General features: G+C 40.3%; 2 protein-coding genes across 5 annotated transcripts; one reads left to right on the forward strand and one right to left on the reverse strand.

The window, feature by feature from the left end:
* Positions 1–2,164: 2,164 nt before the first annotated feature.
* On the reverse strand, positions 2,165–25,946 carry gnsa (glucosamine (N-acetyl)-6-sulfatase a). Its single transcript, XM_034027036.3, has 14 exons — positions 25,602–25,946; positions 20,271–20,330; positions 18,592–18,798; positions 18,439–18,504; positions 17,625–17,723; positions 16,372–16,539; positions 15,662–15,744; positions 14,554–14,672; positions 13,582–13,685; positions 12,650–12,751; positions 8,796–8,906; positions 7,522–7,632; positions 6,302–6,462; positions 2,165–4,809 (listed from the first exon to the last, which is right to left on the reverse strand). The coding sequence occupies exons 1-14, from the start codon at positions 25,752–25,754 to the stop codon at positions 4,731–4,733; spliced, it is 1,623 nt and encodes a 540-aa protein (XP_033882927.3). The 5' UTR covers positions 25,755–25,946; the 3' UTR covers positions 2,165–4,730.
* A 3,146-nt stretch (positions 25,947–29,092) lies between these two features.
* On the forward strand, positions 29,093–76,623 carry tbc1d30 (TBC1 domain family, member 30). Of its 4 annotated transcripts, XM_034024246.3 has the most exons (14): positions 29,093–29,934; positions 34,156–34,320; positions 46,346–46,407; positions 47,210–47,275; positions 48,445–48,570; positions 50,784–50,969; positions 51,649–51,817; positions 52,556–52,724; positions 58,161–58,266; positions 66,635–66,726; positions 67,646–67,785; positions 69,474–69,680; positions 72,574–72,642; positions 73,502–76,623. In XM_034024246.3, exons 1-14 carry the CDS (start codon positions 29,397–29,399, stop codon positions 74,248–74,250), a joined length of 2,844 nt encoding a protein of 947 aa, XP_033880137.1. In that variant the 5' UTR covers positions 29,093–29,396; the 3' UTR covers positions 74,251–76,623. The 4 variants fall into 4 exon arrangements, with proteins under 4 accessions (XP_033880137.1, XP_033880138.1, XP_058882841.1 ...); XM_034024247.3 differs by lacking the exon at positions 72,574–72,642; XM_059026858.1 differs by lacking the exons at positions 29,093–29,934; positions 34,156–34,320 and adding an exon at positions 44,142–44,568.
* The last annotated feature ends 67,556 nt before the right edge of the window (positions 76,624–144,179 follow it).

The raw sequence follows: 144,179 nt of genomic DNA on the forward strand, positions 1-144,179 counted from the left end.
AGAAAGTGGGCGGCAAAGAAAGCTGTGGAAGATGCAAAGGCTGCCCTTCGAATTGGTGATATCATGGGGCAAGTTCAGCATGGAAGAGGGGGTCTTGGTTTCAGTTCAACTCCTCCTACATGGCACAAGGCGGCCCCAGCTCAAAGAAGGAAGCTGGTAGTCAACGAGGTGCAAAAGCAGGAGGAGAGGATGAGGTGTATAAAGGCCATTTCCCAGGCCAAACAGGGAGAATGGATGAGATGGGAGAGTGTGGAACAACGCAAGATTGGCTGGCAAGACCTATGGTCAATGGAACAGAGCAGGATCAGTTTCCTCATCAGGTCAACATATGATGTTCTCCCATCACCACAGAACCTAAACCTCTGGGTAGGAGAGGATCCCTCATGTCCTTTGTGTTCATCACCTGCAACATTAAGGCACATTTTGACAGGATGTAAGGTGGCTCTTAGCCAAGGACGGTTTACTTGGCGCCATGACCAGGTGCTGCGATGTTTGGCCTTAGCATTGGAAGACAAGCGTAACATGACCAATAAGTTGCCACCTGTTCCATCAAAACATTACACACAAAAGACAACATTCCTCCGCCCAGGAGAGCAACCACCAAGAAAAGGTGTTAAAACCAATCCTCGCCCAGGACAACTGGAAGCTGCTAGAGACTGGAATATGCTGGCAGATGTTGGTCAACGGCTTATTTTTCCACCTGAGATTGCCACCACTAACCTTCGACCAGATATTGTCTTGTGGTCTGGATCAGCACGCCTTGTTCACCTGGTAGAGTTAACAGTGCCATGGGAGGACGCTGTAGATGAGGCGTATGAGAGGAAGAAACTGCGGTATGCTCAACTAGCCACTGAAGCGGAACAGCGAGGATGGAGAGTTCGGGTTTACCCAGTGGAAGTGGGTTGTCGAGGATTTGTGGCACATTCTACAACCCGGTTTCTCAGAGACGTCGGATTCAGTGGCCAAGAGTTGCGTCGCACAGTGAAGAACTTATCTGAAGCAGCAGAGAGGAGCAGCAACTGGCTGTGGTTGAGACGGAAAGATTCTGGCTGGGGACAGGTAAGTAAGCTGGGCTGAGTTGAGTGGGGGACGGAGGGGGGTGATGCTGGGACGCCAGAATCACCGTCGAGCCCTCTTGAGGTGTCGTGGGCTAGTCGACGAAACACTGAGGATGGAAGGTGCCCACTTGAAAACCCCAGAGATGTACCCTACTTAGCTCAATCCAGACGGTTGTCATGCTGATGCGCTGGGGAGGCCGCACTTTGGTTGATCCCTGGAGCCAGCATCGCAGCCGTTGTGTGTGCTGATGCGCCAGGGAGGCAAAATAAGCTGATCCCTGGAGCCAGCATTACACTTCAGCCATTAACACCAGACAGAAGGATATCTACATCATCATATGGAAGGAAACGTAAATGGATGGAGACGCATATGGATCACATTAGTTTACTGTAAAGCTACGTCTTAGTTGGTGCTTATCTTGGCGAGAGCCGAGTTCAAATCAGCATGAAGTTTTAACATCTACTCTCGTGTAATGGAAATCATCAAATCTTAATTGGGACGGGGCTAACCAATTGCTACTTTGAAGATCCTTTTTACAAGATCCTGTTTCGCTGGGCATCAGTACAACAAGTATAGATTTACTTACTTGTTACACAAAGTTGAAGCGTTCCTTTAATTAGGTGCTCCAAGCAATGTCCCATGACTGAGCCGGGTTTTCTTTTTACACCCAGGCTCTCGAAGGTGGATGCCCCTGGCGGACAACAGCCAGCCCTGCAGCTATCCACTATCAACTGACCAATAAGCTCGCTGAAGCATGATCAGCCCCTGCCAGTTTTGGATCTAACTTGCTGGAGTGCCACTAAAATTAAATTCCCATCAAATAGCAGTAACTTCGGAGAGCCAGGATGCAACCCTGCACCCCACACACTCCTGTGCTTTTACCAGGGGAGCCACTCTGCAACCCTCAAGTATTGCTTCAAAACTCCCTCTACTTTTTAGTGACAGTGCATCGCTCGCAACAGAACTGCGTCATTAGGTCTGATTGTGTGTGGATTGTCCTTGAACTGTTCATTTCTAGCGTCATCACAATGATGGATTTTTTTCTCTTTCTTGCTTTAAGGTTCCTCTGGTGATTTAAATAAAAACAGAAGACTCCAGGCCAGAATTTATTATTTTTTGTAAGTTATTTTATTGCACAAAACAGGCAAGCCAAAAAATTGTCAGTGTGTTCACCATAAACCATGAAAACAAAGTGTACTTTTTTGTGTTGGTTTTAATGTGACATTTCATATTTTTATGAATTTAAAAGTGCAGCAGTGACCACGGACACTTTATGAACGTCATTATTATTTGATTAACCGATAATACTGATGATTTGAGAAAGCGATATACAGCACAGCATCATCACACATTATTCAGACAGTTACCACAACTTTTGATTTCTATAGTTTCAGCATATTCTATTTAATGTGTTCCTGCTTGATGCAGTGAACTATATTTTGTTTCTTGGGCAGAGTATGTATACAGCCCTAAAAGTTCTAAATAGCCAAAAAACATTCACATAAGATGCCCTGTACCAGTGCTTTAGGTATCCCATCTAATCTATTGGTCATATGGGATTTAAAGTAAGAATCTTGGCTTTACTTTTTACACAATTCAGCCTAACCCTAATATACAGAACAATGGATACTTAAAGGTAGAGTACATGTCTGAATGATTAGTTGCAGTTGCGACTGTATTAATGATTTATGTACGTAAATTCAGATAACAAGGATCTTTAATGTAACGCGGAAGGCTTTGCCCAAATCGATAGCAAAAAAATAACGAGAGTAGCAGTCGATCAATTTCAATTCACAGTTTTGGCAGAACTAGTACGAAGAATCTCGTTACAGATAAATAAACCCTTTTCACTGGTAATCTTGCCGGTAAACTCCAACCCAGACAGCACCATACAAATCAGTATAAAACTACAGGTAAAGCAATGCCAATTCTAATAGAGTGGCACCTTTACTCAGCGAGCTGTCCCGACTTCCCGTCTGAAAACAGCACCTGATCCCATTCTGGGATCCAATATTCATCAGTTTCTGTGGTAATGGACAGAGACCCTCTCTGAATGAAAGTAGACCAGGCATTCCTCGCCTCTATATGTTGTCAGATGTGGTTTTAGCTGCGAGGTCGGGCAACACTTTGCATCTTTTAAATCTAAGGGTTAACATTTTCTAGTGCAAAAAAATGCATTGGAAGCAGAGAACACCTACAGTAGTTTGTGTGTATGCACACAGTGCATAAAAGAGATGCAAAGAGAGTATGTATCAATCAACAGAGCTGCTGTGACACACCACAAAGGCAGTACTAATAGCACTGGGGAATTAAGTTATGAGCTGGTTTAAACTGCTGTGATAGTTACAGAGCTCTCTGAAAAAAACAGGTCCCTTTCTGCCCAATTTAATTTATGTATTACTGACTTTTTGGCATTTCTTATTTTGGCTGAACCAACACAAAACGTCTGCACAAGTTCTCTATTTTATTGTTGGGGAGAGGAGGAGGAGGAGCCATGATTCGGAACCGATTTTCAATCCTAGCACATCAGTAAGCACTTTGATACATATTTTTTTTTTATATCGTTCCTGATGTTGATATGTTTCTTGCTGGCGGTGCAGCGGCACGTCAGTGCACTTCGGACGCTGGAAGAAGATATTTCAAGAATAAAAGCACGTTTTTAACTGCAGTGCGTTTATCACTGAAAGTGGGCCAACAAATAAGCAGGGTAAGTTTTTAAATCCGAATCTGCAACCACCTCAAACAACTCCACCCAATCAGAGGCCCCGCTGGGATTGAGGGAGCCAATGAAACCCAGGCTGAGCTGGGTGAGGTGCGACTGTAGGACTGAAACAGGTTCTGAATCGCATCTAGGTAGAGGATTCCACAACGTTAACGTGCTTCCCCACCATCAGTTTGGGGAGTCTTTTCCAAAGGAACAATAGAGTATTGTGCAGAATGGGGGTATTAAACAATTAGTATACTGTAATTATATAAAGGGATCCCTTTAAAGACTATGTAACCCTTCGAGATGGTAGGTTGGCTTGGGTAAACTAACAATGAAATCCTCTAGTCTGCTTCACAGTGGATCCCACCAGACAAGGATTCTACTTCTGTTTTCAAACAACTGATACAGGAAAACAAAGGAAATGATTATTCTGAAAAACAGATTTTTTAAAAAAAGAAAAATCTTGGAAATCTACTTGAAATAATAAAAGTTATCTAACTAAAAAAATAATAATTAAAGTCATGCAGTACCATCAATGTAAAAGATCAATCGGAAATTATTAAAATTAAAAGCCAACTGCAACAATTTAGATATATGGAGATTATGGAGCTGCTGTAGGATTATTAACTTTTAGTTTAACAAGACTGTATCTGCAGAATTAAACAACAAGCTAGATTATCTTGCAGGTCGTGTAATTCTGCTACAATACATTGATACTGAAATGTACGACCCTGCATAACACCAGAGAATTATGATCAATTGCAGTTCAAGGCCTAAAAAAACAAAACAAAACAAAAAAACCAAGAGACAACTGGTTACAATTAGGTTACAAAGAACCTCCCTCTTGGTGGGGTGAGAACGGCAGCCGTTCTCATTGCCCAGTGGAAGCGACACAGGGTAGCTCCTTGAAGCACAAGGTAAACAGGATACAAAGTGGCTGTCTTTCTTCACAGCACACTCGCTGTTACTGCAGGGTTCGTCGCAGGAGTTTGTGGAACCTGGGGCCGTGGTGATTGAACATTAAGCGTGGATCAAATTTATACCTGAAAAAGACAAAGAAACACAAGGTCACATTTGTAGGCTGTTTCCTCACCCAGTGGATCTTGTAACTCTGTATTTTGATCAGCTGAAACTGCTTGTGTAAAAGGTCGTTAAGCATTTAAAATCTTGCACACTTTTTCAATTAAAAAGTAGACTTGATTTATTTCAAAATGTACATTGGTTTTCACATATAGTATTCACTAGCAGTGGTTTACAATGCATCATGACACTGAAAAATCCTCATAAAAAATGTTATAGTAAAATACTATGCCGTTTAGGAATTCTATTTTCGTTAATCATATATATCTTTACAGCCTTAATGAATTCCAATTAGTATTATTATTTAATAAAATGCAATGTGCTGCACATGCCCTGAAAGAGGAGCTGCACATAACCCTGAATGAGAGGAGCTGCACATGCCCTGAATGAGAGGAGCTGCACATGCCCTGAATGAGAGGAGCTGCACATGCCCTGAATGAGAGGAGCTGCACATGCACTGAATGAGAGGAGCTGCTCATGCCCTGAATGAGAGGAGCTGCTCATGCCCTGAATGAGAGGAGCTGCACATGCCCTGAATGAGAGGAGCTGCACATGCCCTGAATGAGAGCAGCGTGCTGCACATGCCCTGAATGAGAGGAGCTGGACATGCCCTGAATGAGAGGAGCTGCACATGCCCTGAATGAGAGGAGTGTGCTGCACATGCCCTGAATGAGAGGAGCTGCTCATGCCCTGAATGAGAGGAGCTGCACATGCCCTGAATGAGAGGAGCTGCACATGCCCTGAATGAGAGCAGCGTGCTGCACATGCCCTGAATGAGAGGAGCTGCACATGCCCTGAATGAGAGGAGCTGCACATGCCCTGAATGAGAGGAGCTGCACATGCCCTGAATGAGAGGAGCTGCACATGCCCTGAATGAGAGCAGCGTGCTGCACATGCCCTGAATGAGAGGAGCTGGACATGCCCTGAATGAGAGGAGCTGCACATGCCCTGAATGAGAGGAGCTGCACATGCCCTGAATGAGAGGAGCTGCACATGCCCTGAATGAGAGCAGCGTGCTGCACATGCCCTGAATGAGAGGAGCTGGACATGCCCTGAATGAGAGGAGCTGCACATGCCCTGAATGAGAGGAGCTGCACATGCCCTGAATGAGAGGAGCTGCACATGCCCTGAATGAGAGGAGCTGCACATGCCCTGAATGAGAGGAGCTGGACATGCCCTGAATGAGAGGAGCTGCTCATGCCCTGAATGAGAGGAGCTGCTCATGCCCTGAATGAGAGGAGCTGCTCATGCCCTGAATGAGAGGAGCTGGACATGCCCTGAATGAGAGGAGCTGGACATGCCCTGAATGAGAGGAGCTGCACATGCCCTGAATGAGAGGAGCTGCACATGCCCTGAATGAGAGGAGCTGCACATGCCCTGAATGACAGGAGCGTGCTGCACATGCCCTGAATGACAGGAGCTGCACATGCCCTGAATGAGAGGAGCTGCACATACCCTGAGTCGAAGACCCCGGCGGAGCGGCAGGACGGCCCCCAGCAGGACTGCAGCATCATGAGCCGGTGGTTCATCTTCTCCAGCACCTCCTGGTCGATGCTCTTGGCTATGTTGGTCAGCTGGAAGGGGTCGGCGGTCAGGTTGTACACCTCCACAAACACCTGCAAGGAGAAGCGCACACATCAGCAGGGTGGAAGACAAGCCCAGCCAGAGAGGCACATTGTTAAGCACTGCCCTTGCAGAGGAGTGCTAACCAAGGGTTCAGCACACATGGTCTTACCTCTAGTGAAGCCGTGTGACACGAGTCCATTTTACAAGCAACTTACAGAAGCCATTTAAAGCCATTTTCACAGAGTGGCTCTAATCAAGATTGTTTAGAATTATGGGATTCAACTATGAATTATATGGTGAAAATCGTTTATAAAAAAGAAAAAGTCACCTGGTGTTTCATGGACATGAATTATTAAACATGGTCACTCAAGATTGTTTTTTTTTTTTTAGCTTCTTTCTGTAATGCTTTATTGTGGGGTACTCTGATCATTCAACAAAGCTACACACAAAACAAAAAAAAACTGTTATTTTCTGATCTTGTCTCCATTGACGCTATATCGTTTCAATGTGATGATGTTAAACTGCAGGTTCTAATAGCAGTGATATTAGGCAGGTCTGTCTGCATTATGGTTCAATAGATCTGCAGATAAATAACAATCACCATTCACCCGTGGGACTTGCTTTGAATGCAGCTTGTCCCCGGGATGATGAGGGAATTAAGTTGTGGTGTCTCAGTCTGGCTCTGCATGGACATTAGTAATCCACATCACTAAAGCCACCGTGAAAATTGCCATTGAAATACAGAACTATGTGCATTAGGCCGCTGCACAGAACATATACTTTCCTTGCCTACTGCAGGCTAATTAACTAACAAAATATGGATTTGGGGCAAGTCGAGCTGATTCGTCTAGGGAGAAATATTTTGCTAATTTCCAGTTAAAATGAAATCAAATAAAATAAATGCAAAAAAATAGCGCAGTTAACAAAATAAGTTCTCATAACAATGCAGAAAAAATTTTAATAACAGGTAGATGCCAGCTAAAAAATTACAAAAGTAGCCTGCCCTCAAATAAGGACAATGGCACTTAATGGGTGTGGTTCCTTGAAGAATAAACACAAGCACACTGTTCCGCAATGAATTACACAAGCAGGCAACAGAATAGCCTTACCTCACTGTCATCAAACTCACAATACTGCAAGTCTGAAGAGGCTGAAATCGTCCTTACACACGCGTACGTGTTGTTGAAGGCGTCTTCACAGACACAATCTGGGAAACACTCCTGAACATAAAGAAACAGGGATTTAAAAACAAAAAAGGAATTGTATGACCACAATCAACTTACTTTTTGTTACATTTAGACACGCATTCGAAAATAAAAGTAGTTCTATGGTGCCATCTGCTGGATTATTGGAAGAATGGTATCTAATGGAATATCAAGCTGTGACGCAACAGAATGATGTTTGATACACTTTTCATGCTTGGAGTAGACAGACTGAGTTTTAGAGAAACTAATACTAATATTATTATTTGAATCCAAACTATATTAAATGAAAGCAGAAAGCCTAAATGTTAAATATACCAGAGGCATTTCTTTAGTTTTGTTTTTAAAGATTTTATAATGATTTTTTTTTTTTACTTTGGTAAAATAGGTAAAGAAAATTAATGCATCGTATTTCTTTCAGGTAGCTGTTCAAGTATTTCCTTTATTAAATAATAAAAGGAGACATATCCGTTCCATGAAAACTGCTTTAAATTAGAGCTGCAGCACCAAGTCATATACAATTGGCTGTTAAGCAACAAAGCTAATAACCAGCCACTGGGATTGACAAAAGCAAGACAACCATATGCAACCCCCCCGCCCCCCCTCCAAATTCCATCTGCAACTTAAAAACGGAAAAACTTTATACAGGTACTACTAGAAGTAATTTACAAATTATTAAGATCATTTGGATTTTGCCAAAGGACAGCCTCATTATGTTTCAATCCTCATGACGATGAAGACATCAGTAGAGGAGGGACTGAAGTAATACTCTATTTTGCTGATGCCCAGTTTAATTAAATGACAGTTAGAACCCCCTCAATCTCTTTATGGACACATCTGTCATCTACAAGAAGAGAGAGAAACATCTGGCAGCAGATCCCAGAGATGGAAACAAGACTCATCCATTGCAGGTTTTACTGCGAGCTTGATTAGCCACAGTGTATAGGTAACAAGCTCAGGTGTGTCTTATTAAACTCCTAGTAAAACCAGGAATGGACCAAACTGCTGTGCAATTGGGAGTTTTATTTCCATCCCTGGAGTCAGAACTATAGAAATAATAAAAACCGAGAATGACTTGGTTTTTTACCACTTGGGGGCAGAAATAAATGTGTCTGAAGCTGAAAGCCCCCCACACCCACACCGTGCCCCTCCCTGCAGCCCCTGTGATTCCCGGTACTTACTGCCACTCCCGGGCCCAGGGCTGGGCAGGACGGGTCAATCTGGTTGTGTCCTTCCCCCTCGTACTCCACCAGGAAGTCAGTGCGCCACGTCACATTCTTCCCTTCGCCGTTCTGAAAGAACAGGATGCTTTTATTGACAGCTGCCAGGCCCCTGCCTCAACCACACTTTTCGTTATTAGTTGGTTGTTTTCTGTGTTGTTTTCGTGTCACAGACCCGCAGTAATATTAAATTCGATTACACATAGTATAATTCCTTGGGTGTCTGTTAACAACACTCTTCCACTTTCCCGTGCACCGAATTCTCAGAAAGAAACGGGCACTGTTGATAGTCCAGTTGGTTTGCATTGAAGCTGTCAGTGCCCATTAAGAACATAAGAAAGTTTACAAACGAGAGAAGGCCATTCGGCCCATCTTGCTCGTTTGGTTGTTAGTAGCTTATTGATCCCAGAATCTCATCAAGCAGCTTCTTGAAGGATCCCAGTGTATCAGCTTCAACAACATTACTGGGGAGTTGGTTCCAGACTCTCACAATTCCCTGTGTAAAAAGTGCCTACTATTTTCTGTTCTGAATGCCCCTTTATCTAATCTCCATTTGTGACCCCTGGTCCTTGTTTCTTTATTCAGGTCGAAAAAGTCCCTTGGGTCGACATTGTCAATACCTTTTAGAATTTTGAATGCTTGAATCAGATCACCGCGTAGTCTTCTTTGTTCAAGACTGAATAGATTCAATTCTTTTAGCCTGTCTGCATACGACATGCCTTTTAAACCCGGGATAATTCTAGTAGTTCTTCTTTGCACTCTTTCTACAGCAGTAATATCCTTTTTGTAGCAAGGTGACCAAAACTGAACACAATGTTCTAGATGAGGTCTTACTAATGCATTGTAAAGTTTTAACATTACTTCCCTTGATTTAAATTCAACATTTTTCACTATATATCCGAGAATCTTGTTGGCCTTTTTCATAGCTTCACCACATTGTCTAGATGAAGACATTTCTGAGTCAACATAAACTCTTAGGTCTTTTTCATAGATTCCTTCTTCAATTTCAGTATCTCCCATATGATATTTATAATGCCCATTTTTATTGCCTGCGTGCAGTACCTTACACTTTTCTCTATTAAATGACATTTGCCATGTGTCTGTCCAGTTCTGAATGCTGTCTAGATCATTTTGAATGACCTTTGCTGCTGCAATGGTGTTTGCCACTCCTCCTATTTTTGTATCGTCTGCAAATTTAACAAGTTTGCTTACTATACCAGAATCTAAGTCATTTCCTTGAATCCCTACTGCGTTTAGTTTGAGAATTAATCTTTTATGCGGGACTTTGTCAATAGCTTTCTGGAAATCTAAATAAACCATGTCATATGCTTTGCAATTATCCATTGTCGATGTTGCATCCTCAAAAAAATCAATCAGGTTAGTTAGACACGATCTCCCTTTACTAAAACCATGCTGACTGTCTCCCAGGATATTGTTACCATATAGGTAATTTTCCATTTTGGATCTTATTATAGTTTCCTTAAGTTTACATATAATGGAAGTCAGGCTTACTGGTCTGTAGTTACCTGGTTCGGTTTTCTATTCCTTTTTGTGGATCGCTATTGGTTTGCAATTCTCCAGTCTGTTGGTACAACCCGTGTAAAAAGACTGTTGCATAATCTTTGTTTGCGGTTTGCAAATAACTTCTTTCATTTCTTTGAGTACTATTGGGAGGATCTCATCTGGCCCAGGGGATTTGTTTATTTTAAGAGCACTTAGTCCCTTTAACACTTCTGCCTCTGTTATGTTAAAGTTATTTAAAACTGGATAGGAACAGGTTGACATGTGGGGCATGTTGCCCATATCCTCCTTTGTAAAAACTTGTGAAACTGGTTTGCCAAAAAGCTTTATTTGTTTTTTTTAAAACATTTTGTCTGCAGCATTATAAGTGTGTGTGTAAACCTCAGGCACAAATACCAGCTGGCTAGGATACATTTTTTCTTTAATTATCCAAGCTCCAAAGTGGTCATGAAAGTTGACACAGCAGAATCTGTGCAATCCAGAGGCTTGCTGAACTGCTGTGACTTGAGAAACACACATGGATGCCAGCATGGTCGCGTTGAGGTCTGGGAAAGCTTTGAGAATGGGATTGATTTCAGATCGACCTGGTTCATTAAATGTTGTCCCCACAACCTCCCCATCTTGAACTAAGCACACAAGAAAACTATCCAGGAATTATCTTGCAGGTTAGCCTGATAAGGGATTGACACTTTAAAAGGCAGCAGCTTGTCTGAGCTATTCTAAAAATGGATGGATAGCACCAACTAGCACTAATAAATATATCTGCCAGTGTGTGGAATTGAATATTAAAAATCAGACTTGAGGCTAGAATGAGTATGTGCTGCAGTTGCCATAACACTGACACACTTGTACAGCAGAATAATCAATATTATTCATAACAATTCAAGCTGTAAAGGCTTAAAAACAGCAAAAGAAAATCTAAATGGCATAGTATTTTTACAAAGTGCTTAACCAAAAAAGTCCTGTTTTATCAGGATCTTTTTTAATTCACTTTGACATTTCTTCAAAAAGTTTTGTCATTTCTAGTATATGGAAAGCCACTGTAATCAAATACTGTCTGTGAAATACTACATTCTAAACAAAAGGAGTACAAAAGCTAAATGTACATATATGACTGTAGTACTTTATTGAAAATGTGTACGAGATTAATAGAACTGTTTACAAGAGATGAACGCTATAAAAACTGATTTAATCTACTGTAAATGTATTAAACACACATTTACAGGATTAATAGTAAATCAATTTTCAGTATAAAGCATAACATATTTACTTGAAACCATGTCCCACTCCTAATTTCAAGACCACAAAGAAAAAATGTTAAATGCAAATTCCATTCAGCTTTTAATAAAAACACTACTGCAGGGGTGGGAACGAGACTCCCGTTGCACAGCAGTGTGATCCATTCCTGGTTTTACTAGGAGTTTAATAAGACACACCTGAGCTTATTATCTACACACTGGGGCTAATCAGGCTCATTTTAAAACCTGGAATGGGGAGGGGGAACTACTATGCAGTAGGAGTCTTATTTTTATTGCCTGTACTTATTAAAAAGGTGTCAGTCTGAAATATTACATTAAAAACCTACAAGATCATATCACATAAGACTACTTGCTACTGTAAAGTAGCAGGCTCCACTCACGAATCACAGAAGGTCAATTAGAGTTCTTCTTGTTTGGGATGCGACAGCCCAGTTTACACTTAGACACATATCCCTCATTTCCCTGAGCAGGGATTGACTGTCAATCCAAGCTGATCCGGGCTCTCCCGCATTGCTCCTGAACCCCCATTGCTAGTCTACCGAGCTGGGTGAAAAGACTCAGTTTCCATGCAATGTGAGTTTGACGAATGCTGGCGGTTCTCTCCCAGAAAGCCTTGCGGCTGAGATCGGATTCATTGGTTTCCAAAACTGAAAGGATGGACACTACTGCTTTGTTTCTGATAAGCCTAACAATTTGAGCTTTTTGTTACTAAAAAAAAAAAAAAAAGGCACCCGAGAATATTAAAGCACGGAGAAACCTGCTCAACCTGGATGAGGATTCGAGATTTATGCTCACTCGTCACTTGATTGGTCAGGGGCAGCAGGGTTTTTAAACCGGGTGGAGTGGTGTATGGAAACGAGATATTACCGATTGTGCCGAACTCAAAGCAGTAATCTAGATCTAATTGACATTTGAGTTAGTAAGCAAATAAACAATTCAAGTAACAATAAAGCAAACAAAATCTGGAATGGATCAGAGGGCAATGCAACAAGGGTCTGGTCTCGACCTACAAGGCAGAACATAACACTAACTTACCATTAGTGGTAGAAAAGACATGCCGTCCATTTGTGTCTTGTTAATGTCGTATCCAGCGATATCCATGATTGTAGGTCCCAGATCAACATTTGCAACCAGCATCTGCAAGAAAAGACAGTGGATTTAGCAAAACTCAATCTCCATCCTTACAGACACTGCCTGCAAAGGGGTCCGTTGGTACCGGTTTTAAATGTGAAAACTAGCCCACTAGGAACTGGACAGAGACCAACAGAACATCCTTCATACAGGCCCTTCCAATAGCCACATATAATACAGCCATGGACAAAAGTTTTGCATCACCTAGAATCTCAGGATTGAGACACAATTAAAAAAAAATATAAACTATATGAACATAATTTAGATATTTTATTTAACATCATGTAATCAAAGAAACTATAAAATGATATTGCAAAAGTCTACGGGAAGCCATAATAGTACTACAGTATTTCATGTTTGATTTTGAAATGTCACATGTTTGCATTTGTTTTTCATTAAGTATATGGAAAACTACAAAGCGGTATGTAATTCTATATGTGGACATAACATTATTTCAGCAAGTTTCATTCGACATTATGAAGCAAAATTACATGGGGTGATGTAAAAACTTTTGGCCACAGCTGTACATTATTCCTTTTTTTCTCCGAACATATGTAAAAGCACAATGTAAATAATTATAATTAAACACTTCTGAGCAATTATAATATTTTTAACAACCTGGGATTACAACAATTGTGTGCCCATAATCTAAAAAGTTACCCTATCTTCTGAGTGGTTTTTAAACCTCATATGATGTGGCCACAATATCAGGCCCTAATTTGAAGCTCCAGCCGGCATATGCTGTATCTGAACAGATACCCGAGACACGATTCACAGAAGTTGCTCCCTGAAATAGCTGCTGCTTGCAAACCCAGCATCCTGCACAGAGCACCTACCTTGTTTGTCTGATTCGGTTTGATCCCGGGTCCTCTTACAAGCAAGGGGATCTTGATATCAAACTCATAAAGCTGACGCTTGTCCACAGGCAAGGAAAACTGACCTAGGAGCACAGTGCAGAACACCGACGTCAGGGATTATACAGCAGCACTCAAACAGCTGACAGAAGATCAGTCTCAGTGTTGAGTGCGTTATAAAAAAAAAAACCATTCAGTTTCACTTTGATGTCACCACAACCAATGCAGCTGGATCTATTTGCAGCCAAGGTCGGGGTCAATTCCTGTTTTTCAATTTCAATTCCATTTCCAATTCCTTTTTAAAATACTTCGAAGGAATTGGAATTGATATTTTAGAGACATAATTGTTCAACTGCTTTCATTTGAAGTCAATTTAACTGACTAACAGAGACTTCAATGGAAGTAATCTGTTGCCACTGTGAGAAACTCATTTTAACAGAATACTGCCGACTGCAATTTTTCATCAATGGTGTGTTGGAACTGATTAAAAGGGAAACTGAATTGGAAAAGAAAGTGAAGAACAAGAAGGACCCCAATCCCGTTGGCAATCAAGGTGTCAATTTAAAAATGAACATGAATGCATACAGACAACAGCTACCAGCACGTGGTGGACAAAGGTACATTCTGCGAGTGTGTGCTCAAGCTCCATGGGACCACTGCAGTGCAGGGAAAAAAAAGAAAAGTCCCTGGCAGGAGATCCAGGTCAATGCAACGCACCCTGTGAAATCCCCAGCCAAGATCGACGTGGGTGCCGTGGATATTATTAATTCAGCCTCAATTAAAAGATTCACTGATCGATTAATATCCCTGGTGCCTTACTGAAGCCTCACACAAACTCGAGCGCCCCTGACTAGTGTGCCTTTGCCTCGGGAGCTGCTCCGATATCCCCCGCGCCAGTGTTTACGTGCGACGCTCTGTTGTATCAATGGTAGGGTTTGACGTCCTCGCCGGTACCTGTGTGATAGCCGTTGTCCGAGGTGAAGAAGATGTAGGTGTTGTCAAGCTCTCCTCGGGTTTCTAGCTTCTTCAGCACCTTCTCCACGAGATCGTCCACAGACAGCAGGGTGCGCCACCTGAAACAAACACATCAAGAGGCATGCATACAATAAATAACAGGATTAGTCAAGTATGTTTTTAAAAGGACATGGGTCTGTAATATGGGAATTTTACCTACAAGTGACAGACAAAAATGAAATATTTACTATGGAAGACGTTTAACCTTTAATGGAACTACCATAGGGTATAGTTGCAGAAATGAACTGGTCTAATGACACATTCTTACATGTTTCCATGTGTCGTGGATCCATTGTAGGTCCACTTGTGCAATGCTGCTCATTTGAGGGTAATTTTCCCTATACTTTCAATCCATTTATTGGAAGCACCATATTTCTAAACATACTGAAGTTTTTGAAAGATGGCGCCCACATTAAAAGTACTGCGAATGGTAGTTTCATTAAAAGGTGAAACAATTTCCATTGTAAATGTTTAATTTTCACTTGTCCTTTATCCTAATGAAATTCATCCAAAAGTTATGGGTACAATCTGCCAATGCAAAGAAAGGTATGCAGCATGCAAGCCAAAATAATAATGGATTAAGTTGCAGGTTGGTTACCGGCAATAAAATATTTAATTTGGCAGAAACAAAGTGCTGCTTCATAACAACCAGGAGCAATAAAGCATGAAGACAAAAAACTGTTAAATGAACTGTGCAGGTTTTTAATTTTGAACAGAGTTTCACAACCAAACCACCGAACTGCAAACCGCAAAAAGCGAGCACTATAAAAACATTGTAATGCCACGCAACGCTAGTTCAGCTTTTAAATCTTTGGTTTTATACACTACATTATATTTGCAGTTGCGACAAAACAGAGTTTAATTAGCACAACACGTCCTTTAGTTTAATATTAGCCCAGTAATCCTATCCGCATGAGCACATACTACAAATACTCGGGTTTCTGTACTGATCCACAAAACAAGATTACTGTAGCATTATCAGACATGGCTTGTTGCCGTCTCAGCCTTGCTATGATGGTCAACAGTTGCCCTGAAGAGAGCTGCTTACCTTTTTCTATAGGCATTGTCTAGGAACTCAACGGAGGAGTTTGTCATTGGAGTCTTGGCTTGTCTGATTAACCAGTGCTTATCCTAGAAAGAGGGGAGAGCAACAGGAAAGAATCAATACACTAACAGCAGTGTGTTCCAGCCAAATATCTACAAAGGAATTGATACTGAATTCTTTCAGCAGACCTGCAATTCCCAGTAGCAACTGCTCCGCACTTTGTCTCAGAATGCCGCTTTTTCCTACAACTCACATGCTATCAATGTCTGAGCAATTGGTATTTTCCTTCACATGATTTCCTCAAGTAGGGTGTCTGGGATATGAACTGAACGCAACATGTACTGATATATAAAAAGAAAACAATTTAAAATATATAAAATCAAAAAACACATTTACGATAACGTGTGTCTTTTGCATAGGAGAAATGCAAGACCTGCAAAGCGTATGGGTATGGTTAGAGATCAGACTTACTGGAATTAGTTTGGATCAATTCCTTTTTTTTCAATTCCCAATGTAATTTCCAATTCCTTTTTAAAACCAATTCCCAATTCCAATGGGAAGGAATTCCTTTGAAGGAATCGGAATTCAATCATGCCCTACAATCATTTTCAAATTCCAAATAATTTATTCAAGGATTGTTCCTGTGAAATTAAACTAACACACTGCCATAACGCAGGTTTAAGATTTTAAAATGTCACTTGTCTTGTCTTCACCTTCCCGTGCGCGTTGAAGCTGGGGTCCCGAGGCGCCTTGACATCAGGGAAGCTCTTCTCGTACTGGGGAGCGGAGGTCCAGGGGGAGTGGGGAGCAGGGGTGGAGATCATCATGAAGAACGGCTGGTAATTCCACTTGTAATCCAAGAAATCCATGGAGAAATTCGCCTGCCAGCAACAACAGAAAGAGAATGCTTGCTTTAAACAAACGACTCAAAACCTGAAAAGAACTAAAAAGTTTTACATGCAAAGCAAGGGGCAACCTAAATAATTTCAAGCCTAGCAAACTTCACTAAGAAGTAATAAAAGTACTATTTTCACAGCTGTTTTATACCCATATACCCCAATTAGCAGTGACCTTGTGCTACCTTACCCAAGGCATCCTTAGGTAGTCCAGGATTTGTGCTAATCAGGGTCTGTGAAACCAGCTGTTAGACCCTTAAAGATATGTAAATACAAATTTTAAATGTTTATATGTGTCGAAATTCAGGCATTACAGTGTAAACACTTCGATTGTCAAAACAATCCTCCGTAAAATGTGCATTACAAAGTACAGAGTGCTGAGTTGGACTTATAAAATTATAGCAAGTTCACCTTACTTGCCTAACCCATTCAGCCCGAAGTTTCTCGCCTGGTGGAAATTTGAAAAGGCTTATACTGTCAGTGGCTATATTAGAACAACCTGCCGCAACGTTTAGGCACAGCTAAACTTGACTTTTAAATCTTTTTAAATTGTTCGCACGAATACATCTACTGCTGTACTTACAAAGTGTACAGTGAGATTCCACTGCCTCCGATGACGACATGCGATCGACGGTCACACAGCCGGAAAATGTCTTCCTGCTAATGTTCGGAGGGACATTTAAAATGATATTTTGCAGAAACTATTTTATTTATTAGAGTTGCGAAACAGGATCATACAGTACATCGATAATTAAAAATGTTCAAAGAGAACGCCCGAGTGAATATCTAATTGCAGAGATGGAAATAAAGACTCCTTTTGCAAAGCAATTTCACCCATTCCAGGTTTTACTAGCCCCATTGTATAGGTACAAGCTCAGGTATGTTTTATTAAACTCATAGTAAAACCAGGAATGGATTAAACTGCTATGCAATGGGAGTCTTATTTCCAGCCACGTATTGTACACATTCCCACCACAGCTTCCGGGATTGTTGCTTATTCCTGTAAGCTAGACGACAGCCAATGCAAGCTACCCGACAGAACTTGTGAACCCGTCGCTGACTCTCCTTACCAGCACGTCGGTCAGGTAATCCTGGTGGTAGTCCTGACCATGCTTCTCTGCTTTTCCGTTCACTGATAGAGTGTAGTTGTAGTATTTGGAGTTCTTCTCCTAACAAAGAAAACCATGACTGCATGATCAGTTTACATCACAGTGAAAACCTTATACAAGCATATGTGTTCACACAGTACAGCTAGCACAGCAATACATTTATAAAGAATAATATACAATGCTGCCAACAACTAATCGGTTCCCCTAAGTTTCAATATCCATACTTCACATATGGCATCCCTAGTCCTTGGGTTGGTAACTGACAGGAAAGAAGCCATTGAAGGGGTCGGGAAAACATTGTGCTTGAAAACTTTATACCGAATGGAAGAGAGCATCAAGATTCATGGAATTGTGTTAGCTACAAACAAGGTAAAAAAAATAGTTTAAAAAGCCTCCTCCTTCTCCTCTATGTTCTCCCCCTTCTTTTTCTGCTCTCTCTCTATATATCTATATCTATATATCTATACACATACAGGATACAGCAAAGGTCTGTGGTGTCTGCTGTAAACACGGCAGGATGTTCTGGAACCCCTCTTCAACATTAGTAATACTTCCACTGCCCTGGGTGGACTCTACTTCTGTATCTGGAGCTACACAGGCTGCGTTGCAGTGTATTATTAACCATGCTTTTTATCTGACTGTCAAGGTCGGCGTTCTATTCCAGCGTGTCAACAGAACGTGGATAATGTTTAACGTGTTAGTATTTGCTCGGGTTGCTTCTAATGCAACTCAGGACAGGGGCGGTGTTGATTGAGCCGTTGAATGATTCTCTTACCAGGGCGTACCAGTAATCCCAGCCAGGCGGGACGTGCTCGATGCCTCCAGCTTCCTTTGTTCCGTACTGAAAACAATAAAACACACAGCATGAGTACTGGATTGCAGACTTGGAACCCCTCACTTGTTATTGCACACCTTTAATTCCTGTTACCTGGTTTAAATACTTCCCTGCGAAGAAGGTCTGGTATCCGCAGTGCTGGCGCAGCAGGGCTGGGAAGGAGACGGGCTCCTGTGTTTTCTGCCAGGCTGTGCTGCTGCAGTTCCCCTCCAGGGTGTTGTTGACCACGCGGTGATTGTGAGGGTACTTCCCGGTCAGGATGGTGGCTCTGCTGGGGCAGCACAGCGGACTGGCCACATACTGCGGAGAAAGGGAGCACACGAGAGAGTTAAAAGGAGCGATCACTAAGGCTTTACACCACTGCAGCGTTTACAACCCACTACTCTCGTCTGTATTCCAGCGATATATTTTTCAACATACAAGTGCTCCCTCTTTATAACATAAGTAAGAGACTGTACAATTTGTGTTCCACTTTATAGTGAGTGCCAGGGAAACTGTATTATGGGACAATGGGGAGTCATGACCATACCGCCTTATTAGGAAGGATCTCTGCAATCTAAATTGCTTTTATATATTTTATCTCACACATTACAGCTCATAAATCACTTGGGAAATACATTTCTCAACTTTTACTCTGGAGCGGAATTACTCTCAATAACATCGCAGTGCATCGAGATCAGGCTTCCTCCTGCAACAATGCCCGTTTTCTGTCCTCACAACACGCCACCCATTTCAATCCGAGCCCCAACACTGCTGCAGGAGGGAGCCAAAAGCACTACACTGTCCACCAAACAACTCTTGAATGATGAATACATTTAATTTATAGTTGGTATGAACGAATGTATATTTTCCCCTTCACATTTAAGTTTTGTCTTTAAACAAAATAGCATATAAAGTAGCTTATCAGGACTTAGTATTGTGATACATACTGCATTTTATGCTGACTTTGCTGAACTCTACTTATATCCCAGATACAATGGCACTTTAATCACTTGTGTTATTGGAAAGATTTTCTCCAATGGCCTAACTGCAATAAGACCATGTGACCTACAGTACATAGTGATTAGGTACCAGGAATCTACAACATCGCATTCCGGGGGGGGGGAAACCTGCACGTTAGAAAAAAGCAAATGAAGAACCAGACGATGTTAGCACAGCAGTGATACATCTCACAATGCAAAGAGGTCACAAGTTTTTGTTCCTTCTTCACTTGTTTTACAATTAAGGATATGCATATTTGTAAAATACAACACTAACAATTCAGTAATTTAAAGTTCTGCTTCCTGTGCTGTAGGGCAACCTTCCTGTCACTGTCGGGCCTCACTTCGGCAGACCATGGAAGCGAGGCTGTGCTGCTTCACAGGAAGTGATACAGGAGGACACAAGGAAGCAGCACTTTAAACATTTTAAATCTATAGTGCTGAAGTGAATTTGAAAACATAACCCAACTAAAAAAATAATAATAAAAAAAACTTTGGCACATCTAAACGTAAGCTGACTAAACAATGGCACATCTAACATTGCTAAAGATATACACGGTGTCTTATAAAATCAGGCGTCATAGGAAATATCATATATTCTGACGATTAGGATGCTCTCTGGTTAATGGGGCAGTCACACTCTGTTGACTACCTGTACCGCACATCAAAGTTACTCTTTGCTTAAAGACATTAGACACAAATAGAGAGACAAGCAACATTAACAATTATGCCTGTGATGCCTGACTTACAGGACACCTGTATTTCACAGTTAAGGTTTATCACAAAGCTTACTGTATTTGTGAAGGTTACGCCTGCATCGCCAATAAGCTTTCTGGTCTTGTTCAGTGGATTCTGCAATAGATAAAAAAACAAAACAAACATCTGGTTGGTTGTGCTGCAAGCATGTCACATTGGCATTACTGTGTGAAGTGTTACAGTAAATTGTGCAATACTGTGGCTTTATTTCAGGTTTTGGTTCATAGACAGCACCTTCTACTAACTAGACAACATAACAAACCGCGCTGGGCATTGAGTTTACTGACCGAATAGAATAAACAGGAATAGTGATGATAATAATAATAATTTTCAGCCTTTTTCAATCCACTGCTGGGTGAAGGCCTCCCCAAGATTCTTCCACAAAAGTCTGTCTGCTGCGTCCCTCATCCACGTTGCTCCGACGTGTTTCCTAATTTCATTTTGCCATCTTCTTGGAGGTCTTCTTCTGCAGTCTAGTATCTCCTTGGTCCAGTGATGGTCTGTTCTTGCTGCATGTCCAGTCCACTGCCATTTCAGTTTTTTCGCACTTATAATAACATTGCATACTTTTGTTTGTGCTCTTATCCATTCCTTCCTTTTCCTGTCTCTTCTTTTTATGGAGTCTTAGTGTGGATGTTGCATTCTTGTATATGGTGCTGATCAAGTCTCTGTGGGTTGATTGTAGTGTACCAGTGACTTAGTCTGCATCAAGTGGACTAAAATGCGGTCTAGCAATTCCTGTAAATCTGTAATAAGTTAGTCCTGATTGCAGCGTACCAAACAGCTAATCCTGAAAATTGGTTTAACTGACCTGAACAAGTGGAACAAGTTAGACCGATAATGAGCCATTACATATGCGGATGCAAATTCACAATTTAAAGTGTAAAGACAAACTCGGACATTTACGTGTACATTGTCATTACTAGCATTTGATTAAAAAAACTACATTGAAGGGCTCCCGATTGGCGCGTCCAGTAAAGGCACTCCACGTGGAGTGCAGGATGCGCCCTATAGCCTGGAGGTCGCCAGTTCCAGTCCAGACTGGACCTGTGGACCTGCCTGTAAGTTGCCCAGAGCTGCATGGTCCTCTGACTGCATGGCGGGCCTGCAGAGTGAAAAGAAGCGCATGGCTGACGGCACACATTTCGGAGGACGCATGTGTCCGTCTTCGCCCTTCCGAGTCAGCGCGGGGGTGGCAGCAGTGAGCCGGGTTGAAATAAACAATAATTGGGCTTACCAAATTGGGGAGAAAATATGAAAAATTATTTTAAAAACTACACTGAAGATATTAGACTGGCAAAAAAGTCAGAAATATGAAAAAAGTAAATAATAAATATATTAATGATAAAATGATAAGAGTTTTTATTAAATTAGGCATGATTGGGGCAAACACATTTAAGTAAAAGTACACCTATATTCAGAATATAATTGTAGCCTACTACGTTGTTTTATGCACATTCCGCACACAGATCATACTTGCATTTTAACTTGCCGGTAGCCTATTGCTTCTTGACACTCAACATTAAGTTCTAAATGTGTTGTTTATATTTAATATAGATTACACTGACATTTCAGGTTAAATCGAATACATCAAAAGTGCTGCTTTTTATTATTTAAATACACATTATCTTATTGTGTAACACTTTATTAAAGTTTTTACAATATTTTAATGAAAAAAACAAAACCAATCTCTTCAGAACACTTTGTTCCTGAACCATAATAACTTAGACAAAAAGTAAAAGGGTGCCTCATTGCAGTTTATTTAAACTACTGGATACATTCGCTGTCTACCTAAGAAAACGAGAAATTGCTTAATATAATGTATCAACAATATATTAAGGTACATTACATAGTGCAAGTGTCAATTTTATTAAGGGTAGTTCTGTGACTCGGCAAGCAAACCTTACTGAACCAAATGCTTCAATGGGTTCAGACTGAGGTTCAAAAGGCTTCCCTTTTTACATCACTAGTTTTTAGATGTAATTTCAGAGAACAATGGCGCTGTCTTCGTGTTAAAATGTGCTGTAGAAACGTAGGACGAGCAAGCGTACTAAGTTAGTCTTATACTTCATAGTACTAAGTTAGTCCACCTGAACAGGATCGTCTCACATCCGATTTGGTACGCTGCAATCGGGATCTTGTTTAGTCCGATTTACCGGATAATCTACCTGTGGCGATTATCTTCTGGTACGCTGCAATCGGGATTAACAAGTGTACTAACCTTAGTCTAAGCAAGTGGACTAAACCTGCTAATAGGTCTGTAGTTCTTGAGGTCTTCTTTATCTCCTTTCTTACGTAAAAGTATCACCGATGCGTTGTTCCAGTCATTTGGCACTTTCTTTTGCTTAATACAATCTGTAAAAATATGCAACAGTATTTGTCAGTTCTTCTTTCACGATGTCAATCGTTATGCCGTCTTCTCCGGGTGCCTTTCCTGTCTTCATTTGATAGCATGTTTCACTTCTTCCTCGGGTTACATTTTTTTAAAATATAATTTTCCAAAAGTCTTTGACTCTCTTCAAAACCAATTTGCGGTTCTTGATGACAGTCCCGTCCTCGTGTTTGATTGCTAAAATCTTTTTTTCCTGATGATTAATCGTTGTTTTGCTTTCTTCATGCTTCAGTTGTTTTGAATAGTTTTCTCTACCAACCTACAGTTGAACAACCGTATATCCTCAGTAATGTGCTTTCTTACTGTCTTGCAGAGCTCAATGTATTCAATCTTTGACTTCAGAGCTGCTGTTTGTTTCATTTCCCTTCTTTTCTTCATGAGGTCTTTTGTTTCTTGCGTGATCTTATGGTCACATTTTGTACTCTGTGTTCCAGCGATGTTTTTTGCTGTTTCTGCAATTACTTGCATCACTTCCTCATAGATTTTGTTTACCTTGATTTGCTTCATCTTTTTGCAGATCTTGAAGAGCGCTGAATCTATTCTTCAGTTCCAGTTGAAACAGCAGGCTTTGCTTCTGGAGCATTTCTACATTGATTGTGTTGGATTTCGTCCTCACGAGTTTCGCTCTCTCAAGTGCTGTGTTTAGGTGTATTTTGCATCTTACAAGTCTGTGGTCACTTCCTGTGTTAAAATTGTTTAGTACTGAGACATCTTGTGTGGTGTGCTTCTTGTTGGCGAGTATGTAGTCAATTTCATTCTTCACTCCATCGGGTCCTCTCCATGTCCATTTCCTGATGGGTTTCTTCTGGAAGAAGGTGTTCATGATGACTAAGTTCTTGTTCTCTGCAAATTCCCTCTCGTTCCTGTCGCCATGTCCAAATTTGTCTTTGTCTTCTTGCTGGGCTCCTACTTTGGCGTTGAAGTCACCGATGATGACCTTATAGTGGCTCTTCCCATTTTCATGTAGTTCTTGTACTTCTTCATAAAAATCATTGACTTCTTCATCCGAATAGCTTGATGCATATACTTGGATGACCTGAAGTTCATACTTCCTTTGAAACTTTCACTATCAGTCTTGCAGACCTCTCTGACGTGCTGTCAATCTCTACTACATTATTCTTGATTCTCTTGTGGACAATGAATCCAACACCTCCTGTTCGTCCAACTGCAGTGCCTCGGTAGAAGAGTTCTAGTAGTCCTTTGTCTTTTCGCCATACTTCGCTTAGTCCTACGATGTCCCACTTCATTCTTCCAAGTTCTTCATCCAACTCTAAGTCTTGCTTCACCTGGAAGAGATCTGCAGTTGTACGTGGCCAGGGTCAGTGTTCTGTGGCAGCCTAAAATCGGAACCCGGTGATTCTTATATATATATATATATATATATATATATATATATATATATATATATATATATATATATAATAAATAAATAAATAAATAAATAAATAAATAAATAAATAGGGACTCCAACTGAAAACTAAGGAAAAGGCAAACAGCAAACAAGACAGAGGCACTGTACTGAGGTGAAAGTCAATGTATATACAACAGTAGTCTACCTACACTCACAACAGTGGCCACTTTTGTTACATTAAATACATCTGTTATAATGGAGACCTAGGGGGCTCCTAGACCAGTGGTTCTCAAACTGGAGGGGCGTCTGAAGGTTCAGGAATAAAACATTTTAACCACGCACCTCTTGCATATATTAACTTAAAGCAAATCCTATTGATGACACCTCCTGGCATGTCAAAGTTTCCAGATGCTGCTGTGAATCTGACTGATGCCTTTTAAGCTTGCACATTAATTATTAATAGACGAAGTCCGCTGCCCTCTGGTGATGTACGCTGTTTATCGACTTACTTTTTTATTATGTATCGGGGACTGGTTAATGGAAAACAAAAACAAACAGCAGTGACATACAGAGAAGCCAGTGTAACCAATTCTTGTGAAGTGGTGGGGGAGAGGGTAGGGGGTGGGGGCATCAGGTACCACAGACAAGGAAAGGGGGGTCTAAAAAGTTTGAGAAACACTGCCCTAGACAATCTTCTGTTGATACCAGTTACAGAACCCCTCTTGCCCTCTGACCCCAACCCTGTTCTAAAATCGTTTAATTTAACCAATTAAACCTGCACCCAGACCCTGAAGGAGTTAATAATATTGTGATTGGACATGATGTATGCCTAAGGGTGCCTCAGTATTTCTGGAGCAAGCTACTACACTCCCTTTTTCCAGACGAGTATAACAGGTGTATACTTTTAATAATTTGAACAGCTGGAGCCTGCTTTTACTTTCAGTTCCTCAAACAAGCCTTAGTAGTGTTCAGTAAAGCATAACAGATTTTTCAAAACTTCTATTTTGCCACCTGATCTACAGCAGAACTTTAAATATCATTTAGGTTATAACTTTATTTCTTAGAAATGAAGTAAGGAGTTACAAACAAGTAGGGAAAAATGCAGAGAATTAGGATTAAAGTTTATAACCCTGCACACATGAGGGAGGGGCAAATAAAGTGGACTGTCAACAAGGCCTGCTTACTGATACAGTAGTGTACAGAATGCTATTCTATAAAGGAATGTTTTAAACAGGCACCAAGGAATTGTAGGATAGTGTCATTTTTAACATGACTTCGAAACATTAATATGCGAATAGATCCTAACAGCAGTGCATCATTATTGATTGACAGTGTAATTATTAAACACCACACACTCATAAAGTTCAGTATTACATAATATATACTTAACATTTATTTAAGTAAACAAATAAAAACGGTCAAATTAGAAGTTGCCTTGACGTCCATTATTTTTGCATTATTGAACGCGGTTCACAAGTCAAAACAAAAACAAATTCAAAAAAGGTTCGTAGAATTAAAACTTTTCAAATACAAAACATGTAAACCACTTACAAAATTAACTGTGGTTTCGTATGCAAGCAAACACAAAAAAGCACAAATTTATGGCAAATTAAAAGTCGCTTACCATGCCACCTATCATAACATCGAGGTCGTCTGTAAGAAGCAAAATTATGTTGGGTTTCCTCGACCTTCCCCCGAGTGCCATGGTATTAAAGAACACGGAAAGTAACGATGCACAAACCAATACATAGTGAAAACACAATTTAATTGAGGTCATCTTAAGCGCCGAACAAAGACCCCCGCTGTTGTTATGGTAACGTAAACGACTTCTATATAACAGCGAAATTTAACTTTTGTCCGCAGACAATGCCCATTTGTATTTTTGTTGCTCGCTGCCTTGTTTTCTGTGCTTCTTCCCTATTCCAGATCACGTGATAAAACACGAGAGTAAATCAGGTGATGATTACGGAGCCGCTGCTGTAAATGAGTGGAGCCAGATTTAAGATACTGTGCGTCAATATTTCTAGCTTTTATTTTATTTTTATACGCAACGAATAAACATTCATGGATATTAACTGTTTTGTTTTTAAAAATATCAATACATATATACACTGCCTATAGAAAGTTTCATGCATTTAAATGAGGATTTTTTTCCCCCACTTATCTACACACCATACTTAACACTGTTAAGGGGAAAAAAAGTTTTTATTTAGAAAAAAATTATATATTAAAAATACAAAACTGAAAGATCATAATTGGATAAGTCTCCACCCCACTGAGTTAATACTTGTTGGAAGCACCTTTGGCAGCAATAACAACTGTGAGTCTGCTGGGATAGGTCTCTACCAACTTTGCACACCTAGATTTGGCAATATTTCACCAATATCTTCTTTACAAAACTGTTCAAGCTCTGTCAAGTTCCTTGGGGAGCGCTGATGGACAGCAATCTTCAAGTTATGCCACAAATTTTCGATTGGATTCAGGTCGGGGCTCTGACTGGGCCACTCAAGGACATTTACCTTTTTGTTCCTTAGCCACTCCAGTGTAGCTTTGGCTGTGTGGTTTGGGTCGTTGTCATGCTGAAAGGTGAACTTCCTTCCCAGTTGCAGCTTTCTTGCAGAGGGTAGCAGATTTTCCTCAAGGACTTCTCTGTACTTTGCTCCATTCATTTTCCCTTCTAGCCTGCCCCAGTCCCTGCCAATGAGAAACATCCCCATAACATGATGCTGCCACCACCATGCTTCACAGTAGGGATGGTGTTCTTTGGGTGATGCGCTGTGTTGGGTTTGCGCCAACATAACGCTTTGCATTTAGGCCAAAAAGTTCAATTTTAGTTTCGTCAGACCACAAAACTTTTTGCCACATGGCTACAGAATCTCCTGAGTGTTTTTTTGCATACTTCAAACGGGATTCAAGGTGGGCTTTCTTGAGTAATGGCTTTCTTCTTGCCACCCTACCATACAGGCCAGATTTGTGGAGTGCTTGAGATATTGTTGTCACATGCACACTTTAACCAGTCTTGGCCATAAAAGCCTGTAGCTCTTGCAAAGTTGCCATTGGCTTCTTGGTAGCCTCTCTGTTCAGTCTCCTTCTTGCTCGGTCATCCAGTTTGGAGGGACGGCCTGATCTAGGCAGGGTCTTGGTGGTGCCATACACCTTCCACTTCTTAATAATCATCTTTGATGTGTATAAAAAAAGATCAAGGCCTTTGATATTTTTTTATACCCATCCCCTGATCTGTGCCTTTCAACAACTTTGTCCTGGAGTTCTTTTGAAAGCACCTTGGTGCTCATGATTGAGTCTTTGCTTTGAAATGCACTACCCAGCAGAGAGAACCTGAATTTATCCTGAAATCATGTGAATCACTACAATTTAACACCGGTGGAGGCCACTTAACTTGGTGTGTGATTTTGACGGCGATTGCTATTACAAGGGGGGTGGACACTTATCCAACCAAGCTATTTCAGGTTTTATTTTTAATTAATTTTCTACAAATTTCTAGAATATTTTTTTCACTTGGAAGTTGTGTAGATAAATGAAAAAAAAAACTATTTTAATGCATTTTAATTCCAGGCTATAGGCAACAAAAGTTGAACATTTTGAAAGGATGTAGACTTTCTACAGGCACTGTGTGTATATATATATATATAAAGAGAGAGAGAGAGAGAGAGAGAGAGAGAGAGAGAGAGAGAGATAGTTATAATGTGTGAGTTCAGAGCTGCTTACATTAAAGACGCTTCTTAGTTCCTCACAAAGGCTTTTTGCATCAATAATGTGAGACCAAAGGTGTAACCGAGATAGACGAATTTCATTATATTAGTCTCATGTGTTTGAGCTTCCCTGCTGACAGTTGCGTTGTGATAGACAGTTGAGTTAATTGCTGCTGCTAGCGAGATGCGAGGAGTTTGTATTGCACGGAAGCTCGTACAGGTGCTGCAGGAGAGACTAATAATAATCAAATGAGTGTCATCTCTTGCTTCTGCTGATTAAAAAAAGAAGCCCTTGTGGGGAACAGAGTAAAAAGATTTTGTCTTTACTAGAGAACATTTTGCTGTTAACCATGCTGATCTCAAACTTAAAAAAAGGTTCAAGATGTACTAAAAAACAGAAACAGACGAAAAACTGAAAAACATAGAAAGAAAGAAAGAAAGAAAGAAAGAAAGAAAGAAAGAAAGAAAGAACGCCTTGTCGTTGTATGTGCTTGAGCTTGAGGACCCATGTTGAAAACGCTGCGTTTTGTTTTTTTTTGTTTTTTTTGTTTTTTGGGAGATTGCAGGATCGCATTATGGACCACGCACAACACAAGTACAGAAATATTCTCTCCTAATTGACCCTGACCCTTAGGTGCTTAGTGTGATTTCAAGTTGATTTACGTCTCCTTCACTCCTTCACACCAGTTTAATAATGCGTTATGTCCCAGAGGTTAGCATAGGTTTTTTTTTTTTTTTTGGTGGGGGGACGGGGGACGACGGACGACATCAATTGAAAATGTAGGAAAAAGCAGGGAATGTAAATGATTAATCAATAGCAGTCCACTGTATTTGAATACGCCTACATTGAATACGTGTTTTATAATGGAGAGGTACCAGAGTTGAGATCCACTGTCTTACCCTAATACAGTACTCCTGTTATAGCTCCTGGGGGAGTTCTGATGCATGTGTGGGCAGTCGTCGCTGTATTTGGACATAACTGAAAATGTGAAAGCAGTAAATAAAATAAATACCCCCCTCTCATAACACTGAGTCCTGGGTATCATTGCTGTATTTAATAGCATGTCTAAGCAGTGTGATAAAATAATTGTTTAGTCCTGCTAAATATGGCGGTCCTTTGGTAGACTGTTTTTGCGTTTTTTGTATTTCTCTATTAAAGTATTAAAACACTTTAATTTCAATGTAATGTAGTTGTTTAATTTATTTAATGGAGTTCTAGTCACAGGTTAAATGCTGGTATCACATTTTGATGTATTTTGCAGCAGCTGAAGTTAAAATATTAATGGTGAGTCAGCGTGAAGCAAAAGCATCAACTCATCACCACAGCGTACGTCACCTTTACGGTTATTTCATTGGCTGTGCTGCTGTTTTGTTTACCTGCACAGGTGTGTACCACAGGGCCTGCCCCTTTCCAGTTATCCACCTGTAACTAAACGGGTCGGTGCAGTTTGGGATTATAAACGGGCTGTACTACTAGAGTTGGAGGGGCGTCCGCGTTGTTCTCAATCACAGGAAGGAAACAGGAATACAAACAGAGCAAGAATTCAACCCTTCCCAAAAGTGGAATGGGTTACACCCGGAACTGTACCGTCTCCAGCAGGCACTTTGAAACTAAAGCTGATTAAAAAAGTTCCAGTGCGTGTGCTGTCGCTATTTGTTTGCATTCGGGGCTGTGCGAGGTGTAAACCCAATGGAGCACCGTGTGAGAAATGGCGTCGCATGGACAGCTCAGCCAGAATGAACTTTTGGAGATCGACATTTCTTTCGATGATAACTGCTCGGCTGGGGAAAACGACGTCTTCGTCAACTCCGGTGCATTTTCCAATGGGTTCCCTGCGTTTCAGCAGTGGGTACCTGCCGCTGCCCCACCGACTGAGTTTGGAGAGTCGGAGGGGGGCGCGAGTCTGTTCACTCACAGCCCTCCATCAACGCGGCATTCGACCCAGAACCACGAACCGGAGGATACAGTTCGACTTAGCAGCGATAGTGACGATTCCTGTGACATCAGACACAGAGGTGAAGGAAACCCGCTTGCCCCAAGATCATCTATTGTGGATTATCTCCTGATCGAGCTGTATGACACCTATACCTGTAACAGCAGGAAGAGTGCTGACAGCGTGGATAGCTCCACCGAGGCGTCCGGTTCGGATGCTTTCCTTGGCCGGAGCAATACCGAGTCAAACTTCCTGCAAGAACTACAAGAGAAGCAGACCAAACGACACCAGATGCAGTATCTGGCTCAGAAAGGTGGGAATTAGCGTATTGCTGCAATTGGGTGTCCCTGAAAATCTATATCTATCTATCTATCTATCTATCTATCTATCTATCTCACCATTTGGCTAATGCATTATGGTCTCAATATTGAGATCTTAGTAATTGCTTTCTGAATTTATCAATTTGATATTTGAAGAATTAGACTATGCTTGGTAATTTTTATTTTTAATAAGTGGCCGCTATTCTGTTTATAAACTCAGGAAGTATAGTGCACGTATAGGGATGGAAAAAGACTCCTACTGCATAGCAGTTTCGCCCTTTCCATGTTTTATTACGAGCTTGAGTATCCACAGTGCAAACTAAGCTCATAGTAAACCCAGGAATGGATCGTTGCTATACAACGGGAGTCCGATTTACTTCCCAGCAGTTATAAAGACCCAGGTGTAATACTATGTTACTGGTGTTCAGAAACGTCTTTACATTATGTTTTATACTGTTTGTTTAGTACATTCTTCCATATCGTTTATTGTTATGTGCACTCCGCTGTTCAGGAGACCGACCTTGTTGGCTGTCCAGTTTATGTTCCCTCGAAGCTGCCTTCCCATTCTGCCAGTCTGTGAACTAAACAGGCATGCACGTGCAGCAGCTGGGGGTTATGGTTGTGTTCCATATATGTTCCACTGTTGCTCAGGGAAGCAAAACAGCAATGCAACCAACCTTAAAAAGGCGATATCTTTTTTTTTTCTTTCATATTCTGTTTTGGTTACATTAACATTTTTATTGTTAACACATTAGGCTTGTAACAAATAAAAAAACAAAAAAAAACGTTGTTTTTTTTTAAAATTATTTTTGTGGTTTGCCTTGTACAAGGTTAGTAGTAAAGTATAATGCAACATTGTGAGAGAATGGTAATGCATTGTAAAGCCCAGAGGGTTACGGTAAAAGGCATTTAAAAACATGGCAAATCATTATAAAACATGGTAAAATCATGGGACTACTGCTCCATTACCGTGCACAGGTGCTGTGGTGAGCTTTTAGAAGGCGGCCTTTTTTTCATTTGGTATTTTTACATTTTTATTTGTATTTAGAGTCCGTCGACGTTTTAGCAGTTTCTGAATGCAGAGAGCAGACAGCATCTGTACGCCTCGCAACTCTCGACCATACTGGACTGTATGGCACCCAGTTGTATCAGTAGGCTACTTGCATCATCTTGAACTGCTCCACACTTTGCTGTATTCTACTACTGCTCTCACTCATAATTATATTTTCTGTATCTTGTACTTGATTTTACTCTTAAAGGTAACCGTTTTCACGTTTTTTTTTGTAGTTGCTCTTATTTGAAATTGTTCTTATCAATTTATTGTACTTCCTACTTCCTCTTAGTGGTATTTACTCTTATAACCAAATATTTGCAAGTTTAACTGCTCTTAGTCGAAGTCGCTCTCAAACGTAATTATTTACTGTATTTGAATGTGCTCTTACTACTGATTTTATTGTATTTTATAACTGCTCTTATCTGTAATGTGATACTTTGTAACAACTGTAAGTCGCCCTAGATAATGGCGTCTGCTAAGAAATTAATAATAATAATAAAATAATAATAATAATAATAATAATAATAATAATAATAATAATAATAATAATAATAAGGAGGCTTTGCTGTCTAGTGGTTAAAGAAAAGTGCTTGTAACCAGGAGGTCCCCGGTTCAAATCCCTCCTCAGCCACTGACTCATTGTGTGACCCTGAACAAGTCACTTAACCTCCTTGTGCTCCGTCTTTCGGGTGAGACGTAATTGTAAGTGACTCTGCAGCTGTTGCACTGTTAACACATTAGGGTTACCATATGGCTCCAGATTAACCGGACGCTTTGAGACAGACCGGGATTTCAAAATTCCCCCCAAATTGAAAGTAATTCACTTATAAATGAGCTCCACCTTTGCTGAGATTAATCCTGCTGTGGTGGAATTGCTTGGGCGCAGCAAACAATTCACACTGATCAGCTGCTTCTGATCAGATCTTAATGAACGAATAGCTAATTTATCGATAGAGCAACGAGATGATGATGAAATTGTATTTGAAGAATAATATGGGCGATTGAATTTTAACAAACAGAAAAAAATAGCGACTGGCTGCAATTCATTCTTAGTTTAATACAATTATTTGACGCGCATGCGGGTATTTAAGCACCATTCTTAATTGTAGCTAAGGATGGTTCATTTACACCTTCATTTATTTCAATTTAGGGGCAAGTTTGAAATCCCGTTCTGTCTCGCAGCGTCCGGTTAATCTGGAGCCATATGGTAACCCTATGTCACACCCTAGTCTCTATAAATCGCCTTGGATAAAGGCCTCTGCTAAATAAATACATAATAATAAAGTACCGATTGAGTAACGAAGGCAAAATAAACTAAAAACAACCCATTTGTAAATAAAACATAAAAACTCTGGGGGTTTACGATGCATAGTACTAGTGTGTATACGTGTACAACCTGACTATTTTACTTCAAGCTAATGCATTCATTTCTAATCTTTCCTTGAATAGGGAAACTGTTGGATTAGTTTTAGTCATACCGAATCCCAATTGCTGTGACCATATCACAAGACTGTATCGTCCAGTAATGATTAGGAAACAACATTCCATTGTTAGGATAGGCAAGGTTTGCATACCATAGCCGCTTGAAAAAAAAGTCTGTCTAAGCATTAATATAGACACGTGTTAATATAACTTTTAATAGCCGTGCGGGGTCACTTACATACAAGGAAGTTGGTGGGCAGTTCCACTATGACGTAACGTCGAAATAAAAACTCGCTCCTTTCATTAATTTCCACGCTTTCTAGTTTCCAGCCTTTTCTTATACTATTCTTAGTACTGCCATTGCCCGCACAGGAGCGCTACATTTAAAAAAAACAAAAAAACAAGCATTTTCCTTGTACTCTTTTTAGACATGTAAAGTGTCCTGTAAGTGACTTAACTTGAAAAAGACCTCCGTTTATGTTAAATGACATTGTAATATATGGAGACTTGATGCTCACAACATATACTTCTCCCCAGTCAATCAATTTGTACAAATTAGCCAAGTCCTCATTTCACTTTTCCAGCTTTATTTTGTGATCCACAATTTACTATACTATGTAAAGTCAGAAAGGTACACTGTCAGATTTTGGTACAGATGCAATCAGTTGCTATAGTCATAAGGTTTGCAGGAAAATTTTAATCAAATGCTAAAGTTAATTTATATATAATTTTTTTTTTTGCAAACTTAAACTGGAATCGACAACCATTCTCTTATAGGAAAAAAAAAAAACATTCACAATGAACAAACAAAATAAGAAGTCATCGCAAAGATCCACAAGTAAAAAAAAATGTGCAAGACCTAATGTGTTGCATATGATACATATTTGCATACTATTTTCTTAATGGTGAAAAAATATTATAAATAACAGTAAAAACAACTGGAAAATATGATAAATTAAATTTTTTTTAAAAAACTGAAAACATAACGTACGGATTTAAGGTGACTTTTCCCTACTTAACGCGTACCTGATTAATCAACTAAATAGTTGATTGCAGATTACATTTTTTCTACAATTTAATTGTGCAGATTTTTATTTTTGTATATAAAATAAAAACAACCAATAGAAAATCCTGCATTTTCTCAGTGTCAGTCCAATCATAAGTGAGCAGAGGCGGGACATAAACAGTTGAAAGTATTCTCTGCCTGATGGGCTTGAGTAAATTTAACCAATCTGCCCTGGTTTTGCAGCTGTCCAATCATGAGTGAGCAGAGGCGGGACATAAATATGCGAGGCCCTAAGCGGTGTAACACTGCCTGAATTTTGTGCGCTACTGCTTATTATAGAGCGTTATTTAGAACGTCAAAGTAATATTTCGATTTACTTTTGTACAAATAAAACCAAATGTCACCAGACAACGAGGTATATAACACAAATACCCGAACTGATATGATATGATTTTGTAGTTTCTTTGATTACATGATGTTAAATAAAAGATCCAAATTATGTTCCTATAGTTTTTTTTTTAAATGATGTCTCAATTCGAGTTGATGCAAAACTCTCCAATACTGCAGTTGCCTATAATAATATTTGTAAATTTATTGCAAATATTCTTTTTGCACTCCTAGTCTTGCCCGTTCAGTGTCTTGAAACAGTATATTTAATATCCAATTCAAACGCCTTACAAAACGAAAAGATTACATTTGAATCCTTTTTTTTGTCTTTCTTAATGCAAACAGATATTGATGAGCTGAAGAGGATTATACAGGAAGTGAACTATCGGATCGGGGTGCAGTCTGCAAAGCTGGTCCGCCAGGTGAAGAGGAAGGACCGGCTAGCCAACAAAGTGCAGAAGAACAATGACATCATAACCGCCTGCTTGCAAGCTGTATCACAGAAAAGACGTGAGTGTCCTTCGCTGATTAACTCCACCTACTACACCTCTGCAGCCTCAAAAGAGCTCTCCAAATCACGTTTAACGGGCAGCTATTAGCAACAACTCCACTTAGAATTTCGCAGAGAGTGTAGCTTTCGTACTCGGAATGTCAATGACAAAGCATTGAAAACCTTTTAAAGAGCTTAAACAGACAAAGTGAGTTAATAACAGGGTTTCGATTCTGATTTAATGAATTGCAATGTCTTTCTAAGTGTTCAGTGGCTCCCTCTAATCAAGTTGAGAGTGTACTTTCTCTTGGACTCTTGGTATGACAGACCAGACTTGTGGGCCTAACTCATGAAAGGGTGCGTAAGTAATACACTCAACTTGATTAGTGGAAGCCACTGAACATACATGGAAATAGACTGCTTTAGGCAGCAGATCCTATTGCATTGCCTCAGGTCACTTGTCAGTTTATACCACGGCACCCATTATGATAATGTCCCCATTTCACCCTTCCTTGAAGTGATATGAAAAGGGTTGGACTGTAAATTCTGAGTGGCTTGGCTTACACTCGAAGGACTAGATTATGCAAATGATATTTTAGGCTTATTGGGCCTCTCTCTCTCTCTCTCTCTCTCTCTCTCTCTCTCTCTCTCTCTCTCTGCCCTCCTATGTTTTCAATGACTGGCTCTCAGAAGTTCTTTCTGAAAACAGGGTGAAGATCTGAAATATTTAACATGTGTTTCCTTTTTCCTCACCATGCAGCCAGGGCAGCGCTGTGTACGACCAGGTGCAGTACAGTAAGCAGCACTTTCATCCTGAAAGCATGCTTCCTCTAAATTACCACTTGCAGTGATTCTGTCTTGTGTGCCCTGACAGCAGCTGGTTTGATACTTGGCATGCAAGAAAAACATCTTCCCTTTTCAAGGGATGCTTTCTATCATCTACGTCTTCCTCGTATGTAAAGTGATTGCAGCTAACAAAAACTTTCCTTACATTCTTCACGCCATGCACATACAGCAACGTGCACATGTATTAGAACACCCCATTGCTTCTGTAGTTCAGCAGTGTGCACATGTATTAGAACACCCCATTGCTTCTGTAGTTCAGCAGTGTGCACATGTATTAGAACACCCCATTGCTTCTGTAGTTCGGCAGTGTGCACATGTATTAGAACACCCCATTGCTTCTGTAGTTCGGCAGTGTGCACATGTATTAGAACACCCCATTGCTTCTGTAGTTCGGCAGTGTGCACATGTATTAGAACACCCCATTGCTTCTGTAGTTCGGCAGTGTGCACATGTATTAGAACACCCCATTGCTTCTGTAGTTCGGCAGTGTGCACATGTATTAGAACACCCCATTGCTTCTGTAGTTCGGCAGTGTGCACATGTATTAGAACACCCCATTGCTTCTGTAGTTCGGCAGTGTGCACATGTATTAGAACACCCCATTGCTTCTGTAGTTCAGCAGTGTGCACATGTATTAGAACACCCCATTGCTTCTGTAGTTCAGCAGTGTGCACATGTATTAGAACACCCCATTGCTTCTGCAGTTTTGATTGGTTATGCATATGAAATCAAGCCACTAGTTGAGAATCTTGTCAAAATAGGCAAATTAGTGACTAATTTAATTTAATTTAATTTAATAAGCCACACATGCAATTCATTAAATAAAGTAAGCGAAAAGGAACACACAGCCACAAATAGTAAAATGCTTTTTTGAAGTTGTTTTAAGATGCCTAATTAAAGCACAAAGTGGTCTAGCATTTTCATATGAGTGCCTAATTATTTCTCTATCACTGATTACTGACTGACGATTGAAATTCACACCCTGAGGTTTGTATGCAAGTAGATATATAAAGGGCATAAATGACCTAGAAAGTGCAAGCGTGTCAAACTTCCTGGAAGGCAAACTGAGGCCTTTATTTAAGCTATGTGTTTCTTTCAAAACTGCACACACCGATTAATCGTTTATTCGGATCAAGCTCTGTGTGGATTGCTCCTCCACAGTTTAAAAAAGCAGCGATCCACACAAACCCAAGCAGCTGCTTCTTCATTCGTTTTACTCTGAATGGTAAATCAGCCCAATCGACACCAGCGACCCTCACCTGACTGTCCGCACCTGATTTCAGTGCAGAGCACAGTCCCAGTAATTGAGTAATCAGTCCAGGCAGCTCTGCTATGCAGTGCATAGATGTGGACAACAGGGAGGGAGTACTTTGTTAGCTGCGACCGCTTTCATTTCTTACCTGTTTAATATCTTGTTATGTGTCACTGTTGTTTTTCTACTTATATCACAATTCACCATGCTTACTAACTATTCCAGAAAACTGGTCCTGAAAAGACTTTATTTTCTGAGGTGAGGTGGGGAGTCATATCACTGGTAGACAGTGCAAAGTTAATAAGCTTCCCCACCTTGCTTCCTTACAACCAACCTTGGCCCTGGTGAAGTCTCTTCAGAAACAATAGCCAGCGAGCCTGCCCAATAATAATCTAAGCAGTTACATCAGTGTGTGATTTCTTTGAATTTTCAAGTTCAGTGGAATTAAATATTTCATCTGATTGGGGCGCTCTGTCCAGAACAGACCTGGGTGAATTTAAATTACAATTACAGCAGAATTGATTGCTGAAATTGCAATCCCAATTACAGTGTTATTTGTTTAATTACAATTTGTTACAATTATGCTGCAGTAATTACAAATATAATAACAATTACACTAAAAAGTACTTAAACAACTCCACACATTACCATGTTTATTCTAAACAACCAAACAATAATCACAGGTGCAAATACAGAAACATGCTGTCCAACTTTTATTTTGGTTGCAAATACAAGAATTATGATCGAAAGACAAATAAAAGTAAAAAAAGACAAATAAAGACCCCTCTCTTTAGTGCTGTACCCTCACAGGCTTTCAAAGAGGCAGTACATGTATGGTAACAAGCATGCAGATTCTTGTTAATAGAACATTTCCTGTCTGATTTGAATTGTTTTACAAGTGTTTGTGATACAATGTGTTTGTAATCGAAAATAGGACTGCACACCATGATTTCTTTTAGTATGATCACAAGAAACGCAGCTCCCTCCAGCGCACTGTTCATGTTGAAGGGTTCTGTGTCTGGTCTTTGCAGCTCCCTCCAATGCCCTGTTCATGTTGAAGGGTTCTGTGTCTGGTCATTGCAGCTCCCTCCAGCGCACTGTTCATGTTGAAGGGTTCTGTGAATGGTGATTGCAACTCCCTCCAGCGCACTGTTCATGTTGAAGGGTTCTGTGTCTGGTCTTTGCAGCTCCCTCCAATGCCCTGTTCATGTTGAAGGGTTCTGTGTCTGGTCTTTGCAGCTCCCTCCAATGCCCTGTTCATGTTGAAGGGTTCTGTGTCTGGTCTTTGCAGCTCCCTCCAATGCCCTGTTCATGTTGAAGGGTTCTGTGTCTGGTGATTGCAGCTCCCTCCAGCTCACTGTTCATGTTGAAGGGTTCTGTCTCTGGTCATTGCAGCTCCCTCCAGCGCACTGTTCATGTTGAAGGGTTCTGTCTCTGGTCATTGCAGCACTGTGTGTTTGTCATCTTGTGTTGCGCACGCAGGGTTACCCAACGTCCCGCTCCCACTTTTCAGCCTTGACTTTTTGTCCCGGTCAGAAACAGTAAAATTGTTAAATCGTCCTGGTTTTGCTGTTTTATATTCACATTTTTTAGAAGTACAAAACTGTAGCAGCAAGTTGACAGCGCAGTCATTTATTATACACAAATAAAATAAATAAACTTATGGATTACTTGTTAAATAATTCTGATTATGTGTTTAATAATTCATATTCTGTTTAACTTCCTGGACCATGGTTAGTTTTTTTTTTTTTTTTGGGGGGGGGGGGATGAGTGCCACCAGCAATTTACCCTTTTAAGTTAGTCCCCATTGTGTTTTGATTAACACAACCATTTATATAACTGATTTAAAAAAAAAAATCTATATATTATTGTGGCAAAGTGGTGAGTGAATACAGGTGAGTGCAGTGCAGAGTGGATACAAAACACACAGACAATGATTTCCAGGTGCAAGGGTGTTTATTGAATGATTTGCAATGTCCAGAGCCTTATGGCAAACACCTGTAAATAATAATGATGGAGTGATACAGCGGCGTTTATCACTCGGTATTTGACCCGGAAAACAAAAGTCCAGTTTTACACACCAACACTAAACACAAAACACAAACACAGTTCCTAGAGATAGTGAATAAGTGCTAGTGGTGCAATACAGTTCTCTGTGAAATGCAGGGGTGAAAGTGAGGTCCAGGTTTATGCTGGCTTTCGCTACAGCTCCGGATCGTGCTACTGGTAGCGTATTAAAAAACAGACAACAGTTAACAAACAAGACAAAACTCTCGGTTCACGATACTGCAACACAGACTCCTTGTAGGTTTAAAACACTAACCATTTACCAAGGAACAGATCACTTACACTACGACCCCTATTTATACCCTTGCTCATGACCCCTAGGTTAATGAGCTCATCCACTCCTCCAATCCTCGGATGCCACGCCGTTTCTCGTCTGAGTCATTGAGTTTGGGTACCGTAGCTCTGTCCCCTTCCTAAATGACTGACTTCCACCTACCCTAAGGAATAAATTGTTGTGCCATTTAGTTAAGGGTACTCTGTTCCTTTTATACAATGCTCTCACAGGTCAGGAGGGAGATCTAACACCAAGAATCATTCGATCTCTGTCACAATTATATACTTTAAAAAAAAAAAAATTATGATTGTGTTATCATGTACTTATTTTAACTGCTTCAGAGTTGAATTTAAAGGGGAAAACAAAAGTTTATTTTTTTCCCTCTGGAAATCTGGTAACCCTGTGCGTCTGTCTGCAGGCTCCATCCTTCATGACCTGCTTGTAGCCATTCTAGAAACACCTGGTGAGCCTGTCCTGATGGACACATTGGTCAATGCAGTCACTGTGTTGAGAGACCAGCCGGTTGCTCTGGCACTCGCTGGCATGCCCCTTGTGAGGTCACTGATATCCTTCTCTCTCGTGATTGTTGCTGAGTAGTTGCACACTGTCACATGCTGTGTCATATAACCACACGCATTGGCATTTAATGCCGAGAATTGTACTTGCATTCTCAAATTTTTTGACTTTGTATTTCAGGGATGGAAATAAGATTCCCACTTCACAATTCCTGGTTTTACTATGAGTTTAATAAGACAGACATGAGCTTGTTACCTATACACTGTGGCTAATCAACCTAGTGTTAAAACCTGGAATTGATGAAGCTGCTATGCAATAGGAGTCTGATTGCCATTCGTGTACATGTATTTCACAGGGATTCAATATAGAAAAACGGCAGTGAAGTATTGTATGGTCAGCACTCTAGGGTTTTAAACCACTATAAATAAGAAATGCTGGAAAAGAACAGCATGTTTAGTTTTTTTCTTCCTTGTGGTTGTTATGGGAGTGAGAAAGTAGATTGTAGTTTGAGAGAGAGCCTTTTAAAAGGCTTTACACATTTTACAGAGTGCCCAGGGGAGTGTAAAACCGTCAGATCTGCAAGGCTGTTCTGTTTGAGAAGAATTCACGGTGGGCAAAAAGCCTTGTCCTCAGCTGTACTGACTTGTAATAACCATTTGGGATGGTTTAGAGGTTCAGACTTAAACTATTTTTACTTTTTTTAAATTTGTGTTTAACTGGATTTTGCATGTAAGATTGTGTCAAAAAAATGAAGTTATTAATCTGACAGAAAGGTCTTGTAGCACAATATCTACCTATCTAGCTAGCTCTGTAGCTATCTCTGTACACACACTGAGCATCAAAAGAAACGTATCACTTATATTTGAGAATGAAAGGGAACTTATCACTTATATTTGGATCAAATTCACTAGATGTGATCGAAAAATGACAAACGTTTTAGAGCAGGTGTAGTGACTTTTTATTGTGCTGATTAACAATTGACATCACAAAGATGATTTGTTGATCTTGGTCTCCCAGTTCGTGGCCTGTCATTGACAGAGTGTGTCTGATTATACCATCTCGCCAGGTTTGAAATTACTGGCTGCGAGCACCCAAGATGGCGAGCCACAGTACACTGCCCTAGTCCAGCCTCCAACATGCGTTGCTCTCTTGACAGACGTGGCATATTGTGTTTTTTTCTGTGATTTTCTTTATTGCTTTTATTCAAGCTTGCAATTCAACAGCTGAAATCACTCCATATCCAGTGTCCAATCAACTGCCTCACTAATGAGGTGATTAAGTGCATATGCTTCAGTTATAGTCACTCAAGCGTGTCATGGTCAAGGATGAATGATTGAGTGATTAAAAAGAAACGAAAAACATTTTGTCAGTGTCCATCATTTATATACCTTATTTTTTTCGGTAACAAATGTGTTATAATAGTGATTAGTTTCTTTTGATGCTCGATGTATGTGTGTGTGTGTGTGTGTGTGTGTATGTATATATATATATATATATATATATATATATATATATATATATATATATATATATATATATATATATACATATATATATATATATATATATATATATATATATACAGTACTGTGCAAAAGTTTTAGGCAGGTGTGAAAAAATGCTGTAAAGTAAGAATGCTTTCAAAAATAGACATGTTAATAGTTTATATTTATCAAATAACAAAATGCAAAGTGAGTGAACAGAAGAAAAATCTACATCAAATCAATATTTGGTGTGACCACCCTTTGCCTTCAAAACAGCATCAATTCTTCTAGGTACACTTGCACACAGTTTTTGAAGGAACTCGGCAGGTAGGTTGGCCCAAACATCTTGGAGAACTAACCACAGTTCTTCTGTGGATTTAGGCAGCCTCAGTTGCTTCTCTCTCTTCATGTAATCCCAGACAGACTCGATGATGTTGAGATCAGGGCTCTGTGGGGGCCATACCATCACTTCCAGGACTCCTTGTTCTTCTTTACGCTGAAGATAGTTCTTAATGACTTTCGCTGTATGTTTGGGGTCGTTGTCATGCTGCAGAATAAATTTTGGGGCCAATCAGATGCCTCCCTGATGGTATTGCATGATGGATAAGTATCTGCCTGTACTTCTCAGCATTGAGGAGACCATTAATTCTGACCAAATCCCCAACTCCATTTGCAGAAATGCAGCCCCAGACTTGCAAGGAACCTCCACCATGCTTCACTGTTGCCTGCAGACACTCATTCGTGTACCGCTCTCCAGCCCTTCGGCGAACAAACTGCCTTCTGCTACAGCCAAATATTTGAAATTTGGACTCATCAGTCCAGAGCACCTGCTGCCATTTTTCTGCACCCCAGTTCCTGTGTTTTCGTGCATAGTTGAGTCGCTTGGCCTTGTTTCCACGTCGGAGGTATGGCTTTTTGGCCGCAAGTCTTCCATGAAGGCCACTTCTGACCAGATGGGTGTACCAGGGTCCCACTGTTTTCTGCCAATTCTGAGCTGATGGCACTGCTGGACATCTTCCGATTGCGAAGGGAACTAAGCATGATGTGTCTTTCATCTGCTGCAGTAAGTTTCCTTGGCCGACCACTGCGTCTACGGTCCTCAACGTTGCCCGTTTCTTTGTGCTTCTTCAAAAGAGCTTGGACAGCACATCAGGAAACCCCTGTCTGCCTTGAAATTTCTGCCTGGGAGAGACCTTGCTGATGCAGTATAACTACCTTGTGTCTTGTTGCTGTGCTCAGTCTTGCCATGGTGTATGACTTTTGACAGTAAACTGTCTTCAGCAACCTCACCTTGTTAGCTGAGTTTGGCTGTTCCTCACCCAGTTTTATTCCTCCTACACAGCTGTTTCTGTTTCAGTTAATGATTGTGTTTCAACCTACATATTGAATTGATGATCATTAGCACCTGTTTGGTATAATTGTTTAATCATACACCTGACTATATGCCTACAAAATCCCTGACTTTGTGCAAGTGTACCTAGAAGAATTGTTGCTGTTTTGAAGGCAAAGGGTGGTCACACCAAATGGATTTGATTTAGATTTTTCTTCTGTTCACTCACTTTGCATTTAGTTAATTGATAAATATAATCTATTAACATGTCTATTTTTGAAAGCATTCTTACTTTACAGCATTTTTTCACACCTGCCTAAAACTTTTGCACAGTACTGTATATATATATATATATATATATATATATATATATATATATATATATATATATATATATATATATATATATATATATATAATTTCCCCCTTTTTTCTACTTAATTCAGGGTTGGAAATAAAACACCTATTGCATAGCAGCTTCCTCCATTCCATCTTTTAAAATTAGCCTGATTTGCCACATTGTGTCTAGGTAACAAGCTCAGGTGTGTCTTATTAAACTCCTAGTTAAACCAGGAATGGATCAAACTGCTATGCAATGGGAGTCTTATTCCCAGCCCTGCAATTTGGCAATAGATATAATTGCATGTATCTCGTGACCCGCTTGTCCAATTGTGATGAAACTTGCTATGGGCATTCTTTACACAAGTCGTTGAGAATATGTGGGTATATAAAGACAACATGTATGCCTGTCTGTCTCTGTGTCCATGTGTTACATTCATCTAGAGAATTCAATTGTGATAAAACTTGGTTTGTATCAGAATCTGGGCAGTATATGAAGGCAGCTGTCTATCTGTCTGTACTGTATGTCATGTTTGAGGCTATTGATGACTTCATGCATGTCACTGACAGGCTGGTTTGGATCCCTGGGCTATACTTGGTCTTTCATTTCTACTGCAGCAGTAGTTGCAGGAGTGTAAACATGTTGGCAAAGAGGTTTCGAGACATGGGAATGACATCCTTTGGGGGATTGTAAAGAAAGTGGGATGAATGAGTCCCTGAGTGGCTCGCCTGGTAAAGGCATGGCCACGTGGTGTGAAGGGTGAGTCATGCAGCCAGGGGAGCACAGACTAACCATTGGCCTGACACAGAGTCTTCCTTTGATTCCAATCAGCTGGGACATTGACCAGAATATCCATAGAGAGGTTTGCACGTTCTGTCCTGATCTGCAGTGTTCCTGGGTTTTCAGTATACAATACCGGTTTGAAGATAGGTGGCCCCACAATCCTCATATCTAGTGAGCAGAGCAGACAGGTTCTGTATTATTATTGTTATTGTTATTATTATTGCTATGGTGTGTTGTTACATGTCAGTTTCAGTTAAAGGCAATACCGCAAATCTGGACCCTTGTTTAATTTATCTATGATATTAATACTTCGTATAAGTGCAAACGTAAAAGTCTGAATTAAAAATGCTGGATAATACTGTAGTAGCGGGAGCACCAGAGGCAGAAACAGCTGTCCCCGGTTAGACAGGACAGGACAGGACAGGACAGCTGACTGGATATCCAGACAAGCCGTGCAACACCTCCACACACAGGGCAATGAAATTATCTCATATTATAAAAATACCTTCGAATATTGATATTACAGTATTATGATTGCTATTACTATTATTAGTAGTATTATTGTTATTATCTATCTATCTAATCCATATACCTATATATCTATATCTATATCTATATCTATAGATATCTATCAAACATCGGTAGATTTTAGTATTGATTACATTAGTTTTATGAAAACCAATATATTCTCACGACAAACGGATCATTGTAACACGCCAGATCATCGTAAAATTTGGAAAATAAAAGTTGTGCCATTAATAGGTTTTTAACAAAATACATTACGTCACTGAGTTCGGTAAATGGGACGGTGGATTGGTAGCGGTGGCGAGAGCAGGCGTTTCCAGACCACAGGACGACGTGTTAGATTTTCTCTCCAATTCGATTACGCTGTAGAAGTGGGTGTGTTCTAACGGGTTCTGTGGGGTTCTTTTCTGATGCTGCACTGCAGATGCTATTGGGAAAGACGCGTCTGTGGAATATCTCCTATTTGGCTTGTGAAGTTCGTGTTTCGTTTTCTTTGAGCCATACACAGTTCGAATTTTTTATACACCCCCCAAGTCTGTAATATATATGTATGTATATATATATATATAGAAGTGGAATACCGTTGGTTTTTTGGAATGGTTTGACGTGCCGAGACCGGGATAAGATTGTACTGAACTATTGTGCTTCAGTACTAAATATACATCTGTTGGAAACCGTATCTGCATGCTGATCCTCAATGAAGCAGGGCAGGTTACCCTCTTGCAAACGGTCCAGGAGCTGTTTGAAAAGACAGAATGCAGGTGGGGTTAGTAGTATCATCAGCAATGTGCTTAAGAAGAGGAGCTGCATTTCCAGGTCTGCGCCACGCCTGCTGTGCACTTTAGAACCAGGTGAAGTGTTTTGTTATGTAATAAAATATGCGATGTGTGTTTTTAAATGTGTGTGGCGAATGCCTATATGCCACTTTACAAATTGCAGTGTCTTAAATAGGTCATAAGTGTCGATTTTCCCAGTATAGGCGTAAACAGTTTTATACACATTTGTACCACAGGCCGTTATACTATGTCAGTGCTCTGCCCCGAAATAATTTTTGTGCGTATTAAAAACGCCCAGTTTTATTAATCTCGTCAATGTATTACATGAGTATTTTGTGTTTGTTGAGAAAGTGTGCACAACTCTGTACACGGATATAAGTACACTGATCCCTAAAAAAGGGAGTTTTTTTTCTTCCTAGAGATCGTGTAATCCTTCTCAGTAGTGCATTGGGAAGGGAGTTAGAGTGTTCATTGAAAATAGAGGCAGGAAACAAGAATGTAAGTCTGCTTCGGTGCTGTGCTCGGAGATTGTAACAACCAAATAATCGCTGCCATGGACGCAGGTAATACCCCGTTTTCAAATTGTGAGGTTCAGATGTTTAACACCGTTGATTAAACACTAGCCAGGTGCCGATAGCAGCACTGCGGGATATTGACGCTATTGACAAAATGCAACAATGGCTGCCCTGGGGGCGAGCCCTTCGCTTAAAGAAACCAGACCCACACTTAATGTTTAATGATAACATGGCTCTACACAGCTAATACGCTAAACTCAACATTAAAACAGCAGCTTTTGGGTTGCTAAGAGCGGCTTTTAACCGTTTTGCTACTGTTTTGTCGTCATTTTCCCTTTGTACACTGTCAAAGCTCACTGAGACCGGGGTCAGCGTAAGGAAAAAAATTCAGCACTGGTGTTTCGGACAGCGACTTCAACACAACACAATAACTTGTATGTTAACCGCGACGCCAAGGCAGTGTATTGTTCTGCTCTGGAGATGTAGATAATTGTTATTGTTAAGTGTTTGCTGAAGACGGAGTTTAAACTAATAATAGGTCTCTTGCAGTAATGCCGGCGGCCTGACGTGTGCAAGCACTGTGGTGTTTATTAGATATCATGTTGCGAGGGAGGTGAACAAACAAGGCCCGTTGGTTCTGAATATGTCTCATTGTGCTACATTTGTCTGCTTACTAATTTTACATTTGTGTGGAAAGAACCCTCTGATAAAACAGGGACGGTCATACTTTGCTATGTGTTCCCAATGCAATATCTTACCGCTGTAAGCAATGGTAGTTTGTGATTATTTTAATATTCCGGTAAGGGATGGGAAAAGCAATGATAAACACTTGCCGTAACGCCGTTCGCAGTCAGCAAGTCATGATTTGACTTATCTTAAGTTGGCAAGGTTTTAAAGGTTTATGGAGGGATTCGTTGTTCAGTGTCATCAATTATATAACTGAATCTTTTGAATAATCCGTAATTTTGTACAATCTTGGATGCAGAAGCACCTGCCAGCCGAACACAGCACAACAGCCCCATATCAGAGTCTTGAGTTACGTTTGCACTGCTTAATTTTGCCGTTCTCATGTGCGCGCTGAGATGCGTTCTTGAGACAAGTAAGCATTCCACCGACAGGAAGACACACACTATTGTTAATGCGATAAGAATGCTTATATTTACTTAAACATGTCATCTTTAATATTCATATAATTAAAAAAAATGAATGAAAGGAAAGTGCATTTAAAAACAAAGTATGTGCTGTATATGGAAGGTGCTTTACTTTTCTTGTCTACTGCCTTGCCTTTTCAGTTTTATATCCTATTTATATTGATTTTGTGATATTTGTATTCCCAGGAGTTGATACTAAACTGAAGTTTACTATTGAACCTTCACTGGGCAAAAATGGATTCCAGCAGGTAAATTCACCTGTTCTTCCATTAGTTTAATAGATGGTCTTCTCTTAGATAAATAACAATACCAATAATAATTGTAATTTCTGTTTAATATACACTGCTCTCCAAGTATTGCGACTGATGAATAAATGCACAATCACGAGTTAATTGCTCACTGTACCACACACACACAGACACACACACACACACCGTGCTCACTAAATATCTTGATGTTCCTGCATAATCTGAAAATACATGCAGAGGAACTTGTAAGACTCCCAGAGGCAACCCCACACTGCAGTGACCACTCGCTGCGTTTCCATTGGCTGGCATTTCAGTGTCTTTGTCCTCCAGTGATCTCTTGAAGAAGAATGCGAGACACATTGAAATATCTTGTAGGAGCGATTGGAAACTTAGTTCATTAATAACTTCAAAAAAATAAACCTGACAACAATAACAAATCAAATACGCATTTACCATAATGTGTGTGTCATCTATCTACACACACACACACACACACACACACACACACACACACACACACACACACACACACACACACACACACACACATTTGTTATATATATATATATATATATATATATATATATACACACACACACATTTTATAAAATTGTAGATCTATGAAATTTAAAATTAGGTAATCTTCATGAGAAATATTTTGTAAGTTCTATGTACTTTAAGAAAAAAAATAGTGTTCTTAGTCATTACAATTGTCTGCAATATTTCTTGTTGCATAAATGCCCTCTTTGTGTAAATACCCACTCAGTGTTCAGACCTCTCTATCGCCTCTTGTGCTCTGCAGTGGTATGACGCGCTCAAAGCTGTGGCCAGGCTACCCACTGGAATCCCCAAAGAGTGGCGGAAAAGGGTGAGTACCTTCATGTACAGGAATTCCCCTCTTTCATTGATGAAGGGAGGGAGGAAGGGAGCAGTTTGGTGTCCATGCCTCAAGGCTACCCTGGGCTGGAGGGAGCACCCTTTCTCTTAAGGGGTGAGGGAGGGAGCAGTTCAGTCTCCATGTCTCAAGCCTGCATTATCTGAGCCTATAGAACCCTAATTGCTCCTTTTTGAGTACTTCTTAATTCTAAAGGACTCATATTATTTCAGGGACCTTTCAACTCTACTGGCTACCTCTGGTTAGGAAGCAGGTGTACCAGCACAGTGTATGATGACAGGAAGTACTCAAAAGGAGCTGGCAACTCCTACAGGCTTTAAACCACTCACACTTTAAAAGATACATGAAAGACAATCAAAAGACTTTAGCTTAAATACTGTTTTTATGCCGTTAAAATGTTACTGAACAGGCTGTTGGGTTTTTGTCTGACAGGCAAGAATTATATACAGATTTAAAATGATGAACATGTACAATAAAAAAAGTGCTTTCCTGTACCATGAATTCACTAAGAAAAGTGTTCTGTAACGATAGATTTTAGTCTGTTGTGTTTTTTTTATGTCAAAAAACGAATACTTGTCGCTTCTGTTTATCAGATTAGTCGGCTTGCCGCTGGTATTGTTCAAACCTGAAGGTTATGTTATAAGACAGTTAGGCAAAGGTTGGCATGCAGCTACCAACGCCAACAATCAGGCACGAAACCCACAAGCAGATAGGAACTTGAAGTATATATGGGAGCTGATGGAAATCGGTAGGCCTGCATTAGGTCTAGAAACAATAGTGCTATCCTTCTTTAACCATACGATCCAGTGCCGCTGATATTAATCCTGCTGGGGTTTCCCCAGTGTAGATTTAATGACCCACTTATTATCAGTACTGCATACCATACAAATACACAGAAATGAGATTTGCAACAAATCCGGATTCTACATTTTAGGGCAGCGGAATTCAGATCTGCCGCTGTTGAAATGATCTGGAGCGCAGCCTGCACCGGCTCGCTGTGGCTCGGGTTCAGAGGGGTGGGAGCAGGCGTGTGACTATAGTAGTGACTTGTTTTCTTCTCTCTCTCTCTCTCTCTCTGTCTCTGTCTCTGTCTCTGTCTCTGTCTCTGTCTCTGTCTCTGTCTGTCTGTCTGTCTCTGTCAGGTTTGGTTGACACTAGCGGATCAGTATCTCCACAGCATCTCCATAGACTGGGACAAGACCATGCGCTTTGCCTTCAACGACCGCAGCAATCCTGACGATGATACCATGGGAATACAGATAGTCAAGGTAAACACTGGAGGAAAGTCAAGTAGACAAAGGCTTCGGCTGATGCTGCCCTCTGGGGAACAGAAGGGCAAGTTGACAAACGTTTTCGGCTAGCGACTTCGTATGTTCTAACACTGTTGAGATATCAGGCAGTATGACTGGTTACTGTTAAGGGTTCAAGCCTTTTGGGGTTGTCCCACTTTTCATCCTTCATTGTTAACTGTTAAATTGCTAAAGCATCTGGTTTTGATATTTTGTATTCACATTTGTTACTGTAGTAGCATGCTCAGCAAGTTGACAGCGCAGTCAGTTATTATACAAAAATACAATGAAGAAACGTATGGATAACTTGTTTAATAATTCTGATTCTGCCAAGTTCGCCTGTTGTTACTACAGCTTCACTCTGCAAATCTAGTAACCCTGTGAAACATTTCTGAAACTGTTCTTTTTTTTTTTTTTTTTTTTTTTTTTTTTTTTTTTTTTTTAAATTTAGTCGTCGCCAATTATTTTTACCCCGGTTTTCACCCCAATTTAGCATGCCCAATTATAATCTGTATCCCCGGCTCACCGCTCGCAACCCCCCCGCCGACTCAGGAAACGGAGGCTGAAACACGCGTCCTCCGAAACGTGCTCCTTCCAAGCCGTCATTTTTCGCACTGCAGATCCACAGCAATGCTACCAGACCTATAGTGCCAGAGGACAACACAGATCTGGCGGCTCCGCTGCAGAGCCACAGGCGCCCTATCGGCCATAGGGGTCGCTGATGCGCGGTGAGCCGTGGATTCCCCTGCCGACCTAAGCCCTCCCTACCCGGGCAGCGCTCAGCCAATTGTGCGCCGCCCCTAGGAACTCTCGGTCACGGTCAGCTGTGACATAGCCTGGATTCGAACCTGCGATCTCCAGGCTATAGGGCACATCCTGCGAGGAGCACCTTTACTGGATGCGCCACTCGGGAGCCCCCCGAAACTGTTCTTAAATGATGTTCGATAATCCACTTCAGGAATATCAAACTTGATTTTATTAATAAAAACAGGCTTAAAAAACAATTCTTTAAATACCTCCCGAGGTAGAGCTTTGTCAATAGAGCCCCCTGGCTGACTGAACTGATATGAAACACAAACGGAAGACACTTTTTTTTTTTTTTTTTAATAACACAGAATTTCTACTAAATAAAACTTACCACTATATATAAAAAAATCCTTGTAGTGTACAGTGCAGCTGTATTGACAGTCGTTCTCATATCATTCAGGTTCCTGTATTTGCAATGTCCATGCGCCAAGTCCAGGGGGTTCATGTTTATTAACTAAGAGGGAAAATTACCTGAGTCAGTTTCAGACTGTAATTCAGTGCTTAGAATCAAAAGACACGACTGCTCCTTTCTGCTGCCATGGATACAGTGGAGCTAACAATAGAACGCTTAGATTCATGTACGCGGTTGCACTTCAATTCAAATACAGAACACTGTGTCAGCAAACGTTAAATAAAGAATAACATGGTCAACATAAAACCTGTGCCATTGATCGGATTGTCGAATTCTCACTGTGCAGTTGTTAAGAGTCCTAACCTAGGCTTTTAAGTCCTTCTAGGTACCTCCAAATGCCATTTGCATTTGTTATCCCTCACTTAGCTTAATATGATGTTTGCAATCCATAAAAATAGTTCTGAGTTGCTCTAATACAGTTTTTGTGTTTTTCTCAATTGCTTAATCTAACTGACTGCTGTACTGCTGCCCTGGTCTCTCTTTAATGCAGCAAATATTGTTCTACTAGAGCAAGATGCACTGTGCCTTATTAAAGTTTCCCTTAGCAACAGCACAGCAGTGTAATAAAGAGCACAGTGGAAGCACAGGTAAGCATTGTAAAGCACAGGGGGGTGTGGTAAAACATATTCAAATAAAAAAGGCAAAAGCATGGGAAAACTGCAAACTTACTGTGGTAAATATTTCTAAGGGATCCTGGTAACTATCACTTGCTGTGATCCCATGAAACAAACACAGACTACAGATAAGAGATTGACCCCAGGACTTGGTGACATGAGTGATGAGGACAGGTTCAAATAATTAAACCTCTTCAGCCTAGAAAACAAGAAGGGAAAGAGGGGACTTGATTGAAGTCTTTAAAATCCTAAATGGTCTAGATAAAGTTAGATTCTATTCTTTTAAATTAGTGTACAAGGGACCAGCCTTGACAGGCTGAATGGCCTGCTCTTGTGTTGTTGTGTTGTGGCTGCTCCAGGACCTGCACCGGACAGGCTGCAGCTCGTACTGTGGGCAGGAGGCTGAGCAGGACCGCGTGGGGCTCAAGAGGGTGCTGCTGGCCTACGCTCGCTGGAACAAGGCAGTGGGATACTGCCAGGGCTTCAACGTGCTCGCCGCGCTCATCCTAGAGGTCGTGGAGGGCAACGAGGGAGAGGCACTCAAGGTCTGTGTGTTTTGTTGCTGCGGCCAATCGAAATTTATATTGGACCGTATTTTCAAAGCGTTTCCTCCTGTCTTTAATGAACTCCGATTTTTTTTAAAGACACCTGTTAATGTTACAAAACTAGAACAGCTAAGTTATATATACTTTCTCTTATCTGCTCCCTATTTTACTGCATTTAATCCTGTACTTTACAGAGTACTATAATCTGTTACAATTGTTATTTAATCTGTAGTATTTTGTATTTAATTATATCCTGATGTAACTATCACTGACACTGTTATCTGCTCTGTTATTGAACCGTATTTTGTCATAAACTTGTACTTGCTAGAACCGAAGTCATTGTATTTTATCTTGCTCTTAATTGTATTAATACTTGTACTGTGATTCTTGAAATGTATTTTTGTTTACGACTGTAAGTCGCCCTGGATAAGGGCATCTGCTAAGAAATTAATAATAATAATAATAATAATAATAATAATAATAATAATAATAATAATATATTTCAAGTCCTCTTAAGGGGTTTTGTTTTTCTTTTGTGTAATGTTTACAGAATTTTTTTTCTCCTTTCAAAAAAATGAATGAGGGGGAAAAAAAAACTTATAAAATCTGAAACAAACCCAGTACAGCCCTTTTGTCTTCTCCTGTTGCCTGCTTGAGCTATGTCTTGATGTAATTCCAGGTCATGATCTACCTGATTGACAAGGTGCTCCCTGACAGCTACTTCGCCAATAACCTGCGCGCTTTATCAGTGGACATGGCCGTGTTCAGAGACCTGCTGAGAATCAAGCTCCCCGAACTCTCCCAGCATCTGGATCATCTGCAGAGAGCAGCCAACCGAGCGAGCGGAGGTACAGTCTATCCCACAATGCACTGCCTGCTTTTATGTTCTGGAGCAGCCCATGGACATGCAGACTTGCAGCTTATCCAGCTGTGATGACATGAAGAGTATTTGATAGCCCAAGCTCTTGTAGGTATATGGAATGGATGCCTGTCTGTCAGTCAGTATGTCACACATTTATACATGAAGGTTATTGCAGTCTACTTTTCATCAGGGCTGATGACCCACTTTTTGTATTTACAACCGGTTCAGTTTATGGAATGGGTAACCTGGTCATGTTGTTGATGCTGAATGATGGGGATCCTTTAGGACCCGACTTGACCACGTTTTTGAGATCAGTCGGCTACTAAGAACTTGGCAGGACTGATGAGTGTAATGGCCTCCTGTTGCTTTATACATTTTCTTACATTCTATCCCCTCTCTCATTTACTCTCCATTCTCCTTTCCTTCTCCCTCCTCCCTCCTGTTCTCTCACCTCTCTCCTCTCCCCTCCTAACCCCTCTGCCTGCTCACCCTTCTCCCTCCTCTCCTCTCCTCTCCTCTCCTCTCTCTCTCTCTCTCTCTCGCCTCTGCATCCTCACCCCTCCCCCTCCCCGTCTCCACCCATATCCCTCCTTTTCCTCCCTCCTGTTTTCTCACCTCTCTCCTCTCCCCTCCTAACCCATCTGCCTGCTCACCCTCCTCTCCCTTCTTCCCCCCCTCTCTCTCTCCTCTACCACCTCACCCCTCACCCTCCCTCTCTCTGCAGGCAGCTATGAGCCGCCCCTCACCAATGTCTTCACCATGCAGTGGTTCCTCACCATGTTTGCCACCTGTCTCCCGAACCACACCGTGCTGCAGATCTGGGACTCAGTGTTCTTTGAAGGGTCAGAGGTGCTGCTGAGGGTCGCCCTGGCCATCTGGGCAAAACTGGGAGAGTAAGTCCACTGACAATTTTGTTTCCATTTTATTCTATTCCTCCTTGCGATTTCAGTTCTTGCATTTGTTCAGGGTTTGCACCAGCCCTGCACCCAGCCATGGGTTTCAGATCTCCCTTCACTTAGTTCTATTACAGGACTCACAAATCTGTTCAATAACTTTACAGGCTGCTGGTAGAGGTGTAACAGTACGCTAATGTCATGATACAATACATGTCACGATATGCTGGGCATGCACTGAATCATTACGCCCCTAGCTGCTTTGTCTACCTGTTTCATTAAACAATATTTCAAGACTGAACAGCAGTGTAGTTTTGCGGAGACCAGCTCAACTAAAAAAACGAATGGATTCTGCAGAACTGACATTAGCAGCCTGCAGCTTATAGATGCTCTGTAACCCTGCATGGCTCGGGCTAGTTTATAACCCTTATTTTCTGTTGGCTCTCCTTCTTTTTCTTTCTTTTGTCTTCTTCCTTGGCACATGAGGTAAGTCGTGAACACATTGTAATGGCTTTTTGTCTGTGGTTAGGGGGGCTGGGTGCACTGCAAATGGTATTGGGGTCAGTGGTGAATGAATATTTGGTGTAGCCAGGGCAAATGCACAGGGGCACGCACTCAGAAGACCCTAGAGGGGTCTGAAAAAAAACAACTTCACAGTGATAATATTCTTCACATTTATATTTGCAGATGTTACATTCATGTTCATGTCATTGTAGCTACCAGTGCCAGTAATTCAGTTTTGTATTCTACCTCGTTTCATCAGGTACTGCTGTTCTCTTAGTTATGTTTTAGAAAAAAATGGTTGAATTAAAATTGGCTTCCTAAGTTTTTATTTTTTATTTTTCATTTTTCTTCCCTTGTAACTGTCTTTGCATGGAGGCTGGTATGAGGCCCTGTTTTATGTTTCGTTGGCGTCTTTTTTTCGAACTCCACGACCACTTGTACGTTAGCCTAGTGGTCTCTCAATATTGTAAAACAGTTTCCTGCTGTCTTCATAGAAGGTTTTGAGGTGCTGTTCAGCAGTGTTTTGCAGTTCTGTTCCGTGTGCAGCACGATTCATCCTGTAGTTCAGGTGGAAGCTGTTAACAGGTGCTGCTGGGTACCAAAATAAACAAAAGGCAAATTAACATACCTGCATTTCTGATTGGGGAGGAAAAAAAGATTTTCTGTGTGAGAATTTCTGCGGAATCCTGGAGGGACTGGTGATTTTAAACTTGTTCGCTTGTGATTAAAGAGAGTGTAGTACTGGAAGTAAAGATGCTCGCAAAATGCAATTCAAGTAGGTGAGTAGAGAAGCTTCTTATTAAATGTAGTCGTATACAGTTTGATCCATGCTAACGTTTTGAGAATAACATATTGTTAAATAACATTAAGGTCCTGCACCGGGGCCGGTCTTTCTCTTCCTCCACCACCGATTGGGGTTTACAGGGGGACAGGGTACAAGTGGTTATGTCAGTGTTCTAGATACAGCAGTACAGTATCATGTTAGTATGTATTGCCTACTCGTGCTGAACTGACTGGTTAGTCGAGTCCTTACTGAATTCTGAACTGCAGCAATTCCGCTTTGCAGCTTTCAGCAGGACTCAAATATCCCACCGGGCCCTTCGAGCGATGTGGCTCCGATCAGCTGTTTACACTGAACATACTCTCCACACAACTGCATAACAAATCTAAACTCCCTCTCCCTCTGCCCCCTGCCTTTGCCTCTCCCTCTCTGCCTCTGCCTCTGCCTCTCCCTCTCTGCCTCTGCCTCTCCCTCTCTGCCTCTCCCTCTGCCCCTCTCCCTATCCCTCTGCCTCTCCCTCAGCCCCCTCCCCCTCCTTCTCCCTCTGCCTCTCCCTGTCTGCCTCTCTCTCTCCCTCTATGCCTCTCTCCTCTCCCCCTCTCTCTCCCTCTGCCTCTCTCTCTCTGCCACTATCCCTCTGCACCTCTCTCTCTCTCCATCTCTCCCTCTGCCTCTATCTCTCTCCCTCTTCCTCTATCTCCCCCCTCTCCCTCTCTCTCTCTTTCCCCCCTCTCCCTCTCTCCCCCTCCCTCTCCCCCCTCCCTCTCTCTCTCTTTCCCCCCTCTCCCTCTCTCCCCCTCCCTCTCCCCCCTCCCTCTCTCTCTCTCCTCTCCCCCTCTCCTTCTCCCCCACCTCTCTCCCTCCCTCCTTTTGAAGACTTTGTAACCCCCTTTTATAACGCTGCAATGTTTTATCTGTTTTTGTGGTTTGGGCTCTGTGGTCTGTATAGTGACTTGCACTCCAGAGCAATCGTTATATTGCCCTCCGTTGATATTTTACAGAGACAGGCTTTTTAAAGCGTTTATTTATTCATATGATAGCCTGCAGCTTCTTATCCCCAGGTTAAATAGATATGTTTAAACTACAGTGCCGACAACTGTCAGGCTAATAAAATATTCCTCTTCTCCCCGCTGGCTTGTCTTCCATTCTAATGCACACCATCTGGACTGTGAGCTCTGTGCCACTGAGCCGGGAGGAGGGCTCTGTGTACTCTGGACCCCCTGACGAATATTCAGACAGAGAGCAGAGGCACATCAATGCTGATTTACTGCTGTACAGCTGACCACAATGCAGCCTCCACTCTCTGTCCCTTAAAGGAGCCGTATCCAGTGTGCATTGTATACTCTGCATGTGGATGTGTCTGCACAAACATAGAGTCATTTATTATATTCACAAGTATAGGCCAAAGGTGCTAGACAAACCGTGCAGGAGTGAAAAGGTGCAAACGTTTCAGTCAATTTAAGACCATCCTCAAAAAATGATCACTTAATGAAATCTGTCATGACAAGTAAATGGTTATTTATGAGGGGAATATGGATCCACGTGGGTAAACAATTTATCAGTAAAGACATCAGTTACAATGACAGCAGAATTGTTTGCTGAAATTCTTCTTATTTATGTTCTTCTAAAAAGTAACATAAATAACAACACACATTATCATGCTGATTGTGTTTTATTCTAAATAACCAGGCAGTAATCACAGGTTCAAATACAGAAACATGCTATCTAACTTTTTTTTTCATAAAAATAACGGGGGTCACTAAAAGTGGTGGAAAAATACAGAAATAATGATCACTCAATGTAAAACACAACATGGAATTGTGAATGACTAAGCTTGGAAAGGTGTCTCATTGAACTGGAATTGATCAATTATATGGTCTAATTACAATCACAACTAAAAGTTAGTTAGTTACAGTTACGAAGATGTCCCATAGTAAAAGCACAGCAAAGTGTAATAAAGCACAGTGAAAGCGTGGTAAAGCATAGGCAAGCATTGTAAAGCTCAGAGAGGTGTGGTAAAGCATAGGCAAGCATTGTAAAGCTCAGAGAGGTGTGGTAAAGCATAGGCAAGCATTGTAAAGCTCAGAGAGGTGTGGTGAAGCATTGTAAAGCTCAGAGAGGTATGGTAAAGCATAGGGAAGCATTGTAAAGCACAGAGAGGTATGGTAAAGCACAGGGAAGCATTGTAAAGCTCAGGGAGGTGTGGTAAAGCATAGGGAAGCATTGTAAAGCACAGAGAGTTATGGTAAAGCATAGGGAAGCATTGTAAAGCTCAGATATGTGGTAAAGTGTAATAAAGCACAGTGAAAGCATGGTAAATGTGTAGTACTGTATAACCATAAAATACGTGGTCAACTTTTACAAGGGTTGTCACACGTAACAGTTTTACTTACACTGGCAGATTATTCCCCTGTTGAAATGTACACATTAGGCAGCAGAGAGGCAGTGCTGTGAATGTTTCCTGGACAAGACTTTGTGTTAGTTCAAACACCTGTCAGATCTGGGCACACTGAGAAGTATATTATTATTTCACCTCTGCTTCTGCAGTGTGACTGACGAGTCAGGGAACTCAAGAAACCAGTTTAAAGTAAAGGATTGCGGTACATGCTGTACTGAGTTGGATTGTGAAGCAAGTATTTTGAAATAAAGTTGAAAAACAATGTTGTTTCCCTTATAAAAGTTCACACGTTTTGCACAGTATTTTTTCCATGCTTTTCCCATTGACTATTACTTTATTATTTATTTGTGGCAGCAGTATATGGGCAGCAGTGTGGAGTAGTGGTTAGGGCTCTGGACTCTTGACCGGAGGGTTGTGGGTTCAATCCCCAGTGGGAAACACTGCTGCTCTACCCTTGAGCAAGTTACTTTATCTAGATTGCTCCAGTAAATACCCAACTGTATAAATGGGTAATTGTGTGTAAAAAATAACGTAATTGTATCTAAACATAATGTGCTAACAATTGTAAGTCGCCCTGTATAAGGGCGTCTGCTAAGAAACAAATAATAATAATAATTTGTGAATGTGTCTTAATGAATCATAGCTGCTATGTTTCTCCTCGCTGTCTGTTGAGTCAAATACAAGGTCATAGCAACTACAGTTTTGGTTCGGAGGACAATAGGCCTTATCGAGTATCTTTTCAAACAGTGACTGCAACCTCATTCATTGTTTCCTTATCGCAATTAAGCTGCTTGTGTGTTGAAAAGTATTTTTCTTATTTCCTGTTCCTGTTTTAACATGGCAGTTTGACCTCGATTCCTGTAACTGAATTTTCACACCACAGAACTCTCTGAAGCTTAAATTCATATTTGGCTGGAGTCACAAAGGCTGGTTAGCACTTATTGAAAATGAGAAGAGGCCGTTTATCCCACTTTAATAGCACACCATTTATCAGAACAAAGAGGATCTCATTTAATAGAGCAGAACCCAATCTTGGACTACTTTACCCAATGTACCATAAGATACTGGAGCCCAAGATTAGTGCCAATCAGGGTCTGTGAGCCAGCCCATTGCATGCTGTTTGTTTTGAGAGATGGTCATGTGTTGGGTTACCAGATGTCCCGGAAAAACTGATTGCCCCACTTTTCAGCCTTGTACACAAATAAAATAAAGAAACGTATGGATGAGTTGTTTAATAATTAATATTCTGTTTAACTTCCTGGACCATGGCTAGTTGTTTTTTTTTTAATCTTGGAAGTGCCAGCAGCCAAGTTACCCTTTTTAAGTTATTCCCGATTTGTGTTTTGATTAACACAGCCATGTTCATAACTCATTTAAAATATATACATGCGCCCAATGTTTATTTTTTATTATGATTGTGTTATTATGTACTTATTTGAACTGCTTCAGTGTTGCTACAGCTTCAATGAATTGAAGAAAAACTCCAGTTTTTTCACTCTGGAAATCTGGTGACCTCTGTTTCAACTGAGATCCTACCTGGACTCGAACCCAGGCCTCCAGAGGTGAAAGGCAGGAACACTACCTGCACCTCCTAGACCAGTCAACTCCCCCGCCCCTCCCACCATATTAATGATGCAGGCCACTTGCTTGCAGACAGTGTCTCTACGTGCTGCATTCTGTGGTCCTCTCGTTTTGATCCCCAATAATATACCATGTGTCAGTTCATGGATTTTTCCATTCATTTCTTTTCCAGACGGATCGAGAATTGCCAGAGTTCGGATGAGTTCTACAGCATGATGGGGTGTCTGGCCCAGGAGATGCTGGAACAGAACCTTATCGACTCCAATGATCTCATGCAGGTCAGTGAAGCGGTTCTTCGTTCTCATTGAATGCTTCTGTTCCTTTTATTTTTGACCATTCTCCAGGGGTTAATTTGTGAATAAAAAAGGGCACAGGGTTTTAGTGAGGAAGAGGGATAGCCTATTTGTTTCCAGACCTAATGTACTGCCCTTGATTTACAGTAGCTTCCATATATGTGCTTCACGTTCTCATGTGCTTGTGGGTTTCATGTCTTATTGCTGGGGTCGGACGCTGCATGCCCACCTTTGCTGAGCCCTGTTTTAATATAATCTTCAGGTTTGAACAATCCCAGTGGAGGGTGACTGTGACACTGTTGTTAAGAGAGCTAGTTTTTTTTTTTTTTTGCTGTTTCACCGTTTGGGGTGTAAAAAAAACAAAAACAGTTACAGAACACTTTTGTCATTCTATTCATGGAACACTACCAAATGAAAACTACCAATCGCTTCTTTTTCTATGACTCAGGGTTTTGCCGTCTGTAAATAATGTGTAAATATTTTATACAGGAAAATGTATGGTTTTATATTCAGTAAGTTTTAATGGGATATTTTGTTAGCACCAAGTACTTTTTTAATGGCAGTATTTTAACAGTACAGCAGTCTTCACAGCGCTCAGTTTACCTCTTGCCCTGCCTAGTCTTTCCAGACTACAGACCGTTACATCCAGACTGGCCTCTACTTTGCTCTGTCCATTCCAGTAATCCTTGCAAAAGTACTGTTCTTAAGTTTAAGGACATCCAAACCCTTATAAAAGTTTCCCCTAGTAAAAGCATAGCAAAGTGTAATAAAGCACAGTGAAAGCATGGTAAACCATATTGATAAACGTAGCAAACCAGGGTAAACAATGCTAAATGCAGAGTATAACCATTGGGGGGGGGGGGGAGGCATGAGGGAAAAACTACAAAACGTTTCTAAGGGAAAGCTTGCAGATGATTAAAAAAAGATAGTGCTTTAACAGATGCACATCCTGGTAGGGTCAACCAGTCACTGCTGTTAAACACTCATTTACTTGTCATAAGGATTTAATTGTAAAATTAGAAAAACTGAGATGAAACGCTAGTTTGTAGAAATAGAACAATTAAAAAATAATTCATAATTAACAATAAAATCAACCCTCTTTTGTAGGGTCCCCTTTCTCACAGTACATGAGGCGTTTTGTAATCTGCATTCCGAGGACATATTGCTGCAGGAATGTGCCCTCCTCTGCTGCCAGGCCTGGTTGTGCCAAATGATGTGCTAGACTTATTCTGTGATTTTAACCAAGGCTCCCGGAAGTGAAAGACGAGAGAAGCTAGTGAACTAGCCCACTGTGCCACCCAGTGAAGCAACAAATGGCTAATAAAGGTCGCTTCATTCTGTTGAGGCAGGCATTTCCGAGTTCAGAAAAGTTCCAGCTGGAAGATGAGATTATACAGGAACATCTGCTTCCTTGAGAACTGAGCAGCACGGCTTTATCAAAACCTGCAGGCTGAACTCTACTCTCCTGCCACAATGTCTGTGCACTGGGCCAATCAACCCATTCCAGTAAACCTTACCCAATGTGCAATTTCACTTATAAAAGACGCACACATGTGGCTGGATTCACAAACCCAGATTAGCACTGATCTTGGACTGCCTAATGATTTTCATATATATATATATATATATATATATATATATATATATATATATATATATATATATATATATATATATATATATATATATAATATATATATATAAGCAATAAGACCCGACACAGAGGGCATTACCAGGCATTATAAGACCGTTTGGGTAATGGGGCTCGAGACGAAGTTGAGGACACTATTACAATCAAACGGTCGTATAATGCCTGGTAATGCCCGATGTAGAGGGTCTTATTGCTTGTATACTTCAATGTTACAGCACAATTAACTATAATGTTTATTGATTTTAACTGAATCTTTATGTTTTCCTTTTTTCCTACATATCCTGCCACATAAGCACTCTAAAATGAACGTTCTATAAATATAGTCCTCCATAACAACGATCTTCTCTAGAAAACGTGTACAAAACAGCATTTTTAAAATGGTATACTTTTATTTGAAAACAGAGAACAAAAGATTGTGAAAAAAAAATATTATTATTATTATTTTTATTATTATTATTATTATTATTATTATTATTATTATTATTATTATTATTATTATTATTATTAGTGCGGTTATTAAAAATGCTTCCGTGAAAATAAACTGAGGATAAAGATCGGGGGAAAAAAAATTGTGCAATTTTAATAATAATAATAATAATAATAATAATAATAATAATAATAATAATAATAATAATAATAATAATAATAAAGTATTTTCCTTGGTAATTGATTTGAATATTTCCAGATATCAGGCAGTTATTAAAAATGCTTCCGGGAAAGTGCCTAGTACTTGGACAGCAGAAGCAGTGTGCTCTTCAGAAGAGCTTGATGAAGAAACCGGTTCAGTTTGTCCCACAGTACTTCTCTCTGTACTACTTACAGCGACTGTAGACTTCTCAAAGGGCCTCGTATTTAGTAAAAGGTAAAAAGAAATTTACTATAAAACGACATTTTGTTAATAGCTGATGGAGTGATCTTGTTTGATTTGTTTTTGTGGTGCGGTTACAAAGATTCTAAGGGCACACTGATTACTTCTTGAAGATATTCCAATTCAAGAGGTCCTGTGAAAACAGAGAAATGGGGACGGGGGACGGGGGACGGGGGACGGGGGGTGGGGTTGGTTTGATTAACCTGCCCTGGATTGTCTTTTAGCTTGTCATTCAAATATCGTCTGCATATTTCAAATCAAAGTATAAAATACATGCCAAGCACCAAAAGGGGTAAGCAATAGATTTGAAAACCGTTTTCTAGTGGACTCCTCTCCATGTATTCTACACTGTGTTCCTGTCAGCTTCCGTTTCTGCACTGTCATTGTGTTCCAGTGAATCTGAGCTCTGGGAAACGTACAGCTTTTTTTTTCTTCCATTTATCCTACAATTGCTTATTGGTCGCAGGCCAGTCGGAGCACTGTGTTGCAGTGCCAGCAATGCCTCTCTGGGCACATTGCAGCTAAACACCATGGCTACTGCTTTGCTGGCATGGTATTGGGTGTTCATTAACCCTTTCAGAACTATGAGTTGTGACAGATTCAGTGACGTGGTCTGTGTAAGCCCGTCTGCAGAGGGCAGTCTGCCCTTTACTTGACTGAAACACTCCTGTCCGTAATGCAGCCGGTGTCGGAGAATATATGTTCCCCCTGAATATTTGTTCCCCCAGGAACAAATATTTGTTCCCCCTAGGAACCAATATTTAGGAATATTGGTTCTCCTTTCCGAATATTTGTACCCCCTTGTTTTTTTGTAACAAAACCATCTTTCTTTCCATATAAGTCTATGTCCATGCACTTTCAACTAAAACCTTGATTTTAAGACCACTTTCTCTGACCCTGACCATGACCCTGACTGATGCCACTCTTTTAACTGGATTCCATTTTGGACTCTATCTTCATGCATTCAAATCCAACGACAGAAAGACCGGGCAAATCACACTGTTCCAAATTGCGTTGCTAAGCAAATTCAGAGATGGATCTAGGGAAAGTAATTACCCGAGTTCAGCTTTTTAATTTATGTTTAAGCATACTTTCTCGTTCATATATTGTACTTGCTATATAAACCGAATACTCCATAAACGAGTGTTGTCATCCTCTTGGAATAACTACAGTACTCCATTAACGGTCATGCTGTATCCTCTAGAATTAGTTTCTTTGTCATTTCATAACATCATGAATATTTAGCTTTTAAACACAAGTCTCCTCTCTGGAGAGCTGAGCTGTCTTTTCTGAGAGGTATATGAAAGGGACTGGTTTTTCACTATTCGTTCAGCTCGTTCTAGTGAAGCTGGTTCTAGTAAAGAGACCATTTCCCCATATATGTACAGAGTAGCTCAATCTGATATTCCCAATGACTTTTGCGAAATGATGTTAAAACCAATTTTCATCACAATTTTATAAGTAGCACACTGATGGACAAAATTACACAAGGACAGACAGACACCTCCATATATCACCAGAGTATAATACTTCCAATAACCTATATCTAATCATGTTGATACCAAGTTTCATCACAATGTAAAGTGCCACATACTGCACTGGTTTATATTTTCCCTAGAATTCCATAAATCTTAGCCATGTTACACTTCCATTCACTACACAAGTTTCAAATGTGCAGTTTTGAAAGAAATACATGCTATAGCACCCGTTCATTTGAGTTTTAAAAGGTACTATCTGGTACTATTTCTGATTAAGGAAATTTCTGTGCCGCCTTCTCGGGTTATCGGTTTGTACTTCACTTGTACACCCTGGGTCATTTCACCCCAGCAATGTCTTCTGGGTAAAAGCATGTCAGTCAGTAGGGGAAGCAGCTGATTGGTTATTGACAGGACAGAAGCCAGTGAAGGGGTGGGGAGAATCTCACTGTGCAGGTGAAATTACCCCAGACTTACAAGACCGTCAAAAAGCAAACAGTTTTCTTCAACCTAGTGTAAGACCAGTTATCAGGCCATATTTCCAAAGCCTTTACTCCAGTTTTTAATTAACTCCTATTTTTTGACAGATGAAAATTTAACCGTGACGTACAGAACTAAGAAACAAACCACTGGAGAGTGCTGAAGAGTTGTAGGACTGGCATGTTTGATACTAGTTTTGTAAAGTCAATAGATATTATTTAAAAAAAAAAGACTAGAGTAAACGCTTTTGAAAATATGACCCATCATGCTTTAAAATACATGTTTTGCTATAACGTGTTTCTTTCAAAACTGCACATTTCAGACAAATACAATGCATGTGCATGGCAGAGATTTTATAGGACTATTTTTGCTAGCTACAATTACTTTAAGGGAAAACCCTGACAAATGTCCCCCTCCATAGTTAATGGGCAATTTGCTCACAGTGGAAAATACATGACAACCTCCTCTCTATTTCAGTAACTGGGGTCTCAGTCCATACTGTGCATACTACATGTTAGCACTGTACTGCTACCGCTACTGTTGATAATGTATGGGTGGGTTTTATTTGTAAAGAAACCTAGAATCACTGTATTGCAAAAAGTTTGGAGCGCTTCCATAGATGCATGTATCTGGTCTTGACATTTAGATTTAAAATCGCAAACAGCAGGCTGAGTGACTCATGTTTTTATAAGCCCACTGTATTTCCATTTACCATTTGAAGAACAAGACTGCAAGAGCTTTCTCTTCCCTAATGACCTGCGGAGAGCTATCCCTGCAGACGTAGTTTGTTTTCACGTCTGATTGTCTGTATCGGAGCATCTCGCCTGGTTATTTCCCTTTTATACTCGCAACACGTCCATAATAGAGATTATCCCTTGGGCTTCAGGAAGGTTATCACTGGCAGTGTGCAGACTTTTATTCTTCGCTTGTGCTTCTAAATTAAGGAAATTGAAGCCCCTGCTTCCTGGTAGTGGTGTAATCGGCAACCTAATTTCTAATCGTATAGGCATTTATCAATGATAATCGATGTTTTATTTTTCATAATAAAGAATGCACATTATTTATTTATTTATTTATTTATTTATTTATTTATTTATTTTTTTAACAGAAGATCCCATAACCAAAAACACTGTTGTGCATAATAGTTAACAAAAAGGCACAACTAGCATTCACATTAGAACACTTCTGATTACACTATGTAACACAATTTTTGTTCCTGGGTAGTAAGTGTTATTTCCTAATTGCTTATGCCTCAAAAGTATAGAAAATGGCTATTATTCCCCACAAACTTTGCTTTTGTGACCAGGACAGTGATATTTTGAAATTTACCTATTTCCAATGAGAAAACTGGCGAATTTGTGTCTTTTCGTTCACATAAAGTCAGAAAAAAACAACATATGAATCCAAATTAACATGTATTTATACTAAAGTAATACAAAAATGACTACAAAAGATTTAGAAGTGAGTAGTTTTTCGAGATTTACGATTATACTGTAAATCACTTTCACGAATCAGCCCCCAAATGTAGTCTCCCATCATGTTCTCGTTATACTGTCCTTGGTAGCGGCGTTCAAAGTCCAGTATATCCTGGTGGAAGCGCTCGCCTTGCTCCTCCGAGTACGCCCCCATGTTCTCCTTGAATTTATCAAGATGAGCATCAAGGTTATGGACTTTGAGGGACATCCTACAGCCCATTGTGCCGTAGTTCTTCACCAGAGTCTCAACCAGCTCCACATAGTTTTCGGCCTTGTGATTGCCCAGGAAGCCCCGAACCACTGCGACAAAGCTGTTCCAAGCCGCTTTCTCCTTACCAGTGAGCTTCTTGGGGAATTCATTGCACTCCAGGATCTTCTTTATCTGTGGTCCGACGAAGACACCGGCTTTGACCTTTGCCTCAGACAGCTTAGGGAAGAAGTCTTGAAGGTACTTGAAGGCTGCCGACTCCTTATCAGAGCTCTGACAAATTGTTTCATAAGGAGCAATTTGATGTGCAGTGGTGGCATCAGCACCTTCCGGGGGTCCCAGCCGTACTCATCATACTTCAAGGCATCCAGCAAGGTCTTGATGCTGTTGTAATCCTCTTTGAGGTGCACCGAGTGAGCCAGGGGAAGAGACGGTTACTTGTTACCATTATGGAGCAGCACGGCTTTGAGGCTCCTGGATGAGCTGTCAATGAAGGACAGTATAACGAGAACATGATGGGAGACTACATTTGGGGGCTGATTCGTGAAAGTGATTTACAGTATAATCGTAAATCTCGAAAAACTACTCGCTTCTAAATCTTTTGTAGTCATTTTTGTATTACTTTAGTATAAATACATGTTAATTTGGATTCATATGTTGTTTTTTTTCTGACTTTATGTGAACGAAAAGACACAAATTCGCCAGTTTTCTCATTGGAAATAGGTAAATTTCAAAATATCACTGTCCTGGTCACAAAAGCAAAGTTTGTGGGGAATAATAGCCATTTTCTATACTTTTGAGGCATAAGCAATTAGGAAATAACACTTACTACCCAGGAACAAAAAAAAAAAAAAAAATTGTTACACGGTGTTATAATTAAAGAAATACAGAGGACTTGAGTTTTTAACAACTGAAAAGAATATGCGTGCGTCCGCATCGGATGTTCCTTTAACACTGTAATAATAATAAATAATACTATATTTTAACAGAAGTCAGTTCTATCTGAACTATTGTTGTTCATTACTATTAACATTTTATGTCCAAAAGCAAAACATTTTAAATAATCTCACACATCCTGACTAACTTAACTGCCGTACTAAATCCAGTTTCTTTTTAAATAATATTGCCATATAATCCAAACACAGCATACTGTAGCGATCTCGGTTAACACAGACAGGTGCATCACACAGGGCGAGGCAATACACACACAGGCGGAGGGCGGGAGCAAACCCACTATTTACTGGTACCTGATTATTTCCTGTATTGTAGCTCACATGATGTGATCGCAGCTAGGCCATTGGAGTAAGACACTACAAGAAATAACAACAGAATCCTCAAAGCTGATTGGACTGTACACTGAAGCCCATCGTCATTCAGTCAAAACCTTTATCAAAACCACATCAAACAACATCAAACACAAGAAGTAAGGAGTACAAAAACACATCATCAGACATAAAACATCAAATGCAGCAGTATCTTGGCAGGCACAGATGTGAACCGTTCTAATTTGAACTGCAAACTGAAATGAGTGTCAACCAGAAACCGTTGATACCCTGAGTACTGGTTCAAAGAAGCCGTGGAGTAATTTCAGAAGGTCAGAATTCGAGAGGTCAGAAATCAAGTGACTTAGTTCTGTGATGTAACAACTGAATTAACTGTCTACCGAAGGAGACACAAGTGCGTTTCAAGCACGGTCCCAGATAAGCTGTGTCAAACGTTCTTTCAAACTGAAATATACAGTAATTATCCCTGTTCCTTTTCAAAGCAGCTAAAGTACTACAGTATTGCACTTGACACTCCAGATAAGCTCTGTACCGGGTGTTGTACACATTGAAATAGGAGTATGACAGTTCAATTGCTAGTGTGGTTGTTAGTAGTTTATTGATCCCAGAATCTCATCAAGCAGCTTCTTGAAGGATCCCAGGATGTCAGCTTCAACAACATTACTGGGGAGTTGGTTCCAGAATCCCACAATTCTCTGTGTAAAAAAGTGCCTCCTATTTTCTGTTCTGAATGCTCCTTTATCTAATCTCCATTTGTGACCCGATACAGTCAGAAATGATACAGCATACAGGTTAACTATGGCAAATACATGGTATATTCACAGGAACAGCATGGGAAAACAGCACAGATACCTTGATTACCTTGTATAAGGGTGTGTGCTTTGTTAACATCTCTAACTGTTTCCTCTCTCAGACGGTGTACTCCATGGCTGTGTTCCCATTCCCTCACCTGGCCGAGCTACGAGAGAAATACACCTACAACATCACACCCTTCCCAGCCCCTGGGTGAGTCTTCCTGTACTGCTGACTGGAGTCCCACACCTACATACAGTTACCTGCTTTGAAAACAGACCGATAGAGAGCTTCAAACTTATTATTAGTGCTGCAGGAACTAATTTATTTAATATTTTGGATTGAGCTCTCCACTGAAATCCGGTGCTGATAATAAGGTGAGGGTCACTGGTGCTGACTGGACTGATTTACCATTCAGAGTGAAAAAAGTGAAGAAACCGCTACTTGGGTTTGTGCTGCTTTTCTTAGATTCTGCTCAGAACAGCAATCCACAAACCCAAGCAGCTTTCTTCACTTGCTTCCCTTTGAATGGTAAATCAGCCCGCACCAGCGCCCCTAACCTGTGGAGAGCTCAGTCACGCAATTTTCTTTTGAAGAATACACAGTTCTGAGTTGAATCCGTTGCAAGATGAATGGATGAGGTCATGGAAAAATTTCAAGGGATATTTCATAGTATTGTGTCTCATCCAGAAATAGAGGCTACAAGCTTGCTACCTATACACTGAGGCTAATCAAGCACGCATTAAAACCTGGAATGGGTGAAACTGCTGTGCAACAGGAGTCTTATTTTAACCCCTGTAATGTTATAAAATGGATTTGCCCATCAACCTGTACTTCTCTTGGATTGGGGCACTCATTTCATACATCTGTATAAATAATCACATAGTCTCTCTTTTAAAAATAGCAGATGTTTCATGAAAGCCCCCTCACAGATACCAATTCTGCCTGTTAAAAAGGGGGTTCTTGTTTCGTATTTTATTTTAAAATATGCCTTACCACGCCTCTATGCTTTACTGTGCTTTCACTGTGCTGTATTCACTGTGCTATGCTTTTACTCGGCGACACTTATCAGGGTTGCCCCCCTCTCTGTAGACCAGAGCGCACGGCTAATGCTGTGCTGCTGTTCTTGCAGGAAGCTGGGTAAGAGCCGAGACAGTGACGAGGAGATCGATCTCGACGACGAGGATTCGCTGGTCAGCGCTGTGGGGTGTCTCGGGCCCTTCAGTGGGCTGCTGGCCCCGGAGCTGCAGAGATACCAGAAGCATCTGACAGGTGATCTACTTTAGACATAGGAAGGGGGAGCCATCTAGTGTCTGTAAGGGAAATATACGCATACTGTAAATGGTTGTAACCTGTTGCTTTCTGATGGCAAAGCACTTGGATTGTAGTATTGAGAGTGGAAAGATAAAGCAAGGCAGTTGTTATGCACAGTGGCTAACGGATCGCTCGTGGATTGTACTTACCTGATTATTAGGGGTTAACAGTGGAGTCACTAGCCATGTAACAGACAAAAAAGCAATTACACACAACAGGGTGTTCAGGTATGGGCCAATATTGGCACACCTAGTCCTTGTACAGCTGTGGCAAAACTTTTTGCATCACCCTATCGAATTAACTAATTTTGCTTCATAAAGTCGAATGAAAACCTGCTGAATGATGTTGCGTTAACATGTGAATTACAATGTTAACATACCGCTTTGTAGTTTTCCATATACTTAATGAAAATGTGACATTTTTCGAAATCTAATATGAAATACTGTACTACTACTTCCGTTAGACTTTTGCAATGTCATTTTATAGTTTCTTTGATTACATGATGTGAAATAAAATATCTAAATTATGTTCTAGTTTCCTGCAAAAACTCCAGTGGTATACATAGTGTTCAAAAGTTTGGAAACAACAAATGATTAGTGGTGGGGATTGTATTGCCCATGTTTCCTCACTCGGACCCCTTACTTACTAAATGCCCTGGTATCTGGATGGATAATCGTCGCCTCTTTAAAAATATGCTAAATATTTTAATGAGCAAGACATCTCACAAGTAGAATGGTTATAGGAAAGCAGTACAGCTGGCGATGAGGAGTTTGTTGCTGGATAACTTCACTACTTGCTCACTAAAATATCTTGGTATCTCTCAATAGAAAATCGTCTCCTCTTTAAAAATATGCAAGAGATTTTAATGAACAGTCCCTCCCACAGGTGCGGTGGTCCCCAAATATGATCCACTTACTACCAATGTGGAATGACCAGGTGTGACATGCTCTCTTCATTTTACCCTCAGAATTGTGCAGCTTGCAAACCCTGTCTGAGGATGCGCATTGTGCAACATCCAAAATGGTAACAGAAGCTAAATAGAATTGCAAGTGTGTAATGCAAACCAGCATAACAAACCAAGAGGCACTCACACGGGCTAATGAGTTTTAACAGAGTGTGGGCTGTGCTGATTAATAGCCTTGCGTTGCTGAGGCACAGCGGCTCTGACGTGCACCGCCTGCCTTGGGAACCGCAGCAGAGCGAAGGACAAGGTCTTTTAAAAGAGCTTAATACAAGGACAGCGGCAGAGGGTAGAGGCTTAAGGGATGAACCACTTTGATTAGTATTATTTTATTATGGAAGAGGCTGATGTGTTAACCATGACTCCAGGACACTGCAGAATGCCAAGGTAACCAAAGACCAGTGACCTGTTCGCTCTGAGTGAAACAACATGGTAACACTGCTGTGAGCAGGTCTGTGTTCTCAGGCCCTGGAACAGGAACAGCTGCCATGGCAACTGGAACTTCTGGTTCCAATGAAAATCTTCTGTTTGTCTTTGGGGGGGTCGTGGCTTACACACACTTAGGATGTTTGTGTGTGTGTGTGTGTGTGTGTGTGTGTGTGTGTGTGTGTGCGCTTGCTGATCCATGCCATTCCCTTTGACTGATCCAGCGCTTTCCTATTCTCTCTCGCTATCTGGTCTCCAGATCACAAAGAGGTACAGAGCCTGCGCTCCAGTAACATTGCGGAGCTGAGCCCCGGAGCCATTGATTCGAGCCGCAATGACTACCAAGCCACCTTCAACAGCATGATGATGGAGAGGATGACCACAGACATCAGCGCTCTCAAGAGACAGTACTCCCGGATCAAACGAAGGCAGCAGCAGCAGGCTAACCTCATCTATATCAAAGCAGGTAAGTGCAGGGGAGCACACAAGATGGAGCTAAACAGTACTATACCGTACTGTACATTTCTATACACTGCAGTTATACCCTTCCCTCACACACACTCAGATATTGATAATGTGCATGTGTGAAAGGAGGTATAATTGCAGTGTACAATTTTTTTTTTTTTTAATATATACACAAAAAGTTGAAATGATGAAAAGATTGTTTGTTTATTTCAGGACGTTTCAGACAAAAGCCCTCCTTCAGCTGTGTGGAAAGAAAAGTAAACAGTGCAGTCAACGTGTTGGAATTGTTGAAAAATAACCAGAGTGCAGTACTGTGTTTACTTTCCTTTCTGCACAGCAGCTTTGTTCTAAAACTTTTTTTAAACCTTTTGTGTACGTCCAAAAAAAAGCCTTTTCAGTTTTTTTTCATTTTATATAAATATTATTTAACAGACCAATGTTTTGACATTTTTTCCCCCTCAGATTTTAGGATTGTTTTAAAAGTTATTTATGGTTTTATTCAGGGCTGTTGTAATGCTGCTCTCCGTATACATTATGTACATATGTTCATAATTATTTATGGTAAAATTGTATTTCGTATTGTTTTCACTACTGAACAGACGCAGGCTCTGCTCCGGCTGAATTTTAAGCCTCGGTTCTATTCATTGTACTAAATGTTCAGAATTGTGTGTGTGTGTGTGTGTGTGTGTGTGTGTGTGTGTGTGTGTGTGTGTGTATACAGACGTGCTCAAATTTGTTGGTACCCCTCCACAAAAAACGAAGAATGCACAATTTTCTCTGAAATAACTTGAAACTGACAAAAGTAATTGGCATCCACCATTGTTTATTCCATCTTTAATAGAAATCAGACTTTGCTTTTGATTTTTTATTCAACATAATATTGTAAATAATAAAACAAATGAAAATGGCATGGACAAAAATGATGGGACCGCTAACCTAATAACCTTAGAGGCAATCACTGCAATCAAACGTTTTCTGTAGCTCTCAATGAGACTTCTGCACCTGTTAACAGGTAGTTTGGCCCACTCTTCCTGAGCAAACTGCTCCAGCTGTCTCAGGTTTGATGGGTGCCTTCTCCAGACTGCAAGTTTCAGCTCTTTCCATAGATGTTCGATAGGATTCAGATCAGGACTCATGGAAGGCCACTTCAGAATAGTCCAATGTTTTGTTCTTATCCATTCTTGGGTGCTTTTAGCTGTGTGTTTTGGGTCATTATCCTGTTGGAGGACCCATGACCTGCGACTGAGACAGAGCTTTCTGACACTGGGAAGTACGTTTCGCTCCAGAATGCCTTGATAGTCTTGAGACTTCCCTGCACAGATTCAAGACACCCTGTGCCAGGCGCAGCAAAGCAGCCCCAAAACATAACCGAGCCTCCTCCATGTTTCACTGTAGGTATGGTGTTGTTTTCTTTGAAAGCTTCATTTTTTCGTCTGTGAACATAGAGCTGATGTGACTTGCCAAAAAGCTCCAGTTTTGACTCATCTGTCCAAAGGACATTCTCGCAGAAGGATTGTGGCTTGTCAATATACATTTTAGCAAATTCCAGTCTGGCTTTTTTATGTTTTTCTTTCAAAAGTGGAGTCCTCCTGGGTCTTCTTCCATGGAGCCCACTTTCGCTCAAAAAGCGACGGATGGTGCGATCAGAAACTGACGTACCTTCACCTTGGAGTTCAGCTTGTATCTCTTTGGCAGTTATCCTTGGTTCTTTTTCTACCATTCGCACTATCCTTCTGTTCAATCTGGGGTCGATTTTCCTCTTGCGGCCGTGCCCAGGGAGGTTGGCTACAGTTCCATGAACCTTAAACTTCTTAATAATATTTGCAACTGTTGTCACAGGAACATCAAGCTGCTTGGAGATGGTCTTGTAGCCTTTACCTTTACCATGCTTGTCTATTATTTTCTTTCTGATCTCCTCAGACAACTCTCTCCTTTGCTTTCTCTGATCCATGTTCATTGTGGTGCACACAATGATACCAAACAGCATAGTGACTACTTTTCTCCATTTAAATAGGCTTAATGACTGATTACAAGCTCTCTTTTCACAGCTTCTTTGTTTTATTCTATGACATACCAAAGGCATGCAAGTATACATGATAAAATAGCTTTTAATTTCATCACTTTTCAGGAGGAATGAAGCATTATTTCAATGAGCTGTAAGGGTACCAACAAATTGGAGGACGTCTATATATATATATATATATATATATATATATATATATATATATATATATATATATATATATATATATATTAATATATAACCAATGAGCACTTGAACATGGTGTTTGTAGACCTTCACAGTGGGTTCTGTTGCTCCAGTATTGAGATATTATCATTTGGATCTAAATCCGCCTTTACCTTTGCCAGCCCCACCTACTCCACATACATATCAACAGGGAGGAGATGGGGCAAATGATGGCAAACGCAACACAAAGTCATGGAAAAGTACTCAAAACAATTAAAATTGCATATTTTTGCATTATACAGGTCTTAACTTAATTTGAATAAGTTATCACTATGATAACCCAAAAATCTATACCACATGCATATGCTGAGCAGTTACATATAGTCATAAGCAATTTTTAATGCTATTTCACTTAATATAAGGGGCTGGTTTCACAGAGCCAGATTAGCACTAATTCTGGACTACACAATGTTATTTTAGGTAAAGCAATCTAAGATTGGTACTAAACGGTGTCTGTGAAACCAGCCTGAAGTTCTGAAATACAAGCATACCCCTGTCTAACAGAACTCCTGATTTCCAGGACTGATGATGATATGCTAGTTACGGGAGATCCTCTGTGGGACAAATGGCCTGTTAACGTTCCTAACATGTCTTGTTTTATGCATGCACTCGTTTGCTTCACTTTTTGTGTTTCCCCCCCAATCAGGAACAGAGGAGGAGCCTAACCCTGGGATCATGAGTGATCCCAGCAGCCAGGCCTGGAATGGCATGGAAAGTTAGTGTTCAACCTTTTCATATTGGGAGCTGGGAGTCAGAATCATATGACACGAATCCAGTGGTGAAAGATCACGATGACAGCGATGTGTGCCGAGACTGGCAGATCTAAAGTTTTACTAACATTAAAGACTATACATGAGGGCAGACAGGGTGTTTTGGTTTTGGCTTATTGTTTTAAAATCAGTTGGGGGACCCAGAATAGTACCAGCGTTCCCCACATTTTCCAAAAGATCTCAGAAACCTCAGAATGTGTCTTCGCCCCCTCTCCCTCTGCAATTCCTCAGTTTAATTTATAGAAGGTTATGCCTTTGATCTTCAGGATCAATGTGTCTTTTGCATGTACGTCAAATTGTGTCTTTGGAACTGCTATCTGCAGTTGTGTCATCAGCGACTAAGCACCAGTGACTCAATTACACAATTCACAAAATCTACCTATAGGGCTCGTCAATTGACGTCATTATATAAACTTTACGACACCAGCTATGGGTCAAAACCAGGTATTCCAGCTTATTAGCCTTTTAAAAACATATTTAAAGATTCACTTGTAGAAGCTCTTAAGATTTTGATCCTTTCAGGGTTGGAAATACAATTCCCATTGCACAGCACTTTGAGTCATTCCACGTTCTGGTATGAGCTTAACTGCACCATGCAGGTCTGAATAAAACCTGGAATGACTCAAGCCTGTTCACACTGGGAGTCTTAGTCCCAAACCCCTATTCTATTCTCTTGTACTTCAGAAGCACTTCATGAACTTGGTGGAGGATCTACTGGTGGTAGCAGTGGTGGTGGATTTTGTCCTTATGCGGGACATTTAAGTGATTTGATTTTGTGTGTGTGTTTCTTTCTGGGTTTCACAGACCAGGGACCCACCACTAGCCTCCTGCCATCTCAGATCCATCATTCCCCGGTCATGAACCACCTCCTCCTGGGGAAAAAGCTGAAGCAGACCCAGAAGGGCTCCCGGAACAATGTGCACATCCCTGGAGCCAAACCGGCCCCTCTGCCCCACGAAGACATGAAGACCAAGCTCAACTCCCCCTGGCGCACACACGTCCGAGTCCATCGCAAAAACCTGGCCAGAGCCCGGGGCCAGCTGAGCTACGGGGACACCATAGGACTGATTGAGGAGCCGGGGGAGCAGAGCCCCAAACCGGGAGGGGATTTAACACAGGGGGGCTCTGAGAAGGGGGGTAGAGAGAAGGAGGAGGGAGACGAGAGACAGGAGGAGGAGGAGGAAGAGAAGGAAAGGCCGGTTGAGAAAGCAGACGGTCAGTCCCCGGTGCCAGCTTACCGGGACGCCAACATAACAGAGGTTCAGCACCAGCTGGAAGCTCTGGAGCTCAGCTCCTCCATCGCTGATCCGGAGCTGCCCCGGTGCCAAAGGAAAGCGTCCGACTCTTCTGGCTCAGAGAACGGGGGCTCCAGCACCCCCAAGACCCAGCCCTTCTGCCCTTTCCCCAGCGTCAAGCCACCCAGGAAGTCAGCCGCGGCCAGGAACTTAGGACTCTACGGGCCCACGTCCCGGACTCCCACCGTGCACTTTCCTCACATGAGCAAAAACGTCAACCAGATCTCCAATGGAGGCAGCGGCACCAAGAAGCGGTGATGAAACGGCAGTGTGTTAAAGAACGAGGCTTTTAAATCCATTCCGAACACCGTTTTAGCACCAGCAACGATGAGCCCTGTTCACAGAATCAGGTTTTAAAGGCCTGTTTTTGTGAAAAGTGTTTAAAAATGTTTAATGAAACTCTGCTTTGAACCAAAAAGCATCAAGAACTGCAAACTTGATGTAATGAATCTGAATGGGCTTCAAACAATCTCCACAACAAAACACTCAGTCCTTTTAATAGTCCTATTTTGTACAAATATTCAGATTATTACTTAGAAAGACCACTGTGTTCAGTAATTTTGTTTTTTTTTATTCTATTTTTTTTAATTATTATTTTTAAGTTAATAGGGTATAGTCACTAAGTAAATGACTCCCTTAAATCCTTACCTAATGTATTACCATCACTTCTTAGGTCAGTTTGTGACAAATGTGCATTTGAGTTTTTTAAGGTTTTTTTTTTTTTCAAAGTTACGAACAAGATGATAAATAGAAAAGAAAATCTACAAATGAAGTGATGGCCAAAACATTTAGGGACGTTTTATTGGAATTTGTTTTGTTAACGCTGTGTACTTGAAACTGCTCTTCCTGGTATCTTATTACTTACTGTGTCCCTCTCATGGAAACTGCCATTAGCACAGGAAGGGTTAGGGTTCCAGGAAGAAGGAAGTGTAAACGGTCTAAAGCTACAGAGTTCAGCTTGTAATATCAGCCCAGTTCAAGCACAGTGAGAAGGGGGCTAGTGATAATGTTGCTGATGCTAATAACAAGGAATTTTGTTAAAAGCCTTGATTCTTGCTCCTTTCTACACTAAAGGGCCTTATTGTCGTATTTTTGTTCTAGTCTTACTGCTTCACAAATGGACACAACTGCTTGTACAATAACACTTGTGTCTGTATCCCGGCACCAGTGTTGGTCAGGGATAGCCTCCCCCTGGTGGAGAGAAAGATGCACTACACCCATAATTCTACTTGTTCATGTCGCAGAGCTGGGAAGCATGCCTTTGTCTTGCTTCAGTCTATGTATTCCTGCTTTACATTGTGTCCGGCACACTGGGCTTTTAATGATGGGGTCCAGGAAGCAGATTTTCACTGTTCAAATCCCGGCTCCGCCACTGACTCGCTGTGTGTGACCCTGAGCAAGTCACTTCTTGTGCTCCTTTGGATAAGATGTAAAACTGAGGTCCTATTGTAAGTGACTCTGCAGCAGCAATTGTTGATGCATAGCTCACCCCCTAGTCTTTGTAAGTCACTTTGGATAAAAGCGTCCACTAAATGACTAGTTCATAATAATAATAATAATAGACAGTGCTGCAGTTTACTCAGATTTCATGATTGAGTGTTTGAAGCACTGACTTGACAGTATTTGAGCTGTGCTGTGCTTCAAATGTATTATTTCAGCATTGTACAGATGCACCGTCTTTCTCATGAAGTGAAAGTGTGTCGTGTTTTGTTTATATGCTATATCCTAGTCAGCAGGCCTCTCTTGTGCATGGTATTGAATTGAATGCACTAATGGGGTTATCTGCAGAGTTTTCAAGAACAGCAAAACTGTGTTTGTGCTTGGGGGTTGATTCTATACAAACCACCTTCAACCTTAAAATGTCCTGTAAATGTTTTTTTAAAAGGCTTTGGTTTGGCCTTTTATAACTTTCCAGCATCTTCTTTATAAAGGGGACCCTTTACAGACTGCCCATCTCACTGTAGTGATGTCCGTCCTTCTGAAACCTCAGTCAAATCAGCAGTGTTTTATAAAGTACAAGTGTCTATGAGATGGTAATTTTACCTATGAGTGATGGCCAAGAATGAAATATTTCCGGTGGGAGTTGGTTCACCATGAATGGAACTGCCATAGCACGTATATTTGCAGGAATTCCCTTCTCTTTATGATGCATCGCCTCTCATAATGACAAATAACACACTGAAGTGGTTTAAAGATGGATTGAAAAATAGATGCACAATAGAAAACAAAATGACCTTATTAGCAAAATTGCCAAGGTGTGGCTCCAAGGATTCGCTACACAAGAAAAACCAAGAATGAAGAAAAATACAAGATCTGATAATATACTAGATATTGCTTCCATTAAGCTTAAACAACTTCCATAGGAAATGTTTCATTCCATCTTGTATTCTCTTGTCCTGTTTGCAGAACCATTTATTTTTGGGCTGTCTCTATATCCTACATGTTTATATATTTTTGAAGAGTAAAATCCTATGCTAAGTTTAGATAGCCTAGTTGGTCCATGAATGTCACTGAATGTAAAGTGCTGAAAATAACCTTAAATTGAAGGAAGAAAAAAAAAGTTTAAAGTGGGAAAAGTCATTTTGTCCAATTTTGCATTGTGGTTCTAAATAAACGGGATTACCTGTGAAAGTGCTGCATGGTCTCTCATTGAACAGAAATGAAGGACTTTCTGTAGTCTAACACACTCAAGCAACAGACTAGGCCTGCAACGAAGGGTACACTTTGACCTTCAAAGGTTCGGAACACCATAGCTACTTGTTTATATTTGATTGAAGATCTTATTATCTTACAGGTAATCTATATAAATGGAATAAAACATTCACATGTAGTTTAAAAATACATTATATAGAACAGTAATCATGTTTTTATAATTTAAAATAAAAATACATGTTTATTTACAAGTAATTGATGCTGCTTGCGAAATCAATCAATCAATCAATCAATCAATAGTTATTTTATAAAGATAGTGAACTACCATCACAAAGCGCTTTACAAGATCGTGAGAAACAATGCAAGTACATTAAATACAGTGAAATACGAGGCTGGGATGTGAATTCTAAACATTGTGGATGCGTGTGTCATACAGAATCATAAGAATAAGATCCAGTAAAAAATCTGAAATAGCAAGTTAGACAACAGCTAATAACAGATATCAGGCTTAAAGAGCATGGAAAGCAAAACAGAACAAGTGGGTCTTGAGAGTTGATTTGAAGCGAGCGACTGTGGGAGCTACACGCACTAAAGCTGGGAGAGAGTTCCAGAGAGTCAGAGCCATAAAGCTAAAAGAGCGCTCTCCCAGTGTGGTGCACTTTTGCTTGCGGATAGATAACAAGCAGGCCAGAGTCGGCGGACCTCAGCTTGCGGGCAGGGACATCGTGGGTCAGCAGGTTGGAGAGATACTCTAGACCTGTGTAATGAAGGGCCTTGTAGGCAAGCAGGAGAATTTTGAAAGCAATCCTAAACTTTACAGGTAGCCAGCGCAGCTGGGCAAAACGGGGAATGTGATGATTCTGAACCAGCAGCAATCGGTTTATGGTGCGTGACAGAAGACCACCATAGAGAGAGTTGCAGTAGTCGAATCGAGAGGAGACAAATGCATGACAAAGTATCTCTGCATCCGGGAGGGAAAGGTAGGGACGAACCTTTTGAGATGTTTCAGAGGTGGTAGAAGGAAGATTTGACCACAGAGGAGATTTGGGCATCAAAAGAGAGGTTACTATCCAGAAGTACATCAAGGCTTCCTACAGTGGGGGAAGGCAGCATCAGGCAGTTTCCGAGGTTCAGGGCAGCAATATTGAGATTCTACTAGAAGGAGTTCAGATTTGTTAGTGTTGAGCTGATGACAATTGGCAGACATCCAGGCCTCGACGTCTTGGATGCAAGCTGAGAGCCGGACCATGGCAGAGGGACATACTGTATAACAAAAATCCTGCGTGCGCAATTCGTAATTTAGGGTTAGGTTTTAGGGCTGGGGGTGGTCTTTGTACATTTAGCTAGTTGAATGAGTAAATGATCTGTAATTTTATATTTTCTTTTTTAATCGTTCCGTCTTTATTAAGGGAGAGAGATATATAGCAATTGCTTAAACAGGAAGCCATCACTTTTATTTACATAACACCATTTATATAACACAAAACAGTTGACAAAATTAACAAAAATTAGATTAGGTTACCACCTTACATTGCCTTAGATATAACCTCAATTACAAAATCAAAGAGACAGTTAGACAACTGGCTTTCTGTGTGGCCTGGAACTCTACTACTGCAGTAAGTCTCAGTGTCTTTTAACACATGTCAAGGTCACAAACCTCTCTCTCAAAATATCAGTTCACCAACTGGGATTCTCTCTGACAAAAGAACAATGGCTGTAACACATGTACGGCCCCATCACTGTGTTTAGCGAAATTCAATGTTTCCAAAATCAACTTCAAAAGAGAAGTTTCTCATCTGGCGTCTTGTGTGGCCAGAGAACACTGGCCTTGGCAATATGGCCCTAACGCTTTCTTAATTTACTGATGACATATCTGGAATTTCTGGCATTAGAAATTTACCAGACATTTTTCTGCTGGCACGCAAGAAGCTGTTTTCATAATCCTTGTCCTCATCCTTTTCTTTCAATACTTTGCCCAAGTAGTAAACCTTAGTTTACTACATTGTTGTTTCTAGAAAATAATTGCAAAAGCTGTGAATTGTTTCCTTTAATAGAGTACATAGGCTACCTACATAAGGTTTGGAATGCTACACACTTCTCTTTGGCTGCTTTTCGAATACTGGTGCCACCGAATAAGAGTTCCACATCCTCCTTCACTGACTGGGGTGAGAATGTCCCCATCTACATTTTCTACTGATGGTTCCTCATACTTATATGCAGACCTGGAAAAAAATACAAATAATTCATATGTGTTAATATAATTTAATAAAATTTTGTCTCACTGTACCCCACCAGGACTTTCTAGATTGAAATCTAAATTGCCATTCTTTATGCTCATTGATTTCACCCATCAAATCATTGTTTGGTTGTGTAATTGTCACTAGTTATTGACAGCAAATGCTTAACACCAATATAAACATTTTTTGCTTCAAAGAGAAAAAGTTACCTTTAACTCTTGAATGTCACGCTTGGGCTGCATTCCAGGCAAAACACATGGTAGCCATTTGCAAAGAGGGCTGGAATTAAGCCCTGTAGTAATTGTTTCTAACACCAGAGGGAGGCCAGGTATGGTGTAAAATTCAAGTGCTGGCAGCCTTTGTCTCACTGTGCCCCATGTCTCACCGTGCCCCACTTTCCCCTAGTTGTTACACTGGGCATGTTAATGCAGTGCTTTTTAAATGCAGGTGACATTAGCACGTAATCTTGCACTAAGGTGGCCTAATTCTGTATTAATTGTATTAGAATTATTAACGTTAATTAAACATGTCCTGGTAAGAACTTAACTCAGTAACAACAATTATGCAAACAGCAATACCCTGTGTGAGCAGCCTGTGAGAGCTATGCTGTGCGAGTCTGCGTTCTGCAGTAATACCCCTCTCGTGTGAGCTGCCTGTGAGAGCTACGCTGTGTGAGTTTGCGTTCTGCAGCAATACCCCTCTCGTGTGAGCTGCCTGTGAGAGCTACGCTGTGTGAGTTTGCGTTCTGCAGTAATACCCCTCTCGTGTGAGCTGCCTGTGAGAGCTACGCTGTGTGAGTCTGCGTTCTGCAGCAATACCCCTCTCGTGTGAGCTGCCTGTGAGAGCTACGCTGTGTGAGTCTGCGTTCTGCAGCAATACCCCTCTCGCGATAGGTACCCCCCAAGTGCTTTGGATACTTTACCCTGCTGCATACGCGGCAGAGGCGCCATATATAGTTGCTACGTATAATGATTTGGTGGTGGATTTTAATACAACTTTTTGCTTAAGTAATATGCATTATACAAATCGAATGATCAAATTTTGCATGCATTACATTTATTGTGTGATGTATAGCATTCACACATTGTTAAAAAAACATACAGTAAGTGAATGCCGCCTGACGAAACTTTGACGGTTTAAAACTACCTTCGAATTCCTGGCTAGCGAACGAACCTTCGAACACGGCCCTGCACACACATTTTGGCAGTCTCCTGCAATTTAATGATAATTCGTGTTTTAACAAACCACGGCTGCACTACGGAGACCCCCAACAACGCATCAACCAAGTGTTTGTGGTCATAAGAAACAGTAAGTGGGTGATGCATCTCCTTGCTTGCTGCTAAACAGGTCTACTTGACTTTCTGAAAACTTCTCTGCAAATGCACCCTTGTTATCACAGTCACAGAAATCCTGTCCAAGTTGATAACATTTACTCAAAGTGCTGTTTTTATGGTAAACCCCCCCCCCCCCAAAAAAAAAAAAAATTGTGGATTTCATTCATTTATTTAAAGAGCAATGCTTTTTGATATGAACCCTTTACTACCCAGGGTATGTTCCCATATTTAATGCCTATTTTCTGAATGTCAAATATACTGGACACGGGGCAGTAAAGGGTTAAAAGGTCACCAGTTAGACATCACCAACAAAGCTGTGTCGTTACAAGCATGTGAACCAATCAGAGCGGACTTGAACTTGACTTTTCTAGTTTCTAGTTTCTTCAAAGAAACCGGCGCAGTTTCAGCAAATGTGGAACACACCTGAAATGTACATGTGACTCACCTTTCTGTTTTCTACAAAGCAGGGATAAAATGCATTCTATCTATCAAATACATTTTCAATATATTTCAGATGTATTGTACTAATAACCATAATATATCTTGCTGCATTTGTTTGTGATGTGATTATTTCAACAGCAGAGGGCAGTAGTGTTCTTAAAAAAAAAAAAAAAAAAAAAAAAAAAAACCCAAACTGGTACATCAAAGCCAGCCAAACTCAGGATTATTGGCACCTACAGTAACTGTAGATTCCTGTGCCAAAACACACCATACAACCAGTGATTGAGCCTAAGGGAGACAATGTTTTGAGTTCTGTACGACTAATTACTGGGGATTGTGCGATGTGTTAATTCATGCACGAATGCATGCCTTATAAATGTGATCAACATCATTTGTTACAATGGAATACATGGAATGAATATGGGTATTTAAACGCACACAAATTAACTGGGCTCAGTTCAAAATGAGTGGTTTCAGAACTCGGAGGCAGTGCATACGATATTCAGTGGTATTCAGTCGGAGTTCATTATCAATTTGCCAAAGTCTCACCATTTAATACAGTTTGCGCTTCATTAAACGTTTCAAGACTTGCTGACTTCTAGGATACATACTAGTACACTAGTAATTATTTATTCTCAGTCTCTTCAGATAACAAATAAAAAGGCGTTAACGTTTGCTAGAGGTTTTGACGAGCCCGTACTTAGCTTGTCCAGTGCCTTGAGGCGGAATCAAATTCAAAAACTGTTTGTATTCGCACGGTTACCATGGAAACCTTCAAAACGGTCGTTTCTGCAATGCTGTTTCATGGGAACTGCCCCAGGGGGGGAAACAGGTGTTGATTTCTACGCTACAAAAAAAAATGTAAAGATGTGCTTTTATAATTACTATTCGTTCCCAGTTCTCATTCAGGTTCACCCAGACAGGCTTACTGATTGAGACGCGAGGACACCACGGCCGCGCTTTTTAACACGTTAAAAAAAGGTTATTCGTAATCATACCTGTACCTACATTAGACAAAGACATGCAACTATTGCACTTGGTAGACTGTGATACGGTCTCCTTCTAATTGCTTTTAAAAAGAAAAACAAAGGAAAACAAAACAGAAAAACAAGCACAGAGTTGATTTTGCATGACAGCAAATCATACACACACAGTTGGTGTTGTTACTTTCATCACAGAGCACACCTAAAAGGAGGAGCTCTGACACAAACTTTATAACAAGAAAAAAAAAAACCTTTTATTTCAATAAGTCATCATTAAAATAAAAAAGCAAAAATCCACAACAACGTGTTATTGCACCGTTATTCATTACACTGCACACACGTGGCGGGGAATCAACAATACCACTGTCAGTATTTCATCGTCAACTATCTTCTAGCCCGGCAAATAAGGGAGAGTTGACAGGTCTGTATAATCTAATAAAAATGTAAAATACAACCACTCTTCTCAGATGCTGAACTATATAGTACTATCTTTAGAAGTTCCTTCAAACAAATTTACAGATGTACAGCTACCCCCATTTGAATAACTTGATAATCACGAAGTTGGGATCTACTTTTGTTATTAGTTTAGAAATAGGTTATGATATAATAACCAACCAGACTCCATTTTAAAATGAATGTACATGTCTGCTGTAACATGTGTTTCTTTCAAAACTGCACATTTACAGTTTTTCCCAATTGTTTACACACGTTTGCAGAATCTTTGGCTCATTTTCCCCAAACTCTAAACACAAAACCACAAACACTAAATGCAAAACTCTACAAATCTCTAGCAATAACACTATAACCCCTTTAACAACAGTTACTAAAGTACAAACAATAACTCCTAAAATAAAACCAGAATGTTTCACACGAGAAAATGAAAAACGTAATACAATAACCTCTACCCTTGATATTTCTGACATTTGTATTTAAACTTTGCACAGCAAAGCTTGCATCCAGGCAAGCTGCCATCACAGTTGCACAGCTGGACGCTTGCTAACACCACTCCAGCAATGATACCATGCCGGGAGCACAGCCCGGAGCTGTCATGTTGTGTAAGACAACTCCTGAGCATTTAATCAATGTGTTCATTGCTGTGGCTTGGAGCCATACTTTTATCTTGCACATTGCTGGCGTGCTTTGCCTACACGGGAGGACCAAAGCAATCTTTTAGTGCATGTTGTTTATGTATTACTTTAGCCCGTTCGTGTGCTGGTTGTTTTATTTTAATATCGAAAGCCAAACTGCACACGCAGCCTAATAATATCCTGGGGTAGGGGGTGGGGTCAGCTTTGCTGTTTTTTTCCTGCAATTATTGAAATGAGCCACTAGAGGGGGTGCTCACACCTGAAATAATCCCCCCCGGTCTTACTGCCAGTAAACCAGTGGCTCTGCTCCCTTCAGAAACAGGTCCCTCCTGTGCGAGCTTGTTTAAGGTCCTGTTCAGTCTCTATCATTGAAATGACCAGTCATTAAAACAAAAGTCCTGCCAAATTGTTCGTTTTATTTATTTATTTTTAACCGTGAAGGATAATTTACATAATCTTAACCAAGATATGAAATCTGTGTCTCAGGTGGGTTATGAGAGATGGTTAATAATATGGCTAATTTATAATTGGTCAGTGACAGCGATAAAACTGTGAGAATCATTAAAGACACTACCAAATGCGAAGGCACTATCTCAAAGTGTTCAGTGTCACTGATAAAATAAATATGGCAGTGTCACAAAGACGGCCGGAGTGGGTGGTGTCAGACCAGAAGCAGGAAATAAACAGACAGAGAGGTGTGGTTTGGTGAAGCTGAGCGAATGCTTTTAAACAGAACAGAAAATAAAAGGTTTTAAACACAAAAAACACAGGACACGACACTTCACACCAAAATAAAGAGACAAACAAAACGGACTATACAGCAAACACGGTGAGTTTTAAATAAACAAGTATCGTGCTGGTCCTACCAGCACGTAATAGCAATTGATATTTAAACTAACTTTAACTTTATTTCTCCTTCTCTCTCTCCCGTTCACTACTCACCGAACACCCAACCCCGAATGAATGCTACGTGTCTCTATATATACTGTTGTACTGGGATTCAATTACTAATTAATTATTCACTTGAATCCCAGCACGTGAATTAATTCTGTGCAACCCCGTGCTCACATATTACTTTTAACCAGCACGTGAAGTGATTTGTGCCCTCCTCGTGCCTAAATATAATTATACAATTTAAATACTCGTGCTGCACACACCCATTTATATCCCGTGTACCAATGACTATACACCAACATTAACACACGCAACATACAACACTTAACACACATATGCACACAGGGGCGGGCACATTGCCACAGGCAGTGATAGCTGTTATTTTTTTTTTTTTTTAATTTAGTAGTCGCCAATTGATTTTACCCTGTTTTTCTCCCAATTTGAAATTGCCAATTGTATTTAGGCTCAGCTCACCGCTACCACCCCTGCGCTGACTCGGGACCGGCGAAGACGAACACACGCTGTCGTCCGAAGCGTGTGCCATCAGCCGACTGCTTCTTTTCACTCTGCAGGCCCACCATGCAGTCAACCCAGAGGTACAGCGTCAGAGGACAACGCAGCTCTGGGCAACTTACAGGCAAGCCTGCAGGCGCCCGGCCAGTCTACAGGGGTCGCTGGTGCGTGGAGAGCCGAGGACACCCTGGCTGACCTAAGCCCTCCCCCTCCGGGCGGCTCTCGGCCAATTGTGCACCGCTCCCTGGGAACTCCCATCCACAGTTGGCAGTGGAATAGCCTGGACTCGAACCGGCGACCTCCAGGATAGGGCGCACATCCTGCACTCCACGCGGAGCACCTTTACTGGATGCGCCACTTGGGAGCTCCTGAAATCTGTTAATTTTCCGCAATTGCCTGAACGTGACAGATCATTACAGCCTCAAAAGGGTTCATTTTTCTTGTTGGATACCAACCATCAAAACTGACGTAGAGAATCCTAGAATGCAGCTGTTTAGCGAATGTGAAGCCAGTCACCCTGGCCTTTATTTTTGGAAACCAAGTCACATGACCACAATAGGACAGGTCAAAGGTCAAAGTGAAGGCCGTTTTCAACCATAGTTGACGGACAGACATACTTGCTGGCGATACCCTTAATCCTATTGGTCTAAACAGTAGAGCATTCGGGTAATTTTTATACTTCCTCCCTCTGTGATAAACAATCCTAGCTGACAAGATCAAAACAATCTCTGCTTTCACAAAAGTTGCCAGCCAGTGTGCCAAAAGACTGTCTGCGAGGAGAAGCATTGCCTAATAACTCATTTATAGGACTAAAATGCGCCTCTCTCTCTGAAATAATAAGCAGGTTATATAACTCGGAGGCATTGCCATTAGTCTGTGGTGGAGCCTTTCTACTACTGCTCAAATTGCAAAATAGCTTTTCACACAGAAAAATAAAGCAAACAAAAGAAGATTCCAATATCCACCCCACTGAACTCTCCCGCCCCACCTGCCTTGAATTAATCCCCATCAATCACAATCTGCTTTGTTATGCGTATTTTAAAGGGACAGTTTCCCATAGTTTTCAAAAAGTGTACGTAGTTTGCATGGTAACACTTTACATTAAGTGTCTCTAATCACAGTAATCCATCGTGTATCCACCCATCAACTATCCACCCTAACCGTTTATCCACCATGATCAAGCTCTTCAGCAACGTCACTCACGTGTACAGCGCTAATGCAAAATGGCTACAGGAAAGCGAAAGCGAGTTGTGCTTACAATTTAAAGCTGTTTCTTTTTTGTAAACTTATGCATTTTGCTACTGTGTACATTAGCAGACACTAATGTAAGGGTATACAGAGCTATGGCAGGACAGTGAAGAGGGGGTTTTGGAGATTGGAGACACATAATGTAACACGTTACCCAGGAAACATCCTAATATATATAATTCACATAGATTTATATAATTCAACATCTTTGCCTTTAAATACAGTGGTTAACTGTACTGTAGATTGAGGGCTGTATACTGTAGAGCCTTTTCTTTGACAGTACAGTAGTAGGTGGCGCTGTGGCACTGCAGCAAGAAATGATTTTTGGAAGTATGGAGATAGTTCCAAAAGTTATTTTTGAGTTTTTACGGAATGCATTAAGAAAGATCCACAATGTAATCCACACCATGCCAGCTGGATTCAGCGTCGCGTGTGCCATATACTTTGTGAAAAGCATTTTGTTGGCTTGCTGTCATCCTTTCATTTAGTACAGTACAACTCTAGAAGGCAAAACACTGCATTTTAATTAAAGCTGTATAAATTAGATATTTTATTTAACACTACAGTTCTACAAAGCGGTGTGTAATTCAATATGCTAACATTATTTAGCAAGTTATTATTCGACATTATGGAGCAAAAGGAGTTCATTCTAGAGGGTGATGCAAAACTTTTGGCCAGAGCTATAGATACCAACAGGTAAGCAAAAAAAAAAAAAAAAAGAAAAAGAACCATTAAGCATTATTTTTTGGGTTGAATGATTTGACAGTAAATTGCGCAGGGGAATTATTAAGTTCTGATTCAAACACACCTTACATTAGCAGATACCAATCATGACTAGTACTGCATCTCCACTTTAAACAAATGTTTGATAAACATAATTAAAATCAAGAGTATGGGGAACAAGCACTTTTAAAAGATGTTTTTCCCCCGATGGCAAAGTTTGCTGTTTGATGAAAGATTCATGCAAACGCATGCCACAGGAATGTGAACTATGCCTCTAGGACAATACCTAGGCTAAGGTTAATGTCAAACTTCCCATAAGTAACACACAAACAAACAGGCCGGATTACAGGACGAGGGGGTTGTACGCTAACCCATATTTTGGGGGCCCTATGCACAATAGCTTGTGAAACGGTGTTGTAATTAACAGCCTGTAGGTAAAGTGCATCTGCAAGGAAAGCTTTCAGACTGTTTTACCAATTCCATAATCTCCTGCTTGTGATAATCGGCAACTTTAGGTGAGTATTCATGTCTCACCTGGGCTGATGAAGGAATCACTCCATCATCTGCTGCACTCAGTCTGAAGAATTTACGTAACTTTTAGTTGTCCAATTTCTCAATATTTGTCCAAAAAACGCCTCTATCTGGTCAAAATGTAATGTGTTTTGTGCTTCACGGTTTTCAGTGGACTTTTGGAACATGGACGTCACCGTTTTTTGTTTCTTTGCAAGTAAAGCAGTCATGGTACTTTCTCTTTCGGTGAATACTTGAATCTAAATGCTTGTCAACAGATGAGTTTTGGTAGTGATCTACAGTAACGTTGCAGGACATACAGAAGAGCTTACCTCCATCGCTGTGTAAAACTCCTGCTGGGTACGGATTTACGTGATCTGCTGCAGACACATTGTTAGCCTTTTTAGAGACATCCATTTTCTTGTTTACAGCGTGTAGTATTTTAATTTCCAGCCTAGATTGCATATAGTCTCATGCCATCACTGCACTGCACTGTGTGCATGGCGAATAGTACATGCAGGCACACAGCAGAGCTGTACAGTTTAGTTAATGTGTTTTTTTTGGTATGAAATACAAATAATTATGTATAATGTAGTTTTATTTCTTAAGAATACTGAATAAATTGCAGTTTTGGGCTAATTTCACGATTTACGCTTAGTATATAAAGAGAGAGAAACAAACGCTATGGGCTTAAACCCTTTTGCCAGCTGCAGAAGGGCAGCCTCCTGCATTATACATGTTTACCTTTACCTTTTTTTCTAAAATTCAAACCCCCTAATTAAAAAGACACAGGCCCCACCAGTGGTGCATCTAGTAAAGGCAGTCCCTGTGGAGTGCAGGATGTGCCCTAGTCTGGAGATCGCAGATGCGAAACCAGGCTATGTCACAGCCGAAGGTGACCAGGGGTTCCTAGGGGGCGGTGCACAATTGGTCGAGCGCCACCCGGGTAGGAAGTGAGGGGAATCCATTTAGTAGTAAAAGGCAGGGGTCGCCAGGGGGTTGCAGCGGTGAACCGGGATACAGAGAACGCCTGGGGATTTCAAATTGGCAACGACTAAATTTTTTTTCAATAAAAATAATAATAAATAAATAAAAAATATAAACGTAAAGAGGCATATTGTGCACATTTGAGACAGGACAGGTTTTTAAATTGGCTCTAAAACTGAAATAAATGTATACGTAAATTGAGCCTGATTCATACATTTTATCCTGCAGACTGATGCATCTGACGTAGTAGGACCAGGGACGGATGCCTAGCCATCATAAAATAAAAAAAAAATTAACCGAAAGCAAGCATCTGTTCGCCTGTCTTCCTGTGTGTGGGGGCCTAGCGGCCCACATGCAGTTTTTGTAAAATGTCCCAAAAACGTCGACCTCACGTGGGCCCCAGTTCTGCTGGGGGCCCTACGCTATAGCGTCATTTGCGTATTGGTTAATCCGGCCCTACAAACAAAATTTTTTTTTTTTTTTTGTTTTACTTCAAAACAAGCGCAGGATATATAACAACGCTTCCAAATGCATCGCCATTATGTAATCTTACTGTTTAACACTAGATGGTGCAAGAGAGGATTTTTCTTTTTACTCGAAGAAAGTAGGATTAAGTCTTGGACTGAGCCCTGGCAGTTTCCAAACTATATTATTGAGCAGGAAACCACCACTCCTCAAAAAACTCACTCTGCATACATATGAGCTCCAATGGCAGTCTAATGCTAGACACACACTTGCATGGAGTAACTATTGGCTGTTTATTAACATGTAACTACATTTCAGCAAATTGTTAATTGCATATTAATTAAATACTTATTTCAGACCACTCTAAATAAAGCATTACCAACTTAAGAACAAAAACTTCCCCCTCTGTCCTGATGAGCTGTTTGAGTCAAGAGCAAGTCGCTTCAGAATTCCTCTCTGTTTTAATGTTCCCATTTGGAGTGGTTTAATAATTCTGTTTGTTCAGTTGTTGCTCTTCAGTTTTACTTCGCTGCCAGCCTATATGGTAACACTTTACATTAAGTGTCTCCAATTGCTGTGTTTTTCCATAGTAGTACTTAGTAAATACATGTGCCCAGTACTTACACATAATTACAATCTTATTATGCATAGTTAAAATGTACTTAAATGTGTACATCCTTTTGCACAATATAACCCTATCCTATAAACCTAACCTCAACCTCCTTAACCCTAACCCTCATCCTAAGCCTTTCCTGATACAATTGTGTACTTACACATGTCCTGCAAAAAGATTGATTGTGGCACTCGTCCTGCACACCCGCGGCCCTGTGTGTGCACCGTTTTAATACTTTAGTTTGAGTAATGTTGCAAGAATCTTCAGTGTTGATGAGTAGCTATGAGTTGCTAAGCAACATCTTTTAAATAGCTTTTATATGCTGCTAAAGTATAAGCAGTGATCAGAAAAGCCTGGTTAGATGTCATGTTTACATTAGTTCCTTGCTAATTCCGGGAAGATTTTACAAAGGAGATTAGAGAGCAGGAAAAGAAGAGAATTCTGCAGACTTCAAGAGTGATTCGGCAATCATGTTTTGCTTACCATTTATCATTTCGTACGTCGTTTATTTCTTGCACATGGATTTCGTTTTCACGATTTCAGCCACAATAAAACCATTTGTATTTCACAACTTGACCTGTGTGCTTGCATACAATCTACACTATCAATTAATATCCTACAAATGTGGTTGGATTTGTTTTTAATAATTGTATACTACTCCTTTGAATTGAGTCCCCTAGTCTGGTACTGTTTCCCAGTATTAAACCCTGTTTAGTTTTACACTTTTCCCAGAGGTGAGAGGCTTAGTGAACTAGCTTGCTGCATCACTTAAGACCATCATATTAATTATTATTATTATTATTATTATTATTATTATTATTATTATTATTATTATTATTATTATTATTATATATTTTTAATTTAGAGTGCCCAATTATTTTACCCCCGATTTTCTCCCCAATTTGAATGTCCAATAATTTTCCCTCTCACTGCAGCAATTCCCCACACAGCTCAGGAGAACTGAAGGTTCAGTGGACGACCTCCGATCCCACGATCGAGCCAGCTTCCTCTTCTACACCCAGGAACTCCAGAGCGAATGTCAGTGAGCTACCGGCCTCTGGAGGACAAAGACCAGCCCTGCAGGTGTTTGCTCTGAGCTCACTGGGTGCCTGGCCAGTAGGGTCCGCTGTAGCACGATGAGGAGAAACACTTTTCCTCCCTAACCAGCAAGAGTGCCAGAGCCAATGCAGCGCGCCGTCTGGAATCCCCAGTGAAGACCGGCGACTTGACACAGCCAGGACGCAAACCTGCACTCCCCTGACTGTGTGTCTCCCACTGCACATCAAGCAGCCGCGCCTTTACCAGGTGAGCCACTTGAGGACCCTCTAGCATCTCCCATTAAATTGCACCCCACTACCTACATCAATCACATACATTTGTTTATTTCACTGATCTAAACAGTGGCAAGTCTTATACAGCCATGCACATTGTGTTAGAGAAAAATGTACCTTCAGATTTCAATTACTGTCCTCTTTCCTTTGCAATCATTCAGATGACTTCTTATTGCAGTTACTCAAATACAAATAGCCCAAGAGCTGCCTTTCAATTGTAGTTGTCTGTCGTAGATGAATGTGTATTATACACTAGATCAGTGATCTGCCACTTTGGATCAAGTTTCCTTTAGTGGCACTATAAATGGGGCTTACTAATAAAGGCACTGGCTGATAAAGCCTGCATTACAAATGTATCAGAAGCCCCCTTTGCATCTGTAGTTCAGAAGTGTGAACATGTATTAGAACACCCCATTGCTTCTGTAGTTCAGCAGTGTGAACATGTATTAGAACACCCCATTGCTTCTGTAGTTCGGCAGTGTGCACATGTATTAGAACACCCCATTGCTTCTGTAGTTCAGCAGTGTGCACATGTATTAGAACACCCCACTGCTTCTGTAGTTTTGATTTGTTGTGCAAATGAAATCAAACCACTGGAACTGAAAATCTTGGAAAACTGTGAAAATAGGCAAATTAATTTAGTTGATGACCTTAATAGGTCACACGTGCAATTCATTTAAAATAGAGAGAAGGAACACAGAGCCACATGTGATCAAATCCATGAGGTTTTTTAGAGGTTGTTTAAGATGCCTGATTAAAGCACAAAGTGGTCAAACATTTTCACACATGAGTGCCTATTGATTCTATATCACTGATTATTGAGCAGAAATTGAAATTCTCACACCCACAGGTTATTCATGCAGGATGGTATATAAAGGATATAAGAGACACATCTTGAGCTGTTCCAAAACATTTGCACGCTGCTGTAATTAATTACACCTTACATCATTCCATCATTCCAATCCATCAACAGATTTACTGTCCAGTGGTTGTGTGCTTAATTTGTTTGCACTAAGACATGATCAATGGCGAATGGCATAAATATTTTCCAGTGTGGCTGAATCAACAAATGAGTAATTCTTCAAAGGCAGTAACAAGCAACCATTGCAGTAATTTGGGTCTGATAAACATGTATTTGGAAGGATGTCTCCAATTAAAATTAAAAGGTGCTGCTTAATGGAATAAACTGAAATAAGAAAGAATAGGTTCAGCCTTGCTCGAATTCTCCATGTCTGTGCAGCCAACCCAAGCAGACCTTACTGTTCTGTGTCTGTGTTTAACTCTGTTTTAGTTTAGCTCAAATGTAGTCAAAACCGTGGGAGAGTTCCCACCAACGCTATTTATCTTGATAATGCAGATGAATTGCAGTGAGCGATGATTGTGCCGTTTTCAATACAAGCGATGGAAACAAATGTTTTCAATTTCAACAGGAAAAAGAAAATGACTGGATATTATACCAAGTGTGGGCTGCCGGAACTGTATTGATTCGACTTGAAGTCCATGAGGTATTCCCAATGATGCCTCTCACATGCATAAGACATGCATTCATACCCTCTTATTCACCCACCAGGGGATTGAGAGAAGTGTTCATTCTTACAAGAATGCATGCCTTATACATGTGATCAACATTATTTGTTACAAACAGACATGGAATGAATACAGGTAATTCAATCCACATGGATCAACAGGGAGCTGCATTCAAAATGAATGACTTCAGAACTCTGAGGCAGCGCAGAAGATATTCAGGTGTTATTCCGGTGGGATTCGGACAGGAATCCATTATGAATTTGCAGTCTTTATTTTAAAGTGTAACTGTTGGATCTATTCCTGGTTTTACTCTGTGCAAAGCTTGATCTGCAGTTCTACCCCGCACCCAGTCCCCACACTGTTTATCCATGTGGTAATGGTTAAACATATCGACACTGAATACCACCTTTTGGTGGATGCAGTCCATTCATCTTTTCTGCCAGCATTGTTTGATTATCACTAGGTTAAGGGCTGAAGCACTGAGACTATAATGTAATGTAAACTCATGTCAATTATACTTTGTGATGCTACAATCAGTGACATTGTACATCTTCTCCCACGCAAAGCTGTTCATGCAGCTCTTGAAGAGGAATATATAGATATTGTTTAACTGGAGAAGTCAGACTTGTGATAATGGTTGATGAGAATAGGCCAAAGCTTGATTATGTCATACTTAAAGATCCCCGTGTCTATGTTGCTATTTCTCCTTAGATCGTTATTTACCAGGCTTCCACATTTAATGTCAGGGATACATCCCACCCCTGAGTTTATTTGTATTTTTGTATTATTATTGGTATTGTTATTGTTTAATTGTATTTTGTGGGAAATAAACCCTGTGTTATTATTATTATTCTTGTTTTGTTTGGCAGGGAAGGCGTTAAAAACCTTCCCTGCCAGAAATCCTGATGTAGAATATGGCTGTCTTCACACTGGCTAATTGTTTGCCAATTTGAGGACAGTCACATCAATATAGACAGCAGCTGTGTGCTGGAAAAGTGTTGGCTCGTTTTCTGGTCTTGTGTACTGAGAAGTTTCATGTCATGCTGGAAGGAGGAGATGGAGAGAAGGAGGAGAACTGTCAGGATTTAAGTGTTTTGTTTGTTTGTGTTCCTGTTTTGTGTATTGAGACCGCTGTTGCCATCCTGGGATCTGACGCTCTGGAGCCAGTATTACACCAAAGAATCACCAGCGCTACACACCTGCACAGCAGCCCCGCACGACCCTGCTGCACTCTACCCTGTCTGTGCACTACAGATCGCTGGGATCTGACGCTCTGGAGCCAGTACCCAAACCCGGGAAGCTGTATCCGAGCACTGCACTGCGTTTCACAAGCTACACTTCGGCCCTGGACTCCACTGGACTGGACACATGGTTTTTGGGTTTGTTTATTCACAGTGCATTACACCGGGGGCTAGCGGTGCCTCAACTACATTTGTGAGAAATTCGCCAGTTGGCGCAATTTTCTTTAGAATTGAAAGAAATATTCTGGGCAGACACCAGTGTCTACGGTGTGGTTTCAAGTCATGTGGCATGCTTTAAACAGTAACTGAAGCTAACTCTCCGATCTGAAAAAAATAAGAAAATCTAGATCTATTAATGGGAGAAGGAAATTGTGACAATTACTAAAACCTGAAAGTAACATACAAGCAACATCAGATGTAGTCTTACCTTGGCTAGAAACCAGCATTTATATTATCATGACTGGAGGGATTCCTCAGAAATTGCGGAATTCTCAGTCTTGCACAAATTCACTATATTCTGCAGCTACATCTTCATCATAATTAACATAAACAGACTGCTTAAAGAGACCTGAAATATACAGTACTGTGCAAAAGTTTTAGGCAGGTGTGAAAAAATGCTGTAAAGTAAGAATGCTTTCAAAAATAGACATGTTAATAGATTATATTTATCAATTAACTAAATGCAAAGTGAGTGAACAGAAGAAAAATCTAAATCAAATCCATATTTGGTGTGACCACCCTTTGCCTTCAAAACAGCATCAATTCTTCTAGGTACACTTGCAAAATCAGGGATTTTGTAGGCATATAGTCAGGTGTATGATTAAACAATTATACCAAACAGGTGCTAATGATCATCAATTCAATATATAGGTTGAAACACAATTATTAACTGAAACAGAAACAGCTGTGTAGGAGGAATAAAACTGGGTGAGGAACAGCCAAACTCAGCTAACAAGGTGAGGTTGCTGAAGACAGTTTACTGTCAAAAGTCATACACCATGGCAAGACTGAGCACAGCAACAAGACACAAGGTAGTTATACTGCATCAGCAAGGTCTCTCCCAGGCAGAAATTTCAAGGCAGACAGGGGTTTCCAGATGTGCTGTCCAAGCTCTTTTGAAGAAGCACAAAGAAACGGGCAATGTTGAGGACCGTAGACGCAGTGGTCGGCCAAGGAAACTTACTGCAGCAGATGAAAGACACATCATGCTTAGTTCCCTTCGCAATCGGAAGATGTCCAGCAGTGCCATCAGCTCAGAATTGGCAGAAAACAGTGGGACCCTGGTACACCCATCTACTGTCCGGAGAAGTCTGGTCAGAAGTGGCCTTCATGGAAGACTTGCGGCCAAAAAGCCATACCTCCAACGTGGAAACAAGGCCAAGCGACTCAACTATGCACGAAAACACAGGAACTGGGGTGCAGAAAAATGGCAGCAGGTGCTCTGGACTGATGAGTCAAAATTTGAAATATTTGGCTGTAGCAGAAGGCAGTTTGTTCGCCGAAGGGCTAGAGAGCGGTACACGAATGAGTGTCTGCAGGCAACAGTGAAGCATGGTGGAGGTTCCTTGTAAGTTTGGGGCTGCATTTCTGCAAATGGAGTTGGGGATTTGGTCAGAATTAATGGTCTCCTCAATGCTGAGAAGTACAGGCAGATACTTATCCATCATGCAATACCATCAGGGAGGCATCTGATTGGCCCCAAATTTATTCTGCAGCATGACAACGACCCCAAACATATAGCGAAAGTCATTAAGAACTATCTTCAGCATAAAGAAGAACAAGGAGTCCTGGAAGTGATGGTATGGCCCCCACAGAGCCCTGATCTCAACATCATCGAGTCTGTCTGGGATTACATGAAGAGAAAGAAGCAACTGAGGCTGCCTAAATCCACAGAAGAACTGTGGTTAGTTCTCCAAGATGTTTGGGCCAACCTACCTGCCGAGTTCCTTCAAAAACTGTGTGCAAGTGTACCTAGAAGAATTGATGCTGTTTTGAAGGCAAAGGGTGGTCACACCAAATATTGATTTGATGTAGATTTTTCTTCTGTTCACTCACTTTGCATTTTGTTAATTGATAAATATAAACTATTAACATGTCTATTTTTGAAAGCTTACTTTACAGCATTTTTTCACACCTGCCTAAAACTTTTGCACAGTACTGTATATCTTAGTTGTTCGGTTCTAGTTTGGTTAAATCAACAGATGTTCTGCCTCCTTCAAAAAGTAGGAGTTCATTAAAGACTGGAGTTCAGGCTTTAAAATGTGGCTCAATAAGGAGTCTCATATGATTGCAATGTTTTTGTTTGACAGTTTCTAAAGATTTTACTGACACAAATGCTTGCTATATTAAATCGGAAGCACTTAACCCATACATTGTTTGATATGAATATGTTTACTTGATTTACATTTTTATAAGCCATTATTAATACAAACACTAAACACACAAGATGCTCCACAGAACACTCCACAGATATCTACTTCAAATGTTTGCATATTTTCAACACCACAGAAGGGGGTTTATGGAAGAATCCCATTTCTACGGTAACGCAGAGCTGAATGATTACTGATAAAAAGGATGGGAAAGCCTTGTAGCAGATCAGGCAGTGAAAATCCAGAGATAGCCGTCCAGTACTTGAGATTGATCCGAGACTTCTCCTGGGGGTGGTTTGCCTTGGATGGGAAGAGGTGGCAAAAAAGAGCCCCCCCCCCACACACAAACACAGTCTGTTAGGACTCACAATAGAGCAGCACTTTACTGTCAGTCACTTTGTAATTAGTCATTAGCGTCCCTCGAGGGGGTCACTGTGGGACCCCACCCATCTTCCTAAAAGTCGAAATTTGTTGTTGTTGTCTGGATCACACATAAGGAGCTGTAATAAATCTCCTCCTAGTGGCTGATGACTTATTCAAACTGACATCCGCATCAGACACGTACTTACTTCTCCACTACAGAGCTTGCTCTTTAGCTGAATGGTAAATGGGAAGAGTGTGCTACCATATCAGTGCTGTTCCAATCCATTGTGGTTCCATTGGTAGTAATGCTGGGGTCTGCTACTGGTTCTGCTAGCTCGGGTTTCTACAGAGTATAACACTGGGATTATAATGGCATCCCTCAGGGATTTTGTTTCTCGCTCCAGTAAGGGCAGTTCCGTAAAGGAAAGGGTCTTTGTTTTCCCACGTCGAGAACGTCTTCCGCTTTGCACATTGAGGAGTGAAGGAGTCTGCTACAAGCCTGGCTATCAAACTCTTTTCTGGCACTTCTCCCCCTTTTAAGATATTCTCCTGCTTAATGTGGTTCTTTCCTGCTGAATGAGTTCATTTCCTCAGGTGGGTGAACCTGAACCATGAAGTGGATTATACTGGATAACATTCCAGGCAAATCCAGTGCACCGTGGGCCACATTCCAAAAACACTCCAGCTCTGAAACTCTTCTAATGTTACACAGCCAGCAAGAAACAGCTGGAGAGCATGCAGGGGCGACGCCATAACCCTTCCAGTCTTTTTAAATTCAATGTTTGTTTTTAGAAAATAAATGGCGCTAACTTAGCACAGTTGATAAATGCTTTGTGAATATGGCCCAGTTCACAGGTAAATAGTTTGTTTTTGTATTTGAAATAATTATTCAAATTGAAGTTTGTGTTAAATATGGCAGGGCTGGGATTAGAATCCCCTTACTAAATAAGACAGGTGTGGAAAATGGCCAGGTAGTAATTGATGTACTGCTTGTCAATTAACACTGCTATAAAAAGGAGCAGGAGAGACAGTTCCTTTGTTCTCAGCAAGTGAATGGAATGGTTGTGAACCCTCATGACTGTGTGTATATCCAGGGGAAGTGAACGAGGTACACGACTACTGTGTGTCTAACCGGGGTTGTGAGCGCAATTCAGGATTACCACGTGTACCTCAGGATCATTGGCATTGAAGAATAGGGATTCATTTAGGGGAATTTAATCCCACGCCAGTAACAACGGTGTGTCAAGTTGAAGGTTCCTGGAGAGGTGTAAGGTTTATGAATGAAGGTAAACATGGAATTAACCATTGTGTTATGCTATAAGAACGAGACCAGACTAATGTTTACCATTTATCAGTTCCAAATCCCCACATTGCATTCTACACTGAACGTTATTGTTTAGATACAATACGTGCCGCTAGTATTAACAGGCAATTGACTGACTGACACACCGATGGTCCACGATGATCCTGGAGGTATTAAAGGCTTCTCTGTCTTTGTTGCCTCCATGTCTGGTATTTATACCTCATGGGCTTAGGACATACATGACCACAGTCTGTTTTTGTTATCTTACTAATTATAGAATAGAATTTAACCCTTCAGCTCCATTCAAGTGCAATCGACCACTAACCAATCTCTTTCACAAGGTTGCCATGGGTAATTGTTTACTGTCTTTCATTCTATACATTTGTGCACAGGCTTTATCTCTACAATTACTACTTATGCCAGAAGTCACCTCCAATAAACTGGTTTAACATTACCAATACATTTTACTGTCATATGATGTTTCCAATACATTTTCATCCTACGGCAGGACCTCCCTTACAGAGGGAGCAGCGCTCGGCTGCTTTTGTCTTATTAGCTCAGTTTGGTTTTGACTTTCTGTATGTAGTGTTTTTGTTGTCCCTCCAGTTTGTGTATGTGCGCATGCTGTGCCATCGCTTCTACTGACACAGGGCTGTTCTGTTTGTAATAAACCTGCGGGCCTGTGTGGTGTGTCAACCCCAACTTCTGTGTCTATCTCCTGTCTCTTGTAGAGGATCCCCACAACCCTATTACAGTCCCATAGGTATCATTTGTTTCTTATGCACGGCTCCGAATAATTAAGATACATTCAGAGATGTGTGTGTCGCGTGGTTTAACACTAGAACTGCTGGACGTACATATATACCGAGAACTACAGTGAGGGACACCTGTTAAAGCAAGACACTTGAGGGTGGTGTTGGAAGGGGAGTTATGATTGGTTGCACAGTTTAAAATGTTGCAAATGTTGCTGGGCTATAAAATGGGGTGTTTCTTTTGAAACTCAGAGCTGAATTTTGGGATGCAGTGGGAGCTTACGACACTCTGTGGAGCGGTAGAGAGTTACAATAGATGGAAATGTAGAACTGTTCAAAATGTGGAATGTAAAAAATAAACCTTGTGGAGTCTAGTTTGTGCAATCAATACAGACGTGCCACTGCTGTACATGTGCAGTGCACAGTGCCACAGCCATGGTTGTGTTTGTCTCTGTCCCAAAATTTCTGCAATTCGTTATCGCTGTCACTATAACTAACTTCATTGGGATCAGAGTAAGTTTCATCACTGACGTCTTCCGATAACTCCTGAAAGTACTTCAAGACTTGCAGTGTAGTCCTACACTGTGTTGACATATTCATTTTCACTAGACAATCAAAGCCTCCTGTTGTAGCTATTCAAAATAAGCCTGAAGCTTTCAAGCTGAGCAGCTCGATCATGTGATCGTTCTCACGTGCACTGAGCCACACCCACTGTTTTAACTATGACGGTCAAAATGACAGCCCCACTAGTTCTAGTGTTAAATCATGTGTAATAATGCCTAACATCAAATTGTTCTCAATTACACTGCGTTGATAAGCAGATGCACAGCTCGATCCCAGGCACTTGTTATATAAACCGAATACTCCATCAACGTTCAGCGTCTTGTGGTTATTTAACACTGGAGAAAAGCTGTAAACAACTCACCTGACCCTGTCAAATTATATTAGAATAACTACAGTGCTTCGTGAACATTTATGGAGTATCCCTTAGAAAAATGTCCCATAATAAGAGCACAGCAAAGTGTAATAAAGCTTAGGCAAGCATTGTAAATAATAACGAGGTATGGTAAAGCATATCAATAAACAGAATACCAGGGTAAGTGCATAGTAAAAAGAATAGAATACCATGGTCAACTTTTATAAGGGATCCTATTTGTATCTGACATTACAGACTATGCAGAGAAAGGGGGTCCCAATTACCCACCCTCCATACCTGCCCTATTTTTGGAATATTACATTTTATAATTTATTTGAGGAAGACACTCAGTTTCCTGATTGTTCTTGACTATATTCTTCCATAGCTTGAAGTGAACACGCTTCACCACCACAGCGCCTTGGAGGTCAAAGCATGTCACTGGCTGCGGAGCATGTCAATCATTTGGGGAAGCAACTGGTTGGCCAATGACAGGACAGAAGGTGCTGTGGAGAGAATTACAACTAGGAAGTGCAATTTAAAGACATACAAACGGAGAAATCCCAGTAACACTTTACATTAAGTGTCTCTAATTACTGTGTGTTTAGAAAGTAGTTACTTAGTAGTTACTTGTGTACTTATTATTATTATTATTATTATTATTATTATTATTATTATTATTATTTATTTCTTAGCAGACGCCCTTATCCAGGGCAACTTACAGTCGTAAACAAAAATACATTTCAAGAATCACAGTACAAGTATTAATACAATTAAGAGCAAGATAAATTACAATGACTTCGGTTCTAGCAAGTACAAGTATATGACAAAATACGATTAAATAACGGAGCAGATAACAGTGTCATTGATAGTTACATCAGGATATAATTAAATACAAAATACTACAGATTAAATAACACTTGTGACAGATTACAGTACTCTGTAAAGTACAGGTTTAAATGCAGTAAAATAGGGAGCAGATAAAAGCAAGTAAAGCACATTAAGGAAGAGTGATAAAGTGTCCAGAGGGAAAAGAGGAGTTCTACAGGTGCTGTCTGAAGAGGTGAATCTTGAGGAGGCGCTGGAAGGTGGTCAGGGACTGGGCAGTCCTGACATCTGTAGGAAGGTCATTCCACCACTGTGGGGCGAGGGTGGAGAAGAAGAAGGCTCTGGAGACAGGGGAGCATAGAGGAGGTACAGCCAGTCTTCTTATTTCTTAGCAGATTTATTTCTTAGCAGATGCCCTTATCCAGGGCGACTTACAATTGTTACAAGATATCACATTATTTTTACATACAATTACATTTTTTTTTTTTTTACACATTACACAATTACCCATTTATACAGTTGGGTTTTTAGTGGAGCAATCTCGGTAAAGTACCTTGCTCAAGGGTACAGCAGCAGTGTCTCCCAGCTGGGACTGAACCCACGACCCTCCGGTCAAGAATCCAGAGCCCTTCTAGTGCAGGAGGAGTGGAGAGGTCGAGTGGGGGTGGCGGACGTAGGGAGGCCAGCCAGGAGGGAGTTGCAGTAGTCTAGGCGGGAGAGTACCAGGGCCTGGATCAGGAGCTGGGTGGCATAGTTGGTGAGGAAGGGTCGGATTCTTCGTTTACAATGTTAATACTTACAATGTTATTATGCATCTTAACCCTATCCCTAACTTTAAACCTAACCCTTTTCTGATGCAATTGTGTACTTACATATATGGAAGAGCACAACTGGTTTGTGTGATGGAGTGAAAAACCCTCACTTGTAAATAGTGTTAATTTTGAGCCCTAATGTGAATGCTGCTGGTGAGGCTGAATTGCTTAATTAATTTGCAGTTTCGCCTGGTCCTCCTGTATTGAAGGCTGTCCCTCTGTGCTGTAGTTAGTTCTGTTTTGGACTCCAGGGAGAGGCTGGCTCCCTGTGTGCTCACCTGCTCTGCTACACATAGCTCTTCTGTTAGAAGCCAGCTTTTGTTTTTACATGGTTAAAGTATTTCATTTTTCATTTAATAAAGGTGTGCAGCTGTGCGCTTGACCAACACCCTCCAACTTCTGCTCCAGTGTTTCAGAACTGGCTACCATTCTGTCTTCGTCCAGCGTGGTCAACCCTCATAGTTTCTGGAATAATTTGATTTAAAAAAAAAAAAAAAAAAAAGCAGGATAAAGTTATGTCCTATTTTGGAATTTCAGATTTTTGAAAAATTTCAGTTTTTATAGACGGTGGGAAAAAAACGTTTTTTTTGCATCAGTCTCTTTACAAGGATAAAAGAGAGAGGTAGATTGAATTACTAGAGAAGGCACTTAAAAAGAAGAACAGATGGGGCCAAACACAGCGCAGGGACTGGAGAGTTCAAACCAAACACAGCACAGGGACTGGAGAGTTCAAACCAAACACAGCACAGGGACTGGAGAGTTCAAACCAAACACAGCGCAGGGACTGGAGAGTTCAAACCAAACACAGCACAGCGACTGGAGAGTTCAAACCAAACACAGCACAGGGACTGGAGAGTTCAAACCAAACACAGCACAGGGACTGGAGAGTTCAAACCAAACACAGCACAGGGACTGGAGAGTTCAAACCAAACACAGCGCAGGGACTGGAGAGTTCAAACCAAACACAGCACAGGGACTGGAGAGTTCAAACCAAACACAGCACAGGGACTGGAGAGTTCAAACCAAACACAGCACAGGGACTGGAGAGTTCAAACCAAACACAGCACAGGGACTGGAGAGTTCAAACCAAACACAGCACAGGGACTGGAGAGTTCAAACCAAACACAGCACAGCGACTGGAGAGTTCAAACCAAACACAGCACAGGGACTGGAGAGTTCAAACCAAACACAGCACAGGGACTGGAGAGTTCAAACCAAACACAGCACAGGGACTGGAGAGTTCAAACCAAACACAGCACAGCGACTGGAGAGTTCAAACCAAACACAGCACAGGGACTGGAGAGTTCAAACCAAACACAGCACAGGGACTGGAGAGTTCAAACCAAACACAGCACAGGGACTGGAGAGTTCAAACCAAACACAGCACAGGGACTGGAGAGTTCAAACCAAACACAGCACAGGGACTGGAGAGTTCAAACCAAACACAGCACAGGGACTGGAGAGTTCAAACCAAACACAGCACAGGGACTGGAGAGTTCAAACCAAACACAGCACAGGGACTGGAGAGTTCAAACCAAACACAGCACAGGGACTGGAGAGTTCAAACCAAACACAGCACAGGGACTGGAGAGTTCAAACCAAACACAGCACAGGGACTGGAGAGTTCAAACCAAACACAGCACAGGGACTGGAGAGTTCAAACCAAACACAGCACAGGGACTGGAGAGTTCAAACCAAACACAGCACAGGGACTGGAGAGTTCAAACCAAACACAGCACAGGGACTGGAGAGTTCAAACCAAACACAGCACAGGGACTGGAGAGTTCAAACCAAACACAGCACAGGGACTGGAGAGTTCAAACCAAACACAGCACAGCGACTGGAGAGTTCAAACCAAACACAGCACAGGGACTGGAGAGTTCAAACCAAACACAGCACAGGGACTGGAGAGTTCAAACCAAACACAGCACAGGGACTGGAGAGTTCAAACCAAACACAGCACAGGGACTGGAGAGTTCAAACCAAACACAGCACAGGGACTGGAGAGTTCAAACCAAACACAGCACAGGGACTGGAGAGTTCAAACCAAACACAGCACAGGGACTGGAGAGTTCAAACCAAACACAGCACAGCGACTGGAGAGTTCAAACCAAACACAGCACAGGGACTGGAGAGTTCAAACCAAACACAGCACAGGGACTGGAGAGTTCAAACCAAACACAGCACAGGGACTGGAGAGTTCAAACCAAACACAGTGCAGGGACTGGAGAGTTCAAACCAAACACAGCACAGCGACTGGAGAGTTCAAACCAAACACAGCACAGGGACTGGAGAGTTCAAACCAAACACAGCACAGGGACTGGAGAGTTCAAACCAAACACAGCACAGCGACTGGAGAGTTCAAACCAAACACAGCACAGCGACTGGAGAGTTCAAACCAAACACAGCGCAGGGACTGGAGAGTTCAAACCAAACACAGCACAGCGACTGGAGAGTTCAAACCAAACACAGCACAGGGACTGGAGAGTTCAAACCAAACACAGCACAGGGACTGGAGAGTTCAAACCAAACACAGCACAGCGACTGGAGAGTTCAAACCAAACTCTGTTGCTCTGGGTCAGACCCTTTAAATAACTCCCAGTGTTCGATCACTCCAAATCCTCATCTCTGCAGTTATGAGAGACCTGTAGGGCTGCTTTCTATAGTAGAGGGAGAATATTTGACACAGTTCCTCTAATCTGTGTTTGAATCCTGCATGGATCACAACTCTAATTCAATTAATCTAATCTTGGCAGTCATTGCTCAAATAAGCTCTTGTATTTAAGATGACGGTCGAGAGCATGATCATTTTTCTCTTTTGACAGCTATTATTTATTCCAAAATATAAAATAAAATTAACACTTTACATTAGGTACCTTTAATTACTGTGTATTTACATAGTAGTTACTTAATGCATACATGTTTACTTACACATAATTACAATGTTATTATGCACAGTTACAATGCATTTATGTGTAAATATTTTTTCATGCTCTAACACTATTTAATTACACATTAAGGGCCTACATATGAAAGGGCGCTAAACTTTATGGTGCATGATAATTGCAATTACTGTGCACGTTAATGATTTCCGTATTTACTATTGCAATTTTATTCATTATTGCTTGTGGTACTTGGCAAATGTTGTGCTTCAGAATGAATATGCGATTTTTATGGTAATGCATGCTGATGTATTTAAATGAGCATCCAGCTCAGAATAATGGTATTTACTAAAGTGCATTCATTTTAGTGCGTGCATTAAAGTGATCCTTTATTAATGTGCATGGAAATCAAGCTTTAACAACTGATAGACATTCTATTTAAACCTCTTTTATTGGGTTGAAAACTAGTGATGTGCAGTTCGATTCTTTCTACTGATTCAATTTATTTGATTCATTCAGTTTAGTGAATCAATTCAACAGATTTCGTTTGATTCACTAACGTGAAATAAATACATCTTGCTGACTTACTTGGTTATGAAAATTTGTTTGAACGAAAAAAGTCCAGAAATGATCAGCAAGGGCCATTGAAGTTAAGACTGTTCACTTGGTGGGCCGCACTGTAAAAAAAGAAAAAAGTTATACATCGTAATGTACCTGAAAATGTCTATAGAAAGTGTGAGTAGGCCAATATACTCAAATATACTACTTTACACCAAACACATTCCCCCCACTGCACGATTCCTCATCATCAATAAGAATGCAGGCACGGTTTGAATCAATTAATCAACATATTTCTTCATGTATTTTATAGTACAGAATTAGGTAGATATAACTAGAAGCAGCTTTCCTAGAACACTGACAAAAAAAAACTCAATATCACAAATGTAATATAATTAGGCTTGCTACTTTTTGATATTAATATTATTATTACTTGTACATTTATGCTATACATTTATGTTATACACATTTATATACTGCGTTTTCTACGGTTTATTTGAGACATTTTTTTTCAGTTATGATGTTGGTAACCATGGTTTTGTTGCATGTCGAATATTATAAAGGGCTTTCACTAAATGAGACGTTTCTCAATACATAAAAGTCGATTTCACCCATTCTCTGCTTGAATTGAAAAATAAAGATAAAAAACCCAGTAAATTCTTTCTAAAACAAAAATTGATATTAATCGTCAATTTTGCAAAAAAATTAAAATCAAATAATATTTCAATGGAAATCTCAAACAGTAAAAAAAGATGGCAGAGTATATAAGGCTAAGTCTCAATATTTAACTTATATTCCAAAATATAACATTTTTAAGAGCACTGGGGGAAAAAAAGACAGCTGTGAAAATGTGATTTAGTAAACAGAAACAGGACCACTTTGAAATGTACCTTTTGGCACTTCTTTTATTGCACACTTGATAACAATGCTCATTACCGGTTCTAATTCTGCAACTTTTCCACACAATGCCCATTGATGCAGAATACGCTCAGCAACTGTGTTTTTCGAGACATAGTGACATTACAAAAAATGTTTATTTTTTCAGGTCATGCTACATCAGCTGTTTTAAGCATGCTCCTTTTAACAAACTCACCATCTGAAAAAGGTTGGGCAGCAACCTTTTTCAGATTTGGGCACCAATTTTATTGCTAACAATAAAATTGGCATCCACAGCAACCATTGCACTGCAAATCAGACATATTGTCTTGCTGTCAAATTTATTCAGTGAAAAAATAATCATCTGGCTAACGAATTTGGAATCTTTTGCGTTCCGCCTCCAGCTTTCGCTTCCATGACATCAAAGTACAATAAATTGTTTAAACAAGCCTTCACTTTGCTATCCTAATCAAAATGATGTGCGCTGTGCTTTTACACGTGTACATGAGGAAACTGATCCTGTGTGCCATTGGATTGGCTATTTTACTACCTCTGTGAGCTGTGATTGGCTTAATGGGAATGTCACTCATACAATGCAGACTTCACATGTTGAATAAACATGTTATATTAAAGAGGCGGGTTGTTTTGAAGAAGAATTCCAAAACAATACAGTACATCAATGCAATTTTAGAAACTAATGGGCGGGCTGCCATTAAATTACCCCTCGGGTTGTATGCATTAAAGGAGAAAGGAAAAAGGCTTTTTTTCTTCTTCTTCTTCTTTTTTTACATCAGACAAGGAATACATGTTATAATTAAATGGTTAGCAGTGCAGTTTCACTGCGTTGCCTCTGCCAGTCCCTTGCTGAGTGCTGTGTCTGTTGAGCGCTCATTTTCGGTCAATGTAAGCCACCTCCACCTTCACAATAAGCTACTGACCAAAAGATACGCCTGGACTGCTGGGGCTTTTGATATCAGGGTGGTCATGGGTAAGTCTCTCACATTATCGTGCACATTAAATTATCGCCCACAATACATGTAGTGTGCACGGTATGGTATGTAAATTAACCAAATACTGTGCACTTATTTCAATGCTTTCTCTGTTAGTAAATGGGCAGTAAATTTTGATTTATCGCTCATGTTAGACTCACTACTTTACGTGCACGCTGACTCCTTTCGTAAATGAGGCCCTAAGTACATTGTAACTATGCATAATAACATTGTAATTATGTGTAAGTACACATGTATTAACTAAGTAACTACTATGAAAATACAAAGTAATTAGAGACACTTAATGGAAAGTGTTACCAAATAAAATGAACACTAAAATATCAGAGGGCAGATAGTAGTTGATTTTAATGACTTTAGTTCCCCTGACAATACAATAGATTAAAGAAAATAACCTTACTTAACCTTCATTTTAAGACAACTTTCCCTTATCCTAACCCTAAACTTGTCCCATCCAGTCCCCTGTGACAGGTCCAGTCTCACCTACAATAATGCATGATAACAGCCAGCTCACATTTAATAGCATTATACTTGAGATGGTGGCTCGTCGGAGCACGACTATTAGCCAATCATATTCTTCCATTTCTTCAGCTGGTTAGCATGGAACATGTGAGTAAATCCGTTTAAAATAACAGGAAAAGGCGGCATGCTTCTCACCCCTTTTTGCCTGTTTTAGCTAATCACCGGACGAACACTGACGAGAGTGAAATCAGAGAGGCGTGGGTTGTAATGAAGGACGTACTAGCGAATATTTAATTCATTTAATTTTCAAAAAATGTTTTCAATTGTAATTAAAATAACTGTTTCTGTTGTTTTGGTTTCTTTTTTATTACTTTTGGGAGGAGGTTTTCCATCAGCTCCCTTTGCTTCAAGACATACAGCTGATTAATATTCCTTGCTCCAGAATTAAAGTTTGTCTGAATTGCTTCCTTTATATTAAATAAATACATTTTGCAAATAAAGAACAGTGTCTAATTATGGAGAAAATGCATTTAACAGCATTGAACTGGGGTAAAACATTAAGAAGAGATGAAAAGTGTTGTCAGTTAGAACAGAATAATACAATTATTCTGCTGCTGGTGGCTTAAGGGGACCCCAAGACATTTGCTTTTTTTCTGCCTCCCCATTTTTTTGACCACCACTGTTATACATACATAATTTACATAAAATAGGATCAATAAACATGCCACCTCTCAAAATAAACAACCCAACCCAGCAGAATGAAAAACAAAGCTCAATTTCACTCAGGAAACTCATGTGATAGATTATTTATTAAAACAGAAAAATTACTACATTATACATATTTTCACATTTTGGCCTCACCTTTTGAAATTAGCTCACAGATCAGTGGAGAGGCTGACCGTAGCGAAGCCATGGGCAGGGGGGCAGGATAGCTGCCCTCCCCCGTTAGACGAAGCCAAAAAGCAGGTGGAGGCTGGGGAAGAGGGGGCGAACTCTGACACACAGCCGGGACGTAATGGATTGAGGTATGATATAAATCCCTTCCTTGCTGATCACCACAACATCCTGGTTTGCCATTTAGTCTGATACTGTGTACCTGACTCACAGAATTGCAGTGTGAGTCTCTACTTCAGGAATGCTGCAGATTAGAGTGAATCTATGCAACATGAGCTTAGATAATAAAAACATCTAAATCTCCAAACTGCAAACAAGGATTTCACAATCCAGAGGATACAAAAGTCACAAAACAGCAAAACTCTTGTATAAACATGAAAATAACAATCAGGCTTGAGTGACTCACTTCTGCACATTTTTGCAATGTTTGTCACAGTAACCACATCCATCACACAATTCTGCTTGTGTTTACTGAGTTCCATAAATGTAGTAGTTTAACAATAATAAAGATAATTGAATTAACATGTTGTCAGTAATCCAATTTATAATCATAATTATTAGGAATGAGTATTTATTTTAAAATTAATAAAAAATATGGAATAGCGTTTTGCTCTGTGTCTCTCGAGCTCACAATATGCCACTCGTTGAAGGTGAAGACTTCAGCTGTGTGAAGCGCTATATAAGCCCAGGTTTGTTCTTGCTATTTTTCTATAATAAAATAAGGTAACCGTGTAAAATAATGAGGAAGAGGAGGATAATTAAAGAATCATTATTTAGTTTTGATCACTTTTTATCATCAGTTTTTCCTGTTTTTTTCTACCCATTATGAAATGTCAAATTCAAAATGTTGTCTCGCCATGGCAACCCACTTACTAATCAACAGACGGCCTCTTCCCCCGCTGTTGAGCCAATAACCTCTACTAAAAACAGACAACTTGCCATTACCGGGATTCAAACCCTTCCTGCATGACTCGCCCTGCTCTGCAAGAAACTGAGCTTTTACAAAGAGAGCCAATGGGGGCCAGAAAAAAAAAAACAAAAAAAAAAACATTAACTACAAGCAATACTATTTAAAAATAGAAAAGTAAATACCGTCAATAATACCTACAAATTTAAAAATTTATTTTCAAGAGATACGTTTCTGGAACAATATATGCAGGTAAATGACTAGGTTTTTGTAAACACATGAAGTGTCTAATTCCTATGTATTTACATAGTAGTTACTTAATAAATACAGGTGTACTTACACATAATTACAATGTTATTATGTATAGTTAATATGTACTTAATGTGTACATCTTTTTGCACTTCATATCTAAGTACACAATTGTATCAGAAAAGGATTAGGGTTAGGGTTAGGGTTAGGGGTGATTAATTTCTCCGAGAGGCATGGTGCAATTAGCTATGTGCAATTTAAGACGGATGGTTTATGTGGTAAGGCGGTACTGAAACTTGTATTTTCTGAGGCTGTGTGGTCCAGTGGTTAAAGAAAAGGGCTTGTAACCAGGAGGTCCCCGGTTCAAATCCCACCTCAGCCTCTGACTCACTGTGTGACCTTGAGCAAGTCACTTTACCTCCTTGTGCTCCGTCTTTCGGATGAGATGTATTTGTAAGTGACTCCACAGCTGATGCATAGTTCACACACCCTAGTCGCCTTGGATAAAGGCGTCTGCTAAATAAACAAATAATAATAATAATAAAATACATCATCCCTGCAGTGCATTGTGGGATTGTAGTCCTGGGCAGAGTGTTATCTCTACTTAAACTCCACAAAGAAATACATATCCCAGTTTCCCCAGTGGTAGCTCGCGGTTTAGAAATGTCACATTTACGTGATGATTCAATTGCACTTGCTAGTTTTGCAATATATTTTCATTGTCCGTTTACAGCCTTGTTATGAGAGCCCGGCAGTGAAAATGTCAGGACCTAGAATAAGAGGAACATTTTATTCCAATCAGCTTTTAAAACACTCAATGCAGAAGTTAATTGCCATTGATTGGTACTGCATTGTAAAGGTGAGGGAAGGACAGCTTTTCTTGTTTTGAAATCGACACTTTAATAAATACTGTGTAACTGTGTAACTGTGTAACTGTAGTCTTTCTATAGCATTGTATTTCAAACGTGGCTGGGCAATTTAGCTTCCTTGACTATTATAAAAATGTAGCGAGTATAACAGATCCCTATGCAGTATAATATAGAGTAGACCGTAATGTGATGGAAATGACTTCACATTAAAGTTAGCTATACTGTTAATTGTTCTTCCTGGTATTATACAGCAGTGTGTAAAGGTTCACCTCAAGATTTGTCATTTATAATCTTTATATACCTACCTGCCTGAACACATCTGGGTGTGAGAGTTTTCAGTCAGTAATCAGTGATATAGAAACAATAGGCACTCATGTGTGAAAATGTTAATCAGGCACCTTAAACAACTTTTAAAAAGTGTCATGCATTTTATCACCTGTGGCGATGTGTTCCTTTTCCCGTACTATTTTGAATTAATTGCAGGTGTGGCCAATTAAAGTAATTAATTAAATTAGACCATCACTCATTTGCCTATTCTGACCATTTTCCAAGATTGTGATTTCACATACACAACAAAGCATACCACAGAAGCAATGGGGTGTTCTAATACATGTGCACACTGCTGAACAACAGAAGCAATGGGGTGTTCTAATACATGTGCACACTGCTGAACTACAGAAGCAATGGGGTGTTCTAATACATGTGCACACTGCTGAACTACAGAAGCAATGGGGTGTTCTAATACATGTGCACACTGCTGAACTACAGAAGCAATGGGGTGTTCTAATACATGTGCACACTGCTGAATATTATATAGAGTATAGGGTGCTGTGTAGGTGAAAATAAACTCACTCTTTCTGATATCAGCACCCTGTACCATATTCTATATACAAGGCTAGTGCTATCCAGCCCCTCCATCATCTTTTAAAAGCAGTGCATCAACAAACAAGGGCTTGAAAAATCACAAGGTACTTGCCCATTCGTATGGAGTCTGCAATGACAGTAAAAGATTTTGAAGAGCACAGAGTCTATAGATATCAGCGCGACTTTTAATGCATGCATATAACAAGGGATGAAATGCATTTTATTTTGCAGCAAAGCAACGTGTAAAAGCCTAAATAAATAATGATTGGTATGATTTTAACCAAGAACTGTGCATCAGGTGCCTCATAGCTGGCTACGGCCTTGTATATACAGGGTGATTACAAAGTAAGTTTACCACAACAATGATATGGTGTGTTGATGTGGTAAACTTACTTTCTAATCACCCTGTATATTAAATCACTTGTATATTAAAATGGCTGTGTTCATCAAAACGCAATAGAGCCTGGCTTGACTTCCTAGATTTAAAAAAAAAAAAAAAAAAGTTCCAGGAAGTTAAACAGAATGTGAATTATTGAACAGATAATCAGAATTATTAAACGAGTCATCCATACGCTTTCTTTATTTTGTTTTTGTATAATAAATTACTGTGCTGTCAGCTTGCTGAACACACTGCTACAGTTTTGCGAAAACAGTGAATATAAAAAAGCAAAACCGGGACAATTTTAACAATTTTACTGTTTACGGTCACCGCTTGCACCATTTATAAGGCACTGAATTATATCAATGCAAACACGCTCTTCTCACTGTTGTTTCTTCATCAGCCGAAGCATAACTGTGTCCAACAATTGGGCTAAAGTGACAGAGTGGCTCGAAACACCTCATCTAAAATGCTGAGCATTGAATCCATTGTTCCAGGCACCTCCCACAGATCACTCTAAATCCAAACCCTCCTGCATTAATAACCTGTGCGATGACTTCACTGCGCTTGTTCTGAGTGCCATAGGCAGGGGAAACTCTCCTCCGCCAGCAGCACTGGCCTGTTCTTCAATGTCACTTTAAACCCTTGCTTCGACAATGAAAACAGGAAATCTCCGGGAAGCAGGCAGTTCCTACAATTTAACAATCCAGACGGGAGTTTAATAACAAAAAATATCTATATTGTTGCCCGAGATCAAATTAATTTGCTGTCATTCGGGCCGGCAAGTGGAGAAGGTGCGGTGGGAAATACATGTTTGTTTGGTTTTTATTTCTTGTCAGGAGTTCTTAATTTCGAATAAGTCGCAGTGCGAGGGAAAGGAGGTTTATATTTGTTTTTTTAAAGGCACTGCTCAAATAACTAAGAGCTGGACAGAGATAAGTATCAACGCTGAGCATGTGAATACAGGCACTCATCAGTGCCAGGGTTACTGCCCATGATGATCAAGCTGGGGCAGAGAGGAAGGGTTTGCAATTGGGACCCAGGGTCTCAGCATGGATTATACTGTTAGATATTTGTGTAACAGGACGGAGGCTGGGTGTGAACTGACCACCTCACGCACCGCAAGCGAGTGTCTTAACCACTATGCAAAAGAGCATGTAAGGATATTCTAGTTAGCATGTGTTAAGCTAGTTTAAACTAGTGAGGCTTCCGTAGGCACACTGATATACCAGCCCAGGAAGCCCAGAAAGTTGTTTACTGCACGGCTCTCTAACCTCTGCTCATAAAGAACAAAAAAATACCCAAGCACGAACAGCAAATAAAAATAAATACAAGAAAATGGATGTAATTAAACCGCCGGCAGCCCTGAAACTCACGGGAAACGTGGACAATAACTGGAGAACATTTAAGCAGGCATTTTCGCCAGTGCTCGAATTATGGGACATTAAGTAGGGGGGCCCTAAAATGTGAGCTTGAAATTTTAGCACAACCAATCAATGTGTTCCTCACAGACTTCACAAGCACATACGAACTCCAGTATGTAATCACAATATTCCAGGACACACTATTGATACAAAATCACCATATTTGTCATGTTTCATTTATTTATGCTTGCGTTTTTTTCTTTAAGGAAACAAAGCTAAAATAAATAAATAAAAAACTAAATAAATAAATAAATAATTAGCGAAATAAATAAATAAATAAATACATATTTTTTTCTATGTAATGTATTTCGATTTTTATTTATTTATTTGTCTTTTTAATTTTGCCACAGTCTTTTCACTCTAGTATTTCTCATTGAGCCTTCAATCATACTGGAAGGACGGGACAATCCGGTAAGGGAATCAATGATCTACTAACTTTGTCTTTGGGTTGTGCAGGGGCGTGCTGTCAGGGGATTGTGCCAATGAGAAAGTTGACTGCAGTCAGCTAGCAATGCTCGCGACCAACCACAGAAAAGCTGCATTTTCCTCGCTACAATGCAATCACTGCTACCCCAGTAGATTTATGTAGGATGTTAAGAATGTTACATACATGTCATTCTTTATGTATTTCTTTTTGTTGCCAAACCACATGCCTTGCATCCCACAGGCACCCACTAAAATATAAACCTTTTAGTTTGGAGCACAATAGAAGTAGGGTTTCTATGACATTGCTCGCACACAGACAGGTGATAACTGATTGAAAGACCTATCATATTTGAACTTACGATCTCGCAATATAGAAACTAGCCCCCCGGTTGTTGCTGTCTGAGCAAAAAAAATAATAATGAGCTCAAATGAGTTACAGGTGACAGACTATTGCTGGAAACAGGCTCAGGACTAACTTACTGATATAAAAACTTCCAATTGGTTCCCGTTCCAGGAAGTCCACTGCTTCTCTTTGCAGTTATTGAATTGGTTTAGTCATTTCTGAGAATGCTACTGTTTCTTCTTGATTTCTACGCAGACTCAAACCTTGCAGACTCGTTAGTACATAATCGAAGGCACCAGCGGCATTGTCCTGCCCTTCCAGTATGACTGCCACTCAATAAGAAATACTAGAGTGAAAAGATTGTGCCAAAATGAAAATAAATAAATAAATATATAAATAAATAAAATCCGAAATAAATAAATATATAACGAAACACACTACATAGAAAAATGTATTTATTTATTTATTTTGTTATTTTGTTTAACATCTACATGCTTCCCTTGGGTCGCCTCATCTGCAACACAGCCTCATGTTTAACTCCTATGTAGATGACACCCAGCTGTACCTAAAACTAGAGCCTGGATGTCCCTCTGCCATGGTCCGGCTCTCAGCTTGCATCCAAGACATCGAGGCCTGGATGTCTGCCAATTTTCTTCAGCTCAATACCAACAAATCTGAACTTCTTCTGGTAGGATCAAAACTCAACTCAAGAATCTCAATATTGCTGCCTTGAACCTCGGAAACTGTTTGCTGCTGCCTTCCCCTCCTGTACGAAGCCTTGGTGTACTTCTGGATAGTAACCTCTCCTTTGATGCCCAAATCTCATCTGTAGTCAAATCCTCCTCCTACCACCTCCGAAACATCTCAAAGGTCCGTCCCTACCATTCCCTCCCAGATGCAGAGATACTCTGTCATGCATTCATCTCCTCTCGACTCGACTACTGCAGCTCTCTCTATGGTGGTCTTCCGTCACGCGCCATAAACCGATTGAAGCTGGTTCAAAATGCTGCTGCTAGGATCCTTACCAGATGTAAAAAACATGATCACATTACCCTCTGTCTTGCCCAGCTGCACTGGCTACCTGTAAAGTTCAGAATTACTTTCAAAATTCTCCTGCTTGCCTACAAGGCCCTTCATCACACAGGTCCTCCTCAACCTGCTGACCTGCTATGTCCCTGCATGCAAGCTGATGTCCTCTGACTCAGGCTTGCTTGTTATACCTAAGCAAAAGTGCACCACACTCGGACAGCGCTCTTTTAGCTTCATGGCCCCGACTCTCTGGAACTGTCTCTCAGCTTTAGTGGGTGAAGCTCCCACAGTCGCTCGCTTCTCTCTTGCTTTCAATGCTCTTTAAGCCTGATATCTGTTATTAGCTGTTGTCTAAATTACTATTTCAGGTTTTTCTTATTCATGAGATTCTGTATAACGCACGCATCCACAATGTTTAGAATTCACATCCCAGCCTTGTATTTAATGTGGCAGCAGTATGGAGTAGTGATTAGGGCTCTGGACTCTTGACCGGAGGGTTGTGGGTTCAATCCCAGGTGGGGGACACTGCTGCTGTACCCTTGAGCAAGGTACTTTACCTAGATTGCTCCAGTAAAAACCCAACTGTATAAATGGGTAATTGTATGTAAAAATAATGTGATATCTTGTAACAATTGTAAGTTGTCCTGGATACGGGTGTCTGCTAAGAAATAAATAATAATAATAATAATGTATTATGCCTGTATTGAATGTATTTGCATTGTTTTTTAATGTATTAATGCGTTCATTTCAGTTTTAAAACACCAAAACTGAGCTCAACAAATAACAACCCCAGTCTGTCTTTTTTTGTACTGTCTGGAAGGAATAGTACACCACTATTTTTACCCCAGTGTATTACAGTGATTATAATGATTTCAATACGTGTATTTTATAATACCAGATGCCAGAATAAATCTGCATAATTGAAATAACACACTCGTTGCACTGCAATTTGAGCCACTTCAGGGTTTACGAGCTGCAGGCTCTGTACACATTGTACTGATGTAGCACAAAAAAAGCAAATGCCTGCAGCTCGTAAAAATGAAATTGTTCAGACTCCTATGCGAGGAGAGTCTTATTTCCATCCCTGTAGCATGCACCTTGGAAAAACGAATTTGTCAATACAGTGTCTCCGGCTAAAAGAACACCCCTCGGGAAGCAAGCAAAGTGTTCTCGGACAGAATTGACCACCGGACACAATATGCCAAGGCCAATCACGGTATGAATCAATAAATACAAATGTTTTTATTACTTCTGTCATGACGCATGTGCATCAGCATCTGAAATTAACAGAATAAGTATGAGAAAAGCAATATGCAATTGTGTGTTAATAAACTAACTAAGAAACTAATTGACAAACTAAACTAATTGATGACAAACTAAATCAACAAAGCCCCCCATACATGCAGCAGCGGCTCAAACAGTAATTATGAATACGGGAGCCCTATTCAAGACAAGCCTACATTAACACATTAAAACAGCACCCCTACACACGTTACAAAATGCTGCAGCAGCAGCTCTAGATTAATTATGAATACAGGAGCAATAATATTCATGACAATAGCAGAAATAGATGATGCAGTGCTTCTGTTAGTTTTTACTTCTGCTTTACTTTTTAGAAGACGATGTCGCAAACATGCTTATATGCGAGAAATCCACCTCAAATGACTCAATTCCTGCCAAAATACTCAGGTCAATTGGATGCTGACAGTGTATCGATCGGGCGATAAACTAGTAACAGGTTTTCAGTCGAGCAGCTGGCCTTTACCCAAGTATACACGAAAACGAATCGGTCCAGTCCAGTCTTCTTAATCACGACTCTTCATGAGGACTTAAAACTCCCGCTCACTTGTACAGTCTCTTGCTGCACGCATTTCCATTCCTACTGCAGTTTGATTGGTTGCATCTCCAGTCATTCATACTGCGTGTGGCCGAAACAGCAGTTTGATTGTAAGAGGATGTCCATGTACACCGCAGAAAGCGCGTTACGTTCTTCAATGCCCACCCCGCAAATATTTAAAGGTACAGGTAATTCAGTGGTGTTGATAACTGTCTTGCTTATGTTGCCAAAAAACTTTCCCCACAAAATACTAAAACAAGAAATATCTGGCAAGATTGAAGATCTTCCTGCAGCAAACACATTTCTATCGTCCCTGGTGTGAAGTAAAGGGGCCAAAACATGCCCTCCCCCCCCCCCCCCCCCAGCGCCTTTGAATAAAAAAATGTAAAGGGGCCGTTAAAAGAAGTAAGGCTGGGAGACCAAACGTGAAAAAATGGCACTAGTTAAAAGTGTTTTCACAGTGACACACACACCAGGCAACATGCAAATGAAAACTGTTCTGCAAACAAATCCAGATGTAGAAGCAACAGCAACTACTGAGTTCTGGGATCAGAATTTCCCTGGAATTTTTGAAGGAGTTGGAGTATTGCCCTTCACATACAGCATTAGATTGAAAGACACAGCCCGTCCTGTAGTACATGCTCCAAGGCGAGTACCAGTTCCCTTAAGAAAAGAATTGCAGAACGAGTTAAACAGAATGTTTTCATTGAATGTAATTAAACCAACAGAAGAGCCTGCTGAGTGGGTCAACTCGATGGTCTGAGAAAAGCCACAGTGCACTCAGAATATGCATGGACCCTAAAGATCTGAATAAGAGTATATTGCAGGAGCATTATCAGATTCTGAAAAGGGAAGAAATCCAAAGCGAGATGGCTGGAGCACGGTATTTTACAGAATTAGATGCGTCCCATGGGTTCTGGCAGCTGTAACTAGTTTGTGAAAGTGCTAAAATATGCACATTCAACACACCCTTTGGAAGATACAACTATCAAAGACTTCCATTTGGAATAAGTTCTGCACCAGAAATATTTCCAGAAAGCATTAACCCTTTGCGGTCCTATGTCGGACCTGGTCCGACATTGCAATTTTCCCTGTCCTGTCCAATGTCGGACCCTGTCCGACATCATCAAAAAGAAGCAAAAAACAGGTCTCTAGTCAAAGGTATGACTATGAGTTAAACTACAAGCCAGGCAAGTACTTATTTTTGGCAGATGCTCTGTCCAGAGCAAGCATAGAGCAACAAGCAGCCAATGTTCCACAAGAAATAGAGGATGTAGCCATTCATGTACACACTGTCATGGAAGCACTGCAGGTCTCCTAGACTGAATAGCTGAGGAAACAAGCAAAGGCATACAGCTACAGAAGGTTATTTAGCACATGCAGAATGGGTGGCCAGAGGGGCTTGCCCACAATATTATGCATTTCGAGAGGATTTAGCTTTACAGCTGTAAGACAGGAAGTACTGCAGAGCATGCACCAGGGGCACTTGGCATTGAAAAGATGAAGATGCTAGCCAGAGAAACTGTATACTGGCCAGCTGTAAACAAGGACAGAACTGAAATGATCAACAATTGTGCCACATGTATTAAGTACCAACACAAACAGAAGGAACCATTGATGACTGGGGAAATACCACAGTCTCCCTGGGAAAAGAATTGGGACTGTTTCACTTTAATGGTAGGGAATACTTGCTGCAAATTGACTATTATTGGAATTATCCAGAGATTGCCATTCTCTCAAGCACAACATCAAGTGCCATAGTAATTCGCATGAAATCTTTCTTTTCTAGGCATGGCATACCAAAAATAGTCTGACAACGGACCACAGTTTGCCAGTCAAGAGTTCAACATTGCTAAACAATATTAATTTCAACATGTAACAGTGAGTCCGCAGTACACACAGGCAAATGGGAAAGCAGAGTAGGGAGTCCAGATTAGTAAAACATCCCTATCTCTCTATGTTCAGAAAGGCCTCAGAAAAGGGAGAGGATCCCTATCTCTCTATGTTCAGAAAGGCCTCAGAAAAGGGAGAGGATCCCTATCTCTCTATGTTGGCATGCAGAGCAGCCCCTATGGCTTGTGGAAAATCGCCTGCTGAACTACTCATGGGCCGGAAACTGCAAACTCAGGTCCCTAGATATGTAACCCAAAAGAAAAACCCACCTCTTCTACAACAAATGAGGCAACTGTAAAGAAAAGAAAACTACTACTTTGATAGTAATGCAAGACCACTATCCCCTTTGTAGTCAGAAGCGACAGTGAGAGTTTATGATCCAGAACGTGAGCAGTTGAATCACAAGGCTACAGTGCTGACTGAGTGCCCGTTATTACATTTACATATTGGTATCAGCTGACACCTTACGAGATATTCTAAGTCCTAGGAGACATTCACGTATTACATCATAAGGCTTTGGACAATTTCAGACCCCCCACCCCCTCATTATCAAACCATTATTTTATATGCATGCTGCCTTCATTAAAATGACAGTAAATGACATCCACAAGATGGCAAAATCACACTCCAAAGCTCCAGCGAAAGCCCCAGAAAAAGGTTTTGAAATGTATATTTCAAGCTACCTCAGTGACTACGAAGGTGAGTTCTTTTATTTGAATACTCACATTTTTAGATTTGTATGAGTGTATATGTAACTATGATGGCAAAGCCTATAGTTGGTGTACTTGATTTATGAGTACATAGAAGCCAGTCCTGGTCTTTATTCCAACCAGGTCCTAAGTTAGTTAATTGCCTCTTAACTACAGCGCCAGTTAACTACATTAGAACCTACATGGAGTAAAAACCTGGACTGGATTAGATCTCGAGGGTCAGAGTTGAGTCTAAACTGTACCTTATCACCATAGTAACATCTCACACAGTCTAGTAACAGGGACTTTACTAACTTAACAAGCATGTTTAAAACTGTAGAGGTTATATTGTGTAATTACTGGATTCCACTTACCAATTCAAGCTGAACTCACAACAGAATATGTTCTGCTTTGTATTTTTTGTGAAACATGCCTGTATTGAATCCAGGCCTGGAAATAGTTGTATGATTGTGTGGATTGCAGTGTGTGCGTTGGAATAAGTGAGCGGCATACTGATGCGTTCTGTGATGTTTTAGTCTATAGCTTTATTGAAATAAAGAACAGTAGAACACACTGAAGCCCTGAACTGATTTTTGTATCATAAATTACCAGTTTAGAAGTACTGGTTTATGATAACTTAGGCTACATACTGTAGTGGGACACAGCAGTGATCCGAGGAGCTAGCTTCTTGTTTCTGAAGTTTCATAGATTTTGAAGTTAAACCTGAAGTAAAACTCCTTGTACTATATGCAATGAATCACATAAATACTATTGTATTGGGAAAAGAAAGTTGAAATAAATACAAACCAATGGAACAATCCCGAAAACTAACGAGTAACGCCATTAACAAGATGTAGACAAGAAGTAAAATTGTAGGTATAAGTGAAACTGTATATGCACAACACCACTATGTGCAAATAGCCCATTGTGTCAGAAATTAGTTAGACTAAGGGGGTGTAGGGTTAGGGTTATGATTAGGGTTAGGTTTAGGATAGGGTTATATCATGCAAAATAATTTACACATTAAGTACATTATAACTATGCATAATAACATTGCAATTATGTGCAAGTCCACATGCATTTGCTAAGTAACTAGTATGTAAATACACAGTAATTAGAGACACTTCATGTAAAGTGTTACCTAACATTTAAATACTGTAGAGTAAATTACTTACACCGAAGCCTTCTAATCTTTTGCTTTTGTCCCTTTTTAATGTGGTGACTGTATTTGTAAATGTTGAAGCCCTCCCTGTGGCACTATGCACTTTTCAGAAAGTTTTTTTCATGAACCCCATCGACCTCTTATCTCAAGGATCAGAGGCACAACAAACAGATGCACTGGGGGTGGAGGTCTTGTGGTTTTGATGGCTAGATGCTTTAGGGAGGAGGGTAGAAAGGGTGAAGTATCTGCCTTGAAGGCGTGTTTAAGAATGACTCACATTCCTCCCACATTCTTTAGCTTGGACTCAGAATGACAGAGTGGAGATCAGATTAATGAGGTGGCACATCCGTAGGGAGGACAACTAAACTGCAGCACACACATGTGAAAACGGGCAGACCTTCACACATTTAAATGGGTGGAATGGTCTGTAATATATATATATATTGTTCATAGAAAAGTATATATCAAATATGTGTGTCTTACTTATTTTTACTATGCTTTACTGTACACAGAGGCTTAAAGGATGAATAGAAATGTAACATATATATAATTAACTTATATAAAAATATCCCAAACTTTGAACATCCCCTGGACCACCGTTAAATCCATTATTAAAAAATGGAAAGAATATGGCACAACCGCGACTCTGCCTAGAGAAGGCCGTCCACCAAAACTCAGTGACCAGGTAAAGAGGGCATTAGTCAGAGAAGCAACCAAGAGGCCAATGGTAACTCTGAAGGAGCTGGAGAGATCCACAGCTGAGATGGGAGAAACCATCCATGGGACAACTATAACCCGGACGCTCCACAAAGCTGGGCTTTATGGAAGAGTGGCGAGAAGAAAGCCATTGTTGAAAAAAAACCATATCAAATCCCGTATGGATTTTGCCAAAAGGCATGTGGGAGACACAGCAAACATGTGGAAAAAGGTTCTCTGGTCTGATGAGACCAAAACTGAACTTTTTGGCAATAGCGCAAAATGCTATGTGTTGCGCAAAGCCAACACTGCTCATCACCCTAAGGACACCATCCCCACGGTGAAGCATGGTGGTGGCAGCATCATGTTATGGGGATGCTTTTCATCGGCAGGGACTGGGAAACTGGTCAGGATTGAGGGCAAGATGGATGGAGCCAAATACAGGGAAATTTTAGAGATAAACCTGTTTCAGTCTGCAAGAGACCTGGGACTGGGGCGGAGGTTCACCTTCCAGCAGGACAATGACCCTAAACACACAGCCAAAGCTACACTGGAGTGGTTTAAAAACAAGAACCTGAATGTCTTAGAATGGCCCAGTCAAAGCCCAGACCTCAATCCGATTGAGAATCTGTGCAAGACTTAGAAAATTGCTGTTCACCAACGGTCCCTATCCAACTTGACAGAGCTTGAGCAATTTTGCCAAGAAGAATGGGTAAAAATTGCAGGATCCAGATGTGCAAAGCTGGTAGAGACTTACCCAAAAAGACTCACAGCTGTAATTGCTGCCAAAGGTGCTTCTACCAAGTATTGACTCAGGGGGGAGAATACTTATGCAACCCACAAATGTCTTTTTTTTGTTTAATTAACTTTTGTGTCACAATAAAAAATATTTTGCACCTTCAAAGTGTTACGTATGTTGTGTAAATCAAATGGTAAAAATCCCAATTAAATCCATTTTAATTCCAGGTTGTAACACTACAAAATGTGGAAAAGTCCAAGGGGGTGAATACTTATGCAAGGCACTGTATTATTATTATATATTAACTTATAGGAGGCTGTGTGGTCCTGTGGTTAAAGAAAAGGGCTTGTAACCAGGAAGTACCCGGTTCAAATCCCACCTCAGCCACTGACTCATTGTGTGACCCTGAGCAAGTCACTTAACCTCCTTGTGCTCTGTCTTTCGGGTGAGATGTAGTTGTAAGTGACTCTGCAGCCGATGCATAGTTCACACACCCTAGTTTCTGTAAGTCGCCTTGGATAAAGGCGTCTGCTAAATAAACAAATAATAATAATAATTAATTTGACAGACGCCTTTATCCAAGGTGACTTACAGGTGTTACAGGGCAGTACAGGGTTACAATGCAAGATTCATATTTAAATGCAGTATAGTTTACAGTAAGTGCAAATAATACTACTAAAGTACAATAGAATGCAGCAAGTTATATCTACAAAGACATATTAGTGGTGCAATAATGCAAGGATGGTGCATTAGCTGAGGACATGGTGCTGAGGTCAGGTATGTTCAGTGCATAGTAGGGGCAGATCAAGAGATCTGCAAGTGCAGTCTAAATAGGTGGGTCTTGAGGAGGCGGCGGAAGTCAATGAGAGACAGAGCAGTCCTGAGGTTCTCCGGTAGTTGGTTCCACCACAGAGGGGCCAGGTAGGAGAAGAAGCGTGCATGGAGGATGGAGAGCTGAGCGAAGGCATGACCAGTCAGCCTACAGAGGAGGGTGAGGGGGGTTGTAGGGAGACATGAAGGATTGGAAGTTGGAGGGGGCAGTGTGGTGAAGAGAGCGGTAGGTAGCAGGTGGAGGGTGCAGGTAGCAGGTGGAGGGTGCAAAGCAAGGGGTAGCATGAGCATAGCGAGGTTGGGAGAAAACAATATGAGTAGCAGAATTTAGAATGAGCTGAAGGGGGTGGATAGCTGAAGCAAGGAGACCAACAAAGAGAGAGTTACAGCACTCCAGTCTGGAGAGTACAAGAGCTTGGATTAGGAGTTGGGTGGAATAAGTAGTGAGAAAAGGACAGATTCGGTAGATGTTGCTAAGTGCGTGTCAGGCAAGAGGTGTTGAGAGAAGGAGACGGCAAACAGAAACGTGACTGATTGCTGAGAAAAGACAAACAAACCCGATCTCGAATCATCCATGACATACAGGCAGCCATTTTCAAAGAAGCGTCATTAGCTTCCTGAGGAATTCATAGAGAAGCTTTTACAATTTCAGCGTTTCTAACAAACAGTACCAGCTTGGACAGAATGGAAATGATGACCAGACCCCCGTATTTTTCGACATGCCAAGCAATACCACAGTTCTCAAATTGGGAGAAAAACAGATGTGAGTAATCGTGACTAAACCTTTTCTGATACAATTGTGTACTTATTATTATTATTTATTTCTTAGCAGACGCCCTTATCCAGGCTGACTTACAATTGTTACAAGATATCACATTATTTTTACATACAATTACCCATTTATACAGTTGGGTTTTTACTGGAGCAATCTAGGTAAAGTACCTTGCTCAAGGGTACAGCAGCAGTGTCCCCACTGGGGATTGAACCCACAACCCTCTGGTCAAGAGTCCAGAGCCCTAACCACTACTCCACACTGCTGCCCATACTTACACATATCCTGCAAAAAGATTTTGACCACATTATCTTGGAGGCCAGTTTTACTGTCAACTCCATAGCTCCACACTCTAAGTACTGAAAAATAAACTTTTACAATAGATCTAAGCTATTTTCCCTACAGCATGGAAGATACCGTGCAAACTCAGATATGTAGAATAGGATCCAGACATCTCCTGTACATTTTGCCAAGCTTTCCAGCTGCATCAGCCCTTTAGGTTTGCAGAACTTTTAAACTGTGTTCTTTTACCTCACCTTCCTCTACTAAAGGAAATGCAAAGTTCTCTTTCATTGTTTAAACTGTAGCTGTGAACCACCCTGACCGCCTTGTGGAATCAGAGAAGTCATGTCACTACACGATCTTCATCTGTATGAATGGTCTCAGTGGCCTGCAGCTATGACCACAGAATGTGTGACAGCAACGTGTGTCTCAGGCTTGTTTTGGCAGGGATTCAAATGTACAATGTGCACTGCTGTGCGCTGGAGAGGTTTATAATGATGTTTAATTATAGGGTAACATCATAAAAATGAAAACCTGTTAGTTAATGTGATCCACTGTCTAGTGTCAATGCATTCAAATACCAACAATATTTACAGTACTGCTAATGCAAATCATTTTGTGGCGTGTCTGATATTGTTAAGACATAATCTATAATAGATAATTACAGTGCCTGCAGGCTTAGTTGTCTATTGGAAAACTGAACTCCCTTTCCCAGAAGAGTGTAATGGTCTGTTTTTGCATATTATTGTTACCTCCCATCTGTCTTTCCTATACTACTAGAGCGCTCTGCAGTGTTGAGTGGAGTTCTCTTTCCTTTACTACTAGAGTGCTCTGCAGTGTTGAGTGGAGTTCTCTTTCCTATACTACTAGAACACTCTGCAGTGTTGAGTGGAGTTCTCTTTCCTATACTACTAGAACACTCTGCAGTGTTGAGTGGAGTTCTCTTTCCTATACTACTAGAACACTCTGCAGTGTTGAGTGGAGTTCTCTTTCCTATAGTACTAGAGCGCTCTGCAGTGTTGAGTGGAGTTCTGTTTCCTATACCTGTGTAATGGCCAGCAGTGTTGAAAGAGATAAAGTAGACAAACAGGGTGACTGGTTGAGCACTGCCAGTGAGGTTGCTCCACCATCTCGCAGGTCGGTAGATTAATTGTACATGTGTCATTGATTTCTATACAGTAAAAGCCTGATTGCCCATACAAATACATATTTGTTCAAAAGACAGATAACAATGATCAGCAAGGAGATCAGTTAAAAAAATAAAAAATAAAAACACCCAGAGTTAATGAATTTAAGTTAACAAACAATGAGCTAGATTCTCTAAATCTCTAAATCGTCATTAGCGTAATTTTTATCTGAAAGGAAAAAAAACCCACCATTACAGTTCAAAAAACAAATAAAAAACCACTTAACCCTACTCACAAGTTACTGAGTTAAAAGTCCTAGTTGGGCTTGTGACAAATTGAAGTAAATACCGTATATACTCAAATGTACACAGCAGCGTTTATTTTAAATTGCCAAAAGGAGCTGCTGCATTTGTTCAAGGGAGGCGTTCATTTGATGTATGATCTATTCATGGATACAAGCATATTTATACCCTATCCAGGTTACCTTAATAATGCAAAACACATTGAAACCGCTTTTCAAAATGTGATCGCGAACATTGAGGAGGGTGAATAGGGTATCGGAGAAAAAGGTAATTCCTAGAAAATAGATAATATTTTGGGGTACCACTGCACTTGCTTGTTAAAATCCCTTGAGGAGGGGACGTTTATATATTCAGGGCTAACAAGAAAGGACAAGGGTCTAAAGATGGGACTCTTACCTACAAGTGACAGCCAAAAGTGAAATATTTCCTGAGCAATGGCACCTGTAATGGAACACACTTGTCTGTTGCTGCGTTCTTATTTTGTATCATTTTGTACTTGTACACAAGTGTAATTTTGCACACTAAGTTCATTTTTTCCTTCTTTGCATTCATTTTTTCCATGGGAATGCCGTCTTTAATCAACTTCAGTGTTCAGTATGGTGTTTAGTATTATGGGATGTGATAAATATCAGAGGACTGGCAGTTACAACCACTCTACAACAATAAGATGCCGATGTTTCAAATAGAAAATATATTTTTTTATAGTATTGAGACCATAGACATCGGAAACGGTTTCACGATGGAGAAATTTCACAATGAAAACAAACAAAAAACTTGTAGAGTCAGTTCTTTACTGCTTTCCACTCTTGGCTTGAGATTGCCCACAATGCATTGCGTGCCACCGCTGTCTCAGTCTATTGGCGTTTCCGCTGGGTCCTAGTGGAGACTATACTAACTAGTGGGGGGGACATGTCCCCTGCGTCCCCCGTCTAAATTACCACCTGCGATTCAAAGTAGAAAGAAATACCTTAAAAAAAGTGAGGCAACATGTGTCAATAGACAAGTTTCAAATACACCCTAGGAAGTTCCATTAAAGGTGAAACATCTTCCATAGGAAATATTTCATTTTCAGCCGTGTCAAAAATTGAAACCACGTCACACCACAGTGAGTTCAGTTATCATTTTAAGGGGACAATTGGAAGAAAAAAACAATCATTTGTAATTTAGCTTCCTTTTAATCACTTATACAATAGAAAAGGCAGTAATTGCGACAATATTATGATTGCATGCCTTGGAGTATATTTTATTCCACAACATTTTTAAATATATGGTAGCCCAAGTAATCTGTTTGCTTTGGCAGTCTTCTTGTTTTGTTGCTCAAGGCATGCAACACTCCAAGTTGAATCGGGTTGCCTAGGTAACGCAACGTAGTGTGCACCTCACTTCCTGGCGGCCGTGCGCTGGAAAACACAGGCAAGGCATGCAACTGCAGAATTGAAAAGTTTGTTGACTAATCCATATAGTGTAAGAGACTTTGCAACAAAAACAGAAATTATAAAAAACAGAAGGCCAAAACCAAAATTGGAAGTAGTAAGTACTTACAGAAAAGCAGGAAAAGATTTGAAACGGTATTTCAGCGAAGCGGTGTACAGTTGTGAATGGGTCTGTGGTATATGGTTTATTGAATTGCTATTAGTAGCCTACATAATAGGAAAATGTTTTTATCTGTAAGTTTTTGCATGTCTTGCTAAAAACGTACTGCACGCCACTGGGGCCCTGTAATTGAAAGTGTTTGAGAAAGATGAAAGGGGGTAATAACAACACAAGAGATCCTTACACTGAGGACCTCTTGTGATCCAGGGCTCCTGCCTATAATTATTGTATTTTGTAAAAACACTTATTTAACATGCAGCTGAGACCAATACAAAGCAGTGGTTTCTAATAGAGGAAAATGTGCTTTGTGATGTGTTGCTCGCTATGATTCATTTCAGCAGGACAGAAAACAGCACACTGCATAGTAATACAGAGCAGATGAGCCTTCTTTCTTTCTTTCGTTCTTTCTTTCTTTCTTTCTTTATTTCTTTCTTTCTTTCTTTCATGTTTCATTCACATCTTGAGGGGATGATTTAAAAAAAAAAAACTTTGGTGATGGTTGAACAAAATAAACATGTTTGTTCAAACGCGATCAGTTTCGCTTCAATGAAGGCTGCTTTCACATGATTTCTTCTTGCAGTATATTAGCCCTTCTTTTGACATTTCATTCACATTTGAGGAGCTGTATAAAATGATACAATGGGTTAGGTCGACGGTGGGTTAAGATAGTTGTCAGTTATTGTTGCACCATTTCTCATTAGGTCTAAACTTGTTCTTCAATAATACCTAAGGGCACACTCCAGAACTGCCAGATTGGATTTGTAAAATGACACAAGTGGACGCTTTAATGTATTAATAAATCCTCTATCAGCCTAATTTCCCATTTCCTGGAACACATCCCAGCAGATGGAAGGTGGGTGGGAGTTCAATTATGTTGATTGTTGTGACAAAGCATCCGTTTGGATAGATAAATACAATAATTGCATGTTCTAAAAACAGCATTTACTGGGGGAAGAGGCAAAATGTGGATCCTGATTGACTCTGATATGTGTGTTTCATCCCACCTCATTTAGCTATGCACTTTAATGATGTTTTTTTTTAAGTAACTGTAGAAACAACAAACAAAAAAAAACTATTTGATAAATGGCACCTGGTGTGCACTTCCGTTCTCTGTACAGTACAATTCAGTTTGATTTTATTTAGCACTCTTCATGCAGAGCATTACAGGGCACTTTATATTAAAAGCTCTAATAATAATAATAATAATAATAATAATAATAATAATAATAATAATAATAATAATAATAAAAAGCTGTTGGCCAGCATTCCTGATATGACTTGGGATGAGTACCAATGCAAGGATCATAACAACTACAGCTCAGCAATGTTAAAGCAAACGCGTATTTTCATTTTGAAACAAAGACAGTTCTTAGTTTGCTTGCCTTACTACCATGAAGTCTGTTACTGTTTCACTTCCTAGGTCGCCTCACTTGTCTTTGGGGTCATGTTACGGGAGCCCAAATTATCCTTGGGCTGGCCTGAATTCTAAAGGTGGGAACATACCATATAATTTTGACTGGTTTTTGAATTGACGTTTTCTTTTTAATAGGACATTCACAAAGAAAAATGCAACAGAGTTTTGCATTTATATTTTTAATTCCAAAAACATTCAAATAAATGTTTACTTAATGAAATCTGTCTGCTAAAACAGTATCTCATTTACAGTAACTCGTTATAGCATCTATGTCACTGCAGCAACTTGGAGAACAACAAAGAAGGCTTTCTAATCAGTTACAGTAATTATCGTCCTTATATTAAATTAAGGTACCGGTAAAATTTTACAGTTAGCATTTGCTATCGCTCAGTTTTAAAACTTAGCTATGGTTCACTAACATAACACAGTGGAACGATCACAGTATCATGTAATTGTAGGACAGTATTGCCATGTGTGAAAACTTGAAAAATATAAAGCCGAAATGAAAATGCTTTAATTTGCATAGAAATAATTTCAAACTGGATAATAGACTAGCAAGCACTGCTAAGATCAGCTGAGTTTTATATGATGCAGAACAAATTTAATTTAACGTTTTGTTTTGTTTCTGGACTTTACACAAAGAGCACTGTATGCAACTATCTGATTGGTGTAAGTATTATTATAATACCATCTGCAGCAAATTCACGTCTCGACATTTAACTTGCAAATATTTCTGTGGAAAATCAGTAGTATTTCCTGCCCAGCTCACGTGATAACTCGAAAAAGCAGACACGCCACATTTTTCACCAACTTGAGTTCTGGGCGAATTCAGACCAATTTGAGCGCACTTAGTCGACTCCAGTTGGCTGTCCATGGAAATGAGGTACAAGTGGCTTTGTGTTGCCTCAGCGTTAGACACAGATTATTATTATTATTATTATTATTATTATTATTATTATTATTATTATTATTATTATTATTATTATTATTATTATATTTTGGGGAGTACAGAAATATGCTTGTTATTTCTATTCTAGTTCTTTTCTGTATGGTGATATTTGTTGGTTGCTTTAAGTAGGGTCACTTGAGCCTTTAGTTTACCCAAGTCTCGCGCGAGTTGGCTGTGTGTGTTAGCTCGGAATGCCAGAAAGCCTGTATTCTGTTTAAGTATAGAAACTAAACCTCAACAAGCATCTCATGGGTGTTGATTAAAACATGTTATGGTAACTTTTTGAATTTTTGGTTATTTCTGGTGTTAGCCCCACCCACTTCCGTAGACATCTTCTGAGTAAAATCCAAGTGCGAGTATTGATAGGAGTCTTGGTTTCAGAGTACTAGTATAAGTGATGCGATCTCAGCACACCAAGGCAGGCTGCAACAATCTTCACAGGCATTTCGCTGAGAAGCGAAAGAGGCATAAATGAGCAGTACATTACAGGGATGGAAATAACACCCTATTGCATAGCAGTTTGATCCACTCCTGGGTTTTACTGAGCTTGTTACCTGTACACTATGAATAACCGGGCTCCCTCCAGAGCTACCGTCCTGTCTCCTTCCTACCCTTCCTCTCCAAAACCCTCGAGCGGGCTGTACACCGCCAGCTCACTGCTTTCCTGTCCAACCACTCTCTGCTCGACCCTCTCCAATCTGGCTTCCGCTCTGCTCACTCCACTGAAACTGCCCTCCTGTCTGTCACCAACTCACTAAACTCTGCCCGAGCTGCCTCTCTCTCCTCTGTCCTAATTCTCCTCGACCTCTCTGCTGCTTTTGACACTGTCGATCACTCTATTCTACTATCCTCTCTCGCTGACCTGGGAATCTCTGGTACTGCTCTGGCCTGGTTCTCCTCCTACCTCTCCAACCACACTTACCAGGTAACCTGGCGTGGAGCAACCTCCACACCTCGCCCTCTCTCAACAGGAATCCCCCAAGGGTCAGTCTTGGGTCCTCTCCTGTTCTCTCTCTACACCCACTCCCTGGGCCCCCTCATCGCATCCTATGGTTTCTCATACCATTTCTATGCTGATGATGCTCAGATTTCCCTCTCCTTCCATTTATCTTGCTCTTAATTGTATTATTATTTGTACTGTGATTCTTGAAATATATTTTGCTGACGACTCTAAGTCGTCCTGGATAAGTGTGTCTGCTAAGAAAGAAATAATAATAATAATAATAAATAATAATAATAATAATAATAATAATAATAATAATAATAATAATAATAATAATTTTAAAACCTGGAATAGGTGAAACTGCTGTGCAACAGGAGTCTTATTTCCATTCCTACATTATCCCAGTGGGCAGTCAAAGCTTCTTACTTTTTACTGGTTAAAAGAAAATCAATCTTTGGCTCATGTTTTTAGTTTTACTGCACAGGGATTAGATCCAGCCATATGCAGAACATGAATTTACACAAATAGCCGCACACTTACATACAGCACATATTTAATGATGCCCCAAATGTGTATTGCTCAGCTGTGGGGGTCACTTGGAGCTTATCTGGTTCCACAGTCCTTTCTTTAGTGTTTGCAGCTATTTTTACCCTCGATATGATCTTTCCCACACCAGGACCCCCCAGCCACTGAGACTCTTGTTTAGCGCAGAGCTCTTGAATATTGCTATCCCAGTGTCACCTGATCTCCCTCACAGGGAAACAGAAACTTACTGTATCCAAATCCCAAGTCCCAGTCTTTGGCCAGTGCTCACACCCACTAAAGAACAGATGACTTATGCACTACACTAAGTAAGATCAGAAACTCCATGGTCTTGCCTCAAGCAATTAACTTTGGCATTAATGACACAAACAACATTTAACTCAATTAGTTTGCTGCAAATGAGAAGGGAATTGGCTGACAGACAAAGACTTCCAGGTTTACTCAAATTAAAAAAAAAAAAGCAAACGTTTCTGTTAGATACTGTACTCAGAATTAGGTTTCTTGATTTGAGTTTGGCAATTGATTCCGCCCCCCCCCCCCCCCCCCCCCCTCCTAAAGCAGCTGCCAGTTCATGTAGCCAATTCCAATATAGAGGTATGCTTCTTCAGCCCCTCTGTGGTGGGTCTGGTGTTTTTCTATTATTTAACTGCTGGCCTCTTAGTCGAAGAGAAGATGTGAACCCTGGCATAGATGGATTGGCATGATTAAACTGTTATATGCTCCTGGAAAAAGTAACAGTTTTATTTATTTGAAATTGTTTGTATTGTGCCAGTCTTGGCAGGAACTTTCAATTACCTTTTTTTTTCTTGTAAAATGAATAAATACACTTTGGTAGTAAATGGATTTGGAAGATACTGTGTGACCCCTTAAACATCTGCATGTCTTTGCAGTAGAAAAATATCTATTCGGATAAGATATTTAACACATAACTACTATCCACGGGTCCTGTGGACCCAAAGCACTTGCCCACCGCTCTTCTGCTATGCGCAGCCACTTACTGTATCCACTTAATGTTTCATGTCATGTGAGTGCCAGTTGTATGGTGGTGTTCTTGCTGGGCTGGGCATTTGGGTCCAGGGGACCCATGAAAAAGACTTGCGTGACATTCCTTGATCAATCATGCGATTTAGAATTCATAATTTTTGGAGCTACTAGGAGTTAGTTCTAGAGCCATATGACATTGATATGTTGAAAAAGGAAAGAACAAAGCTTTTCCTTAAACATTTTCAGATACATTTTTCGTAGAAATAATAAAACAAATATGTTTTTACTTATTTTGCCAGTGGCTCTATTTCATGCCATTCTAAACATTGCCTGGATAAACAGCAGGGTTCTCTACTTGTCTGATGCCCCAAGTGTGAGTCTAACACACTCTGAATTCTGCAAGGGGCTTGGGAAAGCCCTATCTCATCCCTTTATGGAGCGCAGAATGACCAACACCAAAGTACCTCCCAAACTCCGCTCTCTTACAGGTGATAATTCTGCTGCCTGCTGACCCAATCCCTGCAGATGATATTCCCAAATCCAAAAGGAAAAGGGGCTCCATTTATCCATCACCGAAGGACCAAAAGACAGATGTCTCCTGCGTCTCGTGCAAAAATCCCATCTGTCTTCAATGTGCCCGTCAAAGGTGTTCAAATTGCATCTGAGCAATGACACTGCTCTGAATAGTGTTGTTTTCTTTTGCAAAAATGTCATTTTTTTGTTAAATTGATTTAATTTGTCTGTTTCTTAGACCAAATAAATGACCTGTGGATAGTACTTGACTTTTTTGTGGATAGTAGTCTTCGTCCCCCTATCTCGTCCTGCTATCAGTATCTAACCTCAGTGTTACTAAGCACCATTCCAAAACTCCATCCCTCAATCTTGCCATCCCTCTCAAACTTGTCTCACTCTTTAACTCTCAAATCTCTCGCCCCTCTCAAGCCTCCTAAGCAACTGGAGAAATCCTCTCATCTTGTCTCATTCTTAATAACTCACTCCCAATTTCGCCTCCTCTCAAGCCCTCGTAGGCAACCAGTGAATAAGCAAAAGATCCAAACTAGCAATAAAATGGCCCATCCACCAACACCATTTACTAGCATAGTCTTTTAAGTCACTGAAGAAAGCTAATGTGGTACTACTAACTAGGATAGTAGTACAAAATTGCATGTTAGATTTTCAAAATGTCACATTTTGCAATTTCTGTCAGTTTTTGGTTAAGTATATGGAAAACTACAAAGTGGTGTGTGATTCAATATGTTAACGTAACATTATTCAGCAGGTTTTATTCGACTTTATGAAGCAGAATGTGTTAATTCTACAGGGTGATGCAAAACTTTTGGCCATAGCTGTAGATTTAAGCTTTTGCCTTACTTAAATAGAGCTATAAATTACCCTCTTCCCCCATCCTGTTCCTGTCCCTGGTCTCTAACTTGGTATCCTCAGTCAGAGCTGTTATGTAAGTCTGTTCCTGTCTTCAAGTCAAACCTAAAGGCTCATTTGTGTCTTAGGGCATTGCTAAATTAAATTGGGGTTGTGCTGATGTTTAAATAGCTGATCAAAAACTGATTTTCTGTTGTAGTATGTGTTTATTTGTTTCTCAAGACAATCGCTGAACTCCACTTGAGCATCTCAGATTTACACAAACCTTTCACAAGCTTTCAAATCTAAATACAGTACTACCTGCAATATAGTTTTACACTGCTTCAGTTACTTTGGGTATCCAAACCCCGATTATCCGAACATCTCTTTTATCCAAAAAAGACCTTTGATAACACTGTGTAACAATTTTTTTATTTTTTTTGTTCCTGGGTAGTAAGTGTTATTTCCTAATTGTTTATGCCTCAAAAGTATAGAAAATGGCTATTATTCCCCACAAACTTTGCTTTTGTGACCAGGACAGTGATATTTTTAAATTTACCTATTTCCAATGAGAAAACAGGCGAATTTGTGTCTTTTCGTTCACATAAAGTCAGAAAAAAACAACATATGAATCCAAATTAACATGTATTTATACTAAAGTAATACAAAAATGACTACAAAAGATTTAGAAGTGAGTAGTTTTTCGAGATTTACGATTATACTTTCACGAATCAGCCCCCAAATGTAGTCTCCCATCATGTTCTCATTATACTGTCCTTGGTAGCGGCGTTCAAAGTCCAGTATATCCTGGTGGAAGCGCTCGCCTTGCTCCTCCGAGTACGCTCGAGTGTACAGGATGAGAGTTAATTTCTTACAAAAAATAGATAATTCAATGTTCCGGCGTGTTCCGGCATGACTACACCACTGACTGTAATGGCAACCCAAATGGAATTTATAGAGACTCACAACTTTTTGTTATATTTATGCAATGATGTCTTGTAGCCACAGACTTTGTCTGAAAACATGATTTGGTGCAGGGGATAAACAAAATGTACTTTCCACTAGCAGATTCCTTAGCTAACAGTTCCTTTGAGAACATAAGAAAACATAGCATGCAAGGATGTTGCAGCAGAGTAGCCCTGGGTGGCACTGTTATACTAATTCACCTTGTGAGACACCGCCTCTCAAGAGATTTTGATGCTGGGGAAATTTCTGATTCAATACATATGCATGTTAGTCACTGAAGCTTATTTGTCTTCCCAACGCCCACTATCAGAGTCTCTGGAAGGAGTCCTGAAAGAAAGTCTGTTAAACTGCTGAGATAGATTTATTCCTCCCTGCCATTTCATATCCTGCAGACTTGAGGTGCTGACATCAGTGATAAACCAGTATCTGTACTGGTGATGGAAGGGAATGGACGCAGTGCGCACAGCTGAACGAACCAATAGGGAACTGGGAATGGTACTACAGACCTTTCAGTGTGCTTTCAAACGCTGAGAGCTGCCATCATGTACAAATCCTTAGGGTTACAGGTTGGGGGGGGCAATGGGGTTAAAATAGCTCTCAATGAAATACTTTTGAAATGTTTTATGATGTATGCATAGGCCATATGTTGCTTTCTACAGTTTTATATATAGAGTTTTTAACTGCAGTGTATAAAACTGAAAACTGCGTGTGTGTGTATGTGTGTAATTATATATATAGCCCTTCTGTGTAGAAGGAAAAGTAAACACAGTGCAGTGAACTTGATATTTTTGTCAATAAAACTTTTATTATGACATTTTGAAAAATGACAAGTTTACTGCACTGCGTCTACTTTTCTTTCCACACAGCTGACACACACACACACACACACACACACACACACACACACACACACACACACACACACACACAATATATACATATATATATATATATATATATATATATATATATATATACAGTATATCTATCTATCTATCTATCTATCTATCTATATATATATATATATATATATATATATATATATATATATATATATATATATATATATTTAGCTCAAAGAGCCAGCTGCCCAACGTTTCGATATGTTGTACATATCTTTCTCAAGGGAGCCTCAGTCAGCACTCGGATATCCGTTACCCAGATACACATCAGTTGCGTTTTACTAAGCATAAAATCAATCCCCATTATATATATATGTAACAAATGAATGCCCTTACCCGTCACACGCGATTTCCCACTCCGTCACCAGTGTTCTGATACAAAGCCCATCTCTTCAGTGTTATAATTTATCTGAATATCTGTCAAAGCCTGACTTTTCTTTATTTTTTTAATTTTTCTAATGCCAAATCAGTCTGTCTTACATTGTGCAGTTACACAGCGCTTCCTCCAGTTTCACCTGACGAAAATGCAGCAAAAATAAAGTGAACGAGACAAGCTAGGGTAATGTAACATTTCATCATTAAACAGTTTTAGATAATGTATATATATATTTTTTTATCTGTGATCTTTAGTTGTTTTTGTGCATGTTCATTTACAAGTGAACTGTGACATTAGGGCCTTATCGAGCACTATATTCTGCAATTTTGAACACTGACTTTGGATACTGTTTTATTCTGGAAACTGTATATATATATTTTTTTAATCTTTTGGTTTTGCTAAATTGTGTTGCATTTTACGTTGTACGCAGTTCTGTGCATGGATAACATTTAGATTTCATTTTGCTGTTATGTCGTTAATGGAAAGTTTTACATACCGCTACAATACGTACCGGATTTAAAAGTATGTACTGTATTACAGTTAACATGTTGTCTCTTTAGTTTTAGCAAGTGATATTTTCAGAATCATATTGTTCTGAATTAAAATACTACTTCTGTTAAAAATATAGTACTGTACCAACAAAACCAATACAGTACATCTAAATGGAAGCCTACTTATTTTAAAACACAGTCCTTTCAGATATGTACTTTTGATATTGTCAGTTTTTCAGGGAACACAAAAAAGATACAAGGGTTGGAATGGGCCAAAATGAAATAATTAGATACGCGTCCCATGCGTTTATGTCACTAAAGTCAAACTTTTATTGGGTAGGATACATGAGTGCTGACTGTATATATATATATATATATATATATATATATATATATATATATATATATATATATATATATATATATCCCTCCTAAAGTCCAACTTCCATTGCCTCAGTGTGGCAGGAGGGTTACAACAGGTTCTCAAGACAAAGTACAGCTGGGTCCCCTGACTCTGGCAGGTTCAACCATGCTGTGCAAGGGCCACTTACCAACCTGCCTGGCCAGCATGGTGAGTTATGGCCAACCCCACCGATGATGAATACGCAGACAAAAACATGGCCCTCATTCCCCAGAGGCAGGATTGCCGCCAACCAAGGCAGCGGTCGGTTAGGCAAGCTGGCCACGTACACCTGCAGATCTCTTTCAGGTGAAGCAAGACTTCAAGAGTTGGAACAAGAACTTGGAAGAATGAAGTGGGACATCGTAGGACTAAGCGATGTACGGCAAAAAGATGAATGACTACTAGAACTCAAGAGTGGACATCTTCCCTTCTACCGAGGCACTACAGTTGGACGAGGAGGTGTTGGATTCATTGTCCACAAGAGAATCAAGAATAACGTGGTAGAGATTGACAGCGCGTCAGAGAGGTCCGCAAGACTGATAGTGAAAGTTTCAAGGAAGTATGAACTTCAGTTATAAGCAAGTATATGCACCAACAACAAGATGAAGCTGAAAGTCAAATTTTCACTGTTCATTTCCGATTTTTGATAACCATGCGCAAATAATGCCTGACGGGAAATATCGTGTCCCTAAATACAAAAAAACTGCCTAGAAGTAGTTGCCCTGTGCATTGAATGAGTCAGGGTTAGGGTTTGGGTTATCTTCGGTTCAGATAACGTGGAGTTCAGCGGTTTCGGATCAGATGACACAGACTCCGCAGTCTGATTGACTACACTTTCCTGTTGTTACGCTACAATCCATATTTTTGAATATATACTGAGCATCAAAAGAAACTTATCACTTATATTTGAGCATCAAAAGCTTATGACTTATATTTGGATAAAATTCACTAGATGTTGACCTAAAAATGACAAACTCTGTTTTAGAGCAGGTGCAGTGACTTTTTATTGTGCTGATTAACAATTGACATCACGAAGATGCTGAAAAATGATCTGTCGATCTTGGGCAGGTGTTGTGACTCTTGGTCTCCCAGTTCGTGGCCTGTCATTGACAGAGTGTGTCTGGTTATACCGTCTCACCAGGTTTGAAATTGCTGGCTGTGAGCACCCAAGATGGCGGGCCACAGTACGCTGCCCTAGTCCAGCCTCCAACATGCCGATTGCACGAAGGCGCTGCTCTCTTGACAGACATTGTTTTTTTTTCGGTGATTTTCTTTATTCTTTTTATTCAAGCTTGCAATTCAACAGCTGAAATCACTCCATGTCCAGTGTCCAATCAACTGTCTCACTAATGAGGTGATTAAGTGCATATGCTTCAGTCATAGTCACTCAAGTGTGTCAGGAATTCTCTGCTTGGTATCTCAATAAACCGTGAATTCAAGAATTCAACACCGACTCCCTGAGTCCTGCTTCATTAAAACCTGACAAAACGTTACACAAAAGTGATACTTTGGATGTTAATTTATTATTTTGTGTAGTTGTATTTCCACGCTGGACACTGTAATTTCTTACTTGCAGAGATTATATAAAGTCCTTTATTTTAATGTCACGTGTTGATATATTTTTGTAATGTAATGACTTGTATTTTAGTGTTTTTCACCTGCACATGTGCTTTTTCATGATGTGTTTTGGACTGGACTCTGTAGCTTTAAAGTTTCATATTTTGTTTTGTGAAAAGATTTGAAATGCAAAAACAGTGGACATACTGCAGCAGCTTTGAATTGTATTTCACCAGTCATTAAATATGTTAACTGCACTTCTTGATTCTTATTCGTGACTGTGTGCTGTGCTCTACCTTCGAATTGTAAGCATGCCTAACACACTGTACTGTATTAGGACCTGTACCTAATATCGGGTTGGGTCACCGTTTGCTCTGATCACAGCCTTGACATGGCATAGGCTCTACAAGATGCTGAGATTAGCATTGATTATTCAGTCATTAATATTTCAGACTTGACAAGCCTCTCTAACTGTGTTCTCCCTCTCTCCGTCAGTAACTGTTTGGAGCCACATCTGTCTCTCTCAGTGACCACTATCCCTTACCTTTGCCATTGCTGATCCATTCTGATGACTCTTGGAGTAGCCGAACCAACAGGACTGTCCTTGCTACTCTGGCACTTGCTCAGCATTCACCCTCTATCGTGACTCTTTTGAATTCTGTTAGATCTTTGCACCACGTTTAAGAAAATAGAACAATAGATCATTCATACTCCCGCAGTATACTACAGCTGCAGGTATAGCAGAAGCAGAAGCAGCAGCTTGCCTATTTGGCTCATAAAAGACAGTTTCACAGACCCTTATTGGCAATAATGTGGGACTACCTTACCTAAGATAACATTAGGTAGGGTCTGTGAAACAACTTTAAAGTACCATAGTGTATGGAGTTGATTTTAATCAACCATTTCCCCACCCGAATAGGCCATAGGTGGATTTTACAGCACTTGAATCAACCACATATTTTAGGGGTCATCTCAGAATAACCACGGATAGGTGGTTTATGCAATGCAGGCTGATTCCACAGTGCTGTAAAATGCTCTAAAAAGTCTATGGCTTATCTCGATGGGGTACAGGTTGATCAAATGAATAGTGTCGGTGTTCACAGATCCGGACTGGTATCCTCCAGGTATAAACAATTCGCTGATTATAACTGAAAGGAGGTAAATTGGTTCATTTTACTAACTTAGGTTCTTGGGGGATCAAAGATCTCCAGGGCTTCGGAACTGCGTCGTTGCCATAGCGTTTCAAGACTGCATAATGATGTGTCCCTACAGCGAAAACGACCTTTAGATAATGAAAACAACACAGCATTTCTGATAACAGTCACAGTCTTCCTCAGTTTAGTATTCTCAGCAGTCATCAAGGACTGTGAAACTCACTGTGACTGTGGGACGATACCGCTTTAAAACTGCGACGTTGGTCTAGGGACATCAGCGAAGCCTGGCTCTATATTTTAGCGGAAACCCCACATGGGCTCATGGAACACAGCTTTTAGTGATAGCCACTGGCCCCTGTGCTGTAATGGGGCTGGTTTATTTTAAGCCCTCAGCGTCAGGCCCCTTGGCATTTTTACAAAGTGATGAATAACAAAGTAAGCGTGCTCTCGTATTTACTGGAAGACACCGGCCTTAAGAGTTTCGCTCTGCCTGTGCAAGGTCGTTCTGTTTTTTTAAGGACATTCCTAATAAATAATTTCCACCACTCGTTTTTTTTTTTTTTTTGGTTTGGTTTGTTTTTTTTTAAAGGGAAGCGCACACAAAATGGAAATGTCAGAGCTGCTTAGCATTACTTTTGCTTTCTGTCTTTTTCTCCTATTTCAGTGCCACTGAATGTTAATGATAAAAGGTTTCAGTGGCGTCATGCTGGTCCAGTTCAGATCCCTGCTGGGACTTACTTCACGGCTCTCGTTTGCCCCTGGTTGGTGGACCTGTTACTTTTTACGAGTCTGTCAAATGGATCAGTTCAGCTTGAATAAAACATATGAAAGTAGAATCTCTAAGGACGGTGAGCCTACATCACACAGGTTCCTAAAAATACCAGCAAACACAACAATGTGGCACAAGAGATTATTCTGACAACCAAAGTCATCTCTTCTGCCGCTTCTTTGAAGAAAGTAACTGGATTTAAGTTGAAGAAAGTTAAGTGGATTAGTTATTATCAATACAGCCTCGCTTTTTTTATTATGATAATTTTTTTGTTGTTGCTATTTGTCCACAGTACTAAGACTTACAGTTATGACCAAAAGTTTAGCATCACCCTATAGATCTCATTAATTTAGCTTCATAAAGTCAAATGAACCCTGCTGAATAATGTTATGTTACCATATTGAATTACATGCCACTTTGTATATTTCCATATACTTAATGAAAAACTGCCAAATTTTACATTTCGAAATCTAACATGAAATATTGTACTACTATTATGGCTTCCGGTAGACTTGCAATATCATTTTGTAGTTTCTTTGATTACATGATGTTAAATAAAATACCTAAATTAAATTCTAGGTGATGCAAAACTGGTTCTACAAGCCCTAGTCAACGGATCATTTGAAAGGTAAGAACTTGGACTAAGTAGCTGTCATTTATGTATGGTATTTAAAATGTTCTATCCTTTAAAAAAAAAAAAAAGTTTTAATTTTTACATCACTGCCCCTTTCATAGTCGTGCCCCCCTTACTGACTCTCCGTGCCCCACACTTTGCACACCACTGGTGTAGGGTGATGCAAAACATTTGGCCAGAGCTGTAGGTGTCTGACACTTCTTTTTGTGAAGCGCCAGTTAAAGCATGCCTGAGGATTTTCTGAACATGTAATAGCTGTCATAGAATATAATATGCACTGTTATTAAAAAGAAAAAAAAACTACAAAAAGTTTTCATGAAAAAATGTAGTTACAGGGTGATTCATAATTTGTGCAATATTGTCGGAGCTTTGCGAAAACAGGAGGATATGTGGAGGATGACATGCAAAGGAAAAGTGTCAATGATAGAGACATGTCCGTGATGCACCTCTAGGCCACCAGAGGACTGTTCGATAACGTCAACATTTAAGCAGAATTCAAAACAATGCAAATTAACAATGTTGCAGGAATTATGAATTACCTTGCACACTAGGTTGTTTTTGACCTATTTTCGTACCTCAAAATCTGACCTCTCAAGCATGTGGAGATATTGATTTATATATAAGATGTTGCATTCAGCTAATACTTATGTACATAACAAATGAGTTTTAGCGCGATAGGGGGTGGTCTGATTCACACTGTAGTATTGATGCAGGTTATCAGCTTTGCATGGCCAATCAGACTGAAGCATATTAAACAGGAGAGCTGCTTTGCTGTTCATCCTGTTGTTGCTGTCGTTATTATTATTATTATTATTATTATTATTATTATTATTATTATTATTATTATTATTATTATTATTATATAAATATATTGTGTTTATGTGCGGACGGACGAAAGCCATCCGACATGATTATTTATTATTTGAGATGACGGCAAAAAGCTGTGCGTTTGTGTTTCGTTTATTTATCTAAAAACCTCATGCAGACGGTGACCATCTCCCGAGTTAATTAATTGATTAATTGTTGCTAATCGGGAGACGTATAAAAACCTGCAACTTTCTGCCCTTAAGTGGAGAGTGAAGGAGAGAATGAGCGAATGCTACCGACCAGTGAAAAAGGTACTCGTTGTTACAAGAAAGCATATTAGTTAGTGTCTGTTTTGTTTGGCCAGTTGCCCTTTCTTTCTGTGTTTTTTTGTTTACCTGTTTTGTTTTTTTATTATTGAAACGCTGAGCGCCAATGCTCTCAGTTTCAGCCCTGTACCCGTTTTGTTGTTGCACTTCTTCCTGGTCCGTGATGTCACCACACATGCCACTCAAGCCCATCTGATCACACCCCCCCAATATTATCCCTGATAATTACCAAGAAAACTGCTAATTATTTTCCCCTATTTTTTAGCTGTTTTTTTAGTAGTTACTAAGTAAATACATGTCTACTTGCACATAATTACATTGTTATTATGCATAGTTACAATGTACTTCATGTGTACATCTTTTTACACAATATAACCCTAACCCTAACCCTTTTCCCAAATACTGTTTTATATGAAATAGAAAAATAAAAAGCACGATTGGAATATATCATATAAAACTGAGCACAGAATATTGAATCCATTTCTAGGGTGTGTTTTTAAGGTATATGTAATGGGCAGTGTTGTGTGATGCACTGCCACTAAGGACTCTGTCCCATCGGTGAGATGAGGTAAAAATCTCTACAACCACGAATGCAGAGTGGTTAAGATGCTGACCTGCGTGGGGTGTGTGGGGTCACCTCCGCCCAGCCTCCACCCAGTTACATGTACTATATTCCTTTGAATTTATGACGCAGCCCAAATTTCCCACGAAGATACACCCTCAATTATTATTATTTATTATTTATTTCTTAGCAGATGCCCTTATCCAGGGCGACTTACAATTATGCATATGGAGGCAGTGTGCGGCCGTCTGCTATCACACAGAGCATTACAGTTACGTGCTGTTTCTCATTTCCAGTTGTGATTACTCGCATCTTCTTTTCTCCCAATTTGTGAACTGTGGTATTGCTTGACATGTTGAAAAATACGGGGGTCTGATCAGCACTACATATGTGTCCAAGCTGGTACTGTTGGTTAGAAATGCTGAAACTATAAAAGCCTCTCTTTGAATTCCTCAAGAAGCTAATAACGCTTCTTTGAAAATGGCTGCCTATATGATGATTCGAGATTGGGCAGTGACGTCTTGGTTCGTCTTTTCTCAGCAGTCAGCCAAGTTTGTGTACTCGGGTAGTCACGTCTTTTGTTGGCGATTTTAATATCACTATACTGTACTTGAATTTAAGGCTATTTTTAAGAAGCAAAAAATGGTTCAAAAGTGCGTCTTAAATGCGAAGGAATATGGTAGTTAAATCATAACAATGTTCTTAACATTCAATTTGTCATCTGTTATTTACCAGGCTTACTAAGTATTCCAGTAAAAATGTCCTGGTTTGAAATGATGCCTCCCGAAGTAAGGCTGATCTAATTAGAGATTTTCCATTTACTAACTCACAGTTCACTTCCCTGGTGGTCATTTCAAAAACCACCCCACTTCAGAAATTCTGTTTTAAAAAATATTTAAAAAAACGTACTGAAGCTGTCCTGATAACTGTGACCTGAGCAGAAACAGCAATAGAGAATTACACCAAACACATACTACACGATATTAAACTTGTTTATTTGGTGTAAAATATCCCTTTTTGAGATGTACCCAGCCCTAAGAGAAGTAGAATTTACAGCTGTATATTATATTGAAACTAAAATGGAACTAAAATATTGAAGCAAAGTGAAAAATATTTAGTGCACTATTATTGAGGGAATAGTAGCCTTGATGTGTATGTATGTGGAAGATCACCCTATAGAATGAACAAATTTTGCTTCATAAGTCGAATGAAACCTGCTGAATAATGTTATGTTAACATATTGAATTACATACTGATTTGTAATTTTCCATATACTTAACTAAAAACTTTCAAGGTGATGCAAAGCTTTTGGCCATAGCTGTAGGTAATTGACCCATTGTTCATCTCATTGAAAATTTATTGACCTCAGGTCACACCAATCCCCCAGGTTAATTTCCAAGGATTAAGAGCATCTGTTTTCTACAGTGCCATGGGCATGGATTCTTCACCTTTCCTGCTTAGTCACCCATGTCCAAATGGGTGTTTACACTAGTCCTTAATTAACTCCTATTTTTATAAGATAAAACACCTGGTAAAACATGTGGAATCTGCCATTACAGTATATTTTATTTTTCATAAAACTTGAGAAAACTATGTGACATGTCAACGGGAATAAACATGGGCAGTTTTAAAGAAACATATGACACTATGAGGGCAGTAAATCCATAAATATGTGCCTATCACTCTTTCTAAATGAATGCATTCTTGACAAAAATACATTTATCAATGTTGGCAAAAAACAACTACTTATTGTAAAGCAATCTCTAAAATCTCTCTAAAAGGAGTCCAGAACCCGCAAACAACTTATCGCTAGCCAGGAAAAAATGTTTGAGGTTACACTGTATCATGATTATCTGTGTCTGAAAGAACGTAGATTGGTCTGAATCACCGCAATGCCTCAATAAAAGCAGCAATATATATATATATATATATATATATATATATATATATAGAAGTGGTTCAGTATAGCTAGTAAATAAAACATGTCAAATGCCAGTATATTTTGGTAAGAATCAACTGTGTGTCCTCATTATTTTAAATACTGTACTGGGCTATTCATAGTAACAGTGTTAAAAGATATTCACTTACACTCAGGAAGTCACAGTGTAAGCTTTGGATGGCAGACTATATCATTTTATTGTAGTTGTTTGAGTATGTAATAGCGGGCTTGTCTCCGGGGATCAGTCAGCATCTGGCTTACATGTGTGCGATTGTGCCCCCCTCCCTCTCCCCCTGCTTGCTTTTCAAATCTGCTTGAAATGGAAAACATCTCGCAGCTCTCATTAAAGAACCAGCTTTGTAACCCTCCGCTTATTATCATCAAGTGGATTGGGTTGGACTATAATGGAAACGGCAGCGTAGTTGAGGGTAAACGCAGGTAAACTCAGCTTACCCACTTCTCATTTAAAGAATAAAGCGTTTACTCATTCCTGCTCTCCTGTGATAAGCAAATCCTGGCTACACCAAGGGTTAAAGCCAAGGCATGTTCCAGTTTATTATATAAACTGACCGTGCATTTAATGCTGTGCGTGAATCTCTTCTGATTAACCTTTAACCCACAATCCTGCACTGCCACCACAGCTGACGTATGTGTAATCTAGAGGCATCTCTGCACACGCTCAGTGCCTGCTATGCCACTGCCTGGCCTGGAACACCAAACAGGATAGTTTACCCACTTCTGTTTTTTACCACTACACCACTAAATGGGAGTCTATGGAAACACAGTCTTAATAATATTACTTTGGTTACTATCTAGTTACAGAGTAAGTAGCGGTCTACATTGTGTCTCTAATTACTGTGTATTTACATAGTAGTTACTTAGTAAATACATGTGTACTTACACATAATTACAATGTTATTATGCATAGTTACAATGTACTTAATGTGTACATTATTTTTGCATGATATAACCCTATCCTAAACCTAACCCTAACCCTAACCCTAACTCAAAACCTAACCCTAACCCTTTTCTGATACAATTGTATACTTACGTATATCATGCAAAAAGATTTACACATTAAGTGTATTGTAACTATGCATGATAACATTGTAATTGTGTATAAGAGCACATGTATTTACTAAGTAACTACTATGCAAATACACAGTAATTAGAGACACTTAATGGGAAGTGTTACCTAAACATGCTGGTAGGGGCAACAGACTTGAAAAGTTTCAATGGTCTTATAAGTGTTAGACATCTTTATAACTGTTTATATGAACTCGATGGAGTTTGCCCTGCTAAAAACTTGCCTTTTAAAGTTAAAGTGCCTATGGCACCCTCAGAACCATTTTTAAGAAACGTAATGTTTGACTAATATTCCCAAACGAGATTTAAAATTGTTGCCATTGATACAGTTTTTTAATAAAATGCGGATTTTAACGTGACGGGTGCAACTTCCTGTCTCGGTTTTGAAGCAGCCTCAGGATACCGGTAGTGACATCACAGAGGGAGAAGGTGAACAAAAGACAGATTGACATTCACAGAGACAGGCCACTTTTTAACAGTAAAGTGCCTTGTATTTGTGTTGTAGCTGGTTTACCGAAAGACGCAAAAATGCAGCTCATATGGGAGAAAAAAGTTCAAACACTCCTAGCGAAGTGGTATGTGTCTAACTGGCAGTACACCTACATATATATAGTGTGCATTTCATGCCAGATAGTTTTGAAGAAAGACTGATGATAATGGCAGAGATGGGCCTGAATGTAAAAAGAAGGCATATATATATTTTTTAAATTTAGTAGTCACCAATTCGTTTTTTTTGTAGATTTCTCCCCAATTTAATAGTGTCCAATTATTTTTGTTTAGCTCAGCTCACCGCTACCACCCTTG

The sequence above is a fragment of the Acipenser ruthenus genome, chromosome 7, assembly GCF_902713425.1.
Source record: "Acipenser ruthenus chromosome 7, fAciRut3.2 maternal haplotype, whole genome shotgun sequence".
Lineage (NCBI taxonomy): Eukaryota > Metazoa > Chordata > Actinopteri > Acipenseriformes > Acipenseridae > Acipenser > Acipenser ruthenus.

What these genes read in the sequence shown, in the direction of transcription:
- gnsa (XM_034027036.3), bottom strand. Translation starts at nt 25,754, where the DNA reads ATGACCTCAATTAAATTGTGTTTTCACTATGTATTGGTTTGTGCATCG. An exon ending in GACAATGCCTATAGAAAAAG is followed by an intron (nt 14,673 to 15,661) that starts GTAAGCAGCTCT and finishes TGTTTGTTTCAG; the next exon opens with GTGGCGCACCCTGCTGTCTG. An exon ending in TGTCTTTTCTACCACTAATG is followed by an intron (nt 8,907 to 12,649) that starts GTAAGTTAGTGT and finishes CTGTTCTTTCAG; the next exon opens with AACGGCGAAGGGAAGAATGT.
- tbc1d30 (XM_034024246.3), top strand. Translation starts at nt 29,397, where the DNA reads ATGGCGTCGCATGGACAGCTCAGCCAGAATGAACTTTTGGAGATCGAC. An exon ending in GCAAAAATGGATTCCAGCAG is followed by an intron (nt 46,408 to 47,209) that starts GTAAATTCACCT and finishes TGTGCTCTGCAG; the next exon opens with TGGTATGACGCGCTCAAAGC. An exon ending in GGCCTGGAATGGCATGGAAA is followed by an intron (nt 72,643 to 73,501) that starts GTTAGTGTTCAA and finishes TGGGTTTCACAG; the next exon opens with ACCAGGGACCCACCACTAGC.